Source organism: Peromyscus maniculatus, chromosome 15 (genome assembly GCF_049852395.1).
Source record: "Peromyscus maniculatus bairdii isolate BWxNUB_F1_BW_parent chromosome 15, HU_Pman_BW_mat_3.1, whole genome shotgun sequence".
Taxonomy (NCBI): Eukaryota; Metazoa; Chordata; class Mammalia; order Rodentia; family Cricetidae; genus Peromyscus; species Peromyscus maniculatus.
The window spans coordinates 24,115,622-24,259,800 of record NC_134866.1 but is presented as its reverse complement, the minus strand read 5'-3'; the positions used below and the strand labels follow the sequence as shown (position 1 = coordinate 24,259,800).

Genomic DNA, 144,179 nt, shown 5'->3' with positions numbered 1-144,179 from the left:
AAAAAGACATTCCTTCTCATATATATATATATATATATATATATATATATATATATATATATATATTCAAAATGGAGGTAATAAATGATACAACAAATAATTTGGAGACATTATTAATGATAATGTCTTGTCCTTACTGTTTTATAGGCATGGCCCTTTGAGTAACCCTCATTATAGCCCTCATATATAATTTTTTTAAAAAGTCTTGAAGTTTACAGGCCAAATATATACTGAGCTAGCCAATTGTTTATTACTCAGCCCAACATATATCAGTTTAAAAAAATCTTACTGTTTAAAGAATAGAAAGCTTGTTAAGAAATAAGTACATATTTTATTGAAGTATGTAGGGTTTTTATTCTCAGGTACTGTATTTTAACCAGAATTTTATACATTGTTAAATTATTTTAAATTATCTTCTTATTCTCTTCCTGTAGATTCTGAATTGCACAGTTTTATGGTTTTTGTTTCATGACATAACCATTTGGGTTAAACAGATATAAGCCTTTACCCCTCAAAGAATTGCAAAATATATATTCTTAATTTATGATGAAATGTCATTTAATACAAACATTAAAAAAGGCTCCTTTCCATTGAACATAAGTGCATTAGCAAATGACTTACATATCTCACCTAATTTAGGTCTAGAATGTCTGACTTTTTTTCACATAATCTTAATATATTAGCTTCATTTTGAATATTAAATAAAAATATGTTATGACTGTCTCTTATATTAGTATCGGGATTTCATTCAATGTTTAATAAATATCAAAGCATATGCTAAATTATATATTTATATATATATATATATATATATATATACACATACATGCATTTATATAAGCACTTAATAATTTTCCGGTTCTGCATTAGCATAAGTGTTATCAGCATGCTTAGATAAACTAGGCTCTGTGTTGCTAGAATATGAAGTATCCTATGCCAATGTTCTTTGTCTAATAGTAGATGACTCTTGGGTATGTAGCATCATGTTTCATTTTTCTTTTTTGTTTCATTGATCTAAATGTCTATTTTTATATCACCATCACACTGTTTTTATTACCACAACTCTGTAATGTAGTTTGAAATATAGAATCATCACTATTACAACACTGGCTTAGTTATTTGTTTTTTGTTTTTTGGGTTTTTTTTTTTGCTCAAGACTGCTTTAGCTATGTGAGGTCTTTTGAGCCCAAATTCAAATTTGAATTTGAGGATGCTATTTTCTATTTCTGTGAAAGACAATATGGTGATCTAGATTGAGATTGCATTGAAGTACTTTTATTAAAGTGTTTATTTTTCCAGTGCTAGTTTGTAATGTTGTATTTCTCTGGTCTCACCCAGCTCCATGGTCCCACCAGGCTTGAAGAATCCAGCTGTCCAGTGTTCCACCTCTGGAAGACCTGAGAAAGGAAATGAATGCTTTGCAGCATGGGCCTGCAGCTGCTTATAAAATAATGAATCAGAGGCTTAATATTATTTACAAACTGTATGGCCTATGGTGTACAGAAAGGCATCCCACAGCACTAATTCAAGCATTCCATGGGTTTTCACCTTTGCTAGAAAAACATGTAGAGTTCCCACTGTCCTATTTTTAATGCACATATTTCTGCTACAGATCCATTTATTATATGTTTTTAAAATGCCCCCTTTTTAGCTAGTGTACTGGATTGGTGTCCTTTATTCCCTCTCCGCTGTTGTATTTTCAGATATTATGCTTTCACTGTGTTTTTTATTCAACAAAATCACAGTTTTAAAGCAGGAAAGTGGACTTAAGTCTAGGAAGAAACACTTTGGTTTTCTCTTGATAAGAAATGTATTTTTTTAACTGCTTTAGGGCAATTTGGATTATTATGGCACATTTCTCAGCAGCACTAAACTGAAAATGCAGGAGCAAAGTGGAGATCATAAGCATGGCAATATTTTAGCAGCACCTGCCAGAGTTTTTAATGTTTTTGTTTGTTTGTTTCAGATGAGCCAATTACTTGTATCATTGCCTATTTTTATTAATTTAATATTTTTGTAGAAAGCCAAAAAGGACCACTTAACTGGGTACATAAAGTAAATATTTTAGATTTGTTATCTTTGGTAGGACCTAAAAGTCATTTAATATCACTTAAAGAGTCCAACTTAATTGCTAGCATTAATTTTTTTTCTTGAATATTAGAGGGACTAGGTCTAATGTAAAACTCTCAAAGAGATACAATTACAGAAGAGTCAGCAACCAAGGGTTTTCCACTATTGACAAAAAAGAAACTCACTAATAATTCCATGCTTTATTGTAAAAAACCTACTTCTTGGTTTAATTCTTTTTCTTTCAATGTTTTCCACCAAAATTTTGCTATTTGCTAATGTGATTGTGAGACTTTCTGCATTACAGCTTCCACTTAATGGAAAACTAAGAAATTTAAAATCCAATTTCATTGTAGTCATGAAGCAGAACTCTTCTAAATTATCCAGGAGTCACTGGGAAGTAGCAGTGAATAAGAAGTCTATTATACGTTAAAGGATTAAATATCATTTGCCCACATAATCTTGCACCTTGCCATAATGAAAGAAGTGAGTGATGGATAAACACTGTTTTTATCATCTTTCCATGCTTTTCTATAAGGCTCATCTTTAAAACTATATTACTATGTAAGTACTATGGTATACACACACACACACACACACACACACACACACACACACAAACAAACATATATATGTAATAAAGTTTGTGTGTAGTTGGAAGCTTTCCTGTGTCCTGCCCAGCCCTGCAGCTGCTTAGATCCAAGTAAACACACTTTTATTAATTTCAATGCTTGGCCATTAGTTCAGGCTTATGTCTGACTTGTAACGGATGACTCTGCTTTCTTCTTGCCAGAATTCTCTTCATCTGTTTATCCTGCCTATACTTCCTGCCTGGCTACTGGCCAAGCAGCATTTTAGTTATCAACAAATCAGAGCAACTCACATCCACAGCATACAGAACAATATTCCACAGCACATTTGTGTATGTTCCTCAATTGGTAACAAATTGTATTATGAATATTCTTGAACCTTTTGAAAATAGATTGTTTACAAATAAGGATGATTTGATAAAGTATGCATATATGTATATGAATGAAGCTACATGACCATCAATAGCAAGACAAAGAATAAATCAACCATAAAGCAATATTAGCAATAGAAACAGTGAGTTTGTCATATTGTTTATCTAAGGCATTACAGCTCTGTAAACAACAATGACAAGAAAGTTGGTTCCTGAAGCATAAGGAGAATGAAGTTTTTCACCCACAGATGAGCAACAGAGAAATCCTACCCAGTATTGTATCATTATTAGTGTAAATTTAAGAAAACAATAAAAGAAACAAAAGGGAGAGAGGGGGGGGAAGGACAAGCATGAAAGTAAGAGAATGCACACACAAAATACAAAGAAATATTGAATAATCAAAATGGTATGAAAGATCGATAAACCTAACAAAATGGTACTGAGAAAACTTTCTATATGTAGCAAAATGACTTTAGTCTTCCTTCTTGCCCTGTGCACAGATCAATTACAAACAGACTTAAGATCTCAACGGTAAACTGGAACCTCTGATACTTCTAGAAGAATGTTTAGGGAGGACCATTCAGGATATAGATATAGACTCATGTAATGTAATGACACTCTTCGTTGACTCTTGTCTCCCATGGAATAGGACCAACCATCAACAACTATAATCATGAAACATACTAAACAAACAAAGAAAGAAACTTCAGTAGATTATGGATTCCTGTAACACTACAGAAGAGACATCCTAGAGAATGGGAAAGCAATGACTGGCTATAAATTTGATAGGAGATTGTGTTTAGAATACAGAATGAATTAAAAATAACTGAACCCCAGTAAAGCAATTAACCATAATAAAATGTAGGTTATGGAACTAAACAGAAAGTTCTCAGAAGAAATGCATATAGCTAAGAAATATTTTAAGTTAAAAACTTTAAATAATAATGTAAGTGGTCATCACATTAAACCTATACATATATTTTTAGTATCACAGATGAAATAGGTGAAAATTAGTTGACATTAAAACAATTCAAGGAACAATCTTGCAGCTTTTTAAATTAATCTTTTATAAAATATCCTTTAAATGAATCACATTCATAGCAGAAAATATTGTGTGCAAAATAGATTTTTTATATGCAAATATTTATGAAGAAATAAAACAGAAAATGATCTAAGAAGAGATGTAATTAACATAATAGCCACTTGTATCAAATAAATAATGATTATTGATCAAACGACATGATATAATAAAACTTATAAGAACAAATCACTAATAAATCTGGAGACATAGTTAGAAGCAAAGAAAAGATTCCCTCGCACTGATGTATATCAGAAAATTAAGAAAATTTACCCTCTGAGTCGTTGTCATCTCTCCAAGTACATTTATAGATTTAGTTTTTACAGTGTTTAAGAGAACACAGCTGCTAGTTCATTCATTTTTTTTTACAAATGTTTCATATTTCTGATAGAAATATGCCATTCAAAATACTAGGTTCCAAAAAACAATACTGCAAATTCTTTGAGCTAAACTCCACTTTTCAAAAACAATTTGCAAATGGTACAGTAGTAGCATGATGCTTATAGGTACAAACAACTGCCCTCTGCTCTAACTTGATGCTTCCTCCATGTGAACTAATGCATGGTACTACAAGCCTTGTCAAAAACCCATTGACTGGGAGACTATATGCCCTGGGACTAATTACCCCCTCTGATTTTGCTGGAAAAACATGTCATCCCTAAGTCGTCTGAATATTCATGCTTATAAAGAGAACTAGGTGCACCCTCGATGAGAGAATTATCAATTTACAGCATGAAGAAGTGAATGCAGAGAGCCTTGTGGCTACTCACATGCTGAGAAGAGGTGAGTGCTGTGAGTTCAAGCTAAAAAAATAAAATAACATTTATAAAAGATCATTTGAGGCTCAGAGAAGATTGGGCCGTCGTGGCACACACCTTTAATCCCAGCACTTGGGAGGCAGAGACAGACAGATCTCTGTGAGGCCAGCCTGGTCTACAGAGCAAGTTCCAGGACAGCCAGGGCTCTTACTCAGAGAAACCTTGTCTCTAAAGACAAAACAAAACAAAAATAGTATCAAGGTTTTAGAGAACATCTCAGAAGAGATGTCAGGAAAAAAAAAGACAGCTGAATAATGAGGATAAGGTCTGCAAAACATGATCATTGGGGTGCAATACACAGAGTCATTGTAATGATGAACTCATAGCAGCTGGGTTATATGATCTGGGGTCACAATGTACTCCCCCTTTGAATGATCAGTCATGGATGGCTACGGACTCATGGGTCCCAACTCTTTACTCCTGAATAAATAGGCCACTAATAGAGTTTAGGAGAAGTCATTGTCTTCAATTATATGACCACTGTTTAGCTTAGAAAGCTCTATTGGCTAGCTCCCAACCCATTTGCCACCTAGACCATGTGTACTTTACATTGAAATTCTGCACCCAAACTTTCTCTAAGAATTCTTTCTTATTATATAACTTTCCTGGACATTTTAATGGGAGATATTACACAGGTATTTAGCTTTCCAATAAAAATATGTTTATCTTTTTCTCTATCTTTTTCTCATTAAATAATTGTGACTAAGGCATGGTTTCTCAGCTACAGATGATGTTTCCTTGATAATTTGTGGTAGGTGATTAGACAGTTTATTTAAGCAAAACATAAGCACAAATGAAAAGTACACTGTTCATAGTAAACTATAAACCTGTCTCCTTTCTTTTCCCTCTTGAGGATGGAGTTATTTTAAGTAGCTTGAGTACTGTAAAGCTATGACTGAGGAGCAACTTAGTTTCTGTTGTGGTTTGAAAGATCATCATGGCCCCCACAGGGAGTGGCACTATTAGGAGGTGTGGCCTTGTTGGAAGACCTGTTTCACCATGGGGATGGGCTTTCAGGTCTCTTTTTCCCAAGCTTCCCTCAGTGTGACAGTCAGTTGACTTCCTGTTGCCTGCAAGAGGTAGCACTCTCTGCTCCAGCACCACGTCTGCCTGCATGTTGCCATGGTTCATGTCATGATAATAATGTATTGAACCTCTGAAGCTGTAAGAAAGCCACCCTAACTAAATGTTTTCTTTATGAGAGTTACTGTAGTCATGGTGTCTTTTCACAGCAATAGTAAAACCTAAGACTGTGCAAACTACCACATTGTATGTATGTGCTCATGTGAACCATCTATATGAGTGAGAAGGACATTTTTTTTTATTTTATTGTGGTAATTCACTAGAAGACTAGGGGTTTTAATATCAATTTATTTATTTTACATTAAACAATGTTGTCCTACATACAAGGAAAAGTGTACTTTTCAGAAGTGTACTTTTTTTTTTACAAGAATATGTTTAAAAAAAAATTAGAATCCCAGGGATCATTTTGATGCTTACTGAGTACACTCACAAATTAACCCCATAATAAAGACAAATGGAATTAATTCCAATTTATATGTATGCATTCCACCTGTGCATATCTTAGAGCAAATAATGAAATTAAGTGACGAATTCGAATATCAAAAATGCTTTCTGAAAGCGGTCGCTCCTCTCAGGCCCTTTACTTCAGCCTGTCTATCAGCATATTGTGAGCTGGGAAGGGAAGCAGGGAAACATTGCTTTGTTTCCCAGGGATGATTACATCCCCCTTCTGTCTTTATTTTTTCTTTCCTGTGTGTTGCTGTGGGGATCTTGGAGCCTATTATTAAAACTATCTGTAAACCTAAGGGGACGAAAACAATCTGGTGATGCAGATGGGAACTGTGTGATAAGAATAAGCTGTAAGTAAAAAATAGAGTTAAAAAAAAATAGAGTTCAGAGAAATCCTACTACCACAGGAAGGGAAAGCATCCTTTTCCACAGAAGTCTGGCATTCTGTAAGCTTTTTTTTTTTAACCTTTTGTTTACTATTTGCCACTGATCCTAAGAGGTAGCAGAGCTAAGAGTTGAAAATTAGAAAATCCATGACATCAATTGACATGAACATCAAAATTAAAGTTCCTTTACCAGTTATGTAAATATGTTAGTGAATCCCCACAGGTGTCAGTCAGAAATTCACTAAAAGCAGGTAAGAGGAAAGTATCCCACTCCAGCGTTGCAAGTGTCAGACTACTTATCTGTGGGAAGATGGTTTTCCAGTTGTCGGTTAATGCACATAGAAAAAAAAGTAGCTATTTTCCTCAACTAAATCAATCAAAACCGTTCCTAAGTCTTTGTTAGCTTGATTGTTTTAGTGATGATAGAAGCAGTTTTGTTGAATGATTTTGGTATGTAACTTGTAAAGTCGAATGATCTGAAATGGTCATGGGCCTTATGAACTCATTTGCATATCTGGAGGCGGTAATGAATGAGGAAAGAATTAGAGCTGCCAATGGTCTAAGGGAGGTTTGTAGATGCTCAATACATGGTTTTGTTTCAAGCTTGAGAGAAGATTCTGTATCCTTATTGCACAATCCGAGTTCATTCATTTTCTGTTATTGACATAAAAACATCTAGGTAAGGGGAATATACACTAGTGCTTCTTAGAAATAAATTCTCTCTTATGACCACTGCTTTAATTGTTTATGTTTTCTGACTTAGAGATCTATGTAACAGCATAAACCCTAAAAGCCACACATTATATCTCTATTTTTCTAAAATTTAGTGTGTATTATTACTGAAATCTGTGAGGTTATTTTTATTTAAAATGTAAACATAGTCTGCCTAGTTTTGGTTAGGGTGATGTGAAAAAGAACTTTACAGGTCAAAAAAAAAAAAAAGATTTCATCCAAGTCCAGCTTACTTCACCAGTGAATCTATTATGGTTCGTTACTGAAGTTATAATAAGCATAACAAGCTCAGTGACATTACCTGGACAAATCATCTTCAGTTTTCTGACTATTATAAAATCTCAGAAACAGAAGGGCTTCAAGAGTGAAGGTATGAGCCTGATCTACTTTGTGACCCCGTCCCTCCCTCGGTGTGAGGATGTCAATAGGTCTGATTCCACAAAGTGTTCCCTGTCATCAATCACAGCTGCTAAAGTTCTTTCCAACCCGAAGGAAACAGCTGCTGAGTAACTTTAATATTTGAGAGTTAAACCCAATACTCAAGGGCAAAGGTTTCCTCTTCAGAGTGGTCTCACCCCATTTAGTTTGGCTACATTGTTTTAAAAAATTAGCTTTTACACACTTTTATTGAAAGTGGTTACTCTAGGGCCATGGAGCTCATGTTACTAGCTATAAAAACTGTGAAATATAAGATTATAAGAAACAGTGTTTGATATTGATTTTGCATGCTTCTTAATCTCAGAGGAAACATTTCAGAATTCTATATAAAGATATTATTGTAAATTACTCACCAATTGAATTTGGCCAGATATAATACATTTTTATTTTTCTTACTCTTGTTTAACAAAAAATAAGAACACTTTCCTCAATAAATTGCATATTTAAAATTTTGAATGGATTCAGGTGTAATATCACACACCTTTAATTCCAGCACTTAGGAGGCAGAGGCAGGTGGATCTCTAAGAGTTCAAAGCCAGCTTAGTTTACAGGGTGATGTCCAGGACAGCCAGAACTACACAAAGTAACCCTGTCTTGAAAACAAAAACTAAAACAAACAAACAAAAATGGATGGAACATGCAATGTTAAACTTCTTGTCCTTGTCTTCCTCCTCCTCCTCTTTGTAATCAAAATATCAACCCGAACTATAGTATCAAATTGAGTAGCTGTTACACTTTATAGCAAGTCTTTCTTCCTTGGAAGGCGTTTGAACAAGGGCCCGAGTTGTCAGAGGCTACCTCATTTCCTTTCCCCGTTCTGTTCATCAACACAGCTAATCCTTTTCCATGAAGCCGTTGAAAAAGAGACTATTTACATGACTTAAGATATATGTAGTTATGAAATTAGTCCAGTAATTATGAAATATGCCTTCATTGCATTTTGTTGAGGACAACTAAGTTTCTGAGCCCTATGTGAGAGCATGACCAGGAAAGTGACACCGTTAGTATAGACTTCAAATTGTACTATAGACACCAAATAATAAATGCTGTCTATATCTTAAGGGAAGTCGCTGTGGTATAGATTGCCTCTTAAGTACAGATAAACTCACTAATTTATGAAAAGGAAAAAAATAATAACATCATGATAGGGTGAATAATTTTTAGAGAAACAAAAGTCAGATCAATTATTCTATATCATCTTCTGTTTTTTTTTTTCTGAGTAAAAGCAAAACTTGCTTTTGATAGACTAAGGAATGTCTTTTTTTTTTAAATCTAGACAAAGTAAAGAAAATAATTTACTGTTTTCCTTGGTCCTGTACTTTATTCGGGTTAACTAACATATCCTGCAATGTCAATGTTCACCCTCCCTATATCTGGTACTTATAACCAAGATTTTTAATCATTCTTAGTCTTAATCATCAGTTTAAAATCATGAAGAAGAGCTGTCTTTAATAAATCAAACTTCAGAAACTTCTTGTTCATGCCAATTTAAATATTTCCATTGGTGAATCTTGCACATAGGCATCTCACAACCTAGGGAATTGTCTCTTATTATTTGCTGCCAAGCACTAATTAATTTCATTACAAAACACCAATCTTTATTCATAATAGAAAAAGATTACAAGTAATATGCACTACTGTAATTGGTGCTTGATGAAATCTAGTTAATTTGTAGAATCTGCCTCCCCTTCTACCCCCTGCCCACAAACCTGGCAAGACTATAACCAAGAAATATGTAAGTACTTTTATATGTAGTGGGTAGCTCTTCCATCTTTGACCTTGAAACACCACCTCAGTGAGGCAGCTGGTGACTGCTATGCCTACCCTATGGCATGGCTGAGATGGGAGCCATTAAGCATTAAGCATTAAGCCATTAAGAACAGAGATCTGTCCAGGACAGCCTTCTTGGTTTCTCATGATTCTGGATGCTGGATGGCAGACTAAGTCAGAGTTCTCCAGAGAACACTGCTGGATTGCACCTCACCTCTCCCAGATTCTCTAACCAACCCCTTTACTGGCTGTAAGTTACCCCAAAATCAAATGCTTTTTAACTACATGGAGTTGCCTCATTTAATCCCTGCATTAGTAATAGTATATCATTAATTAACACTTAAATTTCTGGATGTCACCCAAATTTGGCAACAATATTTTAAATTAAACATGTCAGTAGATTTAAATCATTGTAAACTTTGTACTTAGCAACCTTAACTAAAAGAAGATAGACAATCAATTTGGAACAGGGAAGAGTATCAAATTCAATATCACATGCTGGCATTTCAACAATGGAAAAGTGTTCTTGTCCTAGATAAGATCATTCTTCATTTTAAAAATTTTCATTCTTGCAACATGTGTTCACTCATTGAATTGGTAAACTATATGGAATTCAAGAAACTGTCACATTTTCATTTACTCTGGAGACTATAAAAAATTGCCAGAAGGAAAATTTTCTCCTAATGATTCTTCTTAAGATAAGAAATTTCTGTTTCTACAAAAAAAATTTAATACTAAATGAGAATTTTTGCATTTATACAATAATATCAATAGTTAATTTTGACTTTAACATAAATCAAGGTTTCAGTTCTGAAACAACAGCATACAAAGATAAATGACTTTAAATATATTGCATCATAAAATAAAACAATTTTTTGGTGAATGTTTTTCCATGATACATTTGTATATATGTCAGTGAATGATTATTTGGATTAATAATTTTTATCCAAACAAGCATACCCATTTATGCTTTTATGCAAGCATATTTTATCCAAGAAATCATCCATGTGTGCTTAAAGTTATTGCAGTTATGCACATGATAAAATACTGCAAGATACAATACTAGAATTGTCATGTATATATCAATGCAGTTCATTATATATGATTTGTATGAGACATGAACATTTTTCAGTATTTCACAGTGTAATAAGTACAGTGACAAAAGAAGCATGCTGAAAGATGGGAAGATGGGTAAACTGTTCTCCCAGATGCAGGTTTGACAAAATGATTATCAGTCTTCTACCAATATTTTTTCTCTGGGTCTAACTTACTCTGTCTTAACTTCATTAACACTTAGGAATTTTGCAGCATTCTCCATCTGGAATTTAGCTTTTAAAACTCATTTTCTGTAATTTAGAAAATCTGCAAACAGCTGGCGACTATATTTTATAAAGGTTGTTTAACTTGAGGTTTGAAATATATCTAGCTTACCAAACCTTCCTAAAACCCAGAATATTTTCTTCACCTTCAGTTATTTAATATTTCTAGATTCCTCTCTAAAACCTGAGTAAGAAACTAGATGACAAAATCTTTAATTATCACCCCCTTTATAAATCTCTCCTATTTAAATTTCCATGTGGATGATTTATTCAAAGTATGACTTTCTTCTGAACAACAAAAAAATTTGAAGTCTTTCATCTGATACCAGGCTCTAGGCCTAACTTTGTGTAATATAATTTGAGACAATCCTGACCTTTCTACTAATCTGTCACTGATCTTCTAATATAAGATAATATCATTATATGATAAAATAATATGTAATATGATAATAAGATAAAAATATATTAGACAAACAAACAGAAGGAAAATCCAAGAGAAGACACAGAAATTGGAGACCAACTTGTTCTCACACTCAGGAATCCCATAAAGACACTAAACTGGAAGCCATAACACACACACACACACACACACACACACACACACACACACACACACACATATCCTGGTGCACACATGTTTAGGCCCCATGCATGCTGCCTTATTCAAAAATACAGCCATACTACTTCTTAATGTCTGCCTGTTTTATGTATTATGAAATATATATGAAAATAATTTTCCTTTTCATTTTTCTATTTATTTGCTAAGCGGGCTTTTCCCAAAGTTTTGGGCTTCATTTTTTTTTTTTTTTTTTTTTTTTTTTGTCCTTTAAATTCCCCCTCCACAAATGTGACTCCTTGTTACTGTGTGGTTAACTTCTTGGTTAGTTTATCTCAAGTGGAAGGACTTTTGACCTCTCCTTCTCCATCCTTTACCCTTGGATAACTGCTAATATTTACAGCTTGCCTGCCATAGTATGCTCTTTCCTTGAGCTCTAATAAAATTGTCCTGAATCTCACAAAAATGATATAGACATAGGTATGGCTATAACTTATGGTGATATTTTATTTGTACTGAAATGTGATTTTAATTTTATGTTAATAAATAAAGTTGCCCTGGGGTCAGAGCTATTAGAGCCATAGCAAGAGCGTGGTGGTTAGAAGAGCTAGGTAGATTTCTGTGTGTTCAGGGATACAGCCAGTATTGGAGACATATGCCTTTAAGACCTGGAGGGCGGTACTTACAGGCAGTGATGAGGCAGTCATGTGGTTGGGTTTACAACCAATGAGAAGGCAGAATAGAAAGACTATTTAAACACAGACAAACAGGAAGTAGCTCTCTCTCCGGGAAGCTAGGAGCACTGCAGGAGGTAAGATTTTATCTCTGAGCTCTGACCTCTCGGCTTTCTCTTTTACATTGGCTCTGTGTTTCTTATTTTAATAAGACGATTGGTTACATCTACAATAACTTGATGACGAATGCATAGGACAAGGCACATGAATATGAACCTGTGATTTTTCATATATGCTTTTGATGTGATATATTTTAGATGTCACCCATAATATGTGTTTTGGGGGGTATCAAGGCTTGATTACATAAGCAAAATTCATTACCTCTGATATCATGGTCTATAAGCTTCCCTCTTCCCATAAGTTTAGACATGTGGTTCAATTTTCAAACATCTTTCTCTGTGGCTGTTTCTGCTGACAACTAGTGTCACCCCACTTCATTCTTAGGCCACCTGCGTGTCTATCAGGGGAAGCTACATATAAAGAGATGATGTTGCATGTATTCTAATAAATCTCAAACAACTAAGAAGTCAGTGTCAAAAGTACTTGTCACTTTAAAAATTACAGAAGTCTTAAGAGTATTGTGTGAGGATCATAATATCTGTTATCAGAATGAAACATTCCTATAGAGTACTACATTGTTTGGACTCCAGAAGCTCTGAGTTTGGACATTATATAAAAGCAGAAAACACCCAGAGAGAATGAAAGCCAGTAGAATGTAGCTAGGGAGGAGGCAGTAGGGGAGGCAAGTTGGATAGGATCATGAATATGCAGAAGATATAACTTTATACATTTATGTAAGTGCCTAAAAGAATTTCAAATTCTTTATGCTATAAATCAAGAAAATAATAAAATAATCACGTGTACATGTACCCAACATACTCTGCAATCTTAGAGCTTACTGTGTGTGTGTGTGTGTGTGTGTGTGTGTGTGTGTGTGTGTGTGTGTGTTATATAATATGGTAACATCTATTTCCAAGAAATACTTTCACTTAAATTTTTTTTCAAAATAAATTGCAGTAAAAATTAAATCTGCTGCTTTTTTTTTTTTTGGTTTTTTCGAGACAGGGTTTCTCTGTGTAGCTTTGAGCCTTTCCTGGAGCTCACTTGGTAGCCCAGGCTGGCCTCAAACTCACAGAGATCTGCTTGCCTCTGCCTCCCAAGTGCTGGGATTAAAGGCGTGCGCCACCACGCCCAGCAATCTGCTGCTTTTTTAATGCTAGTCCATGTTTATGTGTTTAATAATTGCTCATGAGGAAAATGATACTATTGTGTATCTTATGGATCCAAGAAATTTCCGCATGGATGAAGATTCTATTTAAACCACTCTGTAGTGGTAAGCTGTTCCAGCTTTGACTTGGAAGTACTACCCCTAGTGAGGCTTCCAATAACTTCCATGCCTACCTATGACCTGCCCCTGGGGCATGTCCAAGATCCAGACATGCAGGCCCGTTTGGTTCCTCATGATCCTGGATGCTGGATAGTAGACTGAACAGAATTCTCCAGAGAATCCTGTTGGACTGCATCTCATCTCTCCCAGATCCTGTAACCAAACCCTTTACTGGCTGTAAGTTACCCCAAAGTAAACCTCCTATTTAACTATGTGGATTTGCCTTGTTAATTCCCACAGTATCTGGTGCCCAACATGGAGCACAAACCCATGACCCTGAGATTAAGTGTCTCATGTTCTACTGACTTCTTACATCACAATTTCCAAAGTTCCCCCACAGCACTCTTTTCCAGGTAGGATTTTTGTCTTTCTTTTTTGGTAAAGAATCCATAAGCAAATATCCAGGCTTTGTGCTCACTATACAGTCTTTGAAATTTCTTTTCCTTCCTTGTCCTGGGTTCTACTTTTTCTACTTTTATCAAGCATTTATGAAATAAGCAAGACCACAGGTAAGATATGAGGTTTATATACCACAGCTTGTAAGTGTCTACTCTGTGGGAATTTAGTAATGAAATGTGCTTGGGTAAGAATATTAATGAAAAAATTAAGTCTAAAAATATATGTTCATTCAAAACATCAAGTTAAAATAATGGCATATTATTATTTTTATATTCTTTCAAATTTATTATTCGGATGATTTTACTAAATAAAAATATTCTCTGATAGTACCACAGATGGTAAAATCTGAACCCGCAGTTCGACCCATTGCCAGAGCATATTTAATTTCATACATAACTGAACCAACACAATAGAAAAGAAAAATCACTCTAAATTGACCATAATTGGACATAACTAATAGGGAAAAAGTATCAAATATGAAGATACCCTTCCAGAAATCTATGAGGGTAACCTTAGCTAAGACACCTAGAAATGGGAGATAGGGAGCCTAAACTGGCCATCTCTTGTAACCAGGCAAGACTTCAGTGGAGGGTTTGGGACAATAACTCAGACATATAACCTCTGACCTATTATTTGCCCTGCCTACAAGATATGCTGAGACAAAGGTAGCTCAGAATTATGAGAGTGGCCAACAAATGATTGGTCCAGCTTGAGACCCATACTCCGAATGGGGAACCAACCCCTGAAAATGCCTGGAGGACCCAGATCTGGAGTCTGAACAGCCCAGAGACCTAGGATAGATCGAAACATGACTGACAAGAAAGGAAAAAAGGTCAGTGAAATGGTTCCTAATGATACTCTGCTATACTCATAGGTCCTTGCCTAGCCTACTTGTCATCAGAGACGCTTCAAACAGCAACTGATGGGAACAAATGCAGAGACCCACAGCCAAACCACACCTCGGGAAATCCTATGAAAGAGGAGGAGGAGCCGGGCGGTGGTGGTGCACGCCTCTAATCCCAGCACTCGGGAGGCAGAGGCAGGAGGATCTCTGTGAGTTCGAGGCCAGCCTGGGCTACCAAGTGAGTTCCAGGAAAGGCGCAAAGCTACACAGAGAAACCCTGTCTCGAAAAACCAAAAAAAAAAAAAAAAAAAAAAGAGGAGGAGGAACTATAGGAGCCATTGGAACAATGGGCATCACTGGAAAACTCACAGAGTCAAATGTCCTGGGTTCATTGGAGCTCACAAATACTGAACCACCAACCAGAGAACTTACATAGGACTGATCTGAGCTCTCTGCATATATGCTGCAGTTGTGTGGCATGGTCTTTTTGGAAACGGGCTGTCTCTGACTGTTACCTGCTCTTTCCTCCTGCTGGGTTGCCTTGTCTAGGTTTAATAGAACAGAAGGTACCCAGTCTTGCTGCCACTTGATATTCCATGACTGCCTGATATACATGGAAGGCTTCTGCTTTTCTGAAGGCAAAGTACAGAGTGGATGGGGGTGAGGGGTGATATTGGGGGCAGGGCTGGGAGGGGAGGAGGAGGCAGGTAAAACTGTGATTGGCCTGGGGAAAATTAATTAATTTATTAATAAATAAATAAAGATGGAAAGACAAGTAAAAATTATCAAAACATAAAGATAACCGACAGCCTAAGAGCCTGCTTTAATGCTGACACATCCTTGCTAGGACTGTAGCTCCTTGCCAGATGCAAACTATTCCAGAGTTGAAATGCTCCATTTTCCGTTTAAAGAAAAGTCATACAATACCCTTATCTATATGGAAATTCAGTTTCCTTCTGTTAAACAAAGTTTTGCATATTTAAAAACACTCACAAACACACAATGGGGCACTGGAGAGATGTTTCAGTGCTTAAGTATGCACGGTGCTCATCCAGAGGGCCTAGGTTCAGATATTGGCACCTACAGTGGGGTTCACAAATGCCTATAACTCCAGAATTTGAACCTTCTCACCTTGGAGGTCACTGCCTACATATGGTGTACATTCAGACATTAATGCAAAACACTCCAGAACACTAAAGCATTTTAGTAAATAAATTTTAAAGAAATAAACCTTTAAAAATTGCACAATGAATCCTTACTGAAGTTACACTAATGTAGTTTTTTTTTTCTAGGAAATGGGATAAGGGGTTTTAAAGCAATATATTTTATATCAGTGTAATGGTAATTTTTGGCAACTAGACATAAGCCAAGGACACTTGGGAGGTTACATTTGACAGATTGTCTAGATTTAGTTTATCTTTTGGTCATTTTAGTGGAATACTATCTTGTTTAAGAATAACTGAGGTGAAGATACTCACTGTGAATGTATGCAGCTATATTTCATGGGAATGAAACTACAATGACTGTGAAAGAGATTTGTAAAAACTCACAAATACAAATATAAACTTTTATAGAATATCCATAATTGTGAAGTAAAATATTTTGTGAATTCATTGTAAGTGTAAAATTTATGGAGTTTAAGTGGTAAAACAAGGCATTTTATTTTACTATTATGTGGCCAATCCTTCACAGTAGTATAAAAATGATGATAGTTTAATGCTAAAATTAATTTTTCTATATCTTCTTTCAAATTCCATTCAAGGCCAATGTCAGTTAGACACTTTATCATTTTTAATGATGGCCATTATGGCTACTGCAGGCCAGGATTTTATTATATGTAGGAGAAAACTAAGCTCTTTTATCTCAACCTTATTAAATTATTTATCTGATTATGTAAATTGTAAATGTTTTAATAGTGACATAACATAAAATACATAACATTACCAACAACTAATTATGCTATAAATTTCATTATGCCATGTTTGTTATTTCAATTTCCTTCCTCAACCAGGAGGTATGAAATTTGTAGCTAAGTACTCAAAATATAATTACTTTAATAAATGTGCCATACTTACCATGTATTTTCAAGATCTTCTTCATTAGGGTAATTGTAACTATGTCCCAAGGCAGGGGGGGAAACAGTAGTTTGATTTTACCATACCAAAAGATAATTGAATTCTAAAACTATACTCTTTAAAATGAAAGGTATTAACAGCTTTGCGATATACTAATATATTCAGAGTAAAATGATATTGGATAATTAAGTTCTACTTCCATGTTGTATATGACTTGATCTAAAAATAAATTTATCATAAGAAACTGAAAGTGTAAAAGATGCTGTATACATACATAAATACAAATACATGAGTCATAGTTCCTGTGCAAGAACTTTCAAACTGGATTATATATGCAAACAATGCATATGACTCAGGACAAAAAGAAAAAAAAGAATAAAATCTATTTAACACAAAATTCCTTGGCTATTTTCCTGATTTAAATTTTCTTGATATGATAAAGTACCAGGAGCAACAGAGAGGAAGAAATTTTATTAGTTTTAAAATTTAAGTGACAGTCCATCATTTTGGGGAAGTCAAGGAAGGAACTCAAGCAGTTTTTCATATGACATACACATACAGAGGCAACTAGAAAATAAGTTAACCCGTTTGTGCTTGTAGCTATTGTTTATTCTCTCTTATACTGTTTAAGATCTCCTGACTACTGAACGGTGCCATCAAAAGCATACAGTCTACTGTAAAAAAAATCAGAGTCAATATAAACCCTCCTCTTTCTCGCTAATTGGACTCCCAGAGCTCCACCCGGGGCCTAGCCATGGATCTCTGCATCCAGTTCCCTCAGTCATTGGATGGGGTTTCTAGCACGACAGTTAGGGTGTTTGGCCATCCCATCACCATAGTAGGTCAGTTCCAGCTGTCTCTCGACCATTGCCAGCAGTCTATTGTGGGGGTATCTTTGTGGATTTCTGTGGGCCTCTCTAGCACTTTGCTTCTTCCTATTCTCATGTGGTCTTCATTTACCATGGTCTCCTATTCCTTGTTCTCCCTCTCTGTTCTTGATCCAGCTGGGATCTCCCACTCCCCCAAGCTCTCTTTCCCTCGACCCTCACCCTTCATTACCCCCACTCATGTCCAGGCTGTTCATGTAGATCTCATCCATTTCTCCGTCATTGGGCAATCCCCGTGTCTCTCTTTCGGTCCTGTTTTCCAGGTAGCCTCCCTGGTGATGTGAATAGCAGTCCAGTCATTCTTGTTCCACATCTAGTATCCTCCTATGAGTGAGTACATGCCATGTTTTTCTTTCTGAGACTGGGTTACCTCACTCAGGATGATTTTTTTCTAGATCCATCCATTTGCCTGCAAACCTCATAATGTCATTGTTTTTCTCTGCTGAGTAGTATTCCATTGTGTATATATACCACATTTTATTTATCCATTCTTCAGTTGAAGGGCATCTAGGTGGTTTCCAGGTTCTGGCTGTTACAAACAATGCTAATATGAACATAGCTGATGAAGTGCTCTTGTGGTATGATTGAGCATTCCTTGGGTATATGCCCTAGAGTGGTATAACTGGATCTTGGGAGAGATTGATCCCCAATTTTCTAAGAAAGCACCATATTGGTTTCCAAAGGGGAGGGGGCAGGAGGGGGGAAAACAAGGGAATCCGTGGCTTATATGTAGAACTGAATTGTATTGTAAAATAAAATAAAATAAAATTTAAAAAAAGAAACAAAGTCAAGAACACAGCAATATACTCAAAAGGCTATTGAAATTTTGAGTTGCCTTTCACCTAATTAGTCAGAAATATAAAATAAGAAAAAAATCCTTTTTTTTAACCAATGGTGATGAGAACACTGGATATTCACATAATAGAAGAATTAAACTAGCCATATACCTCTTAGCATATACCTAAATGTATGACTTGAAATGTGAAAATATTAGAGAACATAATGTAATTGCTTCACTATATAAACATTGAAACATTTCTGTGTAGGTCTCCAATAGTCCCAAAATTAATGTCAGTAATAGAAAAATAAGACTGGTATAAAAAGCTTCTATATAGAAAAGTATATAGTTAATAAAATGAATAAAAGTCTAAATAATAATGGAATATTTTAAAATGCTGTTCAGATGATAGGTGATTAAAATCAGGCAAAAAGTAAAAAAAATAAGACAATGATATCACCATAAAAATAAAAATATAATGCATAAGATAATTAATTGTACATACAACTCTCGAAGTAAATGACAGTTTCAAGATACATAACCATGAAGGAAATTAAAATCAAAATTACACTGAGTATCTTCTTTAACCAGTAGGAAAATTTGTTGTCAGGAAAATAAATAACAGTATGTGGTACAAATTTATGATGCTGATGGAAACATAAAATAGTAACATCCATTATATTATATCATTTTTTTCATAAATTGAAATTAGATATACCCCATGATTCAATCATTTCTGTTTTGAGTATTTCCCAAAAAAAATTTAAGTCATCACATCCTGACATCTATACACGGACACATGCTTTATGGCACCATTCATGAGTATTAAGTTTTTCCATGAGTCTAGGAACTCATTAAGAGACAAATCGATAAAAAGTGGCAGACAGACACCATAAATTTTCTTCAACAATGAACATAAATGAAATTATGTATTTTTTCAAGAAGATGGGTTACATTGAAGTTCATCATATTAATTAAGCAAAACAAACCAAAATCAAAACCACAAATATAATACAATTTTCTTTCATAAATAGATTCTGAATTATAAAGTGCTAAGACAATACATGACTGCAGAAGGATATGACTGGGAAAGAGCAAGTGAGCATTGAGGATGGTTAAGGGGAAAAGAGGGTATTAAGGTTGTTAACACAAAGAATGTGAGTATAAAATGCTATAAGGAAGCCCAGTAATTTGGAGGTTGAATATATGCTTATGAAAAATTTATAAATCTTCAACTCTGGACTTAAAGAGCACTGGGGGTATTTAACACCTTGGCCTGTACATCTCATTGTCCTGTATGTCACCTGCATCCTATGTATATCCTCTGTAGTCCAAGGTAAACAGAATGATTAAACCTATTTAATGGATTGAAACAATAGTTGGTCCTCTGGTGTTATAGCCAGTGACAAAATTTGTAGACAAAAAGTATTTGAAATTGTCAATACTGTATTTCAATAATATTGTTAGTAAACTCTTTGGTATTTTGTCTGGCTCACAAGCTAAATATTCTTTGACATATCATCACAGACTATTTATAAAAATCTCTCCCAAGCAGAGATAATTTTTCCATAGTTTGAGAAAAAACTAATCAACTGATGTTGAAAAGTCTTATTATTTTGTAATAGAAGTGTCTGAGTCTTGCCTCAACCTCATTCATTTAAAAATGTACATTGAAATGTTTCTTTATTATGAATTTGTTTTTTTTTTCTCTCAGGATTTTATTTCATGACATAATTTAAATATATGGAAAAATCTGAAGAGGGACAATTGTGAAAGGGCATATGAGAAGGATTGGCAGATGAATTCCCATAAAAGTCAGTTTAAAGTAATAATGGAGAGGATGAGCTGATAAAAATTAATTATTTTAAGACACTTTGTAGTTTCATGAACTTTGAAGAGGTTCAAGCTTCCTGACAAAATCATACATCATTTTAAAGACTGCTACACTCTCCTGCCTTTCAGCTTGATGATGGTTCATAAATCCAACTGTAAGGACACTCTGTCGCAGGTTCACTTTTAATGAACTGTTTCATGAAAGAGGCTGGTTCTCATAGAATATGTCAGTGGCAAGTCCATAAAGGTAGGTTTGTTTTTCAGGCATTGTGTTTAATTCGGATATAAATGTGACTACTCATACACTTCCAAAATTCTGTCCTTAAAAAAAAAAGAGGTAGAAACATACTAGAATAAACTTATTAGTTATTTAACTAGGAATTAGACTACATGATTGCTTAAATGTATATTTAAAGGAAAGTTGTTTTACATCGTCATGCATGAGTATTTTGTGTAGAAGACAAAATGAAAATGGCAAAGGTGTTTAAGATAAATTCTCATTATCAGTTTGATTGCATAATTGAATTTGTGATTCAGATTACTTGCTTACATATTGATTCATGCTTCTTTGACAGTTTCACACAAGCATATTTTATTCTCATTACTTACACCTGCCACCCACTCTTACCCCCATACCTCATCTGTTATTCTTTGATCCTCCCTACAGGTGTCTTCCCACCTTCGTGTATTTTCTCTTTGGTTTTAGCCAGGTCCACCTGTGTGGCCATGAGTTTGGAATCATCCAATGCAGCTTGTGAGCAGGCGTGGAGAAAAACTGTAGAAAAATTTTCTCCCTCCTACAGAATCTGTCAACAGCTCATAGTAGCAGAAAGAAGTAGGACACCCTGAGCCACTATATGATTCATGACTTTCTGCTGTTCATGGGCAAAATAATTCCACCAGCCCTGTCTTTTATAGGCACAATGAAGGCAACCATAGTTATTATGAGTGAGACCACGTTTGCAACAACTGTGTTATACCATGAAACTTTCATTTCCTAACCCTTTCTTTATGTTTTCTAGCTATTGAATTCCTTCTACTTCCTATTCTTCATGTTCCCTGAACTTTATGTGGGATATGATAAATACCCTGTTTATACCAAAGCACTAAACTGTCATGTATTCTGAGCACAGTAAATAGCAGTGAGTCTCTCAACTCACCAACTTTCAATGGAAAGAAAGATACACATCTATGCTTGTCTTTATGGATATAAACATAAAGATTTAAAAAGCAGATTAGCATCATGTCAATTTAGCTATACAATCATAGTAAGCTTGCTGTGGATATTGTTCTATATAAATAAAACACTGGTGGCCAGTGACGAGGCAGGAAGTAGGTGGGACAAGGAGAGAGGAGAATTCTGGGAAGCAGAAGGCTGAAGAGAGACACTGCAGCCACCGCCAGGACAAGCAGCATGTGAAGACGCTGGGAAGCCACCAGCCACGTGGCAAGGTATGGATTTGTAGAAATGGGTTAATTTAAGATAGAGGAACAGTTGGCAAGAGGCCTGCCACAGCCATACAGTTTATAAGTGATATAAGCGTCTGAGTGATTATTTTATATGTGGATTGTGGGACTGCGGGGCTTGGGGAGCCTGGAGAGAAGCCCTCCAGCAACAAATGGCGCCCAACGGCTCGATTTTCCACCTTAAACCTGAGAATATTTAATAACCAATTCTAAACAGAGCCAAAAACAGGTTCCTGCTTTTTGTCTCATACGGGCAGCTAGACAGCGCAAAACGCGGGTTTGAACACTGGCAGGTTCCTGGCGTGTGCGTGTGACCCGCAGTATGGCGGAAATGAGGCGTCTGCCAGCGGCACATTACAATGTGTGGTAGATTTAGTCTTTACTAGTATTTAAAAAAAAAAAAAAGGTTTCTGGGCTACACGCTGCTTTGATAAAAGCTTAGACCCACTATTTCTGAGACTTGATGACTCCCAGAGCTGTCGGAAATCGTACCACTGCCATGTTGGGAAGCTAAAGTGGGCGGAGCCAGCAGCCACAGCGCTGTTTCAGGCTTAGAAGGATGCAGTTTAAAGCAATAGGCTCACAAAAAGACTGATTCAGATAACATCGTTTACAATGTGTGTAAAATATACATAGGCTTGAAAGAGACAAAAAATTAATGTAAAAAGCCACGTAAAGATGAATATTACACAGACAATCTGGATTGTGTTGTCTTTGGGATTTTTAACTGCAAAAAAACATTTGATCAAAAAAGATGTTGAATTAAACCAATATGTATATTTTAAAGGTAACTTGACTTCAAAATTTGGATTTAAGGATATGTTGCTTTGGAAAAGAGGTTTTGCTTTTGTTTCCACAGAAAGCCAGAGGCTATGGATTTGTTCCAGATTAAGATACATCAGGTTTCAACAGCCAAGACCCCCTGAAAGGTCTCCAATGACACCATGGCCCAGATGATCCAGCATCCAGAGCGGTTTCAAGGCAACTGGTTCAAACAATACAGCCTCATGGACTACCTCATAGGTCTAAAATTTTCTTTGCATCCCCATAAGATACAGCGCCCCCCTCCAGCAGGAAGTAGTAAGAGATGCTACGCCCAAATTCCCAAATATACCAAGCTGGCTTTAGAGGTGGAATTGGCTCACTCCCCCTCTAAACCCAGACATATTGCTTAAAAAAAATGGTTAAGAGATTCTTGTGTCCCAAATCAGAAGAGCCCTCTGGTGTGGGACAGAGAAAAACCAATATTTTTATTTAAAACAGGTTGATTATAAATGTGATCTCTTTCTAAAAAAGAAAAAGGGGATATGATTAGATATATAGGAGGATATGGACATGATAAGATAAAAGGGTAGATTAATGAATCTACTTTTAAAGAAAAACTTGTTTAAAATGTTTTACATTGGTATAGGTTTTAGTTTATGTTTAAAATGTTTTACATTGGTGTAAATTTTAGTTTATTGATACAAACTTGAAGTTAATTTTGTTATACTGTATATATATATTTCTATTCTTGTTTGAGGTATTATGTTTATGTAACTCATTTAAAATTGTAATGGATAATTAAAAATAGATTAATAATTAGTCATCTATGATAATCATATCTGTAGCCATGTTAGTTAAGTTTTCTAGGTATACATAGATATATTTCAGATAGATAGGTAATCTTCAAACACTTCATAGACCTAGAGAATATGGCATTTAAATAACTTAAAATTCTGTTGATGTGAGACACAATTGCTCCTGGCTGCACCAATTGATCCCGAGAGAATGTTGGGCTTCTAAGACATTTCCATTTGGAAGTTTGTCTTTTTGGCACAAAATGGCCTACTGGGCAAAGAACTGCCCTTGCCTTGATGGCTGACAGTACAAATGCAATGCTGTCCTTTCTGGACAAGCGGGACACAAGAAAAGTGACCACTGTACTCTGCCAAGACAGGGTAAGATGGTCTCTCAAAATTCCTGCTTCTGAAAATGGTCTGTCAGATATTCTAGGCCTGTAGCCAATCTAAATGCACCAACAATGCTGAGAAACATTAGGTGACTGTCCAGGCTGCCAGCTGTCTTGGTCTACTCTTACAAGATTCCCGAAAGTTGCTTGCATCCATCTACCATTTCTCAGGTACCATTATGTTCCTTCTCAGGTCTTTGATGTGGTTGAAAACTAGATAGTTGTAATTTCCTCAGTTATGATAAAAGATAAGTTAGATATAAAACCTTAAACTCACAAATATAAGATAGATAGGACATCTTCTTTAATATTGTAACTATAATTCTTCCTCGGTAATTGTTTTGTTATATATAATTTTACCATGTTAAAGTTAAAACCTTCCTTTAAAAAAAAAAAAAAAAAAAAGAAAAAAGGGCAAGTGCTGTGGATATTGTTCTATATAAATAAAACACTGGTGGCCAGTGACGAGGCAGGAAGTAGGTGGGACAAGGAGAGAGGAGAATTCTGGGAAGCAGAAGGCTGAAGAGAGACACTGCAGCCACCGCCAGGACAAGCAGCATGTGAAGACGCTGGGAAGCCACCAGCCACGTGGCAAGGTATGGATTTGTAGAAATGGGTTAATTTAAGATAGAGGAACAGTTGGCAAGAGGCCTGCCACGGCCATACAGTTTATAAGTGATATAAGCGTCTGAGTGATTATTTTATATGTGGATTGTGGGACTGCGGGGCTTGGGGAGCCTGGAGAGAAGCCCTCCAGCAACATAAGCTCCCCTCCAGTACTTATGATCTATCCAGCCAAGGGTTTTTGGTAAGATTTACAAAACCAGAAAGCATTGAGATGGCCACAGATCCAATACAAGAGCTAGTAGTTAACCCATAACAGCTCTGCCTCTATTGTACTAGTGAGAACTTCTTACCTGTCAGGTTGGTCTTGTAGTTCATAGGGTTCATTGCAAGGTAAGACAACAGATACCAGTATTATTTTCCAGTTCCACAATTAGCATGCACAATTCACAGTCTAATTTTCTTTGCAGATGGATAAAACTTTCATCATCTATATGTATGGTCATTTTCACTATAAATTCATCTATTGATGTACAGCTTGACTCAAATTTCCTGGCTATTGAGAATAGAGCTACAATGAACATGGATGACAATGTGTCTCTGTAATAAGTCAGAATCTTCTAGGTATATGCCCAGAAACAGTATATGTGAATCACATGGGGGTTCCATTTTTTATTTTTTTAAAGAATCTACATGGTTAATTTTATTTTGATTACACTCCTATAATAGTGTATAGGTGTCCCTCTTTTCCAACCACCTCTCTAACATCTGCTGTCATTTAGTTTCTTAGTAGCCATCCTGACCAGGACAATGAGAAATTCTAAGTAGTTTGAATTTTCATTTCTGCAGGAGATATTTATGCTTAAAATTTAAACATATGTATTAGACATCAATATTTCCTTTTTATTGAAAATATTTTTCACATGACATAGTCTGATCATGGTTTCCCCTCCCTCATCTCTTTCCAGAGCAACTGAACTTCCCTGTACATCCAACACCACACTTTCTTTTACTTTGTCTTTAGAAAACAATCAGGTAAAATCATTAAGAAATAACTATTAGCTATTGATTATTAGCCATTTAATCACATAAAGGTTTTTTTTTTTATTTTGTTTTGTCCTATCTTGTTTTCTTTTTTTTAACACAGACTGTACCATGAGACTTTGAATCTGGACAAGATGCTGTTACTATGTTTTCTAAACAACATAACTGATGGGATTATTATGTTCTTTGAGAAGAGAAGTTGCTCTATATTTTGGTAAATTGGATTCATGTAGAAAATGAAATGATTCTTAATGTTACTCTGCTATACTCATAGATTTGTGCTTTGTCCATTTACCATGAGAGAGTTTTGCTCCCTGTGGTTAGAAGTTTTCCTGTGTCCTGGCCAGTCCCGCAGCCACTCAGACCTAAGTAAACACACAGAGGCTTATATTATTTACAAACTGTATAGTTCAGGCCTCTTGTTAGCTAGGTCTTATGTCTTAAACTAACCCATCTATATATTGTCACATGTTCCATGGCTTTACATGCATCCCATTACATGTTGCTCCTTGTGCGTCTGGCTCATGTCTCTTCCATTCTGCCTCTCTTCTTCCTGTCTCTCTGCTTGTATTTCCTGCCTGCCTCTAAGCTCCCTTGCCATAAGCCAATACGGCTTTATTTATCAATCAATTAAAGCAGTACATATTCAGAGCATATAGAAAGACATCCCACAGCATCTCTGACAGCAGATGATAGTGGGTGGAGAAACCCAGTGCCAGATATTATGCAGAGAGGAAGTCTAAATTGAAGGTCTTTTTATGGTCCTTCCCCTCAGTTGGGGGACACTGCAGAAGAGGAGGAGGAAAGACTATAGGAGTCAGAGATGATGGGGGACAATGAAAGAACATGGCCTATTAAATCAACTAAGCAGGGCTCACAGGAGCTCAGAGAGTCTAATACAGCAAGCACCAGGCATGCATGGGTCTGTACCAGGTCCTCTGTTGTATATGTTATGGCTGTTGTTAGCTTGGTGTTTTTGTGGGACTCTTCTAACAGTGAGGGTGAGTGTATCTCTGACTCTCTTGCCTGCTATTGGGACTCTTGTCTTTCTGTTGGGTTGCCACATCCAGGCTCAAATTTAGGGGTTTTGCCTTGTCTTTATTGTATTATGTGTCCTGTTTGGCTCTCCTCTCTTGGAGGTCTTCTGTTTTCTAAAGAGGAGTAGATCTGGGAGAGAGAGTAGGTAAGAAAGAGTGAAGTGTAGTGGAGGGAGGGGAAAACGTGATTGGGATGTGTTGTGGGAGAGAAGAATCTATTTTCAAAAAGAAAAAAAAAAACAGAAAAGTATAATCAAGATTCAAGATTCATCCTTTTATTTATTGACTATATCTGTTTCCTCCTAGCAAACAGTTTAACATTGTTTAATCTGGATTCAACAATAAATGTATAAAGTAACTACATTTGTTACCTATTTACATATAGTCAAAATGTTGTATCTCTGCACAGATGTGAAGATTTAGTCATTATGGCTTTAAAGTATAACTTCAGTAAAGTAAATGCTATTTTATGAATTTGGAATACCAGAAAAAATCTGATTATAGCTCAATGTAATTAATTTCAATATTTTGAAATAAACCAGTAGCAAAATACATTGTTTTCTTTTGTCAGAAAGGAAAATGTCACTATATAACTATTCCATGTTTTCCGTATAGATCTTACATAGCATTGATTGTAGTTCCCTGGAGGATTCTGCAGAATTATACTTATTTTTCCAGTAAGTATTGAAGCCTAAAGTTGAAAGAGTAAACATGGAGAGAGGGGTACTATTTTCTAGGTGAGCCTTACAATAATGTTCATCACACCTGCTTCAGAATTGAGCATAGCAGGAGTTCTCACAAGGACAGAGCAATAAAGAAAAGTGTAACTCTTGTTTTATGTGGTGTTTGGAAAGGCAGTCATTGCCTTTCGCTCAAGTAACATGTCTCAGTTCCTGTTGATACCGTATGTATGTTTCTAAAGAGAGTTCCAGTGCTTTGGTGTATAGGTGATAGTTTCATTTGCTTATTGTTATACTGACATTTACCAATGTGTTGATACTAATTTTAAATGTGCTTGTTTAATATGTTATTTTCCATCTTAATATTATAGAACATGAAGATCAATATTATTATAATAAATATCAGAACTATAAAGACAAAATTAATAAATTAGTATGTGGGCATAATAAAGGCACAACATGACAATAATGACTGGATACATCTATTAGTTTTCAGCATATAAAATTTGTAATAAGTAGTAAAAACTACTTTAAAAGAAAAAAGATATATTGCTATATGTATTATTTCATTCTCTCAAGTATTTTCAAGTTGTCCAGATAAAGTGAATGTCTAATAAAATAGGGTGAATATACTATTGTGAAGATCCTGCTATATGTTGGTTGCATCCAGAAATGGCTTTAAAACATAGGGATGATCTGCCAAACCTTTCAATTAATTAAATCACTATATTTGGCTCTGTCTCTTAGTGAGTTGACTGTTTAGGCCCAGCAGATGTTGATGGATTAGGACACTTCTCTATGGTTGATTCCTGATTAAATTTGGACAAAAAAACCTGACAGCTGTCATATTTCTGTTCCCTACAAGTATTTCCTCATATCAAATTGCAGCATATACCACTTAAGGAGGGGGGTGACGGCCAGCTTACACAAGTAACTCAATGTAGGTAAAGCTCTGCTTTCAAGAAAAGCAACATAATTTTAACTGTTTCTTACTATACAAGCCATTTAAATTGAAGAATTATAGTAACTTCTTACAGCATTGTTTCTAGAGTGGGATTTAAAATATGCACATACTATTTATATTTTAATTACTTGTTATTTTGTCTGACTAATAGACCAATTATTCTTAAGCCTCCAGGGACTCACTCTTAAGTTATATAGTTGATCATGAATGCATGTTTAATATTTGTTAAGTATTTATAGCTTGGCTACTAGCTTTCTTATGGAATTTTTCTCTCCAGAAACCAGAGAATATATTAAAATCAGAACATCATCTAGCAAGACATGTTTTATTCTTCTATTTATTTGTAGGCAATAAATAAATTGATCATATGAAGTTATATTAGGAAATAATTGATTTAGAATATAAAGCCAAATGAAATCTTGATGTTCCTCTTTGTAGTGTTTTGAAAGAAAATGCCTTCCCCCCCATAGGTTCAAATATTTGAATGCTTGGTTCTCAAATGTTGGAACTGTTTTGGAAGGAGGAGGATGTGTGGCATGATTGGAGGCTTTGAGGTTTCAAAAGCTCACATCATTCCCAGTTAGCAGTCTCTGCTTCATTCTTGTGGGCCAGATTTGAGTTTTCAGCTGCAGTTCCAGGACCGACCTGCCTTCCTTCCTGCTGCCATGTTCTCAACTATAATTTATAGACTAACCCTCTGAAATTGTCAGCTTCAAATCAACTTTTTGTTCTCGAATTTGCCTTGGTTAAGTATATCCCATCATAACTATGGAAAAATAACTAAGGAAACTGCAGAAGATTTATTTTTTTATCTTGTTTATTTATCTATTTTTAGGGTTTGTTTGTTTTTCTTTTGTTTTGATTTTTGATTTTGGTGGGATTCTTGTTTGTTTGTTTTTGAGACAAGGTTTTTCTGTGTATTCCTGGATGTCCTGGAACTCACAGACCAGAATGCTCTCAAACTCACTCAGATCCACCTGTATCTGCCTGCCTTCACTGACTGCCATTTTTCTTTCATTTTTAATAGTCAAACATAAACAATTTATCAGAAAATTTGCATATAATATTTTCTGTAGGTACACATGAACTTTCTGCTTTTATTTTCTGGAAGCTAATAGCATACCTTCTTTTGTAGCAAGGAAAATACAAATGAATTAACTCATTAATTTTTCAAATTTACTGTATATGGTGATATTTTAATTGTACTGAAATGTGATTTTATTTGTATGTTAATAAATAAAGTTGCCTGGGGGTCAGAGCTAATAGCAAGCCATAGCAGAAACTAGGCAGTGGTGGTGCACGCCTTTAATCCCAGCTCTTGGGAGGCAGAGCTGGGCGGATCTCTGTGTGTTCAAGGACACAGCCAGCATGGAGACACATTTAATCTCAATACCAACCATAGAAGACCTGGAGGTCTGTACAGACAGGCAGTGACAATGAGGTCATGTGGTTGGGTTTACAACCAATGAGAAGGCAGAATAGAAATTCAATTAAAAAGTACAAACACACAGTAAGTAGGTCTCTTGCAGAGAGGTAGGACAGCAATGGCAGTGAAAGGTTAGGTTTCTAATCTCAGCTCTTAGCTATCGCTCTGACCTCTTGACTTTCATCTCGGAATCGGCTCTGTGTTTCTTATTTAAAAAGACGGTTACATCTATAACTGTACTCAGAAATGAACAAAATAGAGCTGTTGATTACACAAGTAAGACAGATCCTTGTCTGTGTGTTCTTTTCCTTGGATTCAATGTCCTACATATAGTCTCTCTCTCTCTCTCTCTCTCTCTCTCTCTCTCTCTCTCTCACACACACACACACACACACACACACACACACACACACACCCCACACACAAACACACACATGTTTGTCTGTGCATGTTTATCTCTCTGTGCCCCGCCTGCAGGGCTACAACGGGTTCTCGACCACCCTAAGGAGGGAATGTAGAGACAGGAGATATAAAGGAAAATACACTAAGTCTAGATTCTGATCAAGGTGCAACTTTATTTTCTTCCAGAAAGGTTTATATAGTTCCTGCAGGGTGGGGGGAGCAGGAAGCTGTCATCTGCATAAGGTGGGGCAAGCTAACAGGATGTTTGTATAGGATGTTTACAGGGTGAAAGGGTCAAGGGCTCTGACTCAATGTCCTGTTGCTAGGCAACCTGACTGTAAGATGATCTAGTTCCCTGTCTTATGGGTGGGTCTGTATTTTTCTACTAACTAGAGATTCTGTCCTTGTCCCTGACATCTCCCCCTTCTTAGTATTAAATCTAAGGGCCAACATAAACCAGGTTCGAATAGTCTAAAAGGAGAGTTCTGAAAGAGGCTTTGCATGGAGGATTACAGAGGCCCTATCGTTCTAAAAGTTGTGAAAAAATGTCCCAAAAGGAATGTGTCTCCAGACTCAAGCACCACAGGTGTCCCCATAGTTCAGGAATCAATGGACCATGCAGTTTTTTGAGGGAGCAGAAATGGGTAAGTGTAAGGCTGTTACTGTACAACTGCTACGAAACAGGGCATATAATCCAGGCTCTTGGGATTTTGGGGTACCATGGTCCCCAGCCTGTGCAGTCCCAGCTACACTCCAATCATGCCTTGAGTGAGCCTTTTTCCCTCACACAGGTGCAGCCTCCCCCAAGTGAAGGGTTCTCTGTGGGGCATCTCTTGTCAGGGAAAATTTCAACCCTGGAGTCTTGCATATCAAAGCAGTGGTAATGAACCTGGATCTGCCTGGCTAGCAGGTCTGTTATTTGGCTTCAGATGAACTGAGTGAGCCAGGAAAGTGCCCATGGCCCAAAGGCAAGGACCAGGAGCAGGCTTACAACAGGCCCTAAGAGGAAGGAAAGAAGGGTCGTTAGCCAAGGGGAGTTGGAAAAACAATTCTAGAACCACCCAAGCTCTTGTTCTCCTTTTCTTTTTCTCTTTTTCTAGTCCTATCTAGCCTTTACTATAGTATCTCTGACTACCCCGGTGTGGTCTGTAAAGAAGCAACATTCCTCTTTGAGCACAGTACAAAGGCCACCCTGTTGTAAAAAGAGGAGATCCAGGCCTCTCCTGTTCTGTAAAACTACCTCAGCTAGGGAGGAAAGGGATGACTCGAGGGCAGAAATTCCCTGTTCAAATTGGGCAATATCCTCATCTATGGACAGGTGAAGCTCAGAGTAATGTTGGTTGAACAGGACCATAGAGGCAATCCCTGTGCCTGTTTCCACTGCTCCAACCCCCAGAAGGACTGCTAAGGTGATGGCAGTAACAGGCTCACGTCAAGGCAGTCATCTCAGCGCTCGGCGCATTTTTTCTTTCTAGAGATCTAGGAATTGATCTGAGGAATAATAGGTTAGTCTAAGTGGAAGGGACCTGAGTGCCCTGAGTGGCATCTCTGGTGCTACCCTGTTTGCTGTGCTACCTGCCAGCAGTAAGGCCAGCAAGTCCAACAAGCCTTTCTGACACTTTGGATCAAAGTTCAGCACTGCCCTTGGAAACATGACCCCAGCTCTCGGACTGGATTTGTGACAAGCAGTGTCCCTGCTCAGCCCAGAACATGATTGACTATGGGACTTGTATACTGTATGAAAGCTCTCAAACACAGTTTGTTGTAAAGTTCCCACTGTCCCCCCCCACAGGAACTCTGAGCAGAGTGATAACAGAGCTAAAGGACTGGTGGGAGTTGCTGTGGGTGAGGACAATAGCCTTGAGGGCTTGCCGGAGGGAGAGTATTTGAAACAGAAGAAGGTTCCTCAGGAGAGGGGCTATCTCTCCTGGGCAGATCGGGTATATTTACAGCTCTAACCAGGCCTTCCCACAACCATCTGGGAGCAGAGTGTATCTCTTTTATGGCACCATTAACAGGATTTAGTCTTTCTGTGATGATCAGCAATGGTGTTAATGCTGAATGTTCTCCTACCTCACATCATGAGAATCAGAAGGCTGCTGGTCCCCCCAGACTCCCCCTCCCCCTGCCGGCCCCTGTGACTCTCTCCCCATGAATGAAGGAGCTGGCAGGCGCCAAGGTGGAAAGGCCCTCCCCTCCCCACTCCACGCACCACAAGCTCAACTCCCCCCAGTGCCATTAAGACCCGACCCTCCACAACAGCAAGCATCAGGCCTCATCAGCACCCCAGTCCCGGAAACCACCTCCAAGGCCAGCTCCCCCCCCCAAAAAAAAAATACAAACCATTGCCAACATCTCCTACACTTTGAGATCCTCTACCATCACTATTTCCAGACTGACCTTACTCTGTTGGAGCAGAAACATGATCTCAGAGACGGCCCGTTCTGCACACCAGGCGACTGCCCATCCAGAGACAAAATGTCCCCTGTCCCCTCTAGCCATCTAGGGCACTCACGGTTGCCTCGGCAAATCCAGAAAGCACCAATAGCTACCCCAAGCCCTAATTCCTGGCAGGCAGGGTTTGCGTTTTCAAAGGCCAAGTGTTTAACCAAGGTACTTTTGTTTTTGTCCTGCCTGAACAGCCTGTGCTGCATTTGTATCATAGGGGGAGTTGCCGAGAAGTTTCTTTAGCTTCCAAGTTTTTGAGGATAGCTGTTCAAGTGAAGTAGTGGGAGTGGAGAAGGAACAAAGAAATCTGCAACTGGTTGTGATCAATTAGTTGTAAACACCATTATCCTTGGGCCAACCCTCTAGGGAGGCCTCCTTGGCAGGGTCTAGAGGGAAGTTATAGGTAAAATTATTAACAGAGGGATAAAGATGGGCAGGAGTGGACTCCTGGGGATTGTTAGGTTTAAAAGTCATGAGTGTCCCCTCTTCCATAGAGTGCAGGTCATGATTCAAAGGACAGACCGAAGGCGCTCAAGAAAGCGCTTGGGGGGTCTTAGGGCAGGTAGAGGGGGAGTGAAGGGCTTCTTTTAAATTTTTTTTCTCCTATATTAATAAGCTCTTGTATGTCAGGGGAATGTTTATAGACCCTAAGAATGTCATTAATAATAAAAGGCTTTAAGGTCTTTTTTCTTTACCCTAGTTCCTTGTATCTTGAGGGGCTCATTTAGGCCAGAAATGAGTAAATCTTGTGACGACATTGTCTGTCCCTTGGCTCTTCACTTTCTTACCTGTGTAGTCTCCTCTCTCCTCTGGATCACATCCTGAACTGGGTGATTTCAGGGGGATCCAACAACTTCACCAAGGCCTTGGTCTTCCTCCAGGAGACAACATTCCGAATCCTCAAGAGGTGGTTTCATCCATGTTGGGTGCCAGTTGCCCCACCTGCATGGCTACAACGGGTTCTCGAACACCCTAAGGAGGGAATGTAGAGACAGGAGATATAAAGGAAAATACACCAAGTCTAGATTCTGATCAGGTGCAACTTTATTTTCCTCTAGAAAGGTTTATATAGTTCCTGCAGGGTAGGGGGAGCAAGAAGCTGTCATCTGCATAAGGTGGGGCAAGCTAACAGGATGTTTGTATAGGATGTTTACAGGGTGAGAGGGTCAAGGGCTCTGACTCAATGTCCTGTTGCTAGGCAATCTGACTGTAAGCTGATCTAGTTCCCTGTCTTATTGGGGGTCTGTATTTTTCCACTAACTAGAGATTCTGTCCTTGTCCCTGACATTTGTGCATCTGTTTTTGTTTATATGTGTGTCTGTTTGGATGTGTGTATATGTGTCTGTGTATATGTGTGTGTGTCTTTGAGTATGTGTGTGTCTTTGTGTGTGTGTGTCTGTGTTTGTCTGTGTATGTGTGTGCATATATGTCTCTGTGTCTGTGTTTGTTTGGGTGTTTTCATGTGTGTTTGTGTTAGTGTGTTTGTGTGTATCTGTTTTTCTGTATGTGTATTCCCACTTCTCTTCTTTCTTCTTTCACTTTTCTCCTCCTAATAAGCAGAGCAGATCACTGCATAGATCCAGATGATTTTAACATCTGGATTAGAATTCAATGAAAATTTATCTGTGTATGTGAACTCAGCTTCTGCAAAATTTTAATAAGTGAGGAAGGAAAGCTTTTTCTATCTCTTTGATGACAAAATGCTGGTAAGAAGTCCTTGCAGAGAAACAATAGGTAATATCATATAGATTATGCTTACTTATGTCCTGGGGTAGGTAATCCTCTTTGGTCTCTTGGAAGGCATTCCTACAGTAGGAAGAAAACTAATGAGTCATTGTAGTGTCCAAGAAAGAGTTATTGTTTCCCAACTTCCTCCTCCTCCATGGCCACATTCTTCAATATCTTCTCTGAGAAATACTCTGCCTAGAAAAATCAATTTCATATGAACCTGCCCATTGCTTTTCATTTAATGAAAAAGGATCCAAGATATCAGGATAACAATATATAGTTTTCTATGTCATCGTTCACTGAAGGAGAGTTATCTACTAAAACATAAGAATTATAAGGATCCCTGGGGATTTGACAGATGGGCAAATATCTGCATGAAATTCAATGTTCTTTAACAAAACTATTTCTGGGTATAGATTTTACCATTAAAAGCAGAAAAGCATATGATTATGATTTTATTTTGCTACAATGGACTAACTTTCTTTCTAAAAGAATGAAAGAAAATATAATACATATCATATATTTCATATTCATGATCTATCACAATGATCATAAAATAAAGATGGCCTTGATTTAACTTGATTTTTCAATATATCAATTAATCTGAGCATCAGTTTTTTTTTCTGACTAGAAGACACTAATAGTTTGAGAGTTTTAAAGGCTTACTGAATTAAAGCAGAAAACAGACTTAGTAAAACATATGAGTAAATACTACAAATATCTTTTTAAACTTTCATATATTAGACATGGAATTGCTGCCATTATATTTCAACTGTTACTTGAAATATAATAGAGGGCATGTAGTTTCAGAGATAGTGAAGAAAAGAGGGAAGGTTGCTTTAATTTTTCCCAAGCCTGACTTGAGGGGAAATTCATTGCATCCATCCAGTTTATGAAAAAGCTGCCATTAAGCTGGCCAAATGCAGGTCATCTCCACTCAGGAACCACTGTGCTGGGAGCTACTCTGGGTTGTGGAGCATGACTGGAATGCACCAAAAAAGAAGCTGTATATTATTGTATCCTCTAGAATTAGTTGACCACATTGCACACTTAATTACTTTGGTTCCATCCCTGATTTTTGCTTGTTGGCCCATTCAGTTACCATATCCAAGGAAGGAAGCAGGAGTGCAATTTACCCACTTTGAACCCAGGGAGGTTGGGATAAAAACAACACTACAAGACTCTTTCCATGCCCTGTAACTGAAATTAATCCACTTTAATGTTTTTAATGAGGATCCATGGAAGGGCATGTCTGGTGCCAGCAGCCACAGTAATTCCAGCTCTAATCGTGTATAATAGAGTGCATTTTTTTTTAAGCTGGATGGCAGACATCTTATTTCACAATGGCCATGAAAATGGACTCCCACTACTAATTCTGTGGGCTTAGAAATAAAAACATATTTCTTTTCGTGCTTTTGTTCTGCATAGATATTCAATCAAATGGTATGCATATAATAAAAGAGTAAAACAATCACATGGGAACTCTGCTCTCACAGTTTGTGCTTTAGATGACAGTTTTCTTCCATTACTTTCTTCTTTCTTTAATGTTCATTGACCATCTGCAGCTAAACATAAATGCCCCTTGTCTCTGTGTCTAACAGTATAATGTGGTTAATTTGAAATCAAATCTTCTATAACCTGGAAATATTGTCATTTTTCTGAGCTCCCATTAGCCACTCAACCTGTTTTCATAATGCATGGAGCCTCTACATATCTAACAAAATATGTTTTCCACAGTTCATAAAGTATCTCCTATTTCCAAAATGCAATAAATACTTTCCAGTTAAACTATCCTTGACCTTCCTGCATTTTTTAGTCTGTGACCCATTTTTTTTTTCTTCAGAATGTTCTTATCTTCTGTGACATTATTCTTTACTACATTATTTTCATCCTTTGGCAACTCAAGTTAATATTAAATTGCAATTTATTTGACTCTGTGTATTCTCTCAAATAAGTGTTTCAGCACAGGGCCTGCTTCTTTTATTCAATTTGCTCATCTTACATCAGGAATATTTTCCTCTCTCCATAAGCTTTTTTTCCCACCCCACCTTTCCACATATATCCATTATTCCCACACTCACTCTTTTGAGTTTCTTATATTTTTTTCTTTTTATGTATTTAGCAATTCTACATTGTGAAAGCCCTTGGGCAAGACCATAGTTTTCATTAAGATTGTAATATTAATTACTGAGATTTGAGTATGTTTCAAGCCCTGAATTGCCAGGGCTGATAAATATGATCTTACTTTTAAAAACTGGTTATGGGTAATATTACCCTATTTGTAGCATACATTTACTCATTCTATTTTTTTGTTCTCATACCTTAATTTTAAGTATTTCTTCAATAGACTCATGGCATTACTCAAAATGAGCTTAGAATTATGACGATAAAGTGAGGTTGAGCCTTGTTTTTGTTTTGTTTTGTTTTGTTTTTTTGTCACAATATTTTAACCCTCTTTCTTCTTTCACAGGAACTGATACAAACTCCAGAGGTGGGAAAAATATAAGCTATATTAGTATTGATGGTCTCAATTTATATTATTTTCATTATTTCAGAATCTAAAACTGACACAGTTACACTCACTCAACAAGTTTAGCAACTTACAAAATTGACAATACTTCCCAGGTTCCTACACGGATATTTTATAATATAAATGCGATGTGGAAGACCTTATAGCTTCTCTTCCTAAAACAAGTAAAATAAACAGCATCCAACTTCAGGACAGATTACAAAGTTCAGTATACTAAGAACCTGAAATATGCAATGATAATTATTTCCCAGTATCCCCAGTTAACTTGCTTTTCTGGCTCATGCAGAAAAACAATCTCAGTTAATTGTTTACTGAGATGACTATGAATATGGCTTCTGTTTCATATGTGACTCTCTTGTTTGAGCCAATTAACACATCCCAGATACAGGTATGCATCAATTCATCTGTTTAATGTTTGTGTTGTTATTAGTGTTCTTCCTTGTTTTTCTTTTCTATTTTAATTCCCTTAAAATTGTCACAATCACTTTTCTTCAGGTGTCAAAGGTAGCAGTCTGTTTTCAGTCACCATCCTTCCTGAGTGGTATGTCAACTTTATAATCCCAAGTACAATTCAGTCTGCATGGACTCTGATCACAGCACTTTTCTATGAAACAAGCCAGCTTAGATATTTGATAAGAGGATGTTGATGTGGCTCAGTGAACTGGGTGGAAACAATTTCTAGAAATATTTATAGATATTTGTCTGTTATAGAATGAGAATTGAATCCCACAGAAATGAAAAAGCTTTCCATATCCCTGAACTTTCCCGAAATCTACAGTTGTGGGCTTATCATGCTGTTCATCTTAAGGCAACAGATAAAATGTTGCATGAGGCATTTCTAAACTTTAAGAAAGACAAAGGTATTATTATAGAATGAATACTGACTGCCAAATGCTTTACTACATTTGTCTTAAGATCCAATGGTAGTGGGAAGTTAAGTTACAGAAAGAGTATATATTTTCCATTTGTAAATTCAATAGCTCAATCACAGTAACGGCATATAAAATTTTGGGGCAAAATGGTACCATTCTTTGTGACAACTATTTTACTTTTTGAAAAGAAAAAGGCTTTGATATTTTTCTTTTTCTGGAGTTTACACAGAAGTTGAGCACAAACATCACTAACAGATTCTAATGAATAAAGTTTTATATAAGAGCATAAATACCTTACACTATTACTAAATGAATGTGACATGATGAGAAGGAGCTTAGTTTGGTCTTGAAGGTGCAAGAACTGTGCTTTATAACAGGACACATGCTACTATTAAATTATCTGTCATCATACAGCCAAAATTCATGTTGTGGTTAAGAATTCTCTATGATCAACTGACACGAGATGAGAAAACTTGATCTTGGTATAAAGATGGTAAGGATATGATAATCCAGTAAATCCTTGTGACCAACAGTTGCAGCTCTACAGCATCTTTTGTGAAACCCATTAGTGAACAGAAATGTTTTGTAAAATTGTATATGGTTCTTATCTCATGTAAAGTCTCTCAGCTATAAACCTAAAAGTAAGGAGATATCACATGAACATTCTGGGAAGTTACCAGATATATGAGTATAGACTTCAAGCATTTAAAATAATGCATGCTACTTTTCACATGTATGCTTGTCCCTATTACCTATAGTATATTACAGTTCTTCTAATTCCTACTAAGTATAAAATATGTTTGTATAGTCAAGGGGGAAAACCTGTAAACAATGCCCCGTTGCTTTCGAATAGTCATTCCATCTGTCGTGAAACGTGAGACTGAGATATACTGATTTGGAGACTGGGCAAATATTTGTGGCTTCCTTAAACCAGATATATGAATTGTTTTCACTTGTGAGTATAAAAGTGATTTTATTAAAATAAACTATGTAGCTATTATGAGAAAAAAAGATTGTGAGTGGTTAGACACAACTTGTCTGCTCATTTTTCACATTTAAAAAAAGATGGCCATGATACTTAAATGTTAGCAGGGACACGTGTTGTTTAACTTATAAATGAACAATGCTAACATTTTATAAGTTTATTTGAAAAGATTTAATATGCAAAGTCAAATTTCAAGCACGAGTGCTTTTAAGAATAAGGGGAAGCAATTTTGTACCTTTTTTTTCCTGTTTTAGATTCACAAAACATATTATCCACAGCTTCATAAAGTGTCAGAAAGAAGACAAAAACAAATACAAAAAGAGAAGTGCCATGCAGTTTGAATTAAACCAACAAAGGATAACTAAAAACTGTCATCCTTTTAAAACCCCATTATGAAACAAGAATTCACAACAGCCGCTGGAAACGTCAACTGCAAAGAATGAATTTCTTTGCTCTTGTCAATGTAACAAAAGACCTAAAGTATTGTTTTGAGTACATTCAATCTTTTCATATTTAAAAATATCTCAATGGCTGAAAAATTACTATTATCCTAATTTAAAAGCATATTAAACATACACCTTTTGTCCTCTCACTTTATTGATAACCCGCAGGCATTTCACCTATCTTTGGATTTTTGACAGGCATTGTTAATGGTAGAAATAATCTGTTGGTTTTTAAGAGGCTTCAAAAACACTTCCCTATTTCTGAATAAAAGATGTGTTGCTGGAACATGTTCTTTTCTGCCATGGCTTTAGATTTCCCTATGTATATAATAAACTATTAAGATGGCTTTCAGCTTTTTATACACATGAGGGGGCACATTTGCACAAAAACATGCTGAGGGGAACAGCCAAGGAGAAAACTGTGGGGACCTGCTTGGAGTGATACTAAAGCTGTTCCTCCATGGTGTGGTTATTTTAAATAATTCAAATTGTCTGTCATTGCCTATAATTCTGTCAATGGAAATAAATGTACATTAAAGATATTTCTCCGTTTAATTTAGTTACCTGAGCAGAAATATCCTGATTGATACTGCAAAGGCATATGAAAGTCTCTTTGGAACCCATCCCTAAGCTCCTATTGCTGTAACAATGTTCTCTTCTTGGCCACCCATAGACATTGGCCTGATGACAGAGGTGCCTTACCAGCTACCTTTGTTCAGATAGCCTTCCTAACATGAACCAACAGGCATAAGGGTTTTGGGTAAAGAAAGTAGAGAATAATTTTCTGTGCATATAGATAATACTAGGTTCCATCCAGTAGGGTAAGCTTTATTGGTGGGGATCACTACAACTTTGATTTCAGAAATACTTTAGTATCAATCAATATGGCAAAGTTAATTATTGCTTACTTAAGAAATATTATCGCCTTAGAAATGTTGTTTACTGTGGCTGTGGAAGCGAGACTCTGTTAGTTACAATGTACTCGCATAGGTACTCTCAGTAGACATGTATCATGGTAGATTTAGAACCCTTCATAGTAATAAGAGTTCAAAGATCGCCAAAGAAATGTCATAGATATGGAATACTGATTTCTCAGATCATACACTGTTTAAATATTAAGAATGCCAATAATTAAATATATCTCAAAATAATGTTCACAATGACTTTTCTAGTAAAGAATTATATATTGTATTTGAATATAAAATTCCACTTAATTTTTGTATTTTAACTTTGTGCTGCTAAATTTATCAGGTCTTGTCTTCCATTTGTTGTTAATTATACTCAGGGAATGTTTCTGTGTGTTTTCTGACATCTAAAACTGTTGAGAACTAGGGAGGGACAGTGTGGGAGCGAGTGGGGAGGGAAGCTGAGGTCACTTTATTTTTTAACTGAATGCAATCAGCATTCCCGCTTCACATGTGCTGCTTACTCTTTCTGAACTTGGCAAGTATTGTGTGTCAAGTTTGTCGGCATTCTCCTATTCTCTCAAAATTTATGACTTAACCTAAAAATAGCTATCCACTTGCTTTCTCCTCAACTCTCCTGTTAACTTTACAAATCACCCTTTTTGATCCTTCATGCATTGAAAGTATCACAGCTGCAGTTTAACAGCAATCAATCAAAGAATAACAGACTCTATCTGAGAACACTTTACAATTGAATGATTATAGTTTTGTAATGACAGTGTTTTCATTTTCTAAAATAAAATCATTAACATGGTTGTTTAAATAATAAAATCCATTCATTTGAATACTTTTGAAATATGTTCTCTGTGCTGATTAAAAAAGCTACAGGATGCATATCAGGAATATAACAAAACATTCCATTCTTAAAATGTTTAATGAGTAATAAATGATGCAAAAAAATTAATGATCACCATGTTTGGCACATGTACTGTATCAATAAGGTTAAATTATACTATGATATCAATTGTAATTCTAAGGAATATAAAATAATTTTATAACAGATTGTCTTTCCTAATATAAACATTTAGTTAAATAAGTCACTTATTTTGACATTTGTTAGCACACTGAAGATAATTATGTATAGTCTGGCAAGATGGATCACATACAAGTAAGGTACCTTCTAGCCTGATGATCTCAGTTAATTCCACAAGACATACATGGTGGAAAAACAAACAAAACACCAGTTTCCACAAGTTTTTCTTTAACCTACACGTAAATAGATGCATGCACTCAAACATTATATAAAAAAGAGCACTGATTTTTCTAAAAATATAACCATTGAAAGATGTAACACCTGATTGATACTGCTTCACACACTTATCTCCTACTCATCTTGTCAGATTTAACTAAATGTCCACTTTTTCTATTGTCACTTGGCCTGATTAACTTACTTCAGTCTTTTGGTTAACACAATAAGCAGAACAACCCCTGGTGCTTGCAACAGTTCCCTGTTTGTAGGACTAAGTGCTTCCCTAATTACAATGCTTCCCTAAGATCCTAACACTGAAGTCCAGTAGACTGCCATGTTTCTTCCACAATACTCTTAGTGTTTCATTCACTTCTCATGGAATTTGGAAACAACTTTCAGTTCTCTTGACTTCTCTTCTGAATATTTTCTCTCATAGAACTCAGTTCAGGTATCGAGTGTACTGGCTTCATAACAAATTACACAAATCATCATATTTGACTTTAAGATTGGATCACTTTCTTTGCTTATTCACCTTTAGTCATAGTCTGTTATAACTGGACTTTTATGTGCTTTGCTCTACATGCATTGGCAACATTTCTTTAGTATAATTCAAAAATGTTTGCAATATGATGCTCTATATTTGTCTTTATTCTTTTGCCTCTACTGGGTTTGTAGAAATATATTTAATTGAAATATATCACTTTCCTCCTCCCAACCCCTCCTATATCTCCACCTCAATCTTAAGTTGATAGCTTCTCTTTTTTATTATTGTTGTTGTATTCACACACAGAGACACACATAGCACATCTGTGCACAAATATATAAATACAACCAGCTGAGTCCCTTTTTGCTGATTATGTGTGTACAGTTTCAGGGATGACCATTATACAACAAGTAAGGTTGGGGCTACTTAATCTCTGAGAGAAAGTAAATATCTCAGCATGTTTTTATTACCTAGTGTCTCCTCCAATAGTTCCAATGTGTCAAAACTGTATCGAAGCAGGTAAAGGTAAATGAGCCTTTCCGCTCTCCCCCTTGATTACTAAATCTTATTAAATGTTGAAAGTCATATAATGGGGGTAGGTAGATGGATTAGTGGTTGTCATTACTAGTTGTTGCATAGCTCTCTGAATCAGTTGCCTGGCACTTGGCATGAACCTAAAACCGTGGTCTATTTGTTGATAAGTAGCTGGATGGACCTGCAAAGTTCCTCTTAAAGTCTTGGGTTTGGATCCCAGAACAATTCATAAAAGCTCAAAATTGTCTGTAAATCTAGGTCTGTTGGAATAAATGACCCCTTCTGACCTCTACAGTACTAGGTATACACAAGCTGTGCAGTCATGGATGCAGCAAAACATCCATAAGCATAAAATAAATACATCTAAAATTCCCAAATTTTAAAAGTCCTTTAAAGGTATCTTCACATACCTGTTTTCTACAAATTGTATAGACTTAGTGTATATGAAGCCAGGATGTTGTAGTCCTAATCATCAGGTAATCGATTAGTTGTTTTTGTTTTATAGACATGTTAATAACATTGAACACACTTACATTATTGGCTATCTTTCATGCAAATTAATCTTGATATAAATACATAAACACCTTCTTAAGATTCACTATAATTTTAACAGTTATAAAGAAAACAGTAATATTGAGAAAAATAGAATCATAAACACTGAATCATAAAAACACTGTGTGCGTATTGGAACAATCATTATGACGAACCATACAGAGTTTACTCAAAAATATAAATGTATAACTTGCATATGGTTCAGCCCATGCACACTTGGGAATCTGCAAGAAATGAAATGAATATGGTGAAGAGAATTTTGCATCTTTATGTTCATTGCATTGTTAGTCACAATAATTAAGACATAAAACTCTTACACATCAGCTGATAAGTGGATAAATAAAATATTCGCTACATAGGCATGGATTATTATTCAATTATACTGATTAATGAAGGCATGCTACTGTAGTAAAATAGACTGGATAACATTGTGTTGGATGAAAAAAAACAGAATGAGAAGAACAGTAATTTGTGTTGTAATTCATATGTGAAAAGGTGAAAAGAGAAGTAGTTTAGTGACTATATCACTATTCATTGACAGGAAATAGAAAGAGGCATGGGTCTAAGAGTAGAATGGTGTCATATGCCTGATGCTGCATGTAGGTTTGTAGAGGCAACAGATTGAACCTCATTAGTCTATACAATTTGTACCTTTGGATGTAAATCAGGCCCATGTGATTGGTCTATGTACCTACACGCAGCAATTGTTTGAAGAGAGGGTTGGAAAGAGAAACAAATAACTAATAAAAAAGTTCACATATAAAAACTAGTTTTAGCATTTTCATTACTAAATTCTTTAAAAATAATTTGGTTTTGAGTCTATTAAATAGATTTATTTTCATTGGCCAGAACATTTATGAAAATGTAAGTCCGATTCCATACTCAATTCTTCCCCTCTTATTAGGATATTAGATGAACTTGAAAATATGAATTTTATTTATTTTAATATAAAATTTTATTTACTCTGAGAATTAAATATAATTCATTTTATCATATTATATATTTTATAAATTTTCAGAATTTTGTACAACACAATTTGATTATATTCACAAATCTCTTTAAAATCCCCCCAGATAAACCCCTCTTCCTTGCCCACCCAAGTTTGTGACTTTGGTGCAAGTCTAATATGTGTTGTCTATATATTATTGTGTGTGTGGTATGCCAGTTGATCTTGGTTATATTAGCAGATGCTAAACTCTTAAAATAGTGACTCTCTGTCACTAATAGCTATCAATGGCCAGTAGCTAGCAGTATGATACAATGCCCAGCTCTCCTGTCAATGCAGTGATTTGTTCTGTTTAAACTTGCATATATATTATGTATGCTGTCATTAGCTCCTATGAACAGTTTCTCTATTGTGTGGAGGAAACACTGTTTCCTTGCAGACATCCACTGCCTCTAGATCTCTTCTCCCTTCTACAAAATTATCCCTGAACCTTGTGAGGAGAGTGTGTGATATCAGTGTCCCATAGTGGCACCTTCTGCCTCCATTCTGAGACTAACTAAATTGATCTTCGGTAGTCCCTGTGCATGTAATCACAGCTTCTGTGAGTAAAAAAATGAAGTAGCCACATTACGTCCCCAAGATACCATTTTGTAGCAACCCTTCCCATTCTTTGGGTTTCTCAGTTACCTTTCTTACAGAGCCCAGACCTGCCAAAATAGGCATGGAACCACCTTCCATGTGCTGTACCTTAGTACATCAGTTAGCAACTATGAAAATGCCTCATAGACATGAGCAGATCAAGCTAATCCAGCAAATCCTCAACTAATGCTCTCTCTTCCCAGGTATGTCTCGGTTTGTGTTGACAAAAAGCAAACAGCACATTGGCCTTACAATGGCATAATGGCACCCTTCCTTGCTTTGCTTCACCTACAGTGACTTCTTCATTATTTCTGAAATATGATATGTAGTAACTGATTCAGAACATGTGTACCACCTTTGTTTCTCCCCAGATTCTTGCTAGTTGCAGTACGTTAATTTTTTTTATTTTTAATTTTTATTTTGAGTCATAATTTGTCCCAATTAAAATCATCAATTTGCTCTAAAACTCCACATTTCTTGTTACTTATGTATTTCTCTTTAAAATTCCCATATATTGTGTTCTGTTGACTACCAAATGTATTTTTGAGGTTTTATTATGTGTTTATACCTTATAAGACAAGTTTTACTCTCGCAAAGGTAGTTTGTATATATAAATGTAAAGAATGTTAACAAGCTTGCTAGTTGTAAAGCAAAGGATAACCAGACTACAACTCACAGCTCCAGAGAAGCTAGCTAACAAAGAGGGCCCTAAGAGGGATGCATCAGTTGCCCTGGGAAGATGAAAGAGATAAGATCTCCTGAGTAAACTGGGAGCAAGAGGAGCAGTAGAGAGTAGGGGGTGGGGGATGAGATCATAAGGGAATGGGATGGTCAAGCTGGAACAGGGACAGAGTGGGAGGGCAATGAAAAGACATCTTGATAGATGGAGACATCATGGGAATAGAGAGAAACCTGGTGCTAGGGAAGTTCCCAGGAATCCACAGGGATGACCTCAACTAAGATGGCTAGCAATAGTGGTGAGGGTGCCTGAACTGGCCTATCCTGGTAATCAGATTGGTGAATACCCTAACTGTCATCATAGATCTATCATCCAGTAACTGATAGAAACAGATGCAGAGATCCACAGCCAAGCACCAGGTTGAGCTCTAGGAGTCCAGTCGAAGAGAGAAGAGGGATGTTATGAGCAAGGGGGGTCAAGATCATGACGGGGAAACCTACAGAGACAACAGAACCAAGCTAGTGGGAACTCATGAACTTTAGACCAAGAGCTGTGGAGCCTGCATGAGACTAGACTAGGCCCCCTGGATAAGCGAGACAGTTGTGTAGCTTGGTCTGATTAAGGGGCTCCCTGGTAGTAGGATCAGGATCCATTCTTGGTGCTTGAGCTGGCTTTCTGCAGCCTATTACCTAAGGTGGGACAACTTAAAAAGCCTTGATGCAGGAGGAGGGGCTTAGACCTGCCTCAAAAGAATGTATCAGGTTTTTCTTACCTTTTTGGAAGAGGGGATGTGAGGATGGGAAAGTGCTGGGGGGAAGTAGGAGGATGAATGAGAGGGGAATCTGTGGGTGGTATGTAAAAATGAATAAAAAAGTTTTATAAATTGACAAGAATTAAAGACATGAATTTTCAGTACATTTTTGTATAATTAAAATTTAAATTAAATATAGCAAAATTTATTGTAAACAGATGTTGAAAAGGAGCATTCATACAACTTTTGTGTATTGTATTTTTCAAAGATTCAATTCAGAGTCTTAGCAAATGATAGAAAGGTAGACATGAGCATCTACTCCATCCTCTTTTCTAATGTCCCTTAGCATCAAACTTTGTCTGTCCTTCTAATGTCCCTGACATTAGAATTGGAAATAAACTAACAGAAAATAAATAAATAACTTAGGAGATGTAATTGAATTGACCGCTTATTAGATCCCATATCTAGCTTGCAAATATATTATATAATCTTTCATAAATAATATCTTTCTCCTTCAATGGTGTAATATCATAGGTGTTATATTTAGATTTGAGAGCAAAATGAAGTTATTTTGTTAAGCCAAAGTTCTTGAAAATAGAAATAGAAGAAAGGAGCTACAATGAAGTGTTGAATAAAGTATAGTAATATGAGTAAATTGACTTCAGAGTCTGTACAAATAATATTGTAACTTCGTAGTACAACAAGAAAACTATGAAATATATTTATTTACAATGTACACTATGTAAGAAGCTTATGAACAAATATTTTATGCTTCTACAAATGTTATCAAGACTCAGAGAGCAAAATTAAAGTAATCTTTTGAAATAATAAAAGAATGTCTACATACCTGAATTATTTCCTATAGTCCATTCAGTCAAATGATCGACAATTTCTATAACAACTTACAGAAGGTGACATTTTAATAAATTTCAATTCAAAGATTTGGATCACTATGTAAGGTAGAGACGCAAGACTGAGGAAGACATAATTTTTGTTCATATAAACCCAAAGCTGATAGCCCATCTCCCATTTCATCTTTGTACATAATTGTCAAAAGACTCCTGAGGCACTGTTCAAGGTCTAATGGCTTGCTTTGTCAACTAGACAAAATCTAGAATCTCCTGAGATGAGAATTTCAGTAAGTGACTTTCTAATTGGGTTGGCCTATGAGTATGTAAATGGGGTGATCTTAATTTAGATGATATGAACACTGTGAGCAGCATTATTTCCTAAGGAAGTGTTCTTGAACTGTATGAGAATGGAGAGACTGAGCAGAGATCAAGCAATCAAATTAGCATACATTCGTTCCTTTCTGTTCCTTACATTGTATGTGATGTTACTAGCTCTTTCTAGATCTTGCCATAGTGAGTTAATCATGGTAACAAGATATAACCTGGATTTTGAAGAAAAAAATAACCCCCATCAAATTTTCCTTTTTTTTTTTTTCAGGATATTTTATCCCAGCAACAGAAATGAAATGACATTGTCAAGAAAACTGTTAATTCTAAGACAAAGTCAAAGCAATGTTACCTTGAATGTTTGCTTATCCATTTACAAGTCATGTCAACATGTACCAAAGCTCTTAGGAAAAAAAGAGTACTTTGAAAATAATAAAATATGCACAGATCATGAAAACATTGAAGCTATTATGAAAAAGCAGCATATAATAATACATTCAGAAAAACTTAAATTAAATAATAAATATGAAACATTAAAAGGGAAGGAAGATGTACTAGAGTGGTTGGAACAGCCAAATGAAATAATTCAGAAGGCCAAATGTATGAAGAGTAGGAGACATGAAAAGAACACTGGAACAAATGCATGAGCAGGCTGTTTGGAACCTGGGGCTTATACAGGGACACTTTGCTCAGCCTGGGAAGAGGGGACTGGACCTGCCTGGACTGAATCTACCAGGTTGAACTCAACCCCCAGGGGAGTCTTTGCCCTGGAGGAGATGGGAATGGAGGTGGGTGGGCTAGGGGGAAGGCAGGGGGAGGGGGAGGCTGATATGTAAAATTAAATTAAATTATAAAATTAAAAAAATATAAAAATAAAAAAAGAATATAGACTGTTCCCACAGAGAAGAGAGAATGACAACTCTGGTATAAGATAATACAAGTATGTTAAGGTTGAAGAACACAAAATGCAAGCATGATGTGTGCACTGAACATCTGTATAGAAAAATAGCAAGCTAGATTTGTGCTCTCCCTCTGTCAGTGAATGAACTGCTCATCCAATCTCATCATTGATACCCTTGGGCTGAGATTTACATCAACACCTCTTGGTGTTCAGGCCCTGGTAGGAGTGCAATAATTGCTGGACTCTTGATGTTTCCTTTTGAAATTGGCAGGTTATGGTACAAATTAACTTCTGCTGCTGGAGAGCCAATGTCTCAGAGTGAGTCTTTTGCATACAGCTATGTCTACTTATCTTAAAGCATGAGCTAACATGATAATTCATGTGGAAAGGAACCAAAAATCCCCTAGGGAAACAGGTATCCCAAGTCCAAAAGAGGAAAAAGGAAAATAAACTCTCTAGCTGCCCCTCCCCCCAAAATAGATATTGTCTGTAGATGTAAAACATGAGGGCTAAAACAATTCAACACTTCTTAGGAAATACTTTTTAAAATAACTCTATAATATCAACATTTGATATTGGCATTACAGTAGAGTAGTGATTTTCTGGAGTTTTATAATATAAATGTATTTATAAGGGCTGATGCTGTGGGGGAAAAAGAGATAAATCTTCAATTTTTGTGATGGAAGTCAATAGAAGATGCCTCAAGGATCAATTTAGCATATCCTCAAAGCCACAGGCTGGTTATCATTTCTCAGAAAAGATTTTTCCCGGAGCTATAAAAGTAACAATTATGAGGACACTATTTATAATAAAAGACTAATAAAATAAACATCAGCCTGCAACTTATTCATAAGTGAAATGAAAAAAATAATCATTCAATGAAAAAAATCAGTTTAGAAATTGGAGAAAATCGAACATGCATGTGAGTTTTTGATGATGCACAGATATTACATTTGGCTTGAAATGGTACGAATGAGACCAGTGGGAAGATGTGGTGTGGAGTTTGCTCTTAAGTATCAAGTGTGAATTTATACTCAGTCTTTTGATTCAGGTAAATTTTGCTTTGTTTCTGTAAAAAAAAAAATCAATTTGTCTCAAGTAAAGCTTAAACTATTTTTATAAGTGAAAGTTTATTTTTGAAAAATGTTTCTCTTTTTTACCATTTAAATGTGTTATAAAATACTATGAATTTCCTATATTAATTAGGAATTTAGGTATTAAAAGCTGTTAAAGTGCTGACTCAGATGTAAAAGTAATCAATCCTTCAGGGGAATGCACTTTTGGGGATTATTGTGTTCATCATAAATGAATCATCTGTACCACTACAAGAAAAATTCCATACAAATGGGTCCCAAAATCCTGGAATAAGGACTTTAAATTCTTGATCAGCAATCTCTATATACCTTTCAATTGAATTGCAGAGATTTTCAAACTGTTCATTAAAATATACTTAATATGCATAATGACAACTTGATGCATAAATGTATCTCATTAAATTCCTAAGATAATAAATCCATTTAACAATATTTTAATTTGATTTTAATGCCATTAGTTGTGCTACTGAAGTCTGTGAGGTATCTTCCAATTAATAGGTTCCCACTTGTGCACCTGAATTTGAAGTAATTGAGAGTGAAAATGAATAGCAGATAGTAGCCTGTATATCAGAATTTAGAAAGCATCTTTAGTATGGATAAGTGATGAATTCACCAAATGTACTTTAGAAACAAAAGATGTATCCTTCCTAGATTGAACTCTACTGACATTAACTCCTCATGTCCAAAAGTCACAAACAAAATGGGGGTGGTTGAGAGATGAGCCTTTTGTCATTAGGCAGGCCTGTGAATGCCTTCCTCCAGACAGCATTGTTAGCCACGATGGCCTGTGGGTGTCTTTCAACCATCTGAGTCACATGGTGTTAGGGTTCGAGAGAAGCCCCCAATAAAGACCAAGAGTCACATATGCATTTTAGCAAGAGCGTTTGTTTCCAATAGTTGGGGCGGCAAATAGCGATCCCCAAAGAAGGTTACCGGTTCCTTTTAAGCAGAGTTGGGGGAATTCCAAGGAGGAGGGATTAATCTGGTGCTGATTGGTGGAGGAAAGATTGAGCTGTTTGGTGGGAGGCTGTAGTGGTTAGGGGCCTATTGGTAATGGGGTCTGGTGTCTACGGGCTTATCGACAAGAGGGTGGGAAAAGCTATCTTTAACTAGCAGAAGTCTTGGGGGCATCCGCTGAGGCAGCAGAAGGAACTTTGGGGCACCTGTTGATTGGTTGCACCTAAACTGTGACTTTCCTGAGAACTGTTTGTTCAGCTTCAGCCCATTCTAGTGAACAGAAACTAGGGCCTGCTCCATGTCAGGGCTACTAGGGGAGCCTGTCATGGCCCTGGTTTGGGTACCCGGTCCTCTAAATGGCATCAAGTGGTCCTTTGGATGCCTTCAGTCAGCCTGGATTGTGAGGACCCAAGCTGGTTGGCCCACCTGAGCCTTGGGGCATCTGTCGGCCTGTGTATGCCTTTAATCAGCGTGGTCTACGATGAACTAGGCTGGTCTATGGGTGTCTTTCAGCAGCCTGAGCCACATGATATCTGACAGGTCTGTGGATTTCTTCTGTAAGCCTTGACTGTGAGGACCCAGGCTTTCTGTGAGTGTCTTTTACCTGCCTGGGCCACGTGTCATTAGGTGGACCCTTGGGTGTCTTCTAACAGTCTGGACTGTGAGTAGCCACACTGGCCTATCGGTCTCTTTCTCCCACCTGAACTGCGTGGCATCAGGCAGTCCCGTGGATGCCTTTCTGCTAGCCTATATGGTGAGAACCCACACTGGTGTGTGTGTGTGTGTGTGTGTGTGTGTGTGTGTGTGTGTGTGTGTGTGTGTGTGTGTGTGTGTGTGTGTGTGTTTCACCTGTGGATGCCTTTCTGCCAGCTCTGACTCTGAGGACCCAGTCTGGCCCATTGGTATCCCTCTCCTGCCTGAGCTCTGTGGCATCACTCAGTCCTGTGGATGTCTTGAACCAATCGGGACTGTGAGGACAAACTATACCTAGTGGGGTCTTCGCCAGCTTGAGCTATGTGGCTTAATTAGGTCTCTGGATGCCTTCTGCCAGCCTGGACTGTGGGGACCCAGGCTGGGCCACGGGTGCCTTTCACCTACCTCCTCATCTCCATTTTTACTATTTTCTTAGACATTTCATGTATAAAAGAACAAAAAGTTTAAGTGACAAATCCAAACATGGAAAACTTGTTTATCTTCTATTAATTCATAGTAAGCTACTTCTTAAATAGTAATAGCAAATGAGCTTTGGTGATGCACTCCTTTAATACCAGAGCATGGGAGGCAGAGGCAGGTTCATCTCTGTGAGTTCAGGCTACCTTGATGTGTAACTACAGTGCGAGTTCCATGACAGCCAAGGGTGTTGTGTAGTGAAACCCTGGTTTGATTCCCAGCACTCACATGGCAGCTCACAACTGTAACTCCTGGTCCAGGGGACCCAACACCCTCACATAGACATGCGCGCAGGCAAAACACTAATGCACATAAAATCAAAATTAAAAAAAAATTAAAAAGAAAGAAGAGAAAAACAAAAGTAATAACAAAATTAAAAAACCAAAAAAATCCCAATTGATAGTAATTATCAATTTAACTATGCATGCTATAATTAGACATTTTGTTATATATATTTATTGCTAGTTATATATTTTCTTAGTTTTATTTCTTCAGACTTTTTTGAAACTATTCAGAATTCAGAAATATTTTATATACTGTTAAACATAACAAAAATACTCTTATTTATTAATGGATAATATCAATTTAAATATTTCATTTGCACACTGAGTCATTTGATTTTTTCCCTCTGAATTCTTTTCAGCTTTTTGTACAATATTTGCTTGGAAAATAATGTATTATTTGATGTTTTACTGGGAGATGAATTTTATATTTACTTTGTATTTACAATACTGAAGATTTATTTCTATTCAACACTGAAGTTGCCAGTTTTTCATCATTTTTATCTAGTGACATAAACCACACCATAATCCTCTATCAAATGGAATGGTTGATACAAATACAAAATGAATACTCTGAAATCTGCAGTACTCATTTAAACCATAAACTGGCCACACTGCAAAAAATAATTATTCTTTTCTTTCTCTATGCATTCTCAATGCTGAAAATAATTTATTTTCTTAGTTATAATATCCAGCTGTTCCTAAATTTACTAACACTGTATCTTGGGACATATTAATGTGAACCATTTGAGCTATTTCTGTCCAGTGGCAACAGACAAATTAAGAGTACAAAATACCTAACTTGTGAAAGTTCATTGTGAAGAATCAACATTTCTCCTCCTTAGTCATTGACAGCTTTGGCATTAATTTGAACTAATCATTGCTAACATTCACACTAGAATCCATTTCCTCAAGCTGGAATAAGTCATTAAAATGCCAAGACAACCTTCTCCACAGGTGTTGAGAACCAGATCCTTGCCTGTGGCAAACTTAATTAAGATAACAGCTGGATACTTCAGGTTAAAAAAGAAAATTCAAGAGATGATAATAGTTACAAAATACTCAAAATGCAAAGATAGGTAAAAGGAGGTATGGGTGCGTCATCTTTTTCTTTGTTTTGTCATGTATATTGTTTGTTTTGTAGATGTTTACTAACAGTAGACAGAAGATACATGCCTAAACAAAAATTGGACAAGCAGAAGTGGGTGGGCAAAACTCTCCAGGAAGGATCGACCTTGATCAACAAGACATCACAGATATTTTAAAAAGCCTACAATAGAATAAATGTGATCTGTCATACATCATTTTTTTTCCAGAACTGGCATCTAAAATTAACGTTTGGAGAAGACATGTTAAATAGTATCTCATTATATATTTGTGTTTGAAACACACCCTTTCCAAAGTACAAGCAATCCTTCCTTTTTCCTGTAAAATTACAAAGTTAATTAATTAATATTAAGACAGGAACAAAATAAAGTTGATTCTTAAATAATTAAGTAGCTAGAGGAGGTCTTGGACTGCATCTGGCTGAACCTGATTAAATTCTCTTTGATGAGAGAGGGCTTCCTTCAGGATTCCAGCCCAGAAGACTCCTTTCTGCAGACTTATTTCTGACAGTCGGTTTTTGTTTTAATTTGCTTATTTGTCATTCCTATATGGGAATTTCAAATGTCTTCATCCTTTTGTTATCCAATTAAGTTCCTATTGTCACTTAAAGTGAGCCAACTCATGAAGTATATCAAGCGAGCAAACTCATGAAGCATATCCTCCCTGGCACAAGGAAAGAAGGAGAGGAGAGACTTAGTTCTGTTCCACAAGCTACAAGAAAAATAAATTAATAAATAAGCCCACACACTCTTGACCTCTGACCCAGGGCTGTGAATGGTGCTCCTGCTCTGGACTCCCCTCCCTGGTAGGAGACCATCTTCCAGTGCACAGATTGAGAATATGCTTCTTTTTCTTCAGTCAATCTTGGCTCTGTGCTGTGGTTTTCAACCTTCTTGTTTTGTCAATATTTAACTGATGGAGAAACAGAATCCAGAAAGAATCACTAGCAGTCAAAATATCATTTTTTAAGGTTCCTTGTATTTACAACTTTTTCTTCTCTGTTGTATTTACATTCATTTTTTCAGAAGAAAAGATTTTTAAATGCTCATACATTCATATTTTGTAACTAAGATCTAGCATGTTGAATAAATTCATATAAATATCACAACTTCAAAAAGAATAAATAAACTGCACTTTTAATTTCTTACATCTTATTAAAAGAAAACTGACATAAATGCATTGTGCTGCCTAATGAATTTCTTCAAAAAGTCTTTTCTAATTAGATCAGCTAACTATTTCATGACATACCCTAGGACTGTTGCTATTGGTAATTTTAATCAATTATACTAGGCACAGATAATCTTTTCTGACAGAAACCAGGGATAAAGGAGCAATTAAATCAACCTCAGGACATTGAAGGAGCGGCAGAAACAGAATGGTTTAGGAATATTGTTGCTATGCTCTAAATGTATTGATCATGAAACAAAAGATAAACGACAGGGAAAATCGGTGCTTCCCACTGAATCCAAACACATAACAGGAAGGTTAGTGGACATGGTTTAGAATTATTAAACATGTTATCTTTAAAATCGTATCTTGCTGTTTGGTTATTTTCCTGTTTCTGTAAATTATATTTGTAACTACTAATGTCATGCATATGGATAGTTAAAGGAAACTTATGACTTGAAGCTCTTTACCACTAACCTACACATTAAGCCAGTTACTTCCTTCTTTTAAAAATAAAAAGTTCATGAAACACTCATCCAACCTTGTGCCATGTGGACTTTTATCCTTTCTCCTTAATTTAATTTCCAATCTCCAACTAGATTGGAAAGCAAGACTAAATCCTATTGTGTTTCTTTATCTCAAGAATTCTGACTCCCCATGGGAGGCATTGTCTTGGAGGAGGTGGGAATGGGGGATGGGTTTGTAGGGAAGGCTGGGGAGTGGGAGAAAAAGGGAAGGAGGATCTTTGGTTAATATGTAAAATGATTAGAAAATTTCTTAATAATAATAATAAATTCAAATTCAAAATTATTGTAAATATTAAAGTACAAAGTACACACAAAGTATGCCCTGACTTGATTGTTTCTGTATGCTATAAGGTAACTCAGTCACTCATTCACTTGGCATTCATCCTAATATTAGAACAGTGTGGACATTTGAATAATTATATTTGATTACCCATAACATCATTTTCATATTATTTTTACAATAAACTCCAATCTTACATAGATATCTATAATAGTAATTGAATAAGTTTTAGGTTTTTCAGTAGTCATATGCCATGGGTAATTCTTCCAAAATTGGTTTGCCTGAGAAATAACATGTGGTATTAAAGTTACTCATCTTGATCAACATTTAAATGTACACATACTTCTGACCTACCTAGTAAATGGAATACAAATTAAGGGAGGAAACAGAAACTAAGAGAAAGACAATTATTAACATAATAAATGAATTTTTAGAAAAGATGAACATCCCTTGCTTTTATATGATAACCATTTAATAAATACATTTGTTTTATAGATTTCTATTTTTTTTGTGTGTGTGGGTTTTCGAGACAGGGTTTCTCTGTGTAGCTTTGCACCTTTCCTGAGACTCACTTGGAAGCCCAGGCTGGCCTCGAACTCATAAAGATCCGCCTGCCTCTGCCTCCCGGGTGCTGGGATTAAAGACGTGCGCCACCACTGCCTGGCTAGATTTCTATTTTAATAGACATACAAAGAACAATATCCCCAACTCCATATTTTCCCTACTCACCACGTTTAACTTTCTTTGGAGAATAAGTGTTTTCCTCTGGGGTTTTCATCTTTGTCTGTTTTTGCTTTTCTTGTCTGTACTTTCAGGTGCAGTCTCAAAATTTATACCCAGCATAATGTCATGAAGCATACCATATTCTGTTTTTACAGTCAGGGGCCACACACTGAGATTGTCCTTCTATTCTGAGTTGAATATTGAAAAGTGAGAGTGAGAGTGACATCAACTTTTATTCCTCTGCATATGAGCCTCTAGTTGTCATGGCACAGTTTACTGAAGAGACTGCTTATAAGCATGAAAACCAATAGTTCCAGTAGAGTGGGTTTATTCCTGACATTTCCTTTGTATTCTGCTGCACTGAATTTCTCTTTTGTATCAGGACCATATTGCTTTTAGTGACTACAGTTTGGTCTTATCCTTTTAAAAGACAAAATTTGACTTTTCCTTCTTCTCTTGTCACTGGCAACTGTGATGTTTCTTTATGTCCTCTGTTTTGAATAATATTTAATGTCTTATATATATAAGCAAAGAGCACCATTAATAGTTTTGTATTGACTATATGGTAATTTAATGTGTTTTACCTCCTTTTTATTTACTCATGTAATGTTACTGGAAACTGATAATTTATTACTGAGATAGTTAACCCTGCAGTTTAGACTTAAATGGGATGGCAATTCCATGGTCCTTCTTTTGGAATTATTTTCCTTTTAAAAAAAAAATTAGTGTGAAATTTTACCAAAGAAATTTGAAAAGAAATGAAGTAAAACAAGAACCATGCACATTATTTGCTAACATCCTTTGCAACAGATATTGTTAAACAGATATTTAATTCAAACAAATACATATAGATCAAAAAGGATGTTTTAATAACTATGATAACTAAAGATAATATATTTGTACAAATTTACAAATGTATACAAATCTTACATTTTTTATTATTACTTATATGTGTGACTTATATCTTATCTATAATGTGCTTTTAATTAATATTAAAACATTATTGAGTGTAAGAAGGGATCTGAGGATAAATTGCAGGAGTTCTTTCTCTACTTACGCCATGTAAATTATGCAAATTCAACTGTAGTCTTCCTCCTTGCTCGCAAGAGGTACCTTTGCCACTGAGCTGTCTCCTCATTTTGGTAATGTCTATGTTGAACATAACACTTTAAGCTTAACTCTAATGATAATAGTAAAAATGCCTTTGTTTTCTTTTGCAAACATAGATCATAAATACCAAGGTGTATTCCAGAATCATTTGTATTGATATTTATGGCGTTATTCAAGTTGAATTCCATACCTGACAGAGAATAAAGGAAGGAGGCAGTGACTTAGAGGAGTTCTCTAATGTGTCAAAGTATATTATGTATATATTGTGCATGCTGTGAGGCTGTAGGAACCAATGAACCCTCTTATTACTGAAGAATCTGGGGACTCTTGATGCTATATTGAATGTGTTCTGCATGTTAATATAAGCATTACCCCATGGATGCTAAAGCCACATATTCTGATTGGAATCTCAAATATTTCCTACAGATTCACAATATGAATTGCATGCCTGCTTCTAAGCTGATTGTATTATACTTTTGCAAGTTCTAGAAACTTTGGAACACATGCTTAGGGAAAGTTATTTGCTTGAGAATAGCCTGTAAATTATATGGCCTTCTGTTTATAGCTCATGTCCTCTGCTTCCTTATCTGAAAAGATATAGGGAACTTTACCACATACTCTCACTACAATCACCTTAACCTTCTCAGGAACTCTACCAGATGCTTTGCAATCACAGCAGCCTTGCCTTCTGTAATGTATTTCTCACTAAGATAGACTGTGGGCCATTAAGCCATAAGCACTCATGCCACTCAATAGAAAGCTGAACAACACACACACACACACACACACACACACACACACACACACTGAAACAAGCAAATACACAAAAAAGAAAGCTTGGTTAAATTGTTGAAGTCAGGTATTTTTTGCACATCAATAAGAAATATAAATTACATAGTGGGAGTAGAATATATGACAGCCACTATAGTAGGTATCACTGTGGATTACCTCATAGTCTCTCTCTCTCTCTCTCTCTCTCTCTCTCTCTCTCTCTCTCTCTCTCTCTCTCTCTCTCTCTCTCTCACACACACACACACACACACACACACACCAATGTTTATCATGCTCCTCACAATCAAAACTATGGTCTACAAATAGATTGCCACATACAGATATCTAAATAATGAAAAATAGAGCATATTGATATAAACAGACATAATGCAGAGTGTCTTTTGTTTGTAAAGGAGTATAGTCATAATTTTTCTCATTGCTATCATTGCTATGACTAAATACTTGAAAAGAAGCAACTTAAGAGAAGAAAAGAATTATTTTTATTGTAGGTAGAAAATATAATTCATCAAAATTGTGAAGACAAGGAGTCAGAAGCATGAGGCTCCTAGGTCATACTATTTGTTTTAAGAAACAGGGAAAGATAGTTCTGGGATTAACATTTATCTCCTTTCCCATTTTATTTTTCCTGTTCAACATGTGAGCTGATGATTCAACCCATATTCAGAGCAGCATATTCTTCTTATCTTCATTAATCTTTTATGAAACTACTCTCTGAAATGTATTCAGATATATAACTACACAAGTTCTTAATTGATTCAACTTGACCATGTATATTAACAATCATTGACCAAGCTCTTATTCAACCAAAGTTACAACTGTTAAACTAAAACACAATAACCAATGTAAATTATAATAGAAAGCATTTAGTTTGAGTTTCATGATTCCAGAAGGTTATGACCATCCTGATTGGGAGCATGGCAGTGGGCAGGCAGGCTTGATACTGAAGCAGTTTAAATATAGGACAAGAAATAAGTACAAGACAGAGAAAGCTAACTGGGAATAGCATGAACTTTTGAAGCCTCATAGCCCACCCCCAGTGATGCATCTCCTTGAATAAGGCCATGCCTCCTAAAATTTCTCAAGTAGTTATACCAACTGAGAAATAAGCATTAAAGTATGTGAGACTATGGGGCCATTCCCATTCAAACACCACATGGCATTCTTGATGTGTGGTGGAAGCTTTCCTTTAGGACATCTTTCCTACGGTCTGAATGTAACAATAGGTTTCCAATTAATGTCACCAATCTCCTTAAGAATTATAGTTATTTTATCTGCAAATATTCTCTTTGAACTACCATCAACTTTAATACTCACAATACTTTCCTGTTAAAACTGCATATTGTGCAAATCTGTCTTGAATTTTCATGTCTCAATTAATACAGTGATGAATAGTGATACTATAATCTAAATGCCATGCTATTTTGTAACTTTTTCCACCAAAGTAGTCAATCACTGTTAGGTTAATTTGCATCAGATTATCAGCTCATCACCAAAATATCATCAGATATTGATTTCAGTTGTTTACTTATAAAATTTTGGAGTCAGCTTTCTTAGCCTTCTATTATCTTCAAACCTATCATCTATCATCTATCCATCTTTCATTATTTATCTTTCATCTATATATCACCAATCTTTCTATCTGTCATCTATGCACCTGCCTTTCATCTAATCTTTCATGTATATGCCTCAAATCTTTCTATTTATCCATCATCTATGTATCCATGTCTTTCATCTATTTACCTGCAGTATATATACTTCTAATCTTCCTATCATGTATCTATTATCTATCTTTCTATGTATCAATCTATGTATCTATCTATCATTTATCTGTCATCTGTCACCAGTCAAACTTGTACATATACTTATCTTTTTAGCAAACAAATACAATAAAGAACATTTTCCCCTTTTCCATTAAGCCACTATTCCTCCTATTTACTTAAGTAGAGTCTCACTAAGATACTTTTTTTTATCTCATAAACTTGGGTGTATTGGTGTATATAATATGCTAATGGTGAGACATGTGGTATAATTATTTGTAATTGTCTTCACAAAATAATGTTAGAAAAACGTTAATGTGTGTTTACTCTCAGACCTATGAAAGCAACTTATAAAAGCTAGTTTCATCTCTGTATAACATTTGTACAAAAGGCTCAATTAATCATGTTATAACTTAGTCATATAATAATTCTTTGTATAGAGGATGGTCCATTTTCTGTTGATTTTGATGTCTTTTATTTCACAGTACTACTATTGATTTCCTTCCCTCCAGACTTATGATAGTTTTATTTTTATGTGCTTAATATATAACCTTCCATTTACAATACAATTCACTATTTCAGTCCATGTGGAAAGAGAATTAAAATTTAGTAATGATTCTGATTATACTGAGCCTCTATTGCCTCTTTCATAAAATATAAGCAAGTACTCCACAAGGATTGGGCTCTGGGGGTGTTTTCAAAAGTATCTCTAATCTCCACTCATTTTACATTCTTTCCAACAGAAGCCCAAACACTCTTTCTTTATAAAATTCTGATTGAAGTCATATCTATCTTAGAAGGTTTACTATCTTAAAATATGCTAAGAGGCTGGGAACTTCTGATCAAAGTAGCTATCAAAATGCAAAATATTACTGTCATTGTTCTCAAAGAGTAAACAGCAGTGATTGTGGGCTTTCTATAGTCCCCTCCAGTCTCTGATTTCTGATCTGCACATGATGCTAGTTCATCATTGATTAAATGCTCTTATCTGTATCACCTCACTAATCTTGTGTGGCACCCAAGCTTTTATTTTATCTTCTTTACACAGTCTCCTTCAGGCTCTACAGATGTGAGCAAACTTTAAAGTAATCACAAACTATCAGTCATATTTTCTCTTCCATAAATTGCTTTTCAAAAAGCACTCTATAGAGCATTAAATTCTCTTTCAATACACAATCCATTTTTTTCCAAAACTTAAAAATATTTGAAAGTGTTGAAAACTTGCCTCTCTTCTATGAACAAACAGACAATCACCCAAGACAATGATGTGATGGGCTCTGGTTTTCATGTGGAATGTGTACAGAGCGCTGGAGAGCAGGAAGAGCAAAGTTGTCCAGCTCTGCATTTTGATAATCTCTATTTTGAGAAATGGAATAAATGGAATGCTAAGGTTGCAGCTTGTAATGATATTAGAACTTTTTAATATAATTCTCACTTATAGGGAATTTAGAGCAAATTACATATAAATTAGTTCTTCAAAGGATGGCATTGCCTTTGGCAAAAATGAAAATTTTGCTGCGAGTAAACATAGTAGTGACTCAGATAATTTTTCTGCATATTTAATGTAGAGCATTGTGCCTCAATGAGGCATTAAATTTAACATGTCTGGCATTATATTATGAGATAGATGTCAGAAAGGAGGTAACATGTAAACTTCTGCTTCAACAAGAACTTTCATAAGGTGAGCATTTGTGCAATGAAGGACAAGCCAGGAGAAGAATACCTAACTGAGAAAGAAAGCTCCATGGTAGAATTGAAGTGATAAGCAGATGATCTCAAAAAGGTAGAAGAAATGCAGTAAGTAGGACATAAACACAGCCTTGAGTGTTGTTCCCAGGAGCCACCCACATTAAACGATGAGACAAGGTCTCTTCCCAACCTGGAACTCACTGATTAGGCTTGGCTGGATGGTCCCCAAGACTTGGAGAGGTACATGTTTCTGCCCAACTGGTCCTGGGATTACTATCATGTGCAAACATGCCCAGCATCAATATATAGATTTTATTTAAATTTTTTTTCATTTTACATACCAATCCTTGTTCCCTCTCCTTCCCCTTCTCCTGGTGTTCCCCTCCTCCCCTCATCACACCCCCATCCTCTCGTAATTGGGAGTAAGGCCTCGCTTGGGTAGTCAACACAAGCTGGCATATGAAGTTGGGGTTAGATCAAGACCTGACCTCCCCCGCATCACTGCTGAGTAAGGTGTTGCTCCATAGGGAATGGGCCCTAAAAAGCAAATTCATGTACCTGGGATAAATTCTGGTCTCATTGCCATGGGACCCACAAGCGCATAGCCACACAACTGTCACCCACAGTCAGAAAGCCTAGGCTCTTCAGCTGTCAGTCCAGAGTTCCTGAGTTCCCAACAGCTTGGGTCACCTATCTCTGTGGATTTTCCCATCATTATCCTGACCCTCCCCCCTTTTTCTTCCTCCCTCTCTTCAGCTGAATTCCAGGAGCTTGGCCAAGTGCCTGACTGTGGGTCTCTGTATCTGCTTCCATCAGTCACTGGATATAGGTTCTATGATGGCAATTAGGGTAGACATCATCTGAGTACAGGAGAAGGCTAGCTGGCTCAAGCATCTTCTCCACCATTGCTATGAGTCTTAGCTGGGACTCAGGCCCTTGTGCCAGTACAGGGAATACTTCATAACAGTTAGCTATCTCCTAAGCACCTGCTTTGTTTCAATTTCTTTGGTTGAAAAGTGAATGTGTTTGATTTTAAAGTCTGACTAGTTTATCTAAAAGAATAATCCTAAAGATTGATTTTATTGGGAAATATATATATATATATATATATATATATATATATATATATATATATAATATGAACACACATACACACACACACACACACACACACACACACACACACACACACCATTATGTAAGTGAAATGGGTAACACCTATAATCCTGACAATTGGGAGGCTGATGTGGGAAATTTACTAACAAGATTGATGTCAGGTATACTACATAGTGAATTCTAAGCCATATGGGAGACACTGTCTCAGAAACATATTTTATTGGTCAGTAATCTAGCAAATTTCAGCATTTTATTTTCCTTTACTGCTGAATAAAATACTATTAACTATATGCACTGAGTTTCCATTATCTATATATCAGTTGGTGGATATCTTGCCTGATTCCATTTCCTAGTAATTGTAGAAAAAAGTTGCAATAAACATTGTAGACAAATTGCTAATCAGTCTTATTAATTAATTGGGGTGAACATTGAAAGATCATAGAAAGAGAACAGGCCACATCGAACCTCACCATGCCATTTCCTCAGCTCATTTTGTGTCCTCAAACTGGAAGCCTCTGTGTCCTCATCCAAATGGATCTCAGTTGAACTGTTGCTAAAAGCCTCAAAACTTAAACGTCTCTAGTTCCTGGTCTTTATGCCTCATATACCTTTCTGCTTCCTGCCATCACTTCCTGGGATTAAAGGCATGTGTCTTTCCCAAGCAACACATGAGATCTCAAATCCTGGAATTAAAGGTGTGTGTGCTACCATTTTGTGGCCTCTATGTCTATCTAGTGACTGTTTTGTTCTCTGACCCCAGATAAGTTTGTTAAGGTGCACAATATATTGGGGGACACAATATCACCACAAAACATGGCAGAGAAAGTTTCTCTGTGCTGGAATATGGAGTGCTACATGTATTCCTAGTAGTAGGTTGTAGATGTAACCAACCGTCTTATTAAATAAGAAACACAGAACCAATGTAAAAGAGAAACCCAAGAGGTCAGAGCTCAGAGCTAAAATCTTACCCTTCCTCCTGTGGTGCTCCTAGCTCTCCGGAAGAGAGCTACTTCCTGTGTGTATATCTTTACATAGTCTTTCTGTTCTGCCTTCTCATTGGTTATAAACCCAAACATGTGACTGCCTTGTCACTGCCTGTATGTACAGCCCTCCAGGTCTTAAAGGCGTGTGTCTCCAATGCTGGCTGTATCCCTGAACACACAGAGATCTACCTAGCTCTTCTACCAAGTGCTGAGATTAAAGGCATGCGCCACCACCACCACGCTCTTGCTATGGCTCTAATAGCTCTGACCTCTGGGCAACTTTATTTATTAACATACAATTAAAATCACATTTCAGTACAAATAAAATACCACCATAGCAGGTCCTTTGTGCTTTGCATATACATTAAGGTTCCCTATTTTATGTTTTTATGGGATGGCTGTGTGTGAGCATGTGTGACTCTGTACCTATATGTGTTTCTTGTGCTTTCTCTTCAGCTCTTGTTCTTCTGTTTGTTTGCTTTGTTCTATTCTGATTTCTTTCCTTTTGTTTTAACGTATCTTACTTTATTATTATGATTTAGATGTCTTCTTTCCTAAGGAGAAACAGAAAGGGTGTGGATGCAGATGAGAAAGGAGGTGAGAAAATAGCAGGGAATTTGTGGGAGGGGAAATAATTCAGAGTTAAATGATTGGGTCCACAGAAGGGAAAACTAAGTTCATACAAGAATTCGAATAGGTTTTAAATGTTAAAGGGAGTGGGGATAAAAAAAGGTCAGACGCAAAATAGTGATTTCCTTTTCAACTTTTATTCACTAAGCAGAATCTTTTCTGCAGCATGTGTTTCTTAATTAGAAATGTTATAACAGCCGGGCGGTGGTGGCGCACGCCTTTAATCCCAGCACTCGGGAGGCAGAGCCAGGCGGATCTCTGTGAGTTCGAGGCCAGCCTGGGCTACCAAGTGAGCTCCAGGAAAGGCGCAAAGCTACACAGAGAAACCCTGTCTCGAAAAACCAAAAAAAAAAAAAAAAAAAAAAAAAAAAAAAAAAAAAAAAAAAAAAAAAGAAATGTTATAACAAAAAAAAAATCTTTGTGGTATTGTCCCACTTAAATTTTCAAATACTTTTCAAATAATTTTCAAATATTACTCATTCTTATAATGGAGATGGTATCTTGTATTTATCTCCTTAAGTTATCAACATCATAATAACATGGAAGAGATTACTTAGGTTGACTTCTATTCAGATAAGTTGGTATCCCATGATTGTGAAAGTCATAATAATAACGAGATAATTTAATTGAATTACCCATATGTTGTGAAAGTAACTTAATTTATGATTATCAAGTAAGAAGTTAGCATATGCCATGTTTAAAAATTCAAATGCAAAATGAAGCACATTTAAACTAATAAACTTACATATTTAGAGATAGATATCCATGTATAAAAAACATTTAATTATGAATATATGTGTTCATAAAACATAAATAATATAAAATATTTAACTATGAAAAAAAGACTTATTAAAAATAAGGAAGAAGGCTGAGGAGAGAGGCCAGTTACTAAAGTGATTGCCCAACAAGCACATAGATGTGAGTTTGATCCCAAAACACAGTGCTGGGAGGACATGACAGGAATTCCCCTTGTGGCTCACTAACCTAAAGCTTAGCTTAATTTGTGAACTCTGATACAATGAGGGACCTGTCATGAACTGGGTTTAAAAATGTCTCTGAAAATGATGCCTGAGGTTAGTTCTTAGTTTTCAGACACATTTCAACATGCTTACATCACACACATACGAATTGCATGAATGAACATTCTCTCTCTCTCTCTCTCTCTCTCTCTCTCTCTCTCTCTCATCTATCTATCTTCTATCTATCTATCTACCATCAAGAGTTAAAATTAAAAGGGTGAAATTTAACACAATCAGGAAGGTTTATTCTATTTTGATAATCATACCTATTTAACATGCAGAAAAAGAACTTTAGCAAAAATTAGTATAGAAGAAGGAAAGAAGAGAAACTAATTTGTAGGGTATAAATGTCTTAAAATTACCTACAACCTATACATAGATTAAATCTCATGAGACAGCATAAATATACACAATTAATTTCTGACATGTAACTTTCCAGGTAACAGTATAAATGAAAAAAGGAAATTATTTATAGTCTTTCAATAAAGTGAAAAGCAACACTTTCTACTAGCTAATGAATAAAAAATTTCAGTCACTGTTTTGTTATATACATGTATATGTATATACAATATATATAAAACATTACACATCTGAAATATAGATGTATTAAATACAATATATGTTATATACATATATAACATTGTATATTTAAAATATAGAAAAATATATTAAATACACAGTTTCATAAGGATGCATGAATAGGACTTGCTAAATCACCCGAAATGTCCTCAGGCTTACATGTTAAAGTCTGATTTACATATAGAAGTCACATTTTTTAAACTGCCTTTCTAAAAGACGTTTTCCAAGCTCTATTTGATATATTAAAAAAAACTGGGAACATGAAAATGAAACATAAAGTCAAAACATAAAAACTAATTATCTATTCCAAATGACTGATAGCATAAATGCATTTTTACAATTCTTGACCCCATAGAGATTAAAGAAACACCGATATTATTGAGTCTTGTAGCTGAAGTTTTCTCCAGTCCTGCCTGGCCCATGGTCAGGACAAATCTATCTCACCCGCCAATCCCTCAGCCGCTCAGACCCAAACAAGTAAACACACAGAGACTTATATTACTTATAAACTGTATGGCCATGGCAGGCTTCTTAATAACTATTCTTCTATCTTAAATCAACTCATTTCTATTAATCTATAAGTTGGCACATGGCTCGTGGCTTACCAGTATCTTATCATCTTCTCATGGAGGCAGCTGGCAGCATCTCTCTGCATCAGCCTTCCTGTTTCCAGAATTCTCTTCTCTGCTTGTCCTGCCTATACTTCCTGCCTGGCTACTGGCCAATCGGCATTTTATTTATACAGAGCAATATCCACAGCAGAGTCTCTAAGAGACCATATGCTCTTGTAAGAGCACAATGTCTGTTACATATAAATAAAGTCATCATTTTCTTCAACATCCCCCTCAGTAAGAATATATACCAATAAGCATACTCATAATTTTCTGATGAAGTTTGTCTTTGTTACTTTTCTATTGCCGTGATGACAACCATGACCAAAACAACTTCTGAAAGAAAGCATTTAATTGGGGGAAAGCTTGCCATTCAAAATGTCCTAAGCAGGGAGCATGGCAGCAGGCAGGTAGGCATGGGCTCTGTGACTGTAGCTGTTATTTTACTTCTGATCCACAAGCATGAATCAGAGAATGGGAGATAAGAGATTAGTGGGGTTTCAACCCTCAAAGCCAACTCTTATATAAACACCCCCCCAACACACACACACACACACACACACTCAACAAGGCAACACCTCCTAATCCTTTCTAAACAGTTTCATCAACTGAGAAACAGACATTCAGATATATTTGTGTAAGGGGTCATTCTTATTCAAATCATCTCAAGGTTAATACAATTAAATATGCCCTTAAAGACTAATATCTTGCATATAATATTTTGATCATGAAAGGATGAAAACAAATTACAATTTCTTTTGTTCATGTAATTAAACATGAGAGTGAAGCACTGAATAAGGAGGAGAAAAATAAAATGAATGAAATTGCTTACTTTCTTTCAATGCATTTTTATGCATATGTGCCAGCCTCTCTGCCCATCTATTCAGCCACCCATCCAGCTACCCATTTGGCTCTTTAATTTTAGCTCTTGGTTATCGTCACTTAAAAGATAAATTTTTGCATTAACAATGTTTGTCACTAGGTTTTTCTTTCTTTTTTTTTAATCTTTGTTGTTTTTTGTGGTAGCACAAATAGTCATTAGTTTCTCTTTCATAATTTTTTGTGTGTATCTTGTTACTAATGATCATTTTTCTGTTTTAAAAATTATGAGGTCTGAAAATAGCTTTGGATTTATTTGGCTTGTTCAGCAAGTTTCCTTTGTTCTCCGTATTTCAAGCACCCAGACAAAAACTACATAAAGAGTTTCCCTCAGTTTTCAGATGTGACATTAAGGGCAACCAAGTCCTCCAGACTGAGATCAGAGGGAATCACAAATTACTCTCTGTTTTCTGCTGTTGAGATTCAGTCAAAAGAGGAAATTCTGAAAACTCTGTATGGTGTTTTCTGACAACTATAGTATTTACCTTGGACTTCAGGAACAGTTGTGGTATATATATCTGAAGAATGTATCATAAGATCATAAGGTAGTATAATCAGGAATTTTCCATATCTCTTTCATCTCTCTCTTTCTCTATCTATCTATCTATCTATCTATCTATCTATCTATCTATCATCTATCTATCTATCTATCTATCTATCTATCTATCTATCTACATCTATCATCTATCATCTATCATCTATCTATCATCTATGAGGTTCTTAAAAATAACATGTGCAGTCCATTGTCCTTAGCAGGAGAGTAATGAGAGCACTGACAATTTTTTTCAGGCAGATAAACAGACAGTTTCTGTAGTTGTTTGCTGCTGTACTTTGTTGCTAATGGCAACTTCAAGTTAAAATATGTGAATCCGAGTTTTCCTTTTGATAATAAGATAATTTAAAATAAGTAGTACATTTAGGTGACACATCAGATGTATATGTCATTCTGGATGTAACAGGTTTTCCCCACTTTGTATATTTAAAAATATAATTAACAATGTTAATTTCTTCTGAAATAGCCTTTAAAGTTTGATTGATAATAAACATGGTTTAACAGTGGGATCCTGATCAGTCAGAACAACTAGTCTTCTGAGGAAGAAGATTTAAAAAAAAAAAAAGCAGACACCAGGGTGTAGATAAAAGAGGAAAGTCTCTGTTTTCTATGTATTTTTCACAAAGCAAGAAGTAATGATCCACCTACCATCAAACAATGCTTTAGAAGAAGATGAATTTTATGATAACCTGATGGTATCCAGGACCCAGAGAAGTGAGACCATAAGTTCCTGTTTGATGTGGCATCCCACTGTGGCATTTTGTCAGTGGTAGCACTAACATACTTATTCATGTCCAAAAACAGTGGAACATGGAAATACTGGGTCACGTATCTGGCCTCCAGTAGATACCTTCAACACTCACCATTATGTGTAACTTAAACGTATGTGCACAACTTACTATCTGTAAAGAATATCAGCTGTGTTAATTATCATTATCATTCTGACAACATGAATAAAGCTAATTGAGGGCCCCGATTTGTATACTGTCGTTGTCTGAAAAGTTTGTGGTGGAGTACTCCAAAAGGGGTGGGTAGTGTATTTCATATGCTGAGCCTGGGAGTGTGAACAGAGTTTGGCAAAACTAAAAGTCCTCTCACAAGAGACCCTGTTACTTATCTGTCAAGTGCTAGGGAACTACAGATAATCATATGGCATTTGAAACTATCATACACTTGAATTGTTCTAGTTTTCCCTGTACCAAGTCTAGACTAGGATTTAGACTGATTGAATGAGTAACTTGTTTCTTCTAGAATATTCTGCAATAGTCTTAAGAAAATATCAACTACATCTGTGTTATATTTTTTAGTGAAATCTACATGGGTTTAATGTACACACAAATAGATATGTGTTTGCCATGTATCTTGAAAACATGTCTCAGAAGATATTTTATATTAAAAAAGTGGAAAACTGCTGTAGTTAAGACTATATCATATTGCTTTCTCCAAAAACTATAGTAAGAGGTTGTGGAGATGATTCAGAGGGAGTGGTGGTTTGAATAAGAATGGCCCCAAAATACACACATATTTGAATATCTAGTTCCTAGTTAGTGGGTTATTTAGGGAAGGATTAGGAGACCTTGCATTGTTGGAGTGGTTGTGGCCTGGTTGGCAGAGATATGTCAATGGGAGTGGGCTTAGAGGTTTCAAAAGCCCATGCCAGGCCTAGTCTTTCTCTCTTCCTCGCCCTTTCCCTTCTTCTCACCTCTCTGCCTATCTGCCTCTAGATCAGGCTGTAGCTCTCAATGCCTTCTCCAGCACCCTTCTGCCATACATGCCTCCACACTATTGAGCATGATGATAATGGACTAACCTGAAATTGTAATCAAGCCCACAAGTAATTGCTTTCTTTTGTATGAGCTGCCTTGGTCATGGTGTCTCTTCACAGCACTAAACCAGTGACTAAGAAGGAGGGTAAAGGCACTCGATTCTGAGTCTGTCTGCATGAGTTAGACGCCTATAACTCACATGTCAGCAAGAGACAATTAAATAAATAATCAATGTAAAAATGTAAAACCACAAAAATGTCTTAAAAAGCCAAAGTAGTACTTGCATGAATTTTACTATCTCTCTTGAAAGATAAAAGAAAAATAGACAATAAGTAAATACTTTCAAATGTTAATATTCTTTATCAATCTATTTAGTAACTATATCCACAAATATTTGAATCAATGAAATACAATTATTGTTTCCATATTATGTCTGCTACTTATTAATCCACTTTGTGGAATAAAAGTGACTTTCTGTAAGGAAAGACCAGCTATGTGTGTTTATCTAGTAATTAAAATTATTTATCCTGATAGGAAGATGTGAGAAAAGTGATCATTGACATTAATACTTTAAATATATTTTATTTCATTTAGCAGTACCAACACTCCCACGATGCAAACTTAATTATATGCTCTTATTGGAGCCAGGATAATTATAGCATTTTAAACGATGATAAGATACAAAATAGAACTTTAAAGAGAGTTTTTGTTTCTCCACTTTAATCTAAATATATACACTCATTATAGGCTTATTAAAAAGCACTTTCACACCTTTATTTTTCTATGTGAACTACACTTTCTTGAAGAAAATATTAGTTATGATAGTTCAAGTAAATTCACATTAATCACCAATTTAAGGAACCTAAAAAATTAAATGTGTACTAGCGGGGATAGTTTTAATTTTTTAAATGTATTTTTAAGTACGTTTGTCAAGTTGAAAGGATTCTCTCCAGAGATAACTGCAATTCTAAGTCACATATACAATCGATCTAACAGCATTATTCTAACCTCCATCTGTCGTAAACTTCATATATGCCTATTGTGTCTCTGAGGGAGAATATTTGCATTTGTAGAGGATAATCCAACCATCTGAGCTCAATCTCTATGTCATTTATTCTCTCAGAACTCACGTGTCCTGTATTTTGATTTTCCTTTTCTTTTTAAAATAAGAAACAAATTTTCTTCAATGAAAATATTCTTAAAACAATCATTGTTGAACTCAAGTAAAGAAAATGAATAGTGAATACCTGTCACCAACAAATTCCTTGAATGTAATTTTGCATTCACTCATTTACTTCCTTGCTTTAAATGTCTTCCTTCAGTCTGATACATACATACACACACACACACACACACACACACACAAACACACACACACATATCCATTTTTACTACTCCAATAAACCTGTGTGTCCTGAAATACTTCTTTATATATTGAATAAAACAAAAATTCAGCTTCCAATCTTTTCTTGAAAATGCACTGCTAAATATTTATCCATCAATGTTTTTGGATAATGGAGATGGGAACAGGAAGGATCAGGTTGTGAGAAGATGAAAGGAGAGAGTACTGGGAGAGATAACTGGAATCTGTGGGCATCTCTTGGATGAGCTAGAAACCTAGAGCAATGCAAACTCCCAGGAATCAATGAGGATGACCCCTAGCAACAGGAGATTTGGAGCCTGAACTATCCATCTCATGTAACCAGGCAAGACTTTCAGGGCATGGACTGGAACATCAGTTCTGCCACAATCCTTGGGACCTATAATTTGTCCTGCCTACAAGATGTGCTGGGGTCAAGATGGTACAAAAATTTGGGGAGTGACTAATGACTGACATGGCTAGAGACCCATACTCTGAGAGGGAGCTTACCTCTGATGGCCAGGACCCAGAGGTGGGATACCCCAGAGACCTAGGATAGAATCAAACACAAATGGCAAAAAAAGCCAATGGAATGATTCCTAATGATATTCTAATATACTTATAGATTGATGCCTAGCCCAACTGTCATCAGAGAACCTTCACACAGCAACTGATGGATACAGATGCAGAGATCCACTGCCAAATATCAGGTGGATCTTAGAAAATCCTGCAGGAGGGGGAGGGAGGATTATAGGATTCAGTGGTGTCAAGGGCACCATAAGGAAACCCATAGAACCAAGTAATCTGGTTTACAGCGCCTCACAGAGACTGAACCAACAACCAAGGAGCCTGGATGGGACTGACAAAGGCCCTTTGCATATATGTTATAGTTGTGTGACTTGGTCTTCATGTAAGACACCCAACAGTATGAGCAGGGGCTGTGTCTATCTGTGTTGCCTACTATTAAAATCCTTTCCTCCTACCAGGCCTGATCCAGCCCTAATAAAGAGGTGACTAGTCTCACTGCAATTTGATATACAATGGGATGCTGATATCCATGGGAGGAACACTTATATCTAGAGAGAAACAGGTGTAAGGGCAAACGAGGTGGGGAGGGGCTAGGAAGAAGGGAGAGAGGGGAAACTTTGATTGGGGTGTAAAAACCCCAAAACAGACTAACAAACACACAAAATTTCATTGTTGTCATGTGTTTTAGTCTTGTTGTGCTATGAAATATAAACAGTAAGTATATCTACCCTGGAAGTCTGTTTCTGGCAGTTCTGGAAGAGTTGAGAAATCCATGATGACCATTGAAAGTCAGAGCACCTCCAAGTTCCTTGAATAAAAGATAATTCACACTGAGATCTGTCTTATAATTGATATTAATATCATTTTCTCCAATCTGCCCTGCATTGTCAGAGTCATTATTCAAGTGTATACCATTTTATTCAACTGTATATGTCCCATGACACTAGCAACCAGAAAATAATTTCCCAGTGCATATCACATACAATTTTGTTTGAAATTCAGGCATCCCATTTCATCTTGTAGGACAGATTTTCTTCAGTCCTGAAGATATTGTTTATAGACATGAACACATCACATTCATCTCAAAATTTTCAATTAATTATAACATCTTCTCAGTCAAAGGCATGTATCAATGGTATTTCATCTACTAGAGAGCCTGTGTTTATTGGATCTTGGTTTTTTTTTTTCTATTAATGTATCTTTCGTACATTTGTTTAGATTGATGGAGCACATGTACTCATCATGTACGATCTTTAAGGTGGGTGTGTAACCCAAAGAGTACCACTGGGCTTGTTTTATCACCAATGTTATAATATAGGAAACTACTAAGGAAAAAAATGAAAACAGTTTGGGAAAACGATATAAATCTTGAAAATATAATGAAGTGGAACAGATTGGAGTGATGGCATTTGGAGAAAAGAAAGCTAACTAGAAAGAACATTGGAGCTAACAGACACATAGAGAAGCTCCCAGCCATGGCAGATGGAGTAAGGATCATTTCAGGAAAGGAAAGGACATAACCACAGTAGATGTAAGTTCAGTTTGTTCAGGAAACAAAGAATACCAGAAAATCAGAGGAATAATAAAGGGGAAACTGGTTATAAAGGAATTGAATACATGGGGAAGAGACTGGATTGTGAGCAGCATGATTTTATTATTCCAATTTAATCCCCATCCTAATTTTATGCACATCTGCTTTCTTAGAAATACCTAACCACAGCAATTATTTCTCCCTGTAGGAGGAAAAATCAACTATATCCATTTGTTTCTCTAATTAATAACCCTCTGTGAGCAATGTGTGTCATCTAGGTGTTTATTATGTTTATCATGACCATAACGTTTCTGACCATGAATTTTTTACTTCCAACCTCCACTAGAATGTCTTTGAGTTCAAGAATAATGTCTTAAAATAAATATTTTCACTTACATGACCCACCATTAAATGGTCAGAATATTTAATGTTTTTAATAGGAAATCTCATTCATTAAAATACAAAGAAAAAATAAATAATAGCAAACACTCACAACAGATGGCTTATTTACTTCAATAATTTTGATTGAGGTATTAATTTTCTTGTTTGTACTTAAGAATTTTTTTTATTCATTTCACATACCAACTACAGATCCCTCTCTTATCCTTCTTCCCACCCATTCCCCACCCCTCCTTCAAAGGGTAAGGCCTCCCACTTGTGTAGATGGGTCTGTATGAGGGGTCCCTGGCAGTGGTATTAATTTTCTTTTAAAATTTTATATTCCTTTTGTCCACATATTACTTGCAAGTAGATATTGTAAGATATTTAAATACAACAGTTTAATTATGAATTGGTGAAAGGAAGAGGTGATTTTTAAAGTGGCTTATATTCAAGTGCTATTAATTTTTATTGACACACATAATTATGTATATATTTTGGTGGCTTGCCCAGAGTTTTAATAAATACCACAGATCAGCTTTTAACTCACAATTCTCCTCCCTCATCTTCTTGAGTGCTGGATTAGAAGTACGTAACAAAATGCATTCATAAACAACAACATATAATCAGTTAATAAGTGTATATGCCATAGAGATAAGTATTTGAAATTTACAAATATGACAAGTCCTTGGGTGATTCCAAGCTTTTATAAAGAATTCTTAATCTCCACAAAATATGGAAAACCATATGACCATTATCTTTTATTCTTTTCTTATACATTACATCAGTTTTGTTGTTGCAGATTCCCCTCCTTCTCCTCTCCCAAGTCCCTCCCCAGACCTCCTCTTTCCACCAGATCCTCTCTCTTGTCCTCATCCATTTCCCTTGAAAGCAAAGAGCAGGTCTCAAAGGGATATCCACCAAATACGGCCTAACAAGTTAAAGCAGACTGCTCACGACCCCTCGTGGCAAAGCTGTACTGAAAGACCCCCGGCTGAGATCTTTCTCCGGGAGAGACCCCAAACCCAAGGAACACACCGAAACCACAGATCAGATGCAAAAGCAAGAGGGTTTATTTAGACCAGGTACCTGGGGCGAAGTCTCTTGGAGGACTTGCGCGCTTTCCTAGGGCAAGGGGGACTTTTTATGGGATCCCAGGGGCAGAGGCGCGGTTACAGAAGCGAGAAGCATAGTTACAGGGTCCCTATTGGTTGTTTCAAAGAAGGCCAGGGTGAACTTGGGGTCATATGTGTGTGGCTGATTTGGCCTTGTCCAGGCCAGCTGCTTATTCCTCAAGGCCAGGGGCCCGCCATAAAATATCAACTGTCTTACTCCCAAGGCTGCTGACCACAGTTATCTCTCTCAAGGCTGGCCATAGCTATCTCTGTCAAGGCCGGGTAGCTGGCTATGGCTGTGAACTCCTGTTTTTCTGATTCCTGCAGAATGGCGTTTCTAAGGCCAAGTTATTGGGGGGGGCATAACATCGGCCCAACGCCCCATATCCTCATAATGGAGCGGGGGTCTTTCATTCCCCCATTTTCTTTTGTACCAAATGAAATCTTTCATTTTAGGATGGAGAATAAGGGGTTAGCTCTATCTCTGACTGTCTGAGCCTCTGATATTGTTTGGTTAGGATCAAAGCCTGGGCAACAGAAACCTTATCCTTGATGAATTGCACCAATCTGTTGAGGATGTATGACCCAAACAATAAAATGAGCAGGAGGACGATTAGGGGGCCCATAATGGTGGAGACAAGGGTCATAAACCACGGTGACCTTTGGAACTATCTTTTAAATCATTTTTGTTGAGCATGGCTACTTGTAGCTGTCTGAATTGGCCGGTCTCCATAAGGGCTGCAGTCCCTGTATCTACCCCAGCAGCTATTTTGTTTATGGTAATTTTTTTCCAGTAACAGGGCCAGCGTCAGGGAAACAGGCTCTCTGGTGATGTCCCTCCTTATGTCAGGAGGACTATTAGGGGGATCAAGGGGACCCCCGGGTGAGTCTTATCTTTAGTGGGTTTGGAGAGCGTTGAACTAGATGTCTCGGTGCCCTCAGCTTCGTCGGGTTCCTTGGCAGTCTTTACATGTGACGTGTGGACCCAAGCCGCTGTCCCGTCAACCTCGGCTCTAGGTTCCTGGATTGATGGCGTCGGACCTAGACAGAGTCCCCAATCTTGAATGGGTGAGGCATCACCGGGCGGTTCAGTTGCTCCCGGCAGGCAGGGGTTTTTGCACCGTCTTTTGCATCAATTGGAGGGCTAGTGGCAAAAGAGGAGATATCAGAGTAAAGGAAATTTACAATTGGTGGGGGAGCCCCATACATGATCTCGAACGGGGTTAGGCCATGAGGCCCAGGAGTGTTCCGGGCTCGGTAAAGGGCTAGGGGGAGTAGGAGCACCCAATCTCTAGTGCCAGTTGCAAGCGTTAATTTGGTTAAAGTCTCCTTAATGGTTTTATTTGCACGTTCTACCTGTCCTGAGCTCTGGGGGCTGTATGCACAATGAAGTTTCCAATCGATCCCCCGTAGCCTGGCCACCTCCTGACTTACCTGGGAGACGAAGGCGGGCCCATTGTCTGACCCCAATATCTGGGGTATTCCATACCTGGGAAAGATGTCATCTAGGAGTTTTTTGGTTACCACGTTAGTGGTCTTTTTTTCTTGGTAGGCAAGGCCTCTGTCCATCTATGATGTAAGCGTGTCGCTCGGGGCTTTATTTCGCCCCCATTTTCTTTGTTAGTTCCTGGTCCTCCGGGCTTCCGCCATCCGGAGGGCCTGGGTCAGCGCGATCAGCTCTGCCTTTTGGGCCGATGTTCCAGGTGGCAGTGGTGAGGTCCAAACTATCTCCGATTCGGTGGTGACGGCTGCTCCAGTCCTCCGTTCTCTTTCTTGGAGGAAGCTGTTCCCATCCATGAACCAGGCAGCAGGGTTGCGGGGTTGAGGGAGACAACTGGTCTGCACACCATTCGATCTGAGGGCTGCTGGACCAGAGCTTTTACCGCATGGGAGGATAACACAGTTAATGGCTGTCCCAAAGTCAGTTTCCCTGCATCCTTGAGCAAAACAGCAATGGCTACCACATGTAGACAGGGGGGCGGGCCATCCTGCAGCTACCGGGCTTTCATGGCCCCAGTCTCTGTATCAACATTTCTTTTGCAAAGCCTGAGTTCTCGTCCACGAACAGTTTAAAGGGCTAGGACTTGTAGGGGGCTCCCTTTGGGTCCTGTCCAGATGTCAGCTGAACCTTTTTTTTTTTTTTTTTTTTTCGGTGGTCCTTTGATACCTCCTGTTACCTGTGGCCCCCTGGACCAAAGCTGTGCGGTCATTGAGAGAGCCTCCGGTATGGGTCAGGACTGAATGTTGAGCCCCGGTGTCCACTAGGAAGGTCACTGGCTGCCCCCTAATCTTGAGAGTTATCCTAGGTCGGGGGGAGGGGGTCTCCTGGCCTTGACCTCCCCAATCTTCCAGATTGAGGACCCTTGGCTTAGGTCTCCGAGACCCTTGAGGCTTTTTTTGATCAGTCACGAGCCCAATGTCCTCTCTGTTTACAGTAAGCACTTTGTCTTTGTCAAGCAGTGTTCTTTTTTTGATCTCCCGTCCTAACTTCCTAACTCCCTCTCTGACCTGTCCCTGAGACATTACAGTGGCCAGGACTTTTTTGTTTGTTTTTCCTCTCCCTCCGTGTCTCTCTAAGTTCTTTTTTTAAAAACGCGCTGCCGGCGTCTCTTTCTGGTAACCTGAGCCCAATCGGTAGGGGGTTAGAGCCCCTGGAGACCCGCTAAGAGCAACTGGCCAGAGATGTAGGTGTTCCCTACCTTCGCTGCTTTGTCCCGCCTTTCTCGTAGGCGACCGGCAATTGGGGAGGAAGCAGGAACTCATCCTCCGCTGTTTGGGGGCCGCTGCAGGAGCCGCCGGTCCCTCCGGCGCTGTCGGGGGGGTTGTAACACTCGGGGCGGGGTGACTCGGCGTCCATGGGTGACGCCGCCCCCTAGTCACCTTTCCCATATTGGGCCGGAGCCGGTCGTGGCACATCGCTGTGGGTCGCCGGCCAGGGGGCGGTCCCTCGCCGACCCCATCCCCGGCCCCGCCTGCGTGTCCCTGCCACATCCCGTGTCCGCCTGCGCCGCCGCTGCCGACTGTGCCGCTCGGCCGCCCATCGCGCTATCCACCGCCCCTCCGAGCGAGCGGCTGTGGGGCGTTGCCGGGACCAAGGCCGCCTGCGCCGCAGCTGGCTCCCCGCCGCCCGGGTCCGGCTGGTCGCCGGCCCCGCCCCTGGCCCCGCCTGTGTCGCCGCGGGCCTCCGCCGCCCGGGTCCCGGCCAGCCGCGCCGGGGGCCGCCGCGCGCGCGCGCGCGCGCGCGCCGCCGGAGGGCAGGTCCGAGCCCGAGTAGGCGCGGGTGCGGCCGTTGGCGGCGGGGCCACTCTGCTTGGTGCCCATGTCCGCGCCGCCCCGGGCCTCCACGATCAGATTCCCCTGGTCTGCACCAGCTCCAAGTCCGCTGTTAGGCGCCACGCGGAAAACCACGGCCCGGCGGGGCGGACTCCTCCGCCCGCACGGGAGACATGGACAGCCGGGGAGAGCGGGGAGTGAGGGGAGCCCCCCCCAGCGCCGTCCCGGACCCCCGCGACCGCGCCGCGGCCGCGCGGACGGGAGGAGGCGCGGGGAGCTCCGGCACCCGCCGCCGCCACCGCCATCACCGCTGACGGCCTGCGGGGACTGGGCAGGGGGCGTCCCGGCGCCCTAGCTTCCCGGCAGCCCTGCCTGCGCGTTTCCTTTTCCCGCACCCGCCTGCAAGCCTGCCCGCGTGCCCGCCTGCGCCGGAGCAGCGGCCCGCGGGGAGAGGAAAAGACTTGCTGGTGTGGGGTTAGGGAGGAACAGGGAGTGGGAGGGATCCGCCGATCTGGCTTCCTCGGCTCCGGGATTCGGCGAGCGCTGCTGCCGCCGGGGGGCTGAGGGGAAGAGAAACGGCTTAACCCATGGGGGAGGTTCTGTTGTCAGGAGTCTCCACATGGCAATGTATGGGACCTGGTCCGGGTGGCCATGGGGACTGGAAGCAAAAACTTTTTTTTTTTCCACCTGTGAAATAAGACTGAGGTTAAAGGTTTCCTGACGAGGCCATCCTACATCCATTTTAACCCAATCGGCCTCGCAAAGAGTGATCTATTTTTTTTTTTTTTCTTGATTACGACTCCTTTGTTGTTGGCTCGTGTCTTTCTTTACGTCTGACCAGTGTTTAAGCATGAGGCTCAAGGGGGTGATGACAGTCTGTCCTATGGCTGTTTTTAAGAGGAGAACGGTTAAACAGAAAACAAAAAAAAACGACAGACCAATATAAATAAGACTAAAACTCGCTGCGCGGCTTCGGTTCCAAACCGAAAGCAAAACCAGAAAAACCGTGCCCCCAGAGGGGTCTTCAGACCGTGCCACAGAGGGCACTTCAGATGAACCGTGGAACGTCTTCCAGGTTCCCAGATTCCCCTAGGACGTCTCCCAGGGTTCAGTGGCGAAGTCCAGACCCGTCGGTCCCCCCTTTCAGATCCACTGACACAGACAGATTATCAGACGCAGGCGCGGAGACAAACAAACAACATTTAACACTCAGACAAACAGACAACCCTCAGACTGGACAGGGATGACATAAATCAAGGCCGGCCGGCTTACCTCCTGATGGTGGGTCGGTGGTCCCAGGGAGGGGTCTCAATCCCCGTACGGGCCACCAAATGAAAGACCCCCGGCTGAGATCTTTCTCCGGGAGAGACCCCAAACCCAAGGAACACACCGAAACCACAGATCAGATGCAAAAGCAAGAGGGTTTATTTAGACCAGGTACCTGGGGCGAAGTCTCTTGGAGGACTTGCGCGCTTTCCTAGGGCAAGGGGGACTTTTTATGGGATCCCAGGGACAGAGGCGCGGTTACAGAAGCGAGAAGCATAGTTACAGGGTCCCTATTGGTTGTTTCAAAGAAGGCCAGGGTGAACTTGGGGTCATATGTGTGTGGCTGATTTGGCCTTGTCCAGGCCAGCTGCTTATTCCTCAAGGCCAGGGGCCCGCCATAAAATATCAACTGTCTTACTCCCAAGGCTGCTGACCACAGTTATCTCTCTCAAGGCTGGCCATAGCTATCTCTGTCAAGGCCGGGTAGCTGGCTATGGCTGTGAACTCCTGTTTTTCTGATTCCTGCAGAATGGCGTTTCTAAGGCCAAGTTATTGGGGGGGGCATAACATCGGCCCAACGCCCCATATCCTCATAATGGAGCGGGGGTCTTTCAGTACTACATAATCCAATAGGAGGAAAAGGTACCAGGTGTAAGCAAGAGAGGCAGAGAGACCACTCCCCACTCCCACTGTTGGGAGTCCCACTAGAACATCAAGCTACACAGCCACAAGCTGTATACGGAGGACCAAGCTCAGAAACATACAAGGTCCATCTTTGTTGCTTCAGTCTCTGTGAGCCATGCCTCCATGAGCCCTACTAGTAGTCTGTGGGCCCTGTTATCAAGGGGGCCTTGACACTTCTGGCTCCTACAATCCTTCCTCCCCACTCTTCCTTGGGGTTCCTCCGGCTCCACCTAGTTCTGGCTGAGGGTCTACATGAACATTCATATACACATATACATATACGTATTCATGTACACACATATACATACATATATACATACATACATACATGCATATATATACATATAATCTATAACTATTTTGAGGAATGCATATATCTTCCTAGGTAAAAAAAAATAAAACCAAATAAGATTTGATAATGATTTTTTTTTATATTCAAGATTTTAATTTAGAAATACTTTTAACAGAGACATACAATTTGATATGATAATTACCTTAATAAGATTTTTCCTTCAAATCTATTTGCAGCATTTTCATATTGACACCAGCAGGAAATGCCAATTATAGGATATGTTAATTATGATAGATCTGGCAAGTAGTATTAGTTCCAGCATTATTTTTTCCTGCCACAGATAATCTGTATTTGTGTCTTCCATTTCCCTTATGTGTTGAGATTTGTCACATGCATATCCAGTGTAAAATTGTTATAAGAAAAGGAATTATTAACAGGGAATTTTTTTAAAAAAAAGTAGCTCAAAGTGTAGCAGTTTCACAAAGGCAAAATATTTACATAGCTGATGATTTCCATTGAGAAAATCTGCACACATTTCTTACTGTTTTGACATAATTGTGAAATCTTGAGAGTATCTTTGCCTTTTCAAACTGAAAAATATTAATAGAAAGTACTTATGTAAGTGCGAAAAGCTATATATCACAAATTTGAGAGCCTACTACATAATATTTAACCAGATATATTTTAAGATTTATTAAATAAATATTTCATTTTTCTAAAATGTTACATGAGCTTAATAATATATAAGGTAAAATGCACACGCACAATTATATATATATATATACATATATATATATATATGTATATGTATATATATATATATACACACACACACAGACACACACACATATATATAAATACATAATCATACGTAAAACATATATGTTGCACTAACGCAAAAATATTTACAAATATTTTAAAATATTTTAGAAAAGAACAATTTTAAACTACTAGCCCATGCCTTTAATCCCAGCACTTGGGAGGCAGAGCCAGATGTATCTCTGTGAGTTCGAGGCCAGCCTGGGCTACAGAATAAGATCCAGGACAAGCATCAAAACTGCACAGAGAAACCCTGTCACCCTGTCTCAAACAAACAAGCAAACAAACAAAAAATTAAACTAGTACCTGATATATATTTTTCTTAGTAAGAGCTTTGGGGAAAAGGACAGGTTTTTTTTTTTTTTTTTTTTTTTTTTTTTTTTTTTTTTTTTTTTTTTATCAATTAGAAAGTCACCTGGGCATCAAACTGTATGGGATTCCTAGTTTTTCTGTCACTCAATTACATTATAGATGCTGGGACCAATATTTTTGAAAAGATAAATGCATGTGGTTTATACTAATAAGGACAATGATATTTTTGGTATTTTATTTCATATCCTCTAGACCACAATGTCTAACAAAGAGATTTTATATACTTCCATTCCTGCCACTTTGGTTTATCTTCTTATGGCAATATTTATTAAGTTGCTCTATTCTCATGACTTAGGAAAATTCTTAGCTACTTTAACCTAAAGTTAACACACAGTAACAACAACATAACATGTCCTATGACAGTATTTTCTTCTTTACAATTATCTTTCTATTCCTTCTGTACATTCATGATATTAAACTTTATTAAAATAAAAAAAAACCTTGCCTTGGCTCAATGATTCCCTGATTCCTCAGTGTTAAATTAGGAAAACGATGACTCCACTAATTATTTAAATATAGGGTCACATACAAAATTGTTTTAACATATAAGGAAAGACAGAACAAAATCAACAGTAAAGGAGGAAGGTTATATATGTATTACAGAGTTGTGTTATATATATATATATATATATATATATATAATACATATGTATAATGATAATCTGTGGGATTGTAAAAGTATATCTGTTCAAAAATTTGTAAATAAATATGTAAGGAAAGAATTTATGGATATTAATGATCACAGATCAGTAGACAAATGTGTAAATAGCCTACCGATGTTCTAGCATTCCATGAAGTACTGGAGGTATTACGAGATAGAACAATAACAACCAAACGTAAAGATGCCCAGAAAACTCACAAAGTTTCATGAGTACCTACAGACTTTGGTTAACTATATACAGATTTTAAACTGTATAATATATATAATTTTGTGAAAATAATATAATTATATTATTACACCTTTCCCTTTTCTCCCCCCAAACTCTCTCATTTACCCCCTGTTCAGTTTGTATACTGTTACTTGTATGTATGTATTTTCAGGACTGACAACTTGGTGTTAGATAAGCAGTTGATATGTTCTTCTATCCTGAGGAAGATTTTTTCTCCTGCCCTCAGCATTCTTTAGTTGCTCATAGTTCTTTGTCTATGATTGAACCCCAGTGATTTTCTCCCATCTTACCATGTGTAGTGGTGTTAATTCTTTTTCAGGTCATATTTAGACACCCATGTTGGATAAATTTCATGAGTATCTTCTAACAGTTCTAGGAGGTCAAATCTCTCAGCAAATTCACTAATCCTTTGGATCCTACAATCTTTCTCTATATCCTGTAATAATCCCTGGGCCTTAGGTACAGGTATTGATTCATAAAGATATCAGTTTGCACTGGGTCTGCAACTCTGGGTTTTGATAGGCTCTTGTTTTCTGTAATGGTCTCTGTTGAAAAGAGAAACTTTCTTGATGAAGAATGAGAACTACACATATCTGTGAGTACAAGCATACATATTTAGGATGTAGTTAGGGATTATGCTGGTTTAGTAAAGTGATGGTTGTAATTTCTCCCCATTTAGACTTTACAGTAACCAACAGATGGTTACATTGTCAATGACCCAACCAAGATCATCTGCTAACTTACCAGAGTTCTCAGAAATCCATGTCTGTACTATCTACTGCACAAGTGAACCACCTGGCTAAACTATGTTAACATGAAAATAATTGTCGACTAAGAGGAGAATCATATATCAGGTACATTCTCAAGAGCAATTCATCTAGCTGGAGTGGGAGTCTTTCTTCTTGACACTTGGTGTCACATGCAGTGACGGTCTCTGATTTCATAACATTCATAACAAAATGAACTCAGTTTAGAGCATTGATGTAAGTAAGAAATGGTTAGGTTGAAGTCAATCAATATGGGTGCACACTCACATCACCTGACAACTTATGAGTCCAGATGGCTTTGAAGAAGTCTTCTGACTCTGACGTGTCTCCCCTCTGATTGAATCTTCCTCCAGGAATGCTTAGTTCTGCTCCTTACTAGAACCTAAACCTTAGGGTATTGGCTTCTGCCAAATGGCGTTGGTGCCTTTGTGAATTTAGTAGGATTGCTTATGATCAGAAAGACACATAGGTGAATTGCTGAGGTGAACTCTGTATGTGACTCTTGATACAGACATTATTAAGAGGAAATCATAAAAGAGCAAGCATTGCTTCTTCCCTCCAGCACATGGGCCTCCATGTGGGTGTTTTTAATAAAAAAGCGGAACTGTGAGCCAGCTGTTAAAGACAGTGTGTTGGCAGGGGCTCTCTATTAGCAACACAAAGTAAATAGAAAAGGATGATCTCTGAAAGACAATATCTGAAAATTAATGAATAATGTGCTTACACTCCAACATTGTTTCTTAGGACTCCTTTTTTATTTTAAGCTGGATACAGGATAGTCCACAAGAAATTATTGGGTGATAAGAATTCTATGGAGAAAAGTTCTGTTTTCCTGGGAGAAACACAAACAACTCCAGACTGTTGGACACTGTAAAATTGGGACATGACAAATATATATTATACCATCATGCCACATGGGTGTGCCTATTCTCACTCTCTGGGTTCTCATCAGCATCACTGTACTGAGCATATAACTAACACACAGAGATGCATTACATTTCTGACATGTACATTATAAGAAAAATGGAAGTATGATTTACAGGGTTTTTTGTTTACTTAGTTGTGCTTTCTGTTTTGACTTTCCATTTTACTTCAGAAAGAAGTTTCTCCATGCTCGGCAGCTGACTTATACAAAATCACGGTTGTACTGTCTTATTTTAAAAGGTGTCATTAGCTGTTTATGTTATGATTTGCAGTACCACATGGTGATAAAGGCCACCTTATGTTTGAAGTAGAAGCACAAGAGCCTCATTTTTGTGTGTGTAGAAACAGTATCACTCATAAGAACCTTTATCAAAACTGACTTAAAAGTTCAAAGAAGGCACTGCTAGCTAAAACGATAACAAATCATTTTATTTTATAATAGTCTCCTTCTAATAAGCAGGTTCATACACCACAGCATTTTCAACATGTGGCTTTAACGAATCATGCTATGCCAGCTGCAACACAGAAGCAATTGTCATACAGCTCATATCAGACAGGATCATAATGTCACTGAGGCAAAATGTTATTTCTAAAGCATGAACGTGGCACAAATGAAGACGCTTGACTGCCATGACAGTATTACGGAATGGCTCAAGACTCCGCTCTTATTCTTCAATTCCTGTTATATAATCTTATGATGTGTCAAATCTATGAGTAGTTTAATTCTATAATAAAGGCTAAGTAAATAAGCTTCACAACGCAGTAAAGCTAAGAGGGCAAGACAGAAACCATAAACTAATCAGAATGCTTACTTTAAAAAACAAACACCAGAGACAGTTAGAAAACCAGCTGAAAATCCCTAGGGATGATGCTCATCATCTATACACCTCAGTTATTGTGGTCATTTTTGCAGCCACTTTTGAGATATAGAAAAAAAATCCCTCCATTTTATAGTAATGGAGTTGGACAATGGCAAACAAATACCGAAAGTATATGAAAAGTCTGTATAGCTAGCTGTCTGGAGAGAGCAAAGTGGCTCACAAGCAGTTGAAATAGCTGTAGATGGGAGAGAAAGATTGATTTGGAATTTATTACTAGGACTAGAGGAGTCACATGGAACTCCATGTGAATAGAGATATGGACCTGGAAATTATTATCCATCAGATCCACAAGAGGGCTGAAACAGAGACTTTGGTTTTCCTACGCATGACACAGAACAGGAAGAAGGGGGAGGGGAGATAAAATATTAGCAGTCAGATACTAAAAAAAAAATATTCCCAGGTTAATTATGAAGAACACCTATAAAACAGACAACACTAACACTCTATCAAACACCCAGTTACTATTGATTTTCTGTTTACTTGGTTTTCAAAGGAAATTTATTGATTTCCAAAGATCATCAATATACCCAAACAGCATGTAATGTAAGAATCATAATAGAATCTATCCTTCCCTATTCTTGGTGTTTTTCCACACCCCATATTTTTGATGTTTGCATTGTGAGCCTAAACTTCATTGGGTGAATTATCTCTCCATCCAAAGACAACCCATGTTTTACCTTAATGTTGTATCTACCCATTGTGAACATAAACTTTGTAAAATAATACACAACAATCTCAGTTCTAACAATACAATTGTAAAGATTGTATTATATTCAAAGAAATTTAGATTTTTCTAATTTTTCTAAAATTTGTTTCTTTTTAGGATTGTTTAAGTTATTTATATATTATAAAACAGTGGAAATTGAGTACAAAATTCCAAGTGTGTTATTCTTATAATTGTATAACTTTAGAATATTACCTCACCCAAAAAGTAGTCAATTTATTCTTTTTCATTGTAACTTATCAAAAGGTATATCCATAAGGGTAGATATATAGATATATAAATACATAAATGTTAGAGTGACTAATGTGTGAAGGAATTAATTGAATTAAAATACATGTAAATATTTTGTTTTTAGGCACACTGTAAGTTTCAGAAGAAAATCCTTCACATTAACATATTAGGAAACATTTTGCAAACATATATTGATATAAAATCTTATAACTCATTTCAGTCAGCACTAATAAGCACTTTACCTTGTAATGTGTGTGTTCATATTCTGAAGTATTCAATATCAAATTAAATGATTAACTCATTTTTTCTAAGAATACAATGACATATTGCCAAATTTAATATTAGCCTTTTATTAGTTCAATAAAGTAATTCAGTATCTTAATGTGTTCAATTAAGAGGCACAGTTGTATACACCCACAAAAGCACATTAAGTTTTACTATAAATTCCAGCCCCACTTGAACTTCCAATTATAATTCATAAAAGTAAAACCAAAACATATTCAGTCCATATTTTATAGCTATTAAGTGATTGTTTATTATGAAAAGATGCTCATGTAACTCAGCAGTAAAATAATAAAAACTGAACTTTGTCCGTTAAATGAACTTGCGTTTCATAATTCAAGAGATTTCCATAGGAAAGAACTGATCATATTGCAGCATTATGAATAGTAATTCAGTTTGTAGTTTTCAATCATAAATTGTATTTATTATTTAAGACATTAAGTTGTACTCAATTTGATAGACATATAGTCTACTTATATTTAAAACACATAATCGCTTGCACTTCAAGTTAATTACAATTGGTAGTCAATTGCTTTGTTCACCTAAGATATATCATATTTGGTCACACAACAGATAATCACCATGTTGGACAGAGCATAAAGAAAGACATCTCTATGTTCACAGATACTGTATTTTGACATTAAAGTCAGAAAACATTCAAAATAGAAATTATGACTATGTCCATGGAAGGACATGGATTAGGTTTTTGATGCAGAGTGGTAAACAGACAAATACTTCTTTTGAGGCTATAGGCTGTTTCACTTTATGACAAAAATGAAATGTTTTAAAATCATACCCTTCTTGCAGTTTGATACATCTCAAATTTCAATTTGTATATTCTACCATTTTCTATCAATGAAGCATAATTATTCAGAAAATGAGGAAATCTACAATAGGATGATTTTCCAAATTCTTAGAAATAAAAAGTGGGTATTTATTTACCAATTGTATTTGAACTTTATCCATTTAAATTAGACATATTTTAGGTTAATTACATTTGTGTCTGTTGTGTTTTCCTCCTAGTAAGAATTCACATAATACAAAATGAGTGACAATCAGTGTCTGGTTGTTGCAAACTGCTTATTGACCCACCTGGTCCCAAGTAAGTAAGACAAAATTTTGGGAAAAGTTTAAAATAAGTATATTAGTTGTAGCTAGAGTTTTCCTGCCCTGCCCACAGTCAGGACAAATCTTTGTCACCCGCCAGTCCCACAGCCGCTCAGACCCAACCAAGTAAACACAGAGACTTAAATTGCTTACAAACTGTATGGCCGTGGCAGGCTTCTTGCTAACTGTTCTTATAGCTTAAATTAATCCATTTCCATAAATCTATACCTTGCCACGTGGCTGGTGGCTTACCGGTGTCTTCACATGCTGCTGGTCATGGAGGCAGCTGGCAGTGTCTCTCTGCCTCAGCCTTCTGCTTCCCAGAACTCTCCTCTCTCCTTGTTCCACCTACTTCCTGCCCGGCCACTGGCCAACCAGTGTTTTATTTATTGACCAATCAGAGCAACAGATTTGACATACAGACCGTCCCACAGCAATTAGTATCACAGGGGATTAAATGACAGAACTGTTTCATAAGTAGCAAAGTGAACATTAAATAATATAGAAATAGATTGAAGATATGATTGATATTCCAAGGCATCTTCGAAATTTGGACTTAACAGAATATTTGATGATTTTTGAAATATTTTATACTAGTATAGGGTATACATTGTAAAATAATTTTAATGAATTGAAAAGGCAATGGATATTTTATATGAGGGAAGAAACTTGCAAAAAGTACAATGGAATATATTTTTCAGTTAAAAAATGATAGAATTCAATTATAATTATATATTAATGAGTACCCTCTAAAGATATACTCCAAATCACTTTTAAATTGAACAGTTGAAGGGATTCTTTTATCACTTCAAAGACTGAATCAACTTAATTGTTACATTCTTAATCTTCTACTGAAGTTTTGCATTTGGAAAGATTGACATATTTTGATGTCTTTCAACCATTTTAAGGCATGTACCAAATATAATGTGGAGAACGGTACTAGCACAGTTATTGATGAGTTAAATAAGGAACACAGACTTTCCTCCAATGAAATATGGTTCCCAAAGGCTATTGAGAACTATAGTTAGAAAAATCCAAATACTCATTATAGTTGTCATTTGCTACTAAACAGTCTCTAAAGGCAGAAAAAAAATGTCAACTATTTCTGAGGTTATAATTTGCTTTGTTATACGTGGGCACATAGATAAGAAATTAAAATTTAATATAAAACAGTGCTATAGCTTATCATTTTGCAGGTTGATGCATTTGGTTTAAATCAGATATATATTAAAATTAAGCACAACAATATTATTCTCAAAGTTATATCGTAGACATTTAAATGTTTCACCGAGACCTTTATATTAAAAAATATAAACATGTTATTAAACATAATTTATTACATATCACAGATAACTACTTTTTTTAGAAATAGAAGTGAGCAGCATATTCACATACAGTTGTACATGTTTCATTCTGGGGTATACACCGAAACATGTGTAATGAGTGTTTACAATTTGTAAACACAAAATGCTCTATTCTACTGTAAAGAGGCACAATATTTTATCTTGTGCTGAGGCTGCATGTTTATGAGTTTGTAGCTGGGTCAAATATTAAGTAGGTCAGTTTCTAATCAGATATCAAATATGTTCAAATGCTAGGTAAGAAGAAAAAAAGGAGGAAGAAGAAAAGGAGGAGGAGAAGGGAAAAGGGAAGAGGAAGAAGAAAAAAGAAGGAGGAGGAGGAGAAGAGGAAGAGGAAGAAGAAGAAAAAGAAAGATGGAAGGAAGAAAGAAAGGAAAAAAGAAAGAAGGGGATTTGACCAATTTCAATTGAGTGAGGATCATAATGGTCTGTGTTAGGCTTAAAGTGTCACAGAGAGGCTGCTGCTGATCCTTGGATCTAGCAATATTGAGGATTAATATTGTGGTTAAGACTAAGGAATATGGTCACAAATATATGCAGAGTCCTAGGTTCAGTCCCATGCAGGCTCCCTGGTTGTCAGTTCAGTCTCTGTGAGCTCCTATTAGGCCAAGATAGTTGATTCTGTGGGTTTTCTTGGGATGTCCTTGACCCCTCTAGTTACTACAATCCTTCCTTCCTCTCTTCAGCAGGTAAGGCCTAACAGTTGTGTAGCTGTGTAGCTTGGTGGGACTCCTAAGAGTGGGAGCAGGGCCTGTCTCTGACTCTTTTGCTGGCTTTTGGGACCCTATTCCTCATACTGGGTTGCATTATCTAGCCTTAATACAAGGGGAGGTGCATAGTCTTGCTGAGACTTGAGATTCCATGTTTTGTCGATATCCATGGGAGGCCAGCCCTTTTCTGAATAGCAATGGAGGAGGAGTGTATAGGGGAGGGAGGCAGCAAGGGTAAGGGAGGAGGGAGGGGAAGAGGAGGGGAGGGCAGGGTTAGGAGGAGAAAAGGGAGGGGAAACCATGGATGGGATGTAATAAACATATAAATTATAAAAATCAAAAACCAGTGCTTGGTCATAGATCATAGAAATTTGTTTTGTTTATTGTAAACTTTATTGTAAAAGATTTTTTAAAACACTCTTTATGTTAATATATTTATTTCAATTTAAAGTAATATATTTCCCTTCATAAAATAAATTTAATAATAAATAAATTTAAAAGATAATCATTTCTTCAATAATTACCACTGGAAGAGAACCACCATCCATTTAGAATGATGAAGGAGTCCACCATAGTTTATTTTTAGAACTACAGAGATTATTTCCTTATTATTTTTATTTCATTCTTCCCTTTATTTCCACTTTCTTTCCAATTGTTTGAACATTTGATAAATCCATGACCAAATTAATTTTGAACAGGAATCATCAAAGAAGACAAGTTACTAAAATATGTATCTAACAGAGCTCTAACTAAAATGTTAAAGTTTATATTACAGATTTCATATAATGGAGTAGGGCTACGATTATTATGGTAACTTTTTGATATGGATTTTAAAGGTTTTTTCTGAATATGTAAATGTATCAGGAATTTCTTAGGGAAAAATAAGTTTTAATAATAATTTAAAAATGACTAAGGAATAAAAAAAAAGAGCATATAAGTAAGTTCTACCATATATCTTTTCTCCTGACTCCTTATCATTTCTTGATTACATAAACTGACCAATAGCATTAAAGAGACATCAGTAGAGTACCAGTGAGACACTGGTATAGCAGCTTCTCAGGCTGAGAAAGACAAAGGTGAAAATTGGATTGGAACGATATAACCAAACATTCACAGCAGACACTCTACTAGGACACAACTCTGTATGAAGTGGGGTGGGGAGGCTACTTCTGTTATTCCTGATTCAGATTTACACTATAAAATCCCACAATCTAAGACATCAAATTTGTGTAAATATTTTTTTTTAGCTCCTCATTTTGGTAACATGCAATGTTAACACATGTGTATATGTATATTTTACACAGGTAATTGTATTTGTAGTCAGTCTCTGGCTTTTCTAAGTAGTTTCAGTGGTGTGTTTTTCATTTCAAAAGAAAACATGAATTTGGGCATAGAACCAGTGTGTTTTTAGTAAGGATTTCTATTGCTACAATAAAACATCATGACCAAAAGCAAGTTTGAAAGGGAAGGGTTTATTTGACTTAAACTTCCACGTTGGTGTTCAATACCAGAGGAAGTCAGGACAGGAACTCAAACAGGGCAGGATCCCAGAGGTAGGAGCTGATGCAGAGGCCATGAAGGGAAGCCGCTTACTGGCTTGCTCCCCATGGCTTGCTCAGCCTCCTCTCTCTCTCTCTCTCTCTCTCTCTCTCTCTCTCTCTCTCTCTCTCTCTCTCTAAATATATATATATATATATATATATATTATAATTAACTTAATTTCACATATCAGTCATGGATTCCCCATCCTCCCTCCTCTCACCCCCCCAGCCATCCCCCACTAATCCACCCCCCATTCCCACCTCCTCCAGGTCTTCTTTCTTATGCAACCCAGGACCACCAGCCCAGGGACAGCACCACCCACCATGGGCTGGGTCCTTCCAAACTGATCTCTAATTGAGAAAATACCTTACAGCTGGATCTCATAGAGACATGTCCTCAACTGAGGCTCCTGCTTAGCTAAAGACTTTAGCTTGTGTCAAGTTGACACACAAAATAACCAGTACACCATATTTAATGATTGCACATTCAGAGACATAGATAAGAAAACTGAACATTGGTAAGAAGTGGAAAAACACATGGAATTAAGTGACACTATGAAGATCACAAACTAGGTACTCATATTCAAATAACCTAAAGATGTAGATAAGTGATGGCCAACACCATCCGAGAAGAGAAGTCAATACCAGCAGTAGAATACAAGCCACACTTCCTGACAGAGTCACACAAATGTCCCAGCTAAGCACATTCCTCTCTTCCATCTCATCTCATGTTCTTGTCTCCTACTGGTTGCTTAAATGAGTCTAATGAAAGGGAGACAAAAGAATCGATGACACTTCATATAAAAATCAGTGCTCCCTAAATAGTGAGAATAAACAGATTAAAGAGAACAAATTGCCTGGGCAAAAACAAAATACCTTGAATGTCAGGAAATTCTATTTTTAAATAGCTGTTAATATAAGTATATTAAAAGCCAGTGATTTTTTTTGAAGTTAATTTTCCCGAGGAAGAATTTCTCTACAGAAACTAATAATATTCTCACATTAAGCCATGAGAAGACCCTGTGTCCACAAAAAAAGTGAGAAAATTTAATGGGGAGAATGCAGAAACATGGGGAGTTGGAGACAAGGATAAATCTAAAATTAAAGAAGCTATCTAAATCAATTTTACGAAATACCCATTATTATGACAGGTAATTTCAAGTCATGGCCTTCATAAAAATTTGATAGACACAAAGTTATCTACATTCATTTCATGTATGGTAGAGAAGAAATTGTGGACCTTGATAATGTTAAGACTTCACACTTCTAGTCGGATAGAGAATAATGCTTTAAACCTGTTAAAATATTTTTATTCATTTTAAAGTGTAAATGTAAAAAGTTATGTTTCTAGAGCAGTGTTTTAAAAAAGTTACACATAGCTAATATTTTTCTTTAAAGTGTTTTATCTATTAGGAAAATAATATTTACCTAATTTTAAAAACAAACTTAGGTTACACTTGAGCACCTAATTCTTAATAAATTTTAGATATAATGCATCAATAATGTTATATTTCATTTTAAATAAAATCAGACACCAGAAATAATGCATCCACTACACTGTCTTTATACCAAAGAACAACTTTCATACATATAATTGTCATTACAAAGATACTTTAGTTAGTTCTCTGAGATTAAAATAAATTATTGACAAGAATGGGTAGATAGTTGGCAAATTATTTGCTATGCCATCATAAGGACTTGCATCAGGTTCCTCACAACTCACATTAAATAAAGATGAATGCTAGGATTGGAAAGAGAGATAAACAGTTAAGAACATTGCTCTTCCCAAGGACCTTGGTTAAATTCCTAGTACCTATACAATGGCTCACAACTGTCTGTAACTCTAGCACTGAGGTGTAGGGATGCTACACCCTCTTCTGGCTTCATCTGGACACCAGGTAGGTACTCAGTGCACAGACATACATGCAGAAAAACAACCCCACACCTGAAATGCTTAAAATATATTAAAAATAAATGTGTTAAAAAATTGCTGACAGTGGAAGAGTCCTTCTCTCTACCTCTAAGGAAGCAGCAGATCCCAGTCTTCTTCACATAGTGGGCCTTTACTGCTGGTAAGACCTCTTAGGTTAAGTCAGAGTTCAAAGAGGACCAGTAAATAAAAATTCCATCTAACACCACCATCATTAAACTGTTGTTGAGATATTAGATGATCCTAGCAAGCTCTTGCCTCTGAGTTGACACCATGAAAGTGAAGTCCATAAAACATTGAAAAGAGAATGCCGTCCTGACCCTGTGACACCCCGCCCCCCCCAAAAAAAAAGCACCTAAGTTAAAGTACCAAATTAAATAAATTTTAAAAATCAGGATTTTAAGTTTTCTGGTTTTCTTCCCATTTGTTTTCCGGCTTTCTCTCTGGTGGTATTTCAGTGAAAGTTCTTCCTCTTAGAAAGACAATGTAGTGGTCCTGTGACATGTGCCCACAGGCCTAGAGCTGGGGAGGAGAAAGGGCTCCTTAGTCACAGCCCACTGTTTTTGCTGAACTGCTCAGAAGCAGCTTTAGACCCTTTCCTACAAATTAACAAGGAAGAGATCAGTAGAAGGAAATACCAGACATCAACGTTCAGCCTCCCATGCAGGCACACCTTATATGCACATGTGCACATTCACCACCACAAACACACACACACACACACACACACACACACACACACACACACACACACACACAGATATATATCAGACACGTAAAAACACATACATACATACACACACACACACATAAAGACAAAGAATGTATGATCCTCAGAGTAGCTAATTGTTTTATTTATCATATTATAAATACATTACATAAATCCTGTAAACACAAAATTGTGAAGAAAACAAAAGGAAAAAATCTACTAGTTTATGCTTCTAAATACAAAAAATACATATTTTAGTTGTCTTCATAAAGAAGAAAAATTAGATTTTTATGAAGTAAAAAACCATCTTCTTTGAAATTGACTAAATGATTGCATTCGCACTTACACACACATGTACACACACACACACTTGTGTATGTTTGGTTGTTTTCTGAGAGAGAGAAAGAGAGAGGGGGACATAAGTTGATTTGACAGTAAGGTACGCAGGCTCTGGGATAAGAAAAACGTGATCAAAAGATATTTTATAAAAATTATAGGTAACAATTATTACCTAATATCTGAATTGAACATTTCTATTTTAAAGTATCAAGAGGTTTTGATAGTAAGTTGGAGGTTGATGGAGTATAATAACTACTGTTATTTAGACTGTTTAAGGAACTAGAATTGAGAACTAAGAGCAGAAACAAAATTAAAATGTTTGCTTAATCTTATAATATGTTTAAGTTCAATTTAATGCAAAAATTGAAAATTAGTACATAGTGGTTTTCAAAAATGCTCTTAATAATGTATACATGACTACACACACACACACACACACACACATCTAGATGTATTTACTCTTCTATCATATGTAATATAAATAAAATTGAATGCTCTAAACATTCCTAAAATTCTTCTTAGGTTTGCTTTGTTTTATAGCAAATTCTCAAGTATTGAAACATTCCCTTCAGGATGAAGTGATATGCTCCAGTCTCATGAGGTCAACAAAGGGTCACATGTTTATCAAGTGGAAACTTGGAAGATTCTTGAAGGCTTCTCACCACCACTTTATAAGAGGAATACATAACTGTGTAGAAAAGAGATTGACCAGGTAAGGTGTCCAGAGGACAGATCTGTTGCTGGAGGGCTTCTCTCCAGGTTCCACCAAACCCCACAGTCCCACAATCCACATATAAAATAATCACTCAGACTCTTATAATACTTATAAACTGTAAGGCCGTGGCAGGCTTCTTCCTAACTGTTCTTATATCTTAAATTAACCCATTTCTATAAATCTATACCTTGCCACATGGCTGGTGGCTTACCGGCGTCTTTACATGCTGCTTGTCCTGGCGGTGGCTGCAGTGTGCCTCCCTCCTTCTTCCTATTTCCCCAATTCTCCTCTCTCTTTGTCCCGCCTATACTTCCTGCCTGGTCACTGGCCATCAGTGTTTTATTTATATAGAGCGATATCCACAGCACAGATCTCTTGGTTCTGCCCTGCTGCCTACAAATTGTGCAGGCACCTCCAAACTTATAGTTCTGTTAGCTGTCACCTGTAGGGAGGTGAACTTTTTGGTCACGAAGCTTCTTTTGTATCTACTCTGCTGCTGTAAGTAACTCATCACCCATACTTCCTTTCGTGAGTTGGAATTTGGTGCAAGTGTTACTGTAGGTTACCATGGGTTCCCATTCTGGAGTGCGTAGATGTGTGCATACTGCAGTTTCCCAAGAAAAGTCGATCATATGAGACAGAGGAAAATAATTAAAAGCAGACAACATAGTATATCACCCAAAACTGAGCAAAGTGAGCTGGTGAGATGTCTCAGCAGGTAAAGACACTTGCTTCCAAGGCTGACAACGTGAGTTTGATGAACAGCGCCCAGGTGTGGAGAGAGAGAACAGCTACCACACGTTATACTTTCATTTCCGCACATGTGCCTCTGTCCAACACATGCACACAATAAGAAATAAAAGCTAACCAGAAGTAATAGCAAGTAGGTAAATTGCAATTTTATGTTTTCTGTAATAAATCAGATTGTCCTAATCAGCACCACATTGATAACCCTCTCTAGATTAAATTATATAAATTTAAATGACTTCACATACATGAACATACAGGTACTTATTTATTATCCAATGAATAGAAGTTTATAAATTACTAAGATAAATATTTAAATAAAATCAAGCAATATAAATGCTGCTTAGTGTAATATATAAGTATCTGGATCAAATATCAATTCTATAGTAATAACATTCCAAATTATTTATTTCAATAACATAAATTTTATAATTACGTAAAGGGACAGAGTATTCCAAACACTATTACAGACATTACAAAAAACTTCAGCACCAGTGATTTAATTGATTTCTGCATTTTTAATTTTGGAAGAAGTAATAAGTCCTGCTAATATTTTGTCAGAGAAACATAAATTGTGAGTCCATATGGCCTAAAATAAGTTTCCATCATCAGATTTATTTAGGTCAGCTTTTGCTACTAAATAAATTCAAATTAAACCTGTTCTCAAGCCAACTGTGTTGTGAATCAGTATTTGACTTATAGTTTGTTTCACATTTATTTGGGATGGCAGACTAAGGATTAATACATCACTCATAATTTATCTAAAACTCATATGTCTCCACACGACACGGAAGGAAGACTGCTTTCAAAAGTCTAAATAAATTTGACCAAATACAAACAGGGAAATAATAAAGTTAAACGTTAAGTGAGCCAGCATCTTTTTCAGAGAATGTTCTCCTAACTACTAGGCTCCATTCCCCTAATGAGTTCGTTTGGAAGATTCTGTGTCCTAATCTATGGAAGCTGCTCCAAGAAGCACTCCGGTTGTGTGTTTTTTTTTCCCTGCTCTCCCTGTCACCGTGTCACTCAGCTCGCTCAGCCTTTACCATTTTCTTTCAATGAAGCAATTTTTCAGAAACATGACCTGAATCTATCAGTTTCTCATGGCCCCAGTTCCAGAGTCTTGTCACCCTCTGTACAGGCCATGTGTGAGCTGTGGCTTTCCTTGCTGATGCTTCAGTCCGGGTGCCATCATCCTCAGGGCTTCTTCTCCCATGATACACAGATACAATCAGCCTCTTCCATTTAGAAACCAGTGTTACAAAATTTAATGGGGGAACGGACAGGAAAATAAACCAAGTAACTCACTCCTGATCTAAGTGCAAGAAAGGAAGCCTGGGCAACAGAGACGTCTCCGTAGGGAACACTGTCCCTATTGGACTAAAGTTAATTTTTCACTTTAGTAAAATGTTAATTCATGAAAACAAAGGGATGTCTTTTTTTTTACATTATTTTTATTGTGAATCCAAATTTTATGAAGGTTCCCATTTTAGAATCTTCCTGAAAGGAGAGTATATATGTAAATGCATGCTATATTATACCTAGCCTAAATATTTAAATCAATATTTTGGGAGTGATATGCCTTACTGCATGTCACATAACCTCAGCAAGAATATTTGCTGTATCATCCGACATTCAGTGCCTGAGAATATTACAGTATTTAATGAGTTTGATTCATGCCAAATTTCTCTATAAAAAATTCTCTTCTGCCCTGAAAATAATCTGTATAGTCATGTAGCTTGTCATTTTTCAAGTATACTGTTAACCAATGTTCTATCTAATATGTTACTATATGCCATTGACGGCCACTTTTATCATTCATTGTTGCTACACTTTCTATTTTATTCCTTTCTGGGCTTATGAACTAACATACTTCACTCAAATGCAGATGAAATCAAACCTTAAAAAGTAATATATTAAAGTCCAGTGATTATTTAGGTTTGAATAAAAATATTCTCAAATTCGGAGACACTGGGTTCACTGTCAGTATATCATGAAAATATCTGTCCTCTCTTTACCTCTGACTGGTCTCTCTTCTCTTCTGTGCATATCCTTGTTAGTGATTTTTATATTCCTCCTTTTTTATCATTGTGGGTTTTGACTTTATTCAGCCAAAATTATATGGTTAATTAGAATCATTTTTTTGCTAGACTCTATTGCACAGATGTCATTCTTGAGAGTCTGTCCAGCTGCTTTTGCAGACTTTTATACGTTTCTTGCTTGGTCTGCCTCACTTTGCTCCGTGACAGCCACTCACAAGTTTTCTTTAAATGTCCCTTTTCTCATAGTCAGAGTAATCCTTTAATAAATTTCTTGCTGTCTTCAGTGAAATTAATAATTCAAAAAAGAACCCTGCTAAAGAGGAGGATGAAAGAGCATAAGAACCAGGGGGAAGGCGGATGCCAAGAAAACAGGGTGATCTAAATCAACAGGATGGGGGCATATATGACCTGCACAGGGCTCATGACCATCTGCACCAGATGGGGTCCTAGAGTTGAAAGGAGAAATAGCCACATGCCCCCATCCTAAAACCAAATGATACCTCCAATTAATAACCACTTGCAAATGAAAATTTATTTGTATTCAAGGACATATAACTGGGGAAAAAAAAACTACTCTTAAGGGTAGACTGCATGCCCACCAGCAAGATAGCCAACAGAAAATGAACTCAACATCATCTTTGAGGGTGCCTTGTCTCAAAATATTTTGTCGAGCCTTTTTAAATTTTTTATATTATTTTATTTTTTATTTTAATTTTATTTCATTTGTGTATTATCCCTTTTATTATTGAACAGGTTCTTTGTGTATATATTATGGCTTCCAGTTTAGGGTTTTTATGGGATTCCTTACTGTGCAAAATAATGGGTTTCTGTGTCTATATCTGTTTTTTTGTTCCTTTTCTTGTTTAAAATTTAGTGTTAAATTGCCATTTACTGCCAAAAGAAGTCCTATCAAGAGATACACTAATGTCTACTTAGCAGAGTAATAGTACATTCAAGTAGATTTATTCTTTGATAAATACATATGTTTAAAATGCATTGTGATTACTGTCTCTTCCTGCCCTGTTTTCTCCCACCCACTTCATCAAGCTACCTCTCTCCCTGTAATTCCCCTTCTCATGTTAAGTGATTTCTTCATTTGTGACCCATTTAACAGGAGCACCCTGCAAGCCTACAGGCCTGGAGTGTTCATTGGAGCCTATTGGTTCACAGATGGGTACAAAATAGAAGAAAATTGCTCCTTCTCTTCAACATCCAGCAACATTCAATGGTTTCCTAGAGGCATATGCAGCCCCATTAGCATGACCTGCAGCCTTGTCTGACTGTTGATGACAGAGTCTTGTGAAGCTCCAGTACAGCAACCACAGCTGCTATGAGTTTATGGCTTCAGTGGCTTTGTCATACCCGGAGGACTGAATTTCCCTGCCTTGTCCCTAGCATCCACCTCTTATATTTCTTCTTCTTGCAACCTGTAATACTCCTTGAGTAGTAGAGATAGTGGTATAAATGTCCTATTAAGAGCTGACCACACAAAAGTCACATATGCTCAGGATCTTAACCTGCCATGAGTCTCTGCTTTTATTGACACCCACTCTACTGAGAAACTTCTCTGATGAAGGATACAAAGTGAGTAGCTTGGATCCATTGTTATACATCTAAATATTTAGATGGTGGCATGAGGCCATGAAGATTTAGCAAAACAACAGTAGTAGGTCCTTCTGGGCTTAGGACCTCCACAGTTGTGGAATTTGAACAGATCGACCATATCAGGACATGAATTACCTCCTGTTGCTTAAAACTGAAAGCTAGTCAGAGAATGGATGGTTACCTCCATAACATTCGTATTAATGATAAATGAAATTTAACTAAGTCAAACAAGTATTTATATAAATCATCCCAGGAGACTTTCTTTCTTGCCTGAAAACAGAAGCTGTAGGGAGATTTCTTGTCTTCCATGTTTTCTTTAGAGGTGAATTTGCATTTGAATAAAGACAGGATTGGAGTCCATGCTTCTCTGGTGTGAAATACATGTGAAGTTGAAAGGCCTGATGTGCTGATGAGGACATTAATATAGTGCTTTATTATGGATACAAGTAAAGTTAAAATTGGGTTCAAGATATCATAGAAGTAAGATTCAGATGCATCAAAAAAGAATTATAAATCATTTAGTCTAAGATATAATTAAGTGTTCATTATACGAAAGTGAAAATTAGATTAGCTATGCCCTACAATTATTAGATTTTGAGATAAATGATAATTATGAGTTTCAAATTTACAACGGATAATAGAAGAAAGTCTTAGAATGGAATGTGGAAAAGAGATATGTCTATCCAGTCAAGCAGTTTCATTTGAAGCTTAATTCGGTGCTTATCAAATTCATCTTCTCACCTCACAGTTTTACTTTTGCCTTCAACCTATTAGATACTTAGAATTCAAACACAAAACTAGCTTTAGAAATGTTAAGTAACTTGTCATATTACACCATGAATACAAAGGTATCACTCAGGAGAATTCAATTTAATAACAATGTTCTAAAGATATGGAAGAGTCTCGTTTGCTAAAAGTTCAAATTTCTAACCTGTTCCTCTCATACATGTAAATCTTTTGGTGATATATAATCTCTTCAAAAATTTATTTTCTTGAAAATATGTTTTTTTGTTTGATTGATTTTGTTTTTGCTTTGCTTTGCCTTTTTTTATATCAGAGAATATGCTTTTGCCTACTTGGCTACATTTCGCCATGCAATTATCCGATGTTTAGATTGTCTTCTTTAATGTCATTTGAAAATAACTGATAAACTGGAAAATAACAATCTACATTTAAATACTCACTATTGATTCTAATCTTTCTCCACTTCAGGAAGGTGACTTGTGTATGTTATGTCAATTGTCTGAGCTATGTTTTTGGAAAGTGTTACTAGAGTAATTCTAATATTAGGGGACAGGACATTGAACAGAGATGTTTTCATCCTGAGTAGCATGACTGGTTGATCTGAATCCCTCTCCCCAGCTTCTCTCAGGAAGTCTTAATATTTCAGTCATTACTCCACTTAAATTTTTATTTCTATTGTATCTGGGGAATTAGCTGCCAAATATTTATTTTGACACCAAGGGGATTGAATCATGATTCAGTGTTTTATTATAACTATTCCAATTGTTCAAATGGTGTCTTAAAGTCCTTAAATCAGTCTAAAAAGGTAAATATTATCTGTTAAAGCTTGAAACATGCCTGAGACACCATGTATTTTTAGTCTAATTTACTGTAATAAATAAGTGCAAATAATAGTATACTTCTTAATTTATATAATCAACAATTTATTAACATGTATAGTATATGAGAAAATGTTTCTTGTACAATTTATGAACAATAGGCATTTAATGAGTTAGAATGATAGTTTACTGGTACATGCAGTTCATTTGAAATGACAAAAATAGTTATAGAGGTAAAAGTTCTATTGTTATTTACTATTATTTAGATAAGTTCAGTTCCCAGAACTTTTCTGGAATCTTTCCTTGCTTCCTCATAATTAATTCCTAAGGTATTTTCTCAAAACTCTGAATCACAAGGGGAGAAATTTCTGGGATTTCAACTTCCATATAGGTTTTCCTGACAACTGAAATAGTAAAGGAAAAACTCTACCTACTTGCACAATGAAACCTTGTGAAGACTATGTTAATATCACTGTATATGTTTTTATGAACAATTATATGACAGCATAATATTTTACTATGAACAATTAACAACAAATAATGTGTATTTTCAGAAAAAATAAGTCTCTAAACTAAAACCAGAATTATAATTTCATTTGGGTTGATTGCATTTACAAGAGTAAATTTCTTTAAAGGGCTACTTGGGGACAGTTAATGCCACTGATTCATTCTTCTTGTTCAGAGCACAGTTGTGAGTCCCTCTAACTGACATGTTGATTTCCTCTCAGTAAGGGAGATATAATTGATGTGACCTTTTGATAAGTTGGGAGATATAGGGTGAGACAAGTGCTCTCCAGAGAGCTATTAGTAGCTTCTGAGCAATTTGCTAATAGTAGAACTACCTTTATTAAAATCATACAGTTAAGAAGATAATTGACAACCATAATAATGAGTGTGTACAGGGAAAGATGAGAGCCTAAAGTGAAGTAAAACTGTTAATTACTTAAAAATTGATGAACTTTCAGAGCTAAGTATACTATGATTTGGGAATTCTGGATATAAATTGAAGTATATAATAGGCATGTAAGAACCTGAATCAATTTTATCTGGAAAAATAAGTGTTTTATTTCTATTGTCAGATGCATTTTTATTAAGTATTTAGACTTTCATTAGGTCCAGCACTCAACCCCAGATATGTATGTATGTATATATATATATATATATATATACACAAACACTTACTATAAGACAAATGACATAGAAGTTGTAAAAGTGAGAATAAGAATTTTGAATAAATTTTGCAAATTTAATGTGAGATGAAGAAATGTTTCCTTTTATTACAACTTTTGTTTTATAACCACTAATTCATCATATATTTACTTATTGGTAATAGAGCACATCTAATATTGAAGTAATATATATCTCTGGCATTATAAGAGGTTCAAGACTGACTTATCAGCTCATGACTTTCAAACGTCTCCAACTGTAAATCTGAGGCATCTGGTGCTATTTAAAACAGTAGCTATTTATGATGATTCTCATATACTGGGGGGTTTAAGATTAAGTGAAAAATAAAAGATTAAGTGAGTGCTTTCATAAATTGAAGTGGTTTGTTTCTCCATGCTGAACAAAGTAAATAATAGAATAAAACTCAATCCATCAGAAAGAATCTCAACTTTATTGTAAGATGAAAGTATACTTTGACCTCTACCTCCTTCCTATTTGGCTGTTTTGCTCGAATGTTAGTTCCTCTCCCAGCGCTCCACCCGGGGCCTAGCCATGGATGACTGCATCCAGATTCCTCAGTCCTTGGATGGGGTTTATGGCACAGCTATTAGGGTGTTTGGCCATCCCATCACCAGAGTAGGTCAGTCCCGGCTGTCTCTCGACCATTGCCAGCAGTCTATTGTGGGGGTATCTTTGTGGATTTCTGTGGGCCTCTTTAGCTCTTTGTTTCTTCCTTTTCTCATGTGGTCTTCATTTACCATGGTCTCCTATTCCTTGTTCTCCCTCTCTTTTCTTGATCCAGCTAGGATCTCCCGCTCTCTTTCCCTCGACCCTTGCCCTTCATTGCTCCCACTCATGTCCAGGCTGTTCATGTAGATCTCATCCATTTCTCCATGTCTTTCTTGGGGTCCCGTTTTCTAGGTAGTCTCACTGGTGATGTGAGTAGCAGTCCAGTCATCCTTGTTCCACATCCTACAGAATGGGAAAAGATCTTCACCAACCCCACATGTGACAGAGGACTGATATCCAGAATATATAAGAAATTAGACATCAAAATGACCAAGATCCAGCTATACCACTCCTGGGCATATACCCAAGAAATGCTCAATCATACCACAAGAGCACTTGCTCAGCTATGTTCATATCAGCATTGTTTGTAATAGCCAAAACCTGGAAACAACCTAGATGCCCTTCAACTGAAGAATGGATAAATAAATTGTAGCACATATACACAATGGAATACTACTCTGCAGAGAAAAACAATGACATCATGAGGTTTGCAGGCAAATGGATGGATCTAGAAAAAATCATCCTGACTGAGGTAACCCAGACTCAGAAAGACAAATATGGTATGTACTCACTCATAGGAAGATGCTAGATGTGGACCAAGGCAACTTATAAAAGGAAGCATTTAGCCTGGTCTTGCTTACAGTTCCAGAGGATGAGTCCATGACCATCATGGCAGGGTTCATGTCAACAGACAGGCACTCCCACCATTGGAGTAGTACCTGAGTTCTACATCTTATCTACAAGTTGGAGGCAAGAGAATGAGGTTATGCCTGGAATGGTCTTCAGAAACCTCAAAGTCCACCCCCAAAGACACCCATCCCAATAAGCCCGCACCTCCCAATCCTTTTCAAAACAGTTCGACCAACTAAGGAACAAACATTAAAATATTTGACCCTGTGGTGTCAGGCCATTCTCATTCAGACTATAAAATTTAGTATTATAATATTGATTCCATTTATGTTTCAGTAAACATACTAAGTGATGATATAACAAAGATTATCTAGTCTCATCTTATTATTTCAGATCATCAGAGATGAGATATATAAAGATATATTGTTAACAATTAGAGGAAGCTAACCTTAAGCTACATCATTGGTAAATGCCTGTATGTGCATGTGTGCATGAGTACTGATGTATGTTCTGGTGGGTATCCAAACAGAAAACTTCCAAACGTCATTAGCTATTTGACCTTTCCTGAAGACCTGATTTCTACTCTAGAGTAATTTCTAACTAAATGTCATCAGAAGTTGCTGTAATAGAGAAAAATATGGTGCTTGGGGATTTCAGGAAAAAAAGGGGCTCATCTGTTTGAAACGATACAGATTGCTCCCATTGGAGGGTGGCATTTGAATTGACTTTTAATCACGAGTATGTTTGTTTGATTGAAAATGTAAGAAAGGACATTAAGTAAGCTGTGGAAAATTCTGTAACCAATTGCTAAATGGGCAGATAGTAAAAGGGGACTGAACCAGAAGACGTTACACACTTTACTGGAAGGAAGATTTTGTGTATGACAGAAAAGAATTCTTAAAAATCAGATTCGACTCAGAATCACAGAAACTCATAAATACACACTGAATACAGTAAGAGACAAATATTTAAAGCTGGAGCTGAGGTTGAAAATAATAGACACAACAACAACAAAAAACTGGAAGTTCCAGCTCAGGGTCCTCTGGGCCCTGGATCTGAAGTGCATGGTGCTGTGAGCAATAGGTACTCATATTTCAGCTATGGAGAACCACTAAGGCCAGTAGAGGTATCTGATAATGTTATGGGAGTCTCTTGGAAAATACTGACCAATAATTCAAGAACAAACCCTTGATCTGTGATCTTAATGTGTTTTCCTTGAGGTATGTACACTCAAACACACACACACACACACACACACACACACACACACACACACACACACTTAAAAAAAACAAAAAACAAAAACCCTATACTTTCATTGCTCTCCCACTCCATTGCTGTTCCAGCTTGACCACCCCATTCTTGACCATCACATTCTCATATGTTCTCATCCCCTATCCCCTACCCTCTATTGCCCGCCCCTCATCCTCAGTTTACTCTTGGAGATCTCATCTATTTCCCCTTCCCAGGGTGATCCATTCATCCCTCTTAGGGTCCTCCTTGTTAGCTAGTTTCTCTGGAGCTGTGAGTTTCAGTCTGGTTATCCTTTGCTTTACATCTAGTATCCACTTATGAGTGAGTACATATCATGTTTGTCCTTCTGAGTCTAGGTTACCTCACTCAGGATAATATTTTCTAGTTCCATCCAATTGCCTGCAAATTTCATGATGTCATTTTTCACTGCTGAGTAGTACTCCATTGTATATGCACCACATTTTCTTTATCCATTCTATGGCTGAGGGACATCTAGGTTGTTTCCATGTTCTGACTATTATGAATAATGGTGCTATGAACATAGCTGAGCATATGTCCTTGTGGTATGATTGAACATTCCTTGTGTATATGCCCAAGAGTGGTACAGCTGGGTCTTGAGGAAGATTGATTCCAAGTTTTCTGAGAAATTGCCATACTGATTTCCAAAGTGGCTGTATAAGTTTGCAATCCCACCAACAGTGGAGGAGTGTTCCCCTTGCTCCACTTCCTCTCCAACACAAGCTGTCTTCAATGAGATATTATGGGGATATGGAGAAACTGGGTGCTAGGGAAGTTCCCAGGAATTCACAAGGATGACCCCAGCTTAGACCACTAGCATTGGTGGAGAGGGTGCATAAACTGGCTTACCCAGTAATCAGATCAGTGGGTACCTTAACTGTCATCATTGAACCTTTCTCCAGTAACTGATGGAAGCAGACACAGAGATTCACAGCCAGGTACCAGGCTGAGCTCCAGGAATCCAGTAGAAGAGAGAGAATAGGGATTCTGTGAGCAAGGGCATTAAGATCATGATGGGGATACCTATGGAGACAACTACTAAACCAAACTAGTGGGAACTCATGAAATTTAGATCAATGGCTGTGGAGCCTTCATGGGACTAGACTAGGCCCTCTGCATATCAAGATGGTTGTGGAGCATGATCTGCTTGGTGGCGGGGGGGTGGGGTGGGGTGGGGGGTCTGGCAGTAGGATCAGAGTCCATCCCTGGTTCATGAGCAGGCCTTTTGGAACCCACTTCTATGATGGAACACCTTGCACAGCATTAGGGCATGGGGAGCAGCTTGGACCTGCCTCTGCTAAATGTACCTCCCCATGGGAGGTCTTACCTTCCTGTAGGAGGGAATGGGGGGTGGGTTGTGAGGGAGAGGCTGGGGGGCCGGGAGGAGGGGAGAGTGTGTAAAATAAATAATTCTTTTCTTAATTAAAAAAACTAATCTATATCAAGTTTATTTTATTAAATATATAGTATTAGTAATATGAATAACAAGAAATGTATAATAAAACTGAGATCAATTATCTGGCAATATTTGGCAATCAATTGATCTAATGAAAAGAATTAGATAATTTTAAGATATATTATTAGAATGTTAATGTTTTACTTTTCCAGCTAGTAGCATGGCTTAATGAAGAGAACAATGTTAGATTAAAATTGTCGCACGTAGACTTTTAATGAAGAGTGATAGAATAGGAGAAGCAGGAGAAAACACATCTACAGATTGTTTGTGGCACACACACCACATTTGCATCTGCTTGAAAGTAGAATCTAATTTTACTCATTTGCCTCATTAGGAACATAGAGAAGTATTTACTAATGTTTCCATTTTACCATCATGAATAATTGATTGTTTTAAATGACATAGTTATTTATGATGTATAATATTTAAAAATTTATAAATAATGGGCAGACATAAAAATGAAGCTCAATTATTTTGAACATGACTTTCCTAAATGTTATCTAATGCATTTTTTATGTGTTTCTAGTCAACAACTTTAAGTAAATAGCTTTATAATTTTATTTTGCAATGAAAGTCCATATTTCAACTTTCTATGCAATCTATGTTTACCAATAGAGAGAAATTAGTTGTTCATAAAGAGTCATTTTTTATATAAATGTATGAGAAATTAATATTTTCAAGTAGTTTTAAGTTTATACTGACAAGTGATAATCTATGAAAGATATTAAATTAAAAGAGAGCTATTCTTTAAAATGTTTCATAGTCCTGGGTGTGGGTGTGGATATGATTTCTGTGTGTATACATATACATGGGTTACATGATTATGTGTGTTGGGAAGGCTGAACTTAATGCTTGGCATTTTCCTTTTTTGATGCACTCCTTATTTTTTTGAGACAGGTTATCTCACTACAGGCATGGGTCATGCTCCCTGGAAGCTCCTATATCTGTCTGTCTTAGCACTGCCAGGACCTACGTTAGAGATATATGATGCTATGTTGGGCATCAGTTGTTGGGGATCAGAACTCTTATCTTCCTGTTTGCTCAGCAATAATTTGTCCTGAGACACTCCTAATCCACTTGACAAGGTAATTTTAAATTGAAACTCTTTGGACTTCCCAAGCTAAATTTAACTGTTCCTTGCCCCAAATTTTGCATTAGTTGTTGTACAAAATTAACTTAAAATATTCATGTAAATAAGAATTATAATTCAAGTTAAAGTTATGATTAAAAGTTTCAGAACAAGGTAAATCTAGTATCATTTCTAGGACTGATAGAAAATTCAGTACATTTGGTTCAGACATATCTTCATTAGATTATAATGAATGAAAACATTAAGCAAGTGAAATTATTGGAATCAATAGAAATAGTGAAGAGAAATAATGTTTTATAAAAATGATGTAATCTTTGTGGAGTTCAGCTAGCCATTGCTATCACACTATAGAACATTTCCCATAGTCATTATCTTATCTGATATCTGTATTAAGTTTAAGCATCTTGAACCTTTCACTTTAAATAGTCAGAAAAATCAAATTACCTAATAAAAATATTCTGTGTAAACCTAGATTTAATCATGGCCAGTAAATTTCACTTCACTTTCAATTACTGAGCTTATGGCCTTGCTCAAAACAGCCATCTCAGTATCGTGTTTGAGATGTCCAGCAAATACAATATTTAATATGAATACATGTAGAAATAAGAAGTAATAAAATTTCACATATTGTTTACAACTCTCATCAGATTTCTATCATTTATGCATAGAGTATGTGTAATATATATACTTTCCTTCTATATATTCACAATCAAAAACTGTTTTGATCACATTTTATAACCTTATAAAGAAAAATAAAACCTCAATATACATCTCTTTCCTACAAAAAAGGAATTATTTTTTAAAGAAAAATGAAGATCAAACATATCAATTTGGTATCAATTTGGTATATAGAGACTAGAAAACATCAAAATTGACTTTTGTATATTTTGAGGAAAACTAGAAGTTTCATATTGACTAGCTTTTTACATTTGAAAAACGGTGCAAGTTTTTGGCCACATCCGATTACTGATGGAGCCACCAGAACTTTAGTATTATTTTCAACCCCAAATTTGTGTTATTTTTCATCTGTTAAATTCTTTCACTCTTGGGAGTTTATCAAAATGACATATCACAGTCGTGATCTGATGTGTGGAGTAAATTGTTTTTAAAATGAATTTCCTCTTAAGTTGTTATTTGCATCAGGTGGATGAGTTCTGACTGAAGAATTAAACATTCAAGGCCACAGGTATCCTCAAGGTATTGATATACTTTAATATATTTTGTGAAAATAATGATTATTAAATATTTAGATGTCAAGGTATATCTTTATTCACCTATGGCAATAATGATAATCTTTTTTATTGTTAATTTCGGAATATATCTGTGCATTTGCTACTAACTGCTTAGCTCACCGTGCCCTAACACGTAGTAAAAATTTTAGAAAATAAAGATTTTAGCATAGTCCAGTCCTATGGGGGCTCCACAGCCACCAGTCCATAGTTCATGGGTTTCCACTAGTGTGGTCCGTCATCTCTGCACTTCCTCCCATCATGATCTCGATGTCCCTCGCCTACAGTATCTCTCCTCTCTCTCATCAATTGGATTCCCAAAACTCAACCTGGTACCTGGCCGTGGATCTCTGTATCTGCCTCCATCCTCACTGGACAAAGGCTCTATAATAACAGCTAGGTTATTTGCTAGGCTGGTCACCAGAGTAGACCAGTCCAGGCACCCTCTGGACCACTGCTAGCAGATCAAGGTGGGGTCATCCTTATGGATTCCCAAGAGCCTCCCCAGCACCCTGCCTCTTCCTATTCCCATGATGTCATCATCTATTATGGTATCTTCCTCCCTGCCCTCCCACTCTGTCCTTGTTCCAGATTGACCCTCCCATTTCCCTATGTTCTCATCCCCCACTCCTCACCCTCTGCCACGCCCCCACACCCAGTCCACTCATGTAGATCTCATCCACTGCTCCTTCACGGGGTCATCCATGTGTCCCTCTTTTCCTGTTAGCTAGTCTCCCTGGAGATGTGGGTTGCAGTCTGGCCATCTCTTCCCTCCCATTTAGTATCCACTTAATAGTGAGTACATACTATGTTCGTCCTTCTGAGTCTGGGTTACCTCACTCAAGATGACATTTTCTAGATCCATCCATTTGCCTGCAAATTTTATTATATCATTTTTTTTCTGCTGAGCAGTACTCCATTGTGTATATGTACCACAAGTTCCAGGAATCCAATTGATGAGAGAGAGGAGAGATACTGCATGCAAGGGACATCACGATTATGATGGGATGATGTGCAGAGATGACTGGCCACACTAGTGGAAGCCCATGAACTGTGGACTGGTGGCTGTGAGGCCTCCATTGGACTGGACTAAACCCTCTGAACACAGAAGATAGTTGTTTGGCTCGAACTGTTTGGGGGGCACCCAGGCAGGGGGATCGGGATCTGTCCCTGGCACATGAGTAGGCTTCTGGGAATCCAGTGCCTGTGGTGTGACACTTTGCACAGCCTTGATGCAGTGGGAAGGGGCTTGGACCTGCCTAGGCTCAGTGAGCTGGGCTCTGCTGACTCCCCATGGGAGACCTCGGTTTTGGGGATGTGGGGATGCAGGGTGGCTTGGGAAAGAGGGCTGGGGAGTGGGAGGATGAAAGAGCCCTGTCTGGGGATAGCATGAGGAGTGAGTAGAAAATTTTTTAATAAAGAAAAATAAAAGAAGAGAAAGAAACCAAAAAAAATGTTAATTTTTCTGTAGATACAACCTTGGGCCTTATTAGAAAATAAATAAAGCTTAGGGGCAAATTCATAGTACAAAGTAAAAAAAAAAGATTTTAGCATAGTTTTAGTCAATTACATAAAGAGTAAAATATTAGTAAGGAAGAAAATAAAATATGTAAACTCAGTAATATAAAGTATTTCCCAAGATTCAATAAAATGTAACAAATATGCTTAGTTTATTCTAAATTTGTTTTCTCATGTTTCATGCTAGAAAGGGAATTCCATTGAGTCAGACTTATCACAACTTAAGGTGTCCCAATCTCACTGTAATTCAGACAGCTCTGGTTAATTTTTTCAGTGGGTCTTAAACCAAAAAGAATCATCATAAGAATTAGAGATTTGTGAGAAGTGGGTTGATAATACTGGTCCATATACATTATATATATGTGACACATTTGTCTAAAAAACAAGTTTCCTTAATAATAAAATTGATAAAATCCACAATAATTTAGCCCATTATCATTTATACGTTGTTCAAACTTTCTTTTAATCCTATTCATATCATCAATTACTTAAGAGGAAAGAGTAAATGAATGCACAAAAGAATAACTAGGGGTCTGGAGAGATGATTCAGTAGTTAAGGGAACTTGTTTAGGGCACTGGTTTGGTTCATAGGAACCACTCCAGGCATCTCTCAAATGCCTATGAGTCATTTCAGGGCTTGCGACTCCCTCTTCTCACCCTCATGGATACTTGCACACACAGTGCATATCTACACAAGAACACACACACATAAGCACATGTATAAATTTTTTAAATGAAAGTGTGTTTAAAAACATTGGATAACAAAATGAGAAGAAATTGCCTCATTCTATATAACATAGATTTTAATCATCAGTAATTGCTGCAAATTTAGCAACCAAAATATAAACAAAAAGGGCCATTGCCATGATATCACAATTATCATGAAATTGTGTAATAACTATATTTTTAGATTTCTTAAGTTCACATTAATATCTGGTAAGCAGAGCTAAAACTCAAGCATTCTATATAGTACAGTGAAAAAGCAGAACCCAGATTAACGAGACTGGCAAATTTTACCATCTAAATTCACAAGGATTTTATAAAAACTTTGGTGTGAAAATTTGTGCATTGAAATGCATATCATGTGTCTTTTACATATGTTAACTCAGTGAAATATTAAAATCAATGTTGGTGCTAAAGCAAATGTAACTTCTTTTCATTAATTAAATACCTTTCTGCTTTAGCACACTACAATGTGCACCACACTCACTATTTGAACAAATTTTCCTCATTTGTGAGAAAGAAAATATTGGCATGAAAGAAGGAAACATATTCTACAGAAAAGAATGAATATTAAGAAGGAAAAAGCTCATATTTGTAGACCAAGGTAATATTCCAAGCTAGTTGTTCAATGAATACTACACATTTGAAAGCGCAACTGAAACAACTTTGAGTTGTAAGCTGAATTGCTTTATTTCACTAGAAAAAATGTCACTCAATGCTGGCAAGCTAATTAACTATTCTAAAAATCCATGCAATGGATACTGAAGTGCACACAAAATTGTTGAGAAAAGGAACAGATAGCACCCCAAGAATCAGTCAAAAATGGCCAAATTATTTTTTTCTCTTTTTCAAGAAATCTATTTTAAGAAGACTATGTTTGAAAATAAATATATTTTATCTAAAATTTCCCATTCCCTTAATTTCAATTATTATGTAGTTGTATTATCCATGAAAAGGAAACATATGTCATTGGCACACATTTTGTCTAGTCATTTTATCTAGTCATTTTATATTTAATGTTAGAAAAATGTTTGTACAACATGCAAGGATAAAATTGTGAACTGAGTGATGGTATTTTAGATCTGCACAGCAGCTTTCATTACCAAAATGCTGAGGCCACTTTTAGAAGGCAAAGATACAGGGCACCTTTGTAAACTATATTGAATCAATCTGACTACATAACACAGAGAGACAGTCAGTAATAGTGTACTGCAGTATGCACACTGGTGTCTTGAAGAGGAACAATCACGATCTAAAAGTTACTGAGCCAGACTACATCAATTTCTCACAGGAGCAGATGTGTGGTTTCATGGTTCACCAAAGAGTCACAAGCACATGATAGCTTCCAAAGTATAGATACTGAAACATTCATAAAGATGTCAAAATTATACTTCATGGCTAGAGCTGGTCTCAGAAAACCTGTGTTATCATGTCTTTAGCTTTCAGGCTCACTGTAAGTTGTGAACATTTCTTACTAATTATTGTACTATTATTAGTACTTGTTACTGTAATATTATCAGTAATTATTTCTTACTAATTATTAAAGAAACTATTTTATTTTGACTTATTTTTTTCACCTAGATACAAAGCCAAAATTTGCTTCATTAATTTCTTTCAGGTGAAAATTTTTTTTCAGGGATGACATTCCTATCTCTAATTATAGACTACACATAGAAAAGAAAAACATAGTCATCAAATAACATGTGAAACACATATGACAAGAAACACAGAGACTACACACATGAATATCACGACCAATAATGCAATGTGTTTCCTACTTTCAGTGGCCACATTGATTGTACAAGGTGTAGTAATAACTCTCCTGCATGCCAACTGCATGGAAACCATTAGAATGAGTGGCTATGTTCTGTTTGAGCCTGTGTCCAACTTCATGGACTAGTCAAAATATGGACATCCTCTACAACTTGATCAGGTGTGTATTTCTTTGATACTCTCAGTTTGCTGTAGAAAGAACTTTCTTCTTAGATAGAGAGAAAGCCATATTTATCTGTAGCTATAAGAATAGGTATTTAGAATGTATTTGGGAATTGTACTAGAAAAAGTGGCAATAGTAGGTTCACTTCTAGGATCCACAGCTTGGACAGATAGCAGGCTATGTGTGCAGGACCAGGCATGAACTCCTTCATATTGATTGGACCTTATATCTAACCAGAGGACTGTTGTTTTCTCCTAAGACAATGGTGCCACTCTGGTACTCTTGGGAGTATCTTACACGGAGGTTATTATTGTGATTCATACGTTTTACAGCTCAGTGAGATTTCTAATTATTTTTCTCCCTTGGAAACATACATAGCAACTTCAGATATTATGAGAGCTAGTCATCAGGGAGAGGCTTCTATGTCAGTTTTGCTACATCCCCAGGCTTGGTGGCATTAGTGTGTAGTTTCTTTAGCAATAATGTCTTACCTTCAAATTCTGGGAGGCAACAAAGTACAAATGAACATGGGGTGCCCATCCCTAGTTGATACATCTACAACACAGTGCCTACATCTAAGTTTCAGAAAACATTATCCAAGAGGTGATGGAAAAAATGTAAGAGCTAGATGATTAGGATTATCTCCAATGAGATAATGTATAACACATATGAAGAGTTACTTCCATAAAATCCTAACAATATAGTTGCCTAAGCAATACAAATAAGGACAGCATCAGGTGGTATTTGAAAATGCAAGAGGAAATGCTTATAAGACACTTCCATAAACAAATAGTTACAGGCTAAATAAGAGAGAGAGAAGGAGAAAGTACTCTCCAGGGATATGGCTCCTAAGAGGTAAGACAATCCCAAGTGTGAAGCCCTAAACATATAGTTATCAACAGAGCTAAATAAACATATGTTTATATATATATATATATGTGTGTGTGTGTGTGTGTGTGTGTATGTCTGCTTGACACAGAGAGACCTACTGAATAGACTATATATATACATATACATATACATATATATGAGTTTACATATATACACATACAGATAGATTAGATAGAAAAGTAGATGATAGATAGACAGATAGACATATGTGTTTGTGTGTTTGTGTGAAAGAGAGAGAGAGAATATATTTTAAGAATAGGATAGAATGTACAGTACTATAAGTACAGTACTCATGCAGAAAATACACAAAAGAACAATAAAATGAATGTAAAAAGATGTAATATCTCAGTAATCTTTATTTGTAATAAAATAAGAGTTTTATTTCTTTATTCTCATGCATAGATTTTTACTGTATCATAAATTGGTGACAAATATGATCAATAAGCAATGCAACGCCAAGAAACTAAAAATTCCTCACAAATTATCTGTCATGGTGAGTTCTCAAGAAATTCCATCAAACCTGAATATAATAACAAAGGAAATTTTAAATGTTCAAATTAGTGATATAACCTAGATATACTCATAGTGTTCAGAGATAGTTCACTTAGGGGAGACTAGGTTTTTCTTAATTTGTATGTACAGCAACAATGAAATATGATGAATTCCTCCAACTTCTCAACTATTGTAGCAATAAGATAATAAGAAGTTATTTATGCTATGATGATAATTTTTTAATTCAATGTAAATTACAATTTTAAAAGGGGACATATTGGTTGAATTGTCAGTTTTATCAAAACTTTGATGTGAGATTCAGGGGAATTTTTTAAATGTGAGACCTACTGAATAAGAATGGCACATTAAGAAACTTACAAATCATTTGGACTGTAGCAACTCTCCAAAATACCATTCTATGCATCAGTAAATACACATCCCTATCCCACACATACTGTCTTACCTAATTGCCCTCTAATAGTCCAACTCTGGCAGATTATTTGCTGAAGCCACTTTTATTGCTCACCCTGTACCCTGAAATTACTTTGTTGCCTATAGTCTTAAACACAAGTTGCTAGTGGTTTGCTTAGGAGTTATTAAGGTACAACAAAAGTAGTATTAGGTTCACACCACAAAATAATTGCAAAGTTTTTATAGACGATAATGAAAACTACAGAGAAAGTATATGTAATCACAGATCATCAGGGTGTCTGAGATTTAAGATGTTAAAAACAACATAACAAAAGTGATCTGCATTCCAAATTGTGAATATGCTATACTGATTATGCAGTGAACAAAAATTATTTTGATGGCAAGAAAGAGAATACCATGACTTCACTGCAAACATGAAATCTGACATTGAGTGTCGGCAGCAGTAAGTTTGCTGCCTTAATTTTAAATGCCCTTTTTTGTCCTGTCCCAGTTAAGTTGTTTGTGTGAAAAATGTGCAGATGGGTTCCGGAGGGTGCTGGGGATCAGTTCCCCTGTGGTTTTTCCTGTTTGGAAAACAGTGTCTCGCTTGCCTCCGGATACAGAGTAACCATTCCTTGACCCCTGCTATTAGAGGGGTATATAAGCCCTTGTTGGTACAAATAAAGAGAGCTGCTTCCCTAACGAACTGAAACTGGGTGTCTAGAGTGCTGTTTAACCTCGGCGTCCCTTGCCAGATTTCGTGCGTAGGTTGCAGCAATTGAGCTCTAACATTGTACCACAAAGATTCATATATTATACAAAGTGAATTGATAAGCATGTCAATAAAGTCTCATTAACAGCAACAGGAAGTAAAGCAGGGTTTGATTTGTAGGTTGTTCTTTAATAACCCTTCTGGCTCATACGTAATAGTGGATATAAATGATCACATTCTGGAGTAATATCTCTGGCTCAAATCTAAATTGGTTTGAAAAATAAGTGCTTCCTGAGACGAAATTCAAAGGTTCAGAGAAAAACTGATCACAGGTTCCACAAACAACCAAGCTAATCAGTCAAGATCAACTCTACATTGGATACATCACTGAGAACGGTTATTTATCAAGAATGAAATGGTGAATACCGTCAATACCATGGTGTTTTCTTCAGTTCTGAGACTTATACTATTTAAAATATGTTGAAATTTGGATAAGACCCGCCCTACCACAGAATTTATATGTTCTTATCTGAGGCTCTAGCTAGAGTCACTGCTTTGGGAGGATCTAAGTTCAGAAAATTGTATCTCATTGAAAGAAGTAATTTACATGGTCAGCTTATTAGCATATTTAATCTTTGGATTCTTCTTTTAATGTGTGCATTTTGTCACCCACAAAGTGGAGAAAGTTGTCTTCCACACATAAACAGTTATAACACTCTGTTGAAGCTTATGGGGATGAAGATCCGTGATGTACTGATACCTAGGAATCTTTTATCCTTATCTAAATTTTTATCGGTTGTCAGAATAATTATACAAAGTATAATACCAATCAACGACAGTTATTAGAAACTGTCCAAAGCTAATGAAATTATATGAGAATCTAACATATTTTCTCCTATGTTAATGTATATGGTATCCAAAGGTAGGTAATTAATATGAGCATTGATAGTGTGAAATTGAAGTTGGTGTTACTTGAAACATAGTAAACAATTGTACTTATTAACTCATTCCTGAATTTAGAACTGAAGTACTTTCCTGGACATTTTGCTGAATCTTTGGATCACTACTCCAAATTCACAATGAATAGAAGAATTGAGATATTTTTCTACCAGAATAATAAGCTAAAACTTCCACCTTTCTTTGTAAATAAATTATGGATAACTACCAGAATTCAACATGTGAAATATAAACATACAATTTACAATTTTATATTTTCTTGTGGTAACAATTCTAGAAGCTTGTTCACAAAAAAATAGCCAGATATTCCTTAATATGTGTTTTTATATATTTAAGTGGGCTTTGATAGGTATCATTTGGAAGTAAATAGCTGAAATACATAGTAAGCTGCTGCTTTCAATGAATACCTGAAAATAGGCAGTGTCTACATTTGAATAAGGAAACCTTATGCTTCAGTGATTATGGAAAAAATTTGTGTAACCATTTTATGGCAACTACAAAATCTAATAAGGATTGACATTTTAACTCAGTTTTATAAGAACAAATAGCTAATACCTAATCCTTCAAAGCTACTTAATTTCTCATTTTTTAAATATTTTCTAGCTCGTTATCTAATATATAGGGTATAATATTTCTCCTTTGATAAATTTTGCTTGAAGGAAACAATTAAAGGAAAAAAAATATTAACAAAATGGCGTGAGTGGAAGTTTTCCCATAATTGTAATCAGGGAGAAATCGTTTATGCCATTCTTGTTATATGTGTCATTTGTCTTTGTTAGGGTGGAAACAATGCTGTATATGTGTTGCTTGTGTCAAGGGCAAATGTGTGGCTATGCATTTTCTATTTACTGTAAGAAAATGACCAGATTCCTTCTTTTTGACAGGCAGAACACTCTGGAATAAAAAGACAAAGTGTGCATACAAGTCAAGTTCATCTCAAGTAAATCTAAAGTTGAAGCAATTAATCAATAATGAAGTAATAGAATTTTAAATGAGTTGTAGTACTGATACGGATTTTGTCATGTTAATGTCATCATGTATAACTGAGGACATCTGCCATCTGCCTTCTTCTCTATGGTAATGCGGTACTTTATACATCTATATAATAGTGCAGTAAGTCTTGTTACTTAGATCTTATCCACAGTCAAGAGAGTGCACCCAGACAGTGAATGATTGGCGAGCCTTAGCTAATCTCCATGTGTGATTTATAATCCTGTCCAGCATTGTTAGGCATAATGTCCCCAGCAATGTAGCATGGAAGAAGTAAAACAATATTTCATTTTAACTTTTTATCATAGTTCATGATTTCATGATTTGGTATACTGCCTTTGAAAAGGAAGCATGTGCATGTGTGTGTGTGTGCCTTTGAAAAGGAAGCATGTGCATGCGTGCGTGCGTGCGTGCGTGTGTGTGTGTGTGTGTGTGTGTGTGTGTTTCTGTAAGAACGCAGGCCTTTCAGTAATGAAATAGCATCACCTAGGGAATTTCTATGTGAGTGGATGACTTAGAGCATCATTACAGTGAAGCAAGCTTGAATTCAAATTCTGTTTCATCAGTTTAAAAAGTCTTGCTTGACCTCTGGTAAATCACATAATATTAGAATATATATTTTGTTTAAAAATGTAATGGAAAGTTTCACATATATATTAAATTATATATATATATGTATATATATATGTATATAAAACAGATGCTGATTGGTCAAATAAACTATAGGAAATATTGAAATGAATTTGAGCAAAAATCATGAAGTAAATATTGATAAAATTATTTATTTCACAAAGTATGATGTTCTATGTTAACATTATTAAAGTATTTTATCTAAAAACTTTATTACATTATGAAGTATTATAAAATTAAAATATAATATGTTTAATGTAACAGAAAATCTACATGATTGAAAGTGAATGAAAAGTCTAATCATTGTCAATTGGAAATGAATGTAGGAAAAGATGACTGTTATGATTGCAAAACTTCGTGAATAGTAAAAGCTTATGCACTGACATTTGGGTTTCTAATACAATCATGTTTAGAGATGGGCTTTGGGGGTCTTCAAATTTTGAGGGCTCTATGTCTGTAAATATAATACTTTGTCTACACATTCAGGGATTGATGTGTTATTGTTTAGTTACAGAAGCTATAACAATGGAAATATATTGAAGAAAGTAAATGCATGGGGAAAAGACCACGGAGATAATGTCTAGACTTCCTTCCCTGTCTCTTCTTTGTTACTTTCTGGCCAAAAGAACGTGGGCAGCCAAGTCGTCATGATCTCAGTATGGTGGTATTCTGGGAACCACATACTCACAATCAATTGACTTAGCAATTACGAAATTAAGACCTCTGAAATTGTGAATGAAAATCAGTATTCCTTTGTTCAGTATTACTTTGTCAAATTGCATGAAAAGCTTAGCACACAGTGTGAAATGAAATGCTTCTAACACACAGTGAAAAAGAAAAAAAAATATTGTTTATAACTCTTTGGGAAAGTAATTTATATCCATTGTTCCTTAAAAACAAATTCAATGATGAAGTGAGTATATATATCCTCACTTCTCCAATACACACATTTTATGACCAGGATATAAAATGTTATGCATAATTAACTATCCATGCAATACTGTAATAGCTGTTATTTCTTTCTAGAAAAATTATTTTGGGGTTCTATTTTTAAAATTTTAATTTATTAGGGAAATAAAACTCACTTTGTGCTTATTGTCATCAATAAATGCTGAAAATGAAACCTGCAATACACCAGAAACAAAAGTGTATTTTGTTTTTCTAAAGAAGCATCCTCTCTATTCTGTAATTTTCTTACCCTTTTGAGTTTTGACTCATTGTGGTTAGGAACTCATTCTTGACAGTTGTTTTTCTCAAATTAGACATACATTTAACCTCATTTATTAATTACATCAGCATTTTTACAAATGTGGTAATGGACGTTTCATGATTTACTCATGTCTACATGTACATAATTCATGAAAATTAATTGAATTTTTATTTTGTTAAGTTCTTGGTATTTTTTGTACCATGTTTGATAACAATTATCCCCTCTTACCCATGTCTACCAAGATTGAATCCCTTCTAATCCAACTTTTTGCATTGTTTTTCTCATAAAGGTCAAAATGTGCTGCTCATGTATTATTGTATGTGTGGGCTTCTCTTTGCATATTGGGGTTTAGTCTGTCTCGGGGTGAACAGGTGTTGTGCCTGCTTTCACAACCACTGTGAGTACATACATGTAGCTGTCATGCTGTGTATTGAAGATGCTGGTTTTTTTTTTGTTTTTTTTTTTAAGATTTATTTATTTATTATGTATACAGCATGTATGACTGCAGGCCAGAAGAGGGCGCCAGATCTCATTACAGATGCTTGTGAGCCACCATGTGGTTGCTGGGAATTGAACTCAGGACCTCTGGAAGAGCAGTCAGTGCTCTTAACTTCTGAGCCATCTCTCCAGCCCCCAAAGATGCTGTTTTCACACAGTCATTCATGAGCTCCAGGTCATGCACTTATTCTACTCCTTTCTCCACAATAATCCATGTGCTATTTGAGGAAGGCTTGCATGATATGTATTTTCCATATTGCATTAGACATTTTTCTTTCTTTTATTTGCTAAAACACAAGTTATACGTCTCTGTGTTGATCATCATCTACTACAAACAGAAACTCCCCTGATGAGAGTTTGTAGATGCCTTAATATACAGGTATTATGATATCATTAGGAGGTGGTTTAATACCATGTCTGCATAGGAGAATAATAGCAGTAGGTTCTATTCTAGAGTCTATGATCTTCTACCATAGTTTGTTGGGTACATAATGGTGCCAGGCATAAGTTCCATCCTGTATAATGGGTTAAATTCAATCAGATGGTAAGTTAGTTATTCCTACCATATCTGTGCCACTATTGAAGCAGTTGGCTTGTTTTATCAGACCTGTCAATACTGTACCTCACCATTTATACATCTGTATAACATTGTTAAAAACATTATCCTTTGGTAACATGCACAGCATTTTCCATCAATATGGAAAATGACCGCTAAACATGAATCTCCCATTTCAGTACTAGCTTGATTTCTCTATATTCTTAAAAGCAGTTTATATCATGTGTTCATCAGTAAGTAGAGTTTTACTGCCAGGTCCTGGAGGGTAACCAACAGCTTTGGCAATTGCCTATAAGGTTCAAGAGATTTTGAAACCTCATTAGTGACCCACTCCAATAGAAATCATTATGCTCATTTGGCATTTAAGCAGATTAACTTATAATATTTTTATAGATACTTCTAAATATTATTCTTACTTTTATTACAAGTTAAAAATGTAATAGAGCTAGACATTAGGACATGGGTGTAAGTATCATTACAAAGGCCAAGAAAGTTGTATTTTTATAGTTCATGATATATGTGTGTTATATATGAGTGTGTGTACACATGTGTTTCGTATATAGAGAGACAATTAATTTTAAAAAGTCATGAATATAAAAGAGAGAAATACAGGGGAAATGAGAGAAAAGGAAGGAGAAAATCATGAAAATATATTATTATCTGAAAAAATAAATAAGTTTTTTTTTTTTATAAAATACATTTTGGTCATACTGTTTCTAAAAACATCAAAAGAAAACAAAATGTGTACATAGGTACATACAAATATGGAGTCTGTTTTCTGTTGATCAGCTTTTTGTGCACGCATGGCTGTACTGCAGTCTAGATGATATAGCCACTAACACTAAAGTAGAAAATGATGATTTTACCTTGCCAGCAAGTATCAATTGCAAATAGCTTCTTGGTTATGGTTGGGAGACTGTGTCCACTTTTACTTCTTAGTGCTGAACTCTTTCTGGCTAAACATGTGTAAGTCCTGGCCATGCTTTCACAGTCTCTTTAAATTCATATACCTATCAGTTCCGTTGTGTCTAGAAGATAATTCCTTGGAGTCATCCACCAACTCTGAATCTTACATATTTTCTGCTTTATGTTCAGCATAGTTCGGCGTAGATCTCTGTGCTTTGAAAGAAAGAGTTTGCTAATGATATCCTGTCTCATACTCTACATATTATCCTGTCATGGGTCAAATTATTATATACTGCAAGAAGAACCATCTCTGATGAAGGTTGAGCAATATTCTGATCTACAGACATAACATAATATTAGGAATTGTTTCATTGTTTTATTTTTCAGTGGAATAACAGATTTTACCCTAAGCCTATTATCTTGCATTTCCTCTGGCTCTTGGCCATTGTAGCAGTGTCATGTGTGTGTTCTGTCTCTTAAAGTGGACTAAAGTGGACATTAAATCCAACCAATTGGGTTTGTACTCCAGAACATTGGTACCAGTATTGTATCAGTATTTTTTGCAGGTATGTCTGTGTTGCAGGTTACAAGGTTTGTAACATGGTGCAGTTGATGGTTACTTTTCTCCTTTGTTAGTGTACGAAGTGCCTTCCAGAACCATAACACTTGTCAATAGCGGAACACTGAATCTCCCCATTGAACAACAGCCCTATTTCTCCATGTTTGTTGACATAAGTAAGTTGTGCACTCATGCAGAGATTGCACCTTCAAATGCCAAGATAAAGGATAAAGCAAACTGAAAGCAGAAAAGGGCCATGAATTCTCATACCCATTCCCAATACCATACTTCTTTCAGCAAGATTGCATGAAACTATAAGCTCCCCAGACAATATTCTCAAGTGGAAACCAAACGTTAAAATACCTTAGCCTCTGGGAAACCTCATTCCTGCCACCACAAATATAACAGAAAATAATTGAAAACTACTTTGCAATGAGATCATATAAATTTTATAGAATATACACTACTGTTTCCGTAATATTTAAAGAACACTTAATTCTCATAAAAATATGTAACAATAAATTCACTATTTTTAATGTGATGTACTTCATATGCTGTAGAAATGTGAAAGAATTTTGAGTGCATATTTTAGATTGAAGTAATCCTCTGCAATTTAGATAAACCATAATTTTAACTTAGATGAAAAAAATCAATTCTTATTTCTTATACATCATTCATACCTAACTTCCAATGTTATAAATGCCTCCAAACTCATATATCCAGATATCATACAGAATCAATTAAAATAACCTAAGGTTTTTCAATGGAACAAAACAAAAGATTTGACCCTTGCCAGATATTTTCACTTCTCCTTCAGCCTTGTCAATGCATCATCTGTGAATAACATCCAATGGAGATATATTGTCATCAATAAAGAAGTACAGAGCAGAGCTATTTCTCCAACACCGAAACCTAAATGCCACTATTTAGCTCTTCTAGATTGGCTATATTTCAGGGAAGATAGCTGCAATATTTCTCAATTGTACCTAAAAGGTTTGTAGAAGTAGACCTCATGTTCAAGAAAGAAGCAGACATACTTTGGGACTTGATGGATGCATCACATAAAATACCATCTGTGGTAGACTATATAACTGCCATTTGTCAGTGATTAGTAGATTTACTGAGAAAGGCCTACCTAGATAAGAGAGAGAAAGAGGGACATAACATCTGCACTCTCCAACAGAAAGAGTCATCAGCAAAGTGGGAAAACACAGATGTGTCATTCATCTTTTTAGGTGGTACAACACCACATAGCAAATTACTTTTTAACCTACCACAATCATGTATCCATATAGATAATATATGTAAACACACACACACACACACATATAGATAGATAGATAGATAGATAGATAGATAGATAGATAGATAGATAGATAGATAGATAGATAGAGAGATAGAGAGGGGGGGGCTTTATAGAGGAACTAGCAAGAGATGCCACTCAGGTGGCATCTCTGACATTTTTGGAAAACTCTTTATACATGAACACATGATTTTTGATAAAGAAGTCAGAAATATACAATGGAAAAAATAAAGCATCTTCAACAAATGATGCTGGTCTAACTGGATGTCTACATGTAGAAGAATACAAAAAGATCTATATCTATCATACTGTAGAAAACACAAATCCAAGTGGATCAAAGACCTCAACATAAAACCAACTAAACTGAACCTGAAAGAAAAGGGAGTGGGAAATAGTCTTGAAAACATTGACACAGGAGACAACATTTTGAACAGAACACCTATAGTACATACACTAAGATCAACAATTAATAAATGTCATTTTATGGAACTGAAAATTCTTCTGTAAGGCAAAGGACACTATCAATAGGACAAAAAAAATCAGCCCCCAGAATGGGGAAAGATTTTCACCCAGTCCACAATCTAACAGATGGTTAATATCAAAAATATATAAAGAAGTAAAGAAACTAAACATCACCAAACTAAATAGTCTGATTTAAAAAATGGGTAGAAATCTAAACAGTGACTTCTCAATAGAGGAATCTCAAATAGTCAAGAAACATTGAAAGAGATGTTCAATATGCTTGGCCATCAGAGAAATACAAATCAAAATGACTCTGAGATTACATTTTACACCTATCAGAATGGCTACGGTTAAAAACAAAAATGACAGATTATGATGGAGAGGATGTGGATCAAGGGGAACCTTCTTCCATTGCTGGTGGGAGTGCAAACTTATACCGCTACTTTGGAATTCAATATGCCAGTTTCTCAAAAATTTAGAATAGCTATACTTCAAGACCAGCTATACCACTCATGGGTATATACCCAAAGGACACTCTACCACTCTTGTTCAACTATGCTCATATCAACTTTATTTGTAATAGCCAGAAACTGGAAACAACCTAGATATCCCTCAACTGAAGAATGGATAAAGAAAATGTGATATATTTACACAATGGAGTATGACTCAGCTGTTAAAAACAATGACATCATGAAATTTGCAGGCAAATAGACAGAACTAGTAAAAACCAACTTGAGTGAGGTAGCCCAAAGCTCGAAAGACAAGCATGGTATGTACTCACTTACAAGTGGATATGAGCTGTAAAGTAAAAGGTAATCATGTCACAATCCACAGACCCATAAAGTAACAAGGAGGACCTAAGGGGGATGCAAGGGTCTCCCTGGGAAGGGGAAATAGAATAGACTTTGCAAATGGACTTGGGGGGTGGGAAAGATTTGGAATAGGAGAGATCAGGTGATTTGAGAGGGAGAAAATACTTGAAGAAATTACAGGAATTGGGAGGTATTTCAGGATCAAGATAAAAGGATACTACAAAAGAAACACCATGTAATCCAAGAAAGTAACCCTAGCAAAGAAACCTAGATACATGGTATGTGGAACATAAACTGGCCATCTTCTATAAGCACACAATGTCTCAAGTAGAGGGACTGTGACACTAACCCAACCCATAAAATCTTTGAACTACAGTATGTCCTGCCTGCAGTGTGTTCTGGGACTAGAGCCTGGCAGAATCATCATCAGAGAGACTTCAGCTAGCAACTGATGGGAGCAGATGCAGAATTCCACAGCAAAATATTAGGCAGGGCCCTGGCAGTCCTGTTCAGGTCGGGAAGGAAGGCTCAGAGGAACCAGAGGGGACAGAAACACAACCCACAGAACCAACTGACTGGGACTCATATAGGTTTGCAGAGATCAGGGAGCCTATATGAGTCTGTCTTAGTTTTATATTGCTGTGAAGAGACACCATGGTCATGGCAACACTTACGAAGAAAACATTTAATTGTGGTGGCTCCCTTACAGTTTCAGAGGTTCAGTCCATTATGATCATGAAGGAGAGCATGTGTACACACATAAGCGGTGCTGGAGCTCAGAGTGCTACCTCTTTCAGACAACAAGAAGTAGAATGAAAGTCACACTGAGGGAAGCTTGAACAAAAGAGACCCCATGCCTGGCCCCCACAGTGACACACTTCCTCCAACAAGGCCACACCTCCTCATAGTGCCACTTTCAAATCACCATGTTCCCCTCCCTGGCCCCCAAAGGTTCGTAGCCATATCATAATGCAAAAAAAAAAATGCACTCAGTCCAACTTCAGAAGTCCCTATACTCTATAACAGTCTCAAACTTGTTTCAAAGTCCAAAGTCTCTACTGAGATGCATGGCAGTCTCTTAACTGTGATCCCACAATGAAAATCAAAATAAAAAAAATCAAATCACAAACTTCCAATGTATATTGGCACAGGCTATACATTATCATTCCAAAACTCAGGGAAGGGAGCATAATGAGAAAATACGGGGCCAAAAACAAGACCAAAAACAGGCTGGGCAAACTCCAGACTCTAAAGCTCTGTGTTTGATGTTGAAATGCTCTTGAGATTTCCAATTCCTTTCAGCTTTTTGATTGCAACACACTTCCTTCTCTTGATCTGGTTCCACTCCATGTTAGCAGCTCTCCCCAGCAGGTATCCCAAGGCTCTGACATCTCCAACATCTTGGGTTCTCCAAGGCAATTCAGACTTCAACTTCACAGCTTCATACAATGGCTTCTCTACTAGGCCTCCATTCTAGGACACCCGTGATACATTCTTGGCCTCAGTGGCTTTATTCCATATCTCTTTTCTTCTATACTTCATTCTAAAGCCAGAACCAAGTGGCTGAAGCTGCCAAGCTCTGCCTCTTGTTGGGGCTGGAATATGGGCACCTCGTTCAGTTACATCTTCAGTGTTATCATTTCCAGTATCCTCCTCACTACTTCCAGGTCCCACAGCCACGTGTGCATTGTCAGTAGTCAGGCAGAATGCTTAATCACCCCAGAATGTTAGCATTTCTGGGGTTCCACGGCCACACATGTGCCATCCACATTCAGGCCAAGTGCCTACTCATGTCAGAGCCTTATATCTTGCACATGCATGATGTGGCTATGAAAACTCCTATACCCATGCATGAGGTTATCCTTAAAAGCAGACTCCACCCATTCCCTCCCCACTTTCAGCCACACTTCCCTCCATCAGGCCTGTTTACTTCCCACCTTTCCCTATTCCCTTAAAACAAAACTCTTAAAATAGGTTTTGTTGTGTATTTGTGGTCCATTCTCACTACTGGTAAATACAATTGGTGCCATGAGACTCAACAGGTCCCCTTAGCACCCCTGGGGCATACTGGAACCTTGCTGGACCCCTGCTCCATTTGCAAGATCCCAAGTTCGATCTGCCCAGCCAATGGATCACTTCGCACAACACCGGCTACTTCAATTGGTGCAAATGATTTCCTAGACCCTTGGGAATGGCTGTCGATCATCTGGCATTCCAATTTGGTGTCTTTGAAAGCAGGGGAACCCCTATTCATGGTCTTTAAGGATTCGATCCGTCCCTTTTTTCAGATTATCACCTCGGGTCATTCCCCGGGACTGAGGTCTGAGGACTAGGTTTTCTTTTCTCGAACATCTGTCCCTTAGGCTCAGGCTCAGGCCCCTGCTCTCTACTTGTTGATGGACCATTGAGCATCTTGAGCCATTTATCTATCCTCACTTAATCTCCAGGACATCAGAAATCAAAAAGCCATTGGATCTCATTTACTTATTTTTCTCTGCCTCAGCCATGGGAAATAAGCCTTCCAACAATATAAGCCTGATATCTTCTCTGAGGTGTCTTTAAGCTCAATGTCTTAAAGACTTCTGAGCTTATCTACTTACGCATTCAGAAATGGCTCAAATACCCCTTAGATAACAATCTAAAATGACCACCTAACTGCTCGTTGGACCCCGATATTTTATGGGAACTTTCTAATTTCTGTCAGTGAATGAGCAGATGGAAAGAGTTGCTTCACATTTCAGCCTTTTTCTATCTTAGCTCCAAATGTTCCCTTCTTGCTTCCTATTTACCTGTTCACCTGCTGCTAGCTATGCCACCTGAACTGGAGGAAACCCTCACTGCCATCCTAGAGCCTAATTAATGCACTCCACCTTTCCAACCTCAACATACAACCGCTCCTTCTTCCTCTACAGCAACAGTTCCTTGGACCCCTCCAGCTCCTTCCTCCTCCTTAATAATGTACAGCTCCAACAATACCCACTCTCATTCCAGACCCTTATGGGACTTAAACCTACTATCTCTGACCTTATAAGAAAAAAGCTACTTCATGCTACCTCTTCTCCTTTTAATACCCCTATACTTCTAGTTAAGAAATCTAATGGAACCTGCTGCCTGGTTCAAAACCTCTGGCTCATTAATTCTGCAGTGGTCCCCCTCTATCCTGTGGTGACTAAACCTTACACACTCATTTCCACTGTCCCTTCAGGAACCTCCCATTTCTCAGTTCTGGACCTCATGGACACTTTCTTCTCTATTCCTCTCAGCATTCAGTCTCAAAATACCTTTGCTTTCATCTGGACCGACCCTGACACTCACCTTTCCATACAGCTCACGTGGAATGCCTTACCCCAGGCATTCAGGGACAGTCCACACTTATTTGACCAGGCCCCAGCTTCTGACTTACTCTTATTGTCTCTCTACAACTCTAAACTCATACAGTATGCAGATATAATTCTACTTTGTAGCCAATCATCACAAATTAGCCAAACTAACACCTCTGCTCTCCCAAATTTCTTGTCCAGCTGGGGCTATCGGGTCTAACCTTCTAAGGTCCAGCTGTCCAACCCCCAGGTCACCTATTTGGGTCTAATCATTACCCCAACCCACAAAGCCATTACTTTAGATAGGGAGCACCAAATCCAGTCTCTTGCAGTCCTCTCCACTAAAGAGGAGATGTTTGTCATTCCTGGACCTCATCTCTCAGAGATGGGTACCTTGCATACCTGCTTTAGTAGCTGCTGAGCTCATTTGTGAAGAAAAGTAAGTAAACTTTGGGTTATCCATCACTATCTTCTCCCGCCACAACTTGTTCCATTTTTTTTAACTTATAAAGGCTTACAAACTCTACGTCCTTCCTAATATCTTCCTCTCTAAATGGCACCAGTGGAAGGTACCACACTTATTTTCTAATCTTAGCCACCCTGCAATATCTCAAATCTTCTCCCTCAACCTGATACTGACGATTCCCCATCTCATTCCTGCATTGAAAACCCTAAACGAACTCCTGCCTCATCCTTCACACATACAGGATGGCACATTGCCTCAGACCACCTGTACATGGTACACAGATGGCAGCTTCTTTTTACATAAGAGGACCCATAAAGCAGGCTATGCCATAGTGTCAGACACTGGGGTGGTTGAATCACAGGCACTCTTTGCCCTCACTACTAGCCAGCAGGCTGAACTAATAGCCCTTACCTATGCCTTCCAATTAGCACAAGGACAATCTCTAAATGTTTACACAGACTCCAGATATGTTTTTCATATCTTCCTGTCCCATGCTGCCATCTGGAAAGAGCAGAGGCTTTTTATAACAAAAGAAGAATTCATATCTAACTCAGGCCAAATTTTGGCCATGCTAAAAGCCTCCCACATCCTCAAAGCTATAGGAATTATTCACAGCTGGTCTCATGAGACTGACAGCTCCATCATCTCTAAGGGAAATAACCAAGCTGACCAGGCAGCTATGACAGTGGCCCTCCAGGGCCCAGACTCATTCCACCACCACAGGGAATCCATACACTGCAACCCACATCCTCATAGCCACCCCCTGATACTCAGCAAATTCTGTCCTATCTACACCAGCTCTTTCATCCACAATAGTCAAGCTCTGTCTCATTTTGTCAAGGCGCACCTGCAGCCCACCCCTAAAGACTTACAGTTCTTAAAAACTATTACTGCCTCTTGTGAAATTCATCAAAAGTCAATATCAGAGCCACCCTTTACCTACCCAGCATGCTAAGGGCTTCCTCTCAGGGACTGACTGGCAACTTGATTTTACTCACATGTCCACAATAAGATGGGTTAAGTATCTCCTGATTCCAGTAGACATGCTCTCCTACTGGCTTGAGGCTTTTCCAATTAGTACAAATGGACTCAGACAGTCTCTGACCTCCTTTACTGCAGGAAAATCCCTGCTCCCAATTTGGGGTTTCTGCCTCTCTCCAGTCTGACAATGGTCCTCAGTTTACCTCCCAGATTTTCTAAACCCTATCTAAAGCTCGTAACATCCCTTGGCATTTTCATATCCCATATCACCCTCAGTTCTCAGGAAAGGTAGAACAAACCATCTGCTCCTTTAAAAATATTCTTGTTAAAATGGCACAGGAACTTCACCTTGACTGGGTAAAACTCTTGCCTCTGGCTCTTTTCAGGTTCTGGGCTCTCTCTAAGTGACCCCTTTCAATTGCACTGTTTGAACTCTGTATGGGAGACCAATTCTATCTCCCAGTCTCCCATCCAAACCATCACCCCTCCCTGACCACCTGCTCACCCCTTATTCTACCACCTCTGTTCTCTCCTATGGAATTTTATTGACCATTCCCTAAGCCAGCCATGCAACAACCCCTGAGTACCCCCAGTCAACATCAGGGATCAGGTCCTTCTCCTCATCCCAGACCAATGCCTCTCAATCATTTCCCCTAAATGGCAGGGACTCTTCCAGATTCTTGTAACCCCACAGCTGCTAATCTTGTGGGCTTTCCTTATTGGATTAACTTATCTGACCTAAAACCTTTTACCTCACCCCTATCTCAGAATAATGTCTCCTCAGACACAGCAACCCAAACAGGGCCCTGTTCTCTTAAGTTCCAGAGGACACCGAGATCAACTGCTTTGTCTCCAATTCCAGAAGAATGAGGTCTCGTCCGGCCATGGTGGCGTATGCCTTTAATCCCAGCACTTGGGAGGTAGAGCCAGGCGGATGTTTGTGAGTTCAAGGCCAGCCTGGGCTACCAAGTGAGTTCCAGGGAAGTTTCAAAGCTACACAGAGAAACCCTGTATTGAAAAACAAAAACAAAAACAAAAACAAAAATGAGGTCTCAACCAATAATGTACTCAACTTTACTGGATTGGGAACCCCATGTTTTTATTCCTGACCCCTGCATGTTCTCCTGTCTCTACTGATCACACCCTGCTTCATTAATTTCTTCTCCATTTATCTCCAATGACATATTCATCAGTTGACAACTCTGATTCTGTTTTTCTGGTATGTCAATGCTCATGATACTTAGCCTTTTTGTCTCCTAAGCCGGAGAATTTGCCTGGGGGTTGCCTCAGCATTTCAACCTATTAAGGGCAGGGAGCACAGGAAAGTGTGTTTTTCTCTTCCATATCTGCTTCAAGCTGACATTGGTGCATTGTTGTCAGGGCCCCAAAGGGCTGAGAGGTTAGTTAAAGTTTGGGCAGAAGCATGTGGTTATCTGACCCAGCTGTAGAGACAGTGAACAATCACATTGGCTGGGCTGGTCCATATCAGTTTTCAGCAAGTCCAGAGCTCGTAGTCAGCAACTGATGCTTAGAGGTGTCCGTCAGCCAAGTGGAAACCTATTGGGACAAATTTAAGCTGGGAACAGAAGTTAAAATTTATGTACTTATTTGGAATTTTTAGGCCCATAGTCTCAGTAATTGGGAAGGGCAGGAGTCCCAAGACCAGGAGAGAGAAAAATACCATTCTCAGGAATAAACAAGTGGGGAAGACTTAGGCTGTACTTATCTGGTGTCCTTTTGACCTCTGTGAAATGAATCCAAGTTTTATGAATTTTTGATCCTCTGAAGCCTATAGGAATTCATATTTTACAAAAAGATGCAAAAGTTTTAGGTTTTTTTTTTTTTTTTTTTTTTTTTTTTTTTTTTTTTTTTTTTTGGTTTTTTCGAGACAGGGTTTCTCTGTGTAGCTTTGCGCCTTTCCTGGAACTCACTTGGTAGCCCAGGCTGGCCTTGAACTCACAGAGATCCACCTGCCTCTGCCTCCCGAGTGCTGGGATTAAAGGCGTGCGCCACCAACGCCCGGCTAAGTTTTAGGTTTTATTAATGGATATCTATAAAATAGCAGAAGGTGACCTGCTGATGTACCATGCAACTTAAGTCAGAAGCTCATTTTTCTGTTAAAATGGGGGACCAATAAGTCCCTGGCCCCTGTTTTGGGTAACTGTTGCCTTGCTTGCTGACCTTGACCTTGATATCTTCCCTATGCTAATTCCCTGCCGGGTTCCACCTTCCTGAATGCTTAAGGGAAGTTCCTTGTCTGTGTATCATGCATATTGGGCATTAACAGCTTAGATGCAAGATTGTAAAGCATAGGTAGTGAACTTCTGCCCTCCAGGGTTCTCCCATTGTGCTGTAAGCCTGTATTTAAGACCTCCTCCATCCTTCAATAAAAGACATTTGGCATTAAACAAAAAATGGTGGAAAGGGGGTGGGGGTCGGGGGATTGCTCAGCATTAAAAGAAATATCTGTAAATGACACAGAGGGGGAAAATAGCAGAAGTGGACTCATACATTTGAGTTCTGGTAATAACTACAGATTTGGGCTAAAAGCTTGTACATTTTCCTCCTGTCCAGAGAGCCAGGTATAGATTGGACAGGTGTGTTTGGCCTGATGAGAAACACCTTTAAGTTTATATTTAGATTATAACCAAACTAAACTAAAATCTTGAGCTTGTGACTGAGCACTAAGCAGTCATTGCTCTACCAGCAATCTTATAAGAACGATACCATAGAAGAGGAAAGAAATCTAAAATATTTTCCTGTCCTAAACCATTTATTTATATACTTATAACTTGCATTTACATCTTAAATCATTTTCTAAGACGCTCAAAGCTTATAATATTTCATAATCTCTGATCTTCATATATCTTAAAACATTCTTAGCCCCTCAAAACTTACATAGACATTCATATCTTAGAACATTTTCTTATCAAGAGACCTAGTAGCTTTAGAAAAAGCAAACCTTGATTACTATATGTAAAATGAGCTAACAAGCTGTCTGTAGTGTTGCAGAAGGATCTGGTTGTCTGATGCTGCCAAGCTGACATAGTTGCATCTAGCCTAGCTGCTGTGGGATGTCTTTCTGCATGCTGTGAATATATGTTGCTCTGATTTATTGGTAAATACAGCTGTTTGACCAATGGCAAGGCAGAATAAGGTTAGATGGAACATTTGAACTGAAGAGTTGGGAGAAGAAAGGAGAATGAAAGGAGACGTTATGAGTTATTGCCAGGAGAATCAATATGTAAAAGTACTGGTAAGTCACAAAGCCACATGGCAATGCATATATTTAACAGAAATGGGTTGAGTTAAGTTGTAATAGCTAGCAGGCAAGAAGCCTGAGCCAATAGGCCATAGAATTGGTAATTAATATAAGCTTCTATGTAATAATTTAATGAGGGTGAGGGACTGTGGGGTCTGACAAGACCAGAGAAACTTATGGCTACATTTTGGCACCCAATGTGGAGCAAAAATTTCCACCCAAAACCTAAGAAAGTTTTAAAAAGGGTTCTAAAATGGAGTCAAGAGCAGCTTCCTAGTTGTGTCTCTTAGGCATGCTGTCATACAGAGACACCATGGTATGTGGGCTTAAGCTACATTACTGTGGGTCTGTGTCAGATTCCTGCAGTAGTACACAGAGGTGTCTCTAAACCATGAAGCTTACTACATGATGGATTTAGCTGCTGTCAGTACAGAAAGAAAAAAAAAAGGTTTCTGGGATACATACTCCTGAATGGAGGCATAGACCCACTGATTCCCAGACCTAGTGATTAGCATGGATTCCAGAGCTGGTGGTAAATGTACCTGCATCATGTTGTGAAGCACAGGGGGCTGGAGTCAACAGCCAAAGTCACCTTGCAGCTTAATAATTTAAAATCTCTTTTGGTCAGAGAAGGATTATAGATTCATAATAAGACAGATTCAAATGGAATAAAACTCTAAATGGTTTACATTATATATATATATATATATATATATATATATATATATATATATATATATATATGTAGGCTTGAGACATAGAAGAAGGATATAGATAGTCATAAAAATAAAATAAAGTCTTAAAAAAGATTAATATATAAAAATATAATAAGCCAAACATAAAGTGCAAACATAAAGATGGAAATTACACAGAGTCTGGATTATGTTGTCTTTGGAATTTTTAACTGCAGAAAGACATTTGATTGGAGGGGTTACTCACTTAAACCAATATGTATATTTTAAAGGTATCTTGACTTCAAAATTTATGTCAAAAGATACATTGCTTTGGAAAAGAGGATTGAAGAAGCCTAGAGGCTAGCATTGCCCTTGACAAGTTCTAAGACACCAGAGCCATGTGTTAATTGAAGGCTTCAATTCTTTTGCCAGAAATAAGGGGGTGGGGGGAGACTCCCGTTTTTAGCAAGCAAGAACTTTCTCCAAGTCCCTGAGGGAAGTGAAGCTTTAGCTAAATGCTAAACCTTGGAAAAAGGACTTCGTAATTTTGTCTTTGTTAAGTATGAACCTTGAAAAAAAAATTCTCAATCGAATCTCTTTTTAGAATCAATATTAAACACTGGAATCTGATGACAAGGAAGCTAGACATACATTCTTAAGCCTGAATAGACCTTAAGTAAGGTGAGACATTCCCTTAGCCATTGGTTCTCAATTTTCCCAATGCTTTGAACTTTTAATATGGTTCCCCATATTGTGGTGATCTCCCATTACAAAATTTTTCCCATTGTTATTTTTATAACTGCAGTTTTGCCATGCTATGAATCTCAATGCAAACATCTGACATGCAGTTGGTCCTAGGCTACCCCTGTAAAAAGCTTATTCAACCTCCAAAGGGCTGTGTAGTATTGTATTCCCCCAAATATTGTGCATGCTAATAAACTTATCTGGGGTCAGAGACAGAGCAGCCACAATAGTAAACATAAATGATAGGCAGTGATAGCACAGGCCTTTAATCCTAGCATTCCAGAGGCAGAAATCCATGTGTTCAAGGATACAGCCAGGCATGGTGACTCTTCACAACTTTAATCCCAGAAAGCAAGCCTTTAATCCCAGGGAGTGGTGGTAGAAAGCAGAAAGATATATAAGGCATGAGGACCAGAAACTAGAAGCATTTGGCTGGTTAAGCATTTGGCCTGGTTAAGCATTCAGGCTTTTGAGCAGCAATTCAGCTGAGACCCATTCTGGATGAAGACTCAGAGGCCTCCAGTCTGAGGAAGCAAGACTAGCTGAGGATCTGGCGAGGTGAGGTAGCTGTGGCTTGTTCTGGCTCTCTGATCTTCCAGTGTTCACCCCAATAACTGGCCTCAGGTTTGATTTTTATTAATAAGTGCTGTGGGATGGTCTGTATGTCAAATTACTCTGATTGGTCAATAAATAAAACACTGATTGGCCAGTGGCTAGGCAGGAAGTATAGGCAGGACTAACAGAGAGAGGAGAAAAGAAAGAACAAGAAGGCGGAAGGAGTCACTGCCAGCTCCCACCATGACAAGAAGCAATGCCTTGACACAACTTTATAAGACAACTCCTAAAGGTAGCACTGAGTTTATTTCATGTTGGCAGAGCCTTTTTAAGGTGCGGCTTGGTGGGAATGAGTGAGGTCACCAAGAATTCTCTAGGAGGCAATGTTGAGATTCCTTCATTTTCTGTTCACTCTACATGTACCATGTACTGGCCAACCATGGCAAGCCATGTGGCAAGGTATAGATTTATGGAAATGGATTAATTTAAGCTATAAGAACAGTTAGCAAGAAGCCTGCCACAGCCATACAGTTTGTAAGCAATTTAAGTCTCTGTGTTTACTTGGTTGGGTCTGAGCAGCTATGGAACTGGTGGGTGACAAAGATGTGTCCTGACTGTGGCAAGGCAGGAAAACTCTAGCTACAAATAAGACTCTTAAGATTCCTGCTACAGGGCTGAGATTCACGGGCTCAGAAGTTGTTCTAAGCCCTTTGCCAGACTATTTAAGTCATTGTCTTACTGCATCACAAGAAATGAACATCCCAGTTTCTGGTTAGTATCTAGTATTTATGGCTGTGACCCTAATTTTTAGCCTTTTACTTTAAGTCCAAATATTAACAATATAAAGCATTTTATAAACTTATAATGTCCCATAGTCTTATAAATTTCTCAAATGTCTTCTTGCAATATAAAAAATAAAATACCCTCTTCTACTTCAAGAGTGAGAAAATGTATAACCACAATCTATATGAGTCAACACCAAGCTCCAATACTGCAAACAATCCCAATGTTCAATATATGGGATTCATTCACAATCTTCTTGGTTTCCTTTTTTAAAGGCTTGGATCACTTCTTGGCCCCCACCCTTGGCAGCATATACATAGGCTGCTTTCTAGATCTCAGCTTGCTCCATTTCACTGTGGCTGGTGCTTCTGGTGACTAGCACCTGGCCCTGGCATTTCCAAAACTTTTAAGGTCCACCATTGCAATTAGACTCTCTTTGGAACTCTATCCCTGCTATACATTTACAACATTCAGCTGTTCCCTATGATCCCTTCAAGTCTTTAAAACCACTGTCACCTTATCATCTAGGTAACTCTTAACTTACAAAGTTTAGCTGCCAGAGAAAGGTACATTCCTGTGCATAAAAGCATGGAGGTGCAGCTTTAATATCTTATTAAACAAGCATTGTTTTTAAATCCTATCTTATATAAAACTTGTTTTCAGGACAGAACATGAATTACCACATAAAAATCCATCCCAATCCAAAATGCCTTGGAAACCTGTTATTGCCTCCTTAGTGGGCCCACGCCACATGGTCACCTTTAATCAAGATGGAGGTGAAATCAGATGCCATCCATCTTTTCTAGCTCAGCAAAGATGGCTGCCAGACATGTGACTGCACAAAGATGGTAAAATCACCTGACATCCATCTTCTCTAACTGTAGCAAAGTGGCAACCAGCATGTGGCTGACTAAAATGGTGGTAACCCAAAATGGAATCATGCCATATGGTTCCTTTAAATTTACTCAAGCATAGATTTTAAATGATCAATTCTCAGTATTCCTAGTTTTAACTTTTTAATCTAGTTTTAATTTTTACAGATTTTTAACCATATCCAGCAAAATGAATTTATAAATCTCAAAGTATAGAGTGATCATGTAAACCAAGTCCAATTTTTTGACTATTCTGCTTTACTTTCTTCTTCCTGTCACTGTGTCAGGGGCTCAGACTGACAGAGGGACATAGAGGGAACTTTAAATAAGCATGCCTGGGTCTAGCAGAGGAAGAGCCACAGTCCAACTCTAGAGACAGCTTTACAGTAAAGAAGAACAGCATAAAACAACTTTAAATTATCTATATCAAAAAGACATCCGAAGTCCTGTTAACCCTTAGCCAGTGACTAGAGCTCAGAGATAAATTCTAAGCCCTGACCATAAATGCAGCCACAGCAGTAAGTAGTGACTGGCTGCTATTGGCAGCAGAGACAGCAACAATAAACAAACCATTTCAGTCCATTCCTCTGATTCCTCAGACATTTTTACTTTAGACAATTTCCTCTTTTCCTTTTCTCCTCTTTATTATTCCAGGCTCATGCCTTCTCTCTTGCTTTCCAGACAAGACAGAAACTTTTACCAAAGTCTTTCTTGTGCTTTCCCTCAGTAGTCTAGAATACATTTTATGGCTACAATATTTTAAACAGACATATGCCACAACAACAACAACAACAAACCCTCTAAATTTGTATCACCATTGTACCAATGTGAAACATCTGAAACTAGTAATAGGTTTTTTGTTACCCTAACCAACACAAATTTGTAACCAATCCTCTAAGCTATGAGAGGCTCTCCAAGCCCGTCTCACAGGTCATGGAATCTTAGCCAAGCATTTCAGTATTGCCCCCCACCCCCACACTCAGGAGGGGTGGCTCCTGCCAAACTATGGCCAGGTCCAGACTGAAGCAATATCAAGGCAGGCAGCACCCAGGGCAGACTGCAGGAGCCTTGCCCACTGGCTTGGGAAGGGAAGGTGCACACACAGCTGGACCCAGAAGGAGAGTCCCCCAGAAGCACCATCAGGCAATCCTGCAGCCCCAGAGACAGAAAGACACTCCCACGAAGGTGGGGGCTGAACAAAACCAGGAGGGACTGGCTACCGCCCCGCACCACCCTATGGAGCACGACCCTGCCTCCAATGAGAACTGCAGTGAAGGGCAAGCCCAGGATAGGTATAAGATATGATGGTAAATCATTGTATACACTAGTAAACAAACTTAGTAAAATAGCAACCTTAGATAATTTGCACTGTAATTTGTACTGTTATAGATTCTTATATGTTGATATAAATGTAAACTATTTTTATACTCCTGTTTAAGATAATTTGTATATTGATACAAATACAGAACTATATTTGTTATAATGTACATATATTTCTACTCTTATTTGAAACATTTTTATATTGATACAAATGTAAATTTATATCTGTCATACTTTATATATGCTCTACTTCTGTTTAGGATATTCGGTATATTGATATATATTTAATATTATTGTCATATTGCATATCGCACTATATATTCCTACCTCTGTTATAAATATCTTGTGTATTGTCACAATTTTGAAGTCATCGTTCTTCACCATACATTTGCTTATAGACTGTTTACCTTATTTATGTGAAGCCTTAGTCCTTAGGTTATTTCGATAGATAATATTTATAGATTTATAGTCGCCTATGCCTGTCATCTCTATAGTTACGTTAGTTAGGTTATCCAGATTTACAGATACATAGGTCAGATGGGCAGGTAATCTTCAAACACTTCATAGACCTGGAGAATATGGCATTTAAATAACTTAGAATTCTGTTGACGTGAGACACAATTGCTCCTGGCTGCACCAATTGATCCCGAGAGAATGTTGGGCTTCTAAGACATTTCCATTTGGAAGTTTGTCTTTTGGCACAAAATGGCCTACTGGGCAAAGAACTGCCCTTGCCTTGATGGCTGACAGTACAAATGCAATGCTCTCCTTCTGGACAAGCGGGACACAAGGAAAGCGACCACTGTACTCTGCCAAGACAGGGTAAGATGGTCTTTCAGAAATCCTGCTTCTGAAAATGGTCTGTCAGATACTCTAGGCCTGTAGCCAATTTGAATGCACCAACAATGCTGAGAAACATTAGGTGACTGTCCAGGCTGCCAGCTGTCTTGGTCTACTCTTGCAAGATTCCCGAAAGTTGCTTGCATCCATCTACCATTTCTCAGGGACCATTATGTTCCTTCTCAGGTCTTTGATGGGATTGAAGACTAGCAGTTATAGTTACAACTTAGTATATATAATATCTTAGATAGAACATATTAAGTATTAGGTTCAGGTTCTTTAGGATAGGACACCTTTGAATGATCTTTATAACATGCTGTTTACCTATGCTCTATACTTCTCTGGATTTTAGTATGTGTTTCTTGCTTGATATTGTTTGCATTGGTTGTAGTTACATCTTATCTAGGTCATTATCTCTCATTATTTCTGGACAATATTTGATAACCATTCCTTTGTATATAGTCTTGTATTAGTTTAGAACCTTCTTATTTAGACAAAAAGGGGGAGATGTAGTGGGTAGCCATTCCAGCTTGGTTCTGGAAGTTCCAACCCCCATTGAGACTCTGGCAACTGTCACGCCTACGAGGCGGGGCGAGGGGAGGCGCCTGGGGACCCGAGAGCTGGATGGGCCAGCGCTCGCTCTGGGTGCTCTCTCGGTGCCGGAACGCTGACCGGTGCAGATTGACTGTGCAGAGCTCCGGAGAACACCGCTGGATTGCGATACACCTTCCCCAGACCCTGCGACCTACCCATTACTTAATTTGTGAGTTACGCCATTTAATAAATATCCTTTTAACTACGTGGAGTGGCCAAAATAATTTCTCCAATAACCACCCGTGGTGAAGGTCAGAGAGTGATGAAGAGAGGCTGCCTCTTTTCAATGAAATGCTTAAAGGGGTTGGGGGAGTAGAGGTGGTTTGCTTTATCCATTCCAGGAAAATAAAGGAGGTTAGTATTCACAAACAAAAGCAGCAAAGACAGCCAGGTACCAGTATGCCAGAATTGGGACAACAGAGTTTCGTTTTGCACTAGCCACCTGCTCTATCCCAGTTCAACCAGGGGAACCCTCTGTCCTAGTTAAACCAAAGCGACCCCTCTGTACCTTCTGCTGGCCATCTGGATCCAAAGGCTGGCCCTGTACAATTTCTATCTGGAGTCACAAAACATACACACAAACACAGGCATAGAACAAGCATGTGATGGCCATTCACACATTCATATAGGCAGGACATTCCAACAGAAAGGCAAACAAAACTTTTTCCCAAGGAATCAGTGTCAGCTGACCAGCTTAAAAATGCTAAAATAAAAGTTTACAGTCTAAAGTAGCATAGGAAAGGCACTTCCTAGTCATGGCACACACAAGATGACAAACAGCTCTCCTGGCACCTGGAGACAAAACCAAAAGGGATCCAATCTCACTCAAAAGGGTCGTGAGACATCTCCCAGGTACCCCACCTGTGGTTCTCCTGCCTGTCCCCTTAGACCATCTATAGGCTATTACAAACTTTAGGCCCACTTACAAAAGGATATCCAAAGGCCCCATTTACAAAAAGATATCCAAAACAGAAAGACATGAAATGAAAGTGAATAGAGAAAACATGAAAGTAAATATAGAAAACCCCAAAGTAAACACAGACACAAAAAACTTACCCACCTGCTGAAGCTGTCTATGGGTGGTTGTCCCAGTGGGCTTGAGGAGCCCAGATGAGCCCCCAAATGTTATGCCCTGACTCCCCAAAGACCACCACAGAGACCTAATTGCATATGTAAAAGCAAAGAGCCTTTATTTCAAACTTGAGCTTCAGACTTTCAGCGTATCTGATGCAGCAGTGAGAACAGAAAGCCCCGAGCCCAGGTGGGGTAGGGTTTTTATCACATAGCAGAGGTTAAGGTGAGGGTATTTCCAGGTTTCAATACCCTGATTGGCTGACATGTGTTTAAGGGTATCTTAGCAAAAGGGAAATAGGTATGTGGTAAGCTAAGGGACATCTGGCAAACTTATCTAATCTTATCTAATGGTTGGAATGTTTGGAATGTCGGGTACTTTCCTTTAGAAGCTGGCCCTCCCTGAGTGGGGTCAGTTTATGGCTTTTCTTGGGGACTAGGTGGTACCTGCCAGTAAGCCTGTCATGACAACTATGGCTGGGCCACTAAGCTTGTCAAGGCAGCTGTGTGGTCAAGATATTTGGGGCCCCCAACAATAAGGAAAACATTTAATTGGGGTGGCACATTTACAGTCTCAGAGGTTCAGTCCATTATCATCATGAGGGGTAGCATGGTGGCATGCAGGCAGACATGGTACTGAGCTGACAGTGTTACATCCTGCAGGCAAGCAAGAAGTAGAGTAAAAGTCACACTGAGGGAAGCCTGAGCAAAAGAGACCGCAAAGCCCATCCCCACACCTCCTAATAGTGCCATTCCCTTTGGGGGCCATTTTCTTTCAAACCAACCCAAGGTCTGACCTAGATCCTCTACATATATGTTATGGCGGAATAGGTTGGTGTTCTTGTGGGACTTCTACTATTGTGAGTGGGGGTTGTCTCTGCCTCTTGCTTGCTTGTGGGACCCTTTTGTTCCTCCTGGGTTGCATTGTAGAGCCTTGGTGTGATGGTATGTGTCTGGTCTTATTGTAACTTCTTATGCTGTATTTGGTTGATGTCCCTGGGAGGCCTGCTTTTTTCTGAGGGATAGAGAAGGTAGGGTGGGAGAGACTGAGGGGAGGGGAGGGAGGAGAACCTGTGGTTTGGTTGTAATGTTTGAGAATAATAAAAATAAAAGAAAAAAGAAAAGAAGAATCTTATTAAACATGCTACTCTAGATATTAATAATTGCATATTAGTATAGTAAATAAAACTGAAAACTCAAGTTTCACAGTATTTGTAGTCTCTAATTATAAAATATTTAAGAGCTCCTACTAATATTCTTCTAGATTCCATGTGTTTAGATGCATTTTACTTATAAAACTACCAAATTACTTCTGAAAGGAGAAAAAAGGTCATGAGGGATAATAGACTAAAATCCCAGAATCTGTAAAAAGTACTAAGTAATATACTGGGTAATTTTTATTTAAGCATTTTTATGGTACTGAATGGGTGTAAGGACAAATGTTTATAAATTGTTGTTCAGGATTATGATTGTTTAGTAAATTAGTGGTTGTAATTTCTCCTCCAAAAACCATAAATACACTAGCACTGAGTAGTAAGCTAGCTTTCCATACTAACCATTTTATTTCCATTTATGACCATTGATCAGGTCATAAGTCTCATTAGAGAGCAATTAGTTACAAAGTACCTGTGCAACTACTGTACCGATAAGGCTATCATATATATGATATACATATACATATATATATACATATATTAGAATATATCATAAATATATATATTGGAATGACTTAGAGGCTGTAGTTCAGCTAACCTAACCATGGCTAGCTGTGAATTGGAAGTCCAAGAATCTAGTACTTGCTCCATCCCACAAGGCTGTGTGTTTCAGCTGGTCTTCTGTGCATGCTGCACTCTGGCAGAAGGAGGCTCTAATGCCTGTGAAGGATTGAATGTGCTAGGAAGGCTAGGACAAGCAGGCAAAAATCAGGTGCTTGCTTCTTCCATACCCTTTCAGGGGCTTCCAGCAGGAGATACGACCAAGATTAAAGGTATGTCTTCCTGTCTCAAGTGCATGGACTAGAAGTGTATTCACATACATCAAACCAAGAAGAGAATCTCTCACAGGTGTGTCCTAGATAGAGTCAAGTAGACAAGGAACAATAGTCATCACAGCATAGCTGGATAAGAATTTCAAAGCTTGAGTGGCATGTTCTGGAACCATGAAAGCTAGTCTTTAGGGACGGAGCACTTTAGTCAGCTGTTTCTGAAATATACAGTGCCTCTTTGTAATAGGGACTTTACAGTTCTGAAGGTTAAACAAGGACACCATGGTTAAGCTGTATGTTTTGCAAGTATCTTGAAAAACATTAATGTGCTTAATCCTTTGCTTTTTTTTTTTTTTGTTTGTTTGTTTGTTTTTTGAGACAGGGTTTCTCTGTGTAGTTTTGCGCCTTTCCTGGAACTCTCTTGGTAGCCTAGGCTGGCCTCGAACTCACAGAGTTCCGCCTGCCTCTGCCTCCCGAGTGCTGGGATTAAAGGCTTGTGTCACCACTGCCCGGCTGCTTTTTGTTTTTCTTTCTGTTTTTTTTTTTTTGTTGTTGTTGTTGTTTGTTTGTTTCTGTTTGTTTCATTTTGTTTGTTTTCTTTGCCTTTTGGTTTTTCTCTTAAATTTTGTTGTGTTTTAGAAGGGAGGTTACAAGAGCAGAAGGCAGATGTGGGGGAATAGGGAGATAGGTGGGGTCAGGATGCATGATGTGAAATCTACAGAATCAATAAAACATATATATATATATATATATATATATATATATATATATATATATAATTTTAATAAACTTTTCGACATTGAGCCAAGGGTCACCTGACAAAAGCCCCAATATCAAAATAAAGAAGCCCTCTTTAGAGCTGTTCCTAAATTTTTTTAAAGAATTTTCTTTTTAGTTTTTGAGACTATAATTTAATTATAACATTTACCCCCTTTCTTTCTCCTTTCTTTCCTCCAATCCCACCTTTACACTCCCATGATGTTTCACTCAAGTTCATAGTCTCCTTGGACTTAATTGTCCATCTATCTATCTATCTATCTATCTATCTATCTATCTATCTATCTATCTATCTATCTATCTATCTACCTATCTATCATCTATCTAATATATATGTATATATAATTCCTATCTATATTATATAGAAATATATAAGAATATTTATAGATGTAACTAACTGTCTTATTAAATAAGAAACACAGAAACAATGTAAAAGAGAAAGCCGAGAGGTCAGAGCTCAGAGCTAAAATCTCACCCTTCCTCCTGCTGTCCCAGCTTCACGAAAAGAGGGCTACTTCCTGTCTGTACGCCTTTTTTATAGTATTATTGTTCTGCCTTCTCATTGGTTGTAAACCCAAACATGTGACGGCCTCGTCACTGTCTGAATGTACAGCCCCCTAGGTCTTAAAGGCATATGTCTCCAATGCTGGCTATATCCCTGAACACACAGAGATCTATGGGATTAAAGGCGTGTGCCACCACCGCCACACTCTTGCTATGGCTCTAATAGCTCTGACCCCCGGACAACTTTATTTATTAACATACAATCAAAATCACATTTCAGTACAATTAGATTACCACCACAAATATTTGTATAATGTTACTTGTATAGATGTTTTCATTGGTGATCATTTGGTACAGCCAATTGGTATTCTTTTCCCTAGTAAAGACTATTTATCACACAATCAGCATTTTTTTAATCACATGTTCTCTTGTAAGAGAAAAGGAAGATTTGACACACAATTAGAAAACAGTGTGGTGATAAGCAAAGGTTAAAGATATCAGCTTTTATATTGTAATGATGCTAATACAACTTAAGGTATGCAAACAGCCATCCATTTGAAACACCAAAAGAAAACAAAGGAATTCTGTCTTTAAAATAGTAAAAATCTTTGGAGAACAAGTACTTCACAATATCATGATACTTACTTTAGAATACTTATTCAGCAAATTGTAATATTTTGAATTTATAAAATAAACATAAATACCTGTTTTTTTAACACACACATTTTTTTTTTATCATTTTAAGATACTTTATACTGACTGAAATGTTTATTCTTTGGGTGCTTCTTGTTAAATTACTAATCCTTAAGGCAAAGGGAAATAATCTCATAGGGAAGAATGAAAGATATTTAACAAGAAAAGAAACTTCACAAACAACCCAAATACAGAAGACACAATTTCCTTTTTTCTTTTCGTGATATTAGAAATCAAATTAAATCTTTTGTGGAAGCAGCCTACCACCAAATTACATCAATGTTAAATATGACACAAGCCTTATTATATGCATTTCCTAGTTATATACTTATTTACAATGTATAGAATGCCTGCCCAACAATATGAACAATAAGTATATGGAAAAGCTATCTTGGAGAAATAATCACTGGTCAAATTATATTACTGAGAGATCAATTTATTTCCAATGTCTATCAATCTTTATTATACAACTAGATGATTTTTTAGTAAAATATACAGTGTGTATCCTACATTAAAACTTTAATGAAATCCCCTTTTCTCTAAAAAATTCCTATGTCTTTTTCTAGTGTATAACCCTCTATATTATCTGTTTATATATACTCCTATTCTTTAAAAATTGAAGAGTTAAACTCATTTCCCATTGTTATTTCTATTTTGTAGTTTAAGCATAATTGTACCTATGATTATAGTTATATATTATAATAAAATATGTAATAGTATACAACATAATAAATAACTAAAGTATAAGTTAAAAATTTACAATAGAAAGCATAGTGTGAATTGTCCTGAGTTTTGAGAATTACATAGAAAATAAGTTTTATTTTTTCTGAAATCTAGAAAGAATTCAAGTATGAGGAATATTTTATCTTCTGTCCTTAACAATTCATAAAGCATAGTTTTGAAAATCTAATCCAAGACTTTAATTTTTTTCTTTAACTATGGAGTTAGTTATGGGTTGTAAAGATTTATGTGTAATGTAGATAGTGTAAACACAAAGTGATTATGAATAAGTACAAACTTAGAGAGTTATCTACATTATTAAAAGTTATTTCCAGATTTAAATAAACAATATAAGTTTTTTGTGATGAAGAGATAAAATTCATGATGTACACATGCTTTGCAATCCAAATTTATATATATGTGACATATATACACATTTGTATACAATATGTTTGTCTTGTGTGTGTGTGTGTGTGTGTGTGTGTGTGTGTGTGTGTATGGGTGGGTGTGGGTGTATGCATGAATAGTGAATAGGATAATATATATATATATAAAACACATATGAATACCAGTAAAGAGATTGCAAAATATTTGTCTGATTATCTAAATGCATGATAAATATTTAATTTAAAAAATGTTCTTTTAATGTCAATGAGTTACTCCTTTAATATTGGAAAATTTTCCTGCAAATCTTTTGTTTTCTTAGCATTTAGAAGATCTGTATCATCCACATACAATGTATTCATGTATTATCATTCTAAGTTTCATTCACTGATATTATAAAGTATATCTTCTGTTTATCTTTATCAATATGTGAAGTTTATAATAATATGTCAAATATTTTCTAATAAATCTCAAAAAGATCTACCATCCTTCCTCTATATACTATATGCCACTTGAATGTCTTACATTATACAAGTTTTGCCTACAATGACTTATTTTCCAGAGTGTACTACAGTTCAACTTACATGTGAATCATATTTAGATATTCATCATTATCTTGCCATCAGAGGAAATATAAATCTCTTCATCAATTAACCATTTGGTTACCTTTCTATCTATATATTTTGGATAAGGCCTACATTCCAAGAAGCATTTGGAAAATATTTCAATCCATTAATATGTGTTAATCTCCTCATAGTGACTGTCTTTGGTGATTTTGCTAAACTAATAAATGAAGGGATGAAAGAATTACAGATGTGCAAGGAACTTGCTGAGAGACAGAGGATACCTTTGGTCACCAAACTGTCTTTTAGTGGTAATTAATACTCTGATCAATCAGAAAAAGAACTGAGAAATATGAACACAAGAGACAGGCAAAAGAAGAAATGAAAAATAATAAATTTGTATTGCAGTTTGTAAAGTATTTAACACTACTACCTTAATTTGAT

At 37.1% G+C, this 144,179-nt stretch overlaps 2 protein-coding genes across 2 annotated transcripts; both read right to left on the bottom strand.

Annotated features, from left to right (window-relative positions):
• Positions 1–73,591: 73,591 nt before the first annotated feature.
• LOC143268639 (uncharacterized) lies at positions 73,592–76,530 on the bottom strand. Its single transcript, XM_076551721.1, has 2 exons — positions 76,356–76,530; positions 73,592–75,532 (listed from the first exon to the last, which is right to left on the bottom strand). Exons 1-2 carry the CDS (start codon positions 76,511–76,513, stop codon positions 75,277–75,279), a joined length of 414 nt encoding a protein of 137 aa, XP_076407836.1. The 5' UTR covers positions 76,514–76,530; the 3' UTR covers positions 73,592–75,276.
• LOC143268784 (uncharacterized) lies at positions 73,592–125,040 on the bottom strand. Its single transcript, XM_076552328.1, has 3 exons — positions 124,925–125,040; positions 76,537–76,995; positions 73,592–74,800 (listed from the first exon to the last, which is right to left on the bottom strand). Exons 1-3 carry the CDS (start codon positions 125,038–125,040, stop codon positions 74,698–74,700), a joined length of 678 nt encoding a protein of 225 aa, XP_076408443.1. The 3' UTR covers positions 73,592–74,697.
• Positions 125,041–144,179: the final 19,139 nt, after the last annotated feature.

Bases quoted from the DNA above. Each gene is read 5' to 3' on its own strand.
- LOC143268639 (XM_076551721.1), bottom strand. From the start codon at position 76,513: ATGGACGCCGAGTCACCCCGCCCCGAGTGTTACAACCCCCCCGACAGC. The intron at 75,533-76,355 runs GTAGGGAACACC...ATGCGGTAAAAG, and splicing joins GGCGGGACAAAGCAGCGAAG to CTCTGGTCCAGCAGCCCTCA.
- LOC143268784 (XM_076552328.1), bottom strand. From the start codon at position 125,040: ATGCTCAATGGTCCATCAACAAGTAGAGAGCAGGGGCCTGAGCCTGAG. The intron at 76,996-124,924 runs GTGATAATCTGA...CTGATCGTGGAG, and splicing joins GTCCCGGGGAATGACCCGAG to GCCCGGGGCGGCGCGGACAT. The intron at 74,801-76,536 runs GTGACTAGGGGG...TTTTGCCACTAG, and splicing joins TCCGGCCCAATATGGGAAAG to CCCTCCAATTGATGCAAAAG.